Source organism: Plectropomus leopardus, chromosome 13 (assembly GCF_026936395.1).
Source record: "Plectropomus leopardus strain MGB_pleo_1.0 chromosome 13, ASM2693639v1, whole genome shotgun sequence".
Classification (NCBI taxonomy): Eukaryota; Metazoa; Chordata; class Actinopteri; order Perciformes; family Serranidae; genus Plectropomus; species Plectropomus leopardus.
The window spans coordinates 8,626,315-8,737,633 of record NC_142188.1 but is presented as its reverse complement, the minus strand read 5'-3'; the positions used below and the strand labels follow the sequence as shown (position 1 = coordinate 8,737,633).

The 111,319-nt window shown below is 39.1% G+C and overlaps 3 protein-coding genes across 7 annotated transcripts; all 3 read right to left on the bottom strand.

The window, feature by feature from the left end:
- Positions 1-7,166: 7,166 nt before the first annotated feature.
- bcl2l11 (BCL2 like 11) lies at positions 7,167-65,340 on the bottom strand. 4 transcript variants are annotated; one of them, XM_088086393.1, is made up of 6 exons: positions 65,159-65,340; positions 58,081-58,172; positions 41,905-42,029; positions 36,370-36,803; positions 30,490-30,611; positions 7,167-12,691 (listed from the first exon to the last, which is right to left on the bottom strand). In XM_088086393.1, exons 3-6 carry the CDS (start codon positions 41,913-41,915, stop codon positions 12,527-12,529), a joined length of 732 nt encoding a protein of 243 aa, XP_087942519.1. In that variant the 5' UTR covers positions 41,916-42,029; positions 58,081-58,172; positions 65,159-65,340; the 3' UTR covers positions 7,167-12,526. The 4 variants fall into 4 exon arrangements, with proteins under 4 accessions (XP_087942519.1, XP_042358726.1, XP_087942517.1 ...); XM_042502792.2 differs by lacking the exons at positions 41,905-42,029; positions 58,081-58,172; positions 65,159-65,340 and adding an exon at positions 39,213-39,560; XM_088086391.1 differs by lacking the exons at positions 41,905-42,029; positions 58,081-58,172; positions 65,159-65,340 and adding an exon at positions 37,763-38,780.
- A 1,361-nt stretch (positions 65,341-66,701) lies between these two features.
- LOC121954994 (monocarboxylate transporter 12-B-like) lies at positions 66,702-77,095 on the bottom strand. The gene is made up of 9 exons (XM_042502767.2): positions 76,928-77,095; positions 73,915-74,273; positions 72,348-72,451; positions 71,621-71,764; positions 70,681-70,776; positions 70,288-70,444; positions 68,579-69,331; positions 68,239-68,498; positions 66,702-67,286 (listed from the first exon to the last, which is right to left on the bottom strand). Exons 2-9 carry the CDS (start codon positions 74,049-74,051, stop codon positions 67,099-67,101), a joined length of 1,839 nt encoding a protein of 612 aa, XP_042358701.1. The 5' UTR covers positions 74,052-74,273; positions 76,928-77,095; the 3' UTR covers positions 66,702-67,098.
- A 662-nt stretch (positions 77,096-77,757) lies between these two features.
- pank1a (pantothenate kinase 1a) lies at positions 77,758-109,883 on the bottom strand. 2 transcript variants are annotated; one of them, XM_042501706.2, is made up of 8 exons: positions 109,228-109,883; positions 94,048-94,194; positions 93,557-93,762; positions 92,770-93,023; positions 90,322-90,498; positions 87,243-87,366; positions 85,216-85,341; positions 77,758-85,004 (listed from the first exon to the last, which is right to left on the bottom strand). In XM_042501706.2, the coding sequence occupies exons 1-8, from the start codon at positions 109,475-109,477 to the stop codon at positions 84,945-84,947; spliced, it is 1,344 nt and encodes a 447-aa protein (XP_042357640.2). In that variant the 5' UTR covers positions 109,478-109,883; the 3' UTR covers positions 77,758-84,944. The 2 variants fall into 2 exon arrangements, with proteins under 2 accessions (XP_042357640.2, XP_042357642.1); XM_042501708.2 differs by lacking the exon at positions 109,228-109,883 and adding an exon at positions 107,238-107,485.
- Between the last annotated feature and the right edge of the window lie 1,436 nt (positions 109,884-111,319).

Below are 111,319 nucleotides of genomic sequence, written 5' to 3'. Positions count from 1 at the left end.
AAACAGAGAGTTTAGTCATATATATATATAGGCTATATATATTTTAAATAGAATTTAACAAGACATAATTGAACATAAAGGGAACTTTCTTACAAGCTGAATGGAAGTTAAGAAAAAATATAAAGTTATACATATCCTTTAAAACTTTCTTTTAAATAATTTAGTGTGCAAGAATATTCATAAATTTAAGTATTTTTGTCCTTGTTTCATAAAATGGCTAAACGATAGGAGGTTTAAGCTGGTCACCCCAAATCACGTTTTTTCTGGATATGTTAACAACTCCAAGTGATAAATTATCAAAAAATAAATGAATGAATATATAAATAAAATTATATTCAATTCAATTAAAACAATTTTTTAAAAAAAGAAATAGATTTACAGAAAGAGAAAGAAATTCTGTTATTTAAACTCTTTTTGGATTTTTTTAAAATTCACATTTATCTTGCAGCAAGAGCCAGCAGAACGATAAAAACAGGATAGGAACTTGAATTTTATTTATATCTCAGGGCCTTTAAAAAATGTAACTTTCACGTAGAAAAGAATGACTTGTGAATGTGAAATGTTGAAGACAGTATTGTGACCTTTGCAATGTCATCCCTCTCTTCCCCAGCACCACAAAACCATTTAAAAAGCAGAACTTCCATAAAAAAAATAGGTTGTAAGAGTTAAAACTATGCACATATTGTATGTCTCATCTCATTACTACACCCACGTCTCAAGTTATTCATACTATTTTCGCATTACTGCAGCAGTTTCAATACAGTTTTTCTGCTTTACAATGACTTCCATCACCGAATTAATCTCCTCAGCTATTTTTTTCTGCAGCCAAACAGGCTTTTATTTGAATTAGATTTATTTGCTTGGCCTGGTTAGTTTCTTTTGAGTTTTCACATCTCTTTTCCATTTGAGGAGGGACACAAACACAAACACAAAAAGTTAGTCTAATCCACGGAGCCCATGCAAATATTAATGTTTGACAGTTAAAAAATACTATATCAACACTAAAAAAATAAAAACATCAGGAATTTTAAGTTTTTGGAACTGTAACAAGCCTGTAGTTGTTAATGAGAGTACTGAGGCTGGATATCTTAAGGATGAATATCACTATAAAACATGACAGTCACAGTAAATATGAGATGACAGTAAATTGCCACCTACATCGTTACACATTGATGTTTAGTCGAATTTAGGTTTGGTGAACAAACTTCAATGTCAGGACATCTAATGCCAACGGCAATTTAATGCAGAATACTGACAACACCTGATGTTCATATTTTGTTTGTTTTAAGTTGTGTTGTCAACCAAAATCTAACATTTTACAAACGTCTCATCATCATCTTGATGTAAACTGACAACATTTAGCTGTGAGGTATGGAGAACAAAACCCAAAATCTGCAAAACATCATAGTGTTAACATCCACACAAAGCGAAATTCTAATGTTGACAGACAATGAAAATATGATCAATCTGATTTACAATCCAACCAAAATGTAACATCTGTCTGTAAGAGTCCAACATCTCGCACTGACATTCGGTGCCAAAACTATATTATGGCAAAAATTATTTTAAACTTGAAATATGAAAAAGAAAATACTGCAACCTAAAAGAGATGTATACTCTGTTATGTGTAAAGAATTTTCATAGGCTATATGAACTTAAGATGATAAAGTCGGTTGGCCCCTCCCCTGTCTGTATTTGTGAATATTCTATAGTCAGATTGAGGTCATATTTTCCAAAATTAGAGTCTTAAGGAAGAAAATCATGCTCATGTTGTACTTTTTTCTGCTGAAGCTCAGCAGGGAAACACAGTGAGGCCTGATTTTTAACACTGGAGTCAAGAAGGAAACAATCTCTAGTAGACAAACGGACTCAGCTGTCTGAACCCATCCTTTAAATTAACTAAATTAACTTTAGCTGTCAAAAAAAGTACAATAAAGCATCCAGTAGCATTAAATGGAAACACTCAAGTTTAAGTATTTCAAAACCGTACTTAACTATACTTGTATAAATGTACTTATTCCACCACAATTTCCAACAAATACACTGATCCTGATTTCTCAGTGATGATATCAGCTGATAAAACTAGCCTGTCCATACATTTCCATCCAAAACCATGTATTTTAAATGTGCCTCTGAACCAAAACATCTACTTTGCATTTCCATACAACTTTCATAACATCTTCTTTTCAATATTTGCTTGTTAACAGATAATACACAAGTGAGATCTGATAACTTTGTGACGCTTGCAGCCGAGTGGAGTGAAATATTTAGCAGAACATACTATCTGCAGTGTCAGGAAGGCTAAGCTGTTTGTCATAAGTCAGACTGTATATGATGAAACACGAGGAAGTGAGCGAGTGTCTGAACAGGAGTTTGCAATCATGATCAACGGCACATCAGGCCTTACTGGACGGCCTTTTGTCTGTTATGTTGTCTTCTAACCATAAAATATGATGCATTACTATAAAAGTAATGGACATCGGGGGCAGTGCCTCTGGACTGGCAGACTGGGGTGGTGGTCCCTCTTTTTAAGAAGGGGGACCGGAGGGTGTGTTCCAACTATATGGGGATCACACTCTTCAGCCTCCCTGGTAAGGTCCATTCAGGGGTACTGGAGAGGAGGGTCTGCCGGATAGTCGAGCCTCGGATCCAGGAGGAGCAATGCGGTTTTCATCCTGGACGTGGAACTGTGGACCAGCTGTGGACCCTTGGCAGGATCCTTGAGGGTGCATGGGAGTTTGCCCAACCAGTCCACATGTGCTTTGTGGACTTGAAGAAGGCATTCGACCATGTCCCTCGGGGAGTCCTGTGGGGGGTACTCTGGGAGTATTGGGTATCGGACCCCTTGATACGGGCCGTCCGCTCCCTGTGCGACCAGTGCCAGAACTTGGTCCGCATTGCTGGCAGTAAGTCGGACTTGTTTCCAGTGAGGGTTGGACTCCTTTGTCACCGATTCTGTTCAGAACTTTTATGGACAGAATTTCTAGGTGCAGCCAGGGTGTTGAGGGGGTCCGGTTTGGATTGGGTCGCTGCTTTTCGCAGACAATGTGGTCCTGTTGGCTTCATCAGGCCGTGACCTTCATCTCACTGGATCGGTTCGCAGCCGAGTGTGAAGCGGCCGAGATGAGAATCAGCACCCCCAATTCGAGGCCATGGTTCTCAGCCGGAAAAGGGTGGAGTGCCCCCTCCAGATCGTGGAGGAGATCCTGCCCCAAGTGGAGGAGTTTAAGTACCTCAGGGTCTTATTTATGAGTGAGAGACAGATGTAGCGGGAGATCGACAGGCGGATCTGTGCAGCGTCTGCAGTAATGCGGACTCTGCACCGATCTGTCGTAGTGATTTACCGGTCGATCCTCGTTCCTACCCTCACCTATGGTCACAAGCTTTGGGTAGTGACCGAAAAAACAAGATCGCGGGTACAAGCGGCCGAAATGAGCTTCCTGCGTAGGGTGGCTGGGCTCTCCCTTAGAGATAGGGTGAGAAACTCTGTAATTCGGGAGGAGCTCCGAGTAGAGCCGCTGCTCCTCCGTGTTGAGAGGAGCCAGATGAGGTGGCTCGGGCGTCTAATTAGGATGCCTCCCTGGTGAGGTGTTCGTCCCACTGTTGGAGGCCCCGGGGAAAACCCAGGACACGCTGGAGAGACTATGTCTCTCAGCTGGCCTGGGAATGCCTCCGGATCCCCCGGAAAGAGCTGGACGAAGTGGCCGGGGAGAGGGAAGTCTGGGCTTCCCTGCTTAGGCTGCTGCCCCTGCGACCCGACCCCGGATAAGCAGAAGAAAATGGATGGATGGATGGATGGATGGATGGATGGATACTATAAAAGTAGCTAAGATTACCATCACCTGACCAGATACAACAGTAAAATGCTCAGCCCAGTCACCAGAGGAAAGTGTTGGTATTGTTTCATACGGAAAATATCAACATTTATAAAGTGACATAGTATACCAGCTGACTTTGTCATGTGGGGAAGATGGTGGATGTGTGACATCTAGGTTAGACGCCTGCCAAGATTACTGTTATAGACCAACAAACAACAAAGATGATAGTAATGTAGCGCTGTGTTTCTCATGCCTTTTTAGCTACCAAACACGGGTGTTTTGCAGCAATTCTTTTGCACCATTTTTTCAGCAGCAGCTTTTTTAATACAACTTTTTTAGCAGCCTGTCACTTAGCTTCTCACAGCTTTTTCATCAAGAAAAGCATTCATTTTTTACTGAGACGTCGCTGCTTTTCCTGCCCGGATTGTGCATCCTCAACAGGGTAATTCAAATCAAAACAACCTTTTTCTAACCACGTTGTTTTTGTGCCTAAACATGCCAATGTAACATCTCCATGGTGTGCAGAGTGTTCTTATACAAATTGAGTTGAACAAGAAAAGAAACCATTTTTTGCACTTGTGTACTTGCACTTATAAATGCAAGACATTTTTACTTGTAATCATTTACTTTTTCAGCACAGTATTTTTTTATTCAAGTGAAGAACCTGAATACTCCCTACACTATTGGTTGCTGTTTCTCTCTCTCTCTCTCTCTCTCACACACACACACACACACACACACACACACACACACACACACACACAGACACAGACACAGACACATAGCAATCAATAGAGGAAGAGAATAGACTGGAGGTCTCTGACCACAGCATCCTGAATATGTCTCCTCTTGGCCCCAACACTAAATACACAGCAGACTCACCGGCTCACATATGAGTGTGTGTGTGTGTGTGTATGTGTGAGTGTGTGCATGCGCTTGCATGTGTGTGAGTGTAGGAGAGAGAAGAAAGACCGAGTGAGAGTGACAGCGAGGAGTTGCAAGTGAAATGTCAGTCAGGAAATTCTGCGTACACCTGGTTCCTGCTGGAGGAGACAGGTGCTGGTTGCAGCCAGACCACTGAAAACCACGAAGTGCACCTCTGATTAAAAATGCTGCCTATGCAATCATGGCCTCAGTTTTACTCTTCAGTTTGACACCACAGGTAGGACCTCTGCTGGGAGCTGCTGGACAGCTGGACCAGATCAAAGTTCAGCAACTTTTCTTTACAACTTATTGTCGGACATGATCGGCACAAACTGCTCATTTAAAATATTTGGGGCGGTGGGAAGGTTTAGGCTAAAAAGGTCCTGCTCCACCAACTAGTATGTTCAGAAATCTATATTGGCGCAGTAACTCTCCCTTAGTATTCACAAGTTTGTAAAGTTTCAGCTTACTGTCCAGGAAACTATATTTATAATTCTTATGATTTTATTTTTAACATTATGTCACAGAAAAAGTACACATTTATTTTATTTTAATTTTTGCATGTTCTTAAGGTCATTTCCTTGCCTCCTTTGGCCTTTTTTTTTTTTTTTAACTTTATTTTCAGGTAATTTTCTTGTAACCTTTTACTGATGTCATGCTAATTTTGGGACCATTTCTTCTTAAGCATGCTCATTGTCTTCCTCCCATGTTTTTCAAAGAAATCTAAAGTAAAGAAGAAGAATGCACCTTAACTCCTTACATTTAGCATTTCTAAGTGGTACATAAACAAGCAATAAAGGGTTTAATAGACACTCTAAAGAAGCTGTAACTTTTCCCTGGACCCATAACTTAAGGCTGGTGAATGAACCAGTTATAAAAAACATCATATTACAACACAGCTTTGATTAGCTTTGACAAATATTGTACACAAGTTAAAACAGAGGGAAGTATCAGAAAAACAAACACAAAATTAAATGTCTCTACTTTGTAAAATATTATTTCTCTATAAAAAGTCCGCATCGCATTAGATTTACATATCAGAGGTGTATGCCGTAGCAGAAAATAATCATGCAATTTATTTTGAGCTGGATTTAACAGCAAACATGCTGTATGGGACTCTGCCTGTCCTCTCACCTTGAAACCACAAAGGGTTAAATCTGTTACTTCTCTCTTTCTCTGCAGATGGAGGAATCCACCCTGCCGGACTGCTGCTCTGACTCATGCACACGTGTGTGAATATGTGTGTGTGTGCGTGTGTGTGCAGAAGCAGTTTATGTGTATGTGTCTTAATGAGTTGTGTTTTTGTGTGTGTGTCTGTGTGTGGAAGACATATAATTATCTGAGCATGTGTTTGTGCCAAGCTGTGGAAGGCACCGTACTTTCCATGTCCTGCAGATGAGCACACACACACACACGCACACACGCACACACGCACAGACACGCACGCACACACACACACAGACACGCACGCACGCGCACACACACACACACACACACACACACACACACACACACACAGACACACACGCACGCACGCACGCACGCGCGCACACACACACACACACACACACACACACGCTGATGCAAAGAGGATAAGGGTAAGAAAAAAAAAGAAAAAACAAGAGAGGCTTGGCCTCAGGCACTGTTACAAAAAAATCTCTTCATTTCACCTAAACTAATTTTTATGCCAACAGAGTGCAAGGACCTGAGCTGAACTTTGGGGCTGGTGCGTAGATTTTATAGACCAACAAGTATATTAGTTTTTCTTCCTATAATCTGTGAAATGTATTTAAAAAAAGGTTTTTAAATACATTTTCACCAATACTTGATTAAGGCTTGATACTAAAAACAAAACGAAGGTCTTTTAATTCATGGCGCAGTGCACTTATTATATTTTGCTGTTTTCAATAATTGATTTTTTTCATGTTTATTGGTAGTATTTACCCTTCACTTAAGTCAGAGCCACAAAACCACAACATAAAAACACATAAAAATCCTGCATTAAAAAACAGAAGAACAGCGTGAGCTATAAAACATCAGTCAGGATTTTAGTGGAACCTGTTCTTATTAACTTAACGGAACTACATTTAGCTAAATCGAATTAATTTTTTTTTTTTTTTGGTATCTTTTGACCTGAGATAAGCTGAACAAATGTACTGCTGAGAGTTCCCCCAACTCATTAAAGTAAACGTCATCAGCATATTGGTGGACTTTATGCATTACGAGCCTTATACTGATGTAGATGAGTTAAAGTACTACAAAGTAGAACAAGTAATCATGCTACAAAGTAGCATGAAATGGGAATATTCAACTAGTACAAGTACACAGACCAGATAAATAAGTTTGTAAATAAATACAGTACTTGAGTAAAAGCACTCACTTTCCGTTACTGAAAAACAAGCAAACAAGCCATTTATTAATCACTTATTCAGTTTTAAAAAGATGTAAAAGCTTTATTTACAACAGTGTAATGCACTGAAAGCAATTAAAACATCATAATTACAATATTTTCAGTGTACATTAACAGTATAAACAAAAAGACACCATATTGCTACAGTTGTACTGGGTCATTTGGAGTCATTCATAGTAGTTTGTTTCCATTTCTATACAAACAGGCTCCAACAGATGCATTTCTGTACAGCAATGCAGCGAAGCACAACACAACAGTGTCTCTGGGTTCCCTATCTTTCATGTTTTATCTTTTTTTTTTTTTTTTTTAACAATTTCAATTTGATGATTCTGCTGTATTAATCCTAAAAGCTCAAACAAACATAAATCTGCAGAGATTTGCAGAAGCGGCTCCAGCAGTGTTGATGCCAGTTGGTAAAACCCTGAATGTCACACAACCATTTCTGCACTGTAACACCTATGAACGATAGGCCGTGAATCACCAGGTTTCCATATCAGTTTCAGAAGACGGTAATTCATCTTTCAGTTTCCTCCCTGCCATTCTCCCCTCTCACTCCAGCTGTAATACAGTACATCAGAATGAGGTTTTAGATATCGGATGACACAATGTCAGGAATCAACATGCAGTCACAGCGGAGGAAAGGCAAAGCGGGTAACAAGCCTGAGATGCGTGCATTTCCAGGACGCAAAGATCAAGATGAGGAAACAAAATTAGAAACATCAAGAAGTCTTCAAACAGTGTTGTAAAAATTAAACGTGGCCATAGAAGACACAACAGGTTCCATACTTCTGACGATGACCAATGAGTGAGAAATGGACCACGCGGCTTGGAATGAATGAATGCCAAATCAACAATTCTGATATAAAATACCATCAAAAAAAGAGCTGCTTTTTTCAAACTAAATAGAAGACAGCTATGGAGAGATTATGAGACAACTGGCCCCTGGATGCAGGATAATAGGTCTCCCACCCTTCTTACAAAAAATCCCCAAAAGTGAAACCATTTAAAGTTTGTGTTGAGTGTCTTTGTGGTCGTTTTGTGTCTCTGTTTGGTCGTTATGTCTTTTTTTAGTTGCTCTGTGTCTCATAGCGGACATTTTGAGTCGTCTTATAGTTGTTTTGTGACCCTTTGTGGTCATTTTTATGTCTCTGGCTGTTTTGAGTCTCTTTTTGGTCATTGTGTGTCTATTTGTGGACATTCGGATTCTCTTTATAGTCATTTTGTTGCCCTTTGTGGTCATTTTCTATATTTTTGTGGTCGTTTTGCATCTCTTTCAATGATCAGTCTTTGAGGTCAATTCTGTCTCTTTGTAGTCACCCTATTAATCTCCCAGTTACCCCTATAGCTGTTTTGTATTGTTTTTATCTTTTTGTTCATGACTGACTTTTCAACATGAAATGTTTGAGCCTATCACCCTCTGATTCTCCTATTGTTTATAAACGGTAACTTTGCCATTCTTGTCCTTGACGCATAATTATTTTGAGGCTGTTTTCACGAGTGCATAATTTTTAAGAATTTTTTCAAAAGTCAGTCTGTGTATTGACTTTACTCACTGTTATTAATCTTTGCACTTTATATTATGCGTGATGTAACAAATGTAAACAAACTCAGATTGCCTGAGAGTAATCACCTCACTTTAGGAAGTTTAAAAATGAAACTTTGTGGCTGAACAGCCAATTTAACACGATTAAAAGATGAGATTAAACAAATGAGATGAGAGTTTAAGGGTGATGAAAGCCAAGATGACACTTCATCTGTGATGCATTCATGTTGACACAACTGTACAAACATCCAAGCGTGACTCAAACACAGACTCAGATGAATTTAGTTGTCGATTTTGTTGCAACAAACTTCTGTCGCGGCTCTGATTTGCTGTTGGATAACCTCACAGGGAGCGAGCAACAAAGATGGAACTCATTTGCTTCAGATGATTAAATCAAACCCTTGTAACACAGAACAACAGTGTATCTGCAACACAGCTAACACTCATTTGAAACAGATGACTCACTGAAGAGTAGAACTCTAAATGCATTATTGGATGGATTGGTTTTATATTCAGATCTTAGTAAAAGTGCTTCTCATACACCAACTGCTTCTGCAGAGCATAACACAGCAAATTGCATTTACATTTTCATTCCAGTCAGGCTGACGCAGACACTCACTGCAGCTGATGGGAGCGATCAAAACAACATACAATATGGCTGATAATTTGGTGACATTTCATTTGTACCATTTAAAACAACATTTTGCAAACCTCCCCTTGAGTACCACTCATCCTGCATGTTTTAGATCTCTCCGTGCTCCAACAGAGCCGATTCAAATGATCAACTCATTATGAAATCCCAAAGCTGATCATTTAATTCAGCTGTGTTGCAGCAGGGAGAGACCTAAAACATGCAGGACAAGTGGTACTCGAGAAGAGGTTTGGGAAACGCTGACCTAAAATAACCCATAAAACAAGTGTTTTGCACAAATCTCTTTGGTCAACATTCACACTGCACTTGCAACATGGCAAACCTGGACGTGGTTGAGGTTTCCATTTGAGAAACAGCCCAGATGTACTATTGCCAAACCAATGAATTAGTCTTTATCTTTGAAGGTTTTTCTTTTGTAAAACAACAAAAAATACAGTTTGAAAATACTTCCTAGTAAGTATAAACCTAACCTTTGTGTGGTGGTGGCTTCTTCACCTCATTCTGGTGTGCCAGCCGTAATGCATTATTGTCTCTTGAGGCTGGAGAGCAGAAAATAACCACTGTAACCACGGTTGACGAGAACCACAGTTGTGAGGGGCAACAATGAGCCCATTCCACATGAGAAAACAAACTGGGAAAAGCCAGACAAAAGTGAAACTTATGCTTTATCGAAAGTGTTTTCAAAATGGTTGTTTTGGTTTTAAAAGAAAGAAGGCTTCAGTGATGAGGACTGATTGGTGGTTTGCCAAAAAAAAAATATATCTGACCAACCTCTGCAGTTTCCCTAAGATCTTACAAAGGCAGCATCCTGTATGCACTCATGCTATAAGGTGCTTGGGACAAATTCTTTCTTTCACAGTTCCTCATTAACCTAAAATACTTAACAGTGTTCTGAGTTAAGGAAGGAATTGACATATGTTGAACTGCATCCTCCAAATGAGAAGGAAACCAGATTCATGTGCATACAAAATGATTGGTTTCAAGTTTTTGCATATAAGGTTTTCACACTTAAACAATGTAATCATTTTTTAATCTGTTTATCATTTTTCTGGTTCTGCTATTATGAACTGTAAGCGGTAGGTAACATGCATTTTATTAAGCCAAGACCTAAAAAAAAAAATCCAAAAACAATGGCTTATTTTTGGTGGGCTCTCACATGACAACAGGACCGATAAGAATAAATGTAATTAATCAGAAGCCTGTATCACCGCCGTCAGATATGTTGCTGTTAGCTAAACAGTCAATGACAAAACCCTCTTTGACTAGGCATGATTCAGTGTTTGGTTGTCATCCAGAAATCTCTCTGAGAGAGTGTTTAATGACCTGGCAGGCATGAGGAGACTTGGCCAGGTCTGAATCACTGGGCTAATAAACGGATAACGTGACCTTGTCAACAAACCGATACTTGCCAAATACATTCAGTCTGGCTGCTAATGTTAAATCCAGAGGCTGAAACAAACAATGCAGGGAGACAGTGCTGTTCGATCACTTAGAAAATTGCTTTGAAGATTTAAACAAGGTTAAAATAAGGTTTGTAAATGCAAAATGTGGAAAGTGAATAAAACTGTAAAGCAGAAAATGACACTATTTAATGGTTGTGTGATGTGTTTGATGTGATTTCACTATTGATTTGGCTCACCGTCTTGCTCTTTCGAGTTTCAAATCCTATTACTGTATTTCCAAGCGAAGCATTCTGCTCCTGCTTTTAATTATTAACGTACAAAATCTTTGTTTTAATGCTGAAAAGAACCAGAGCAAAGAGGGAAATGACACCCCTTAATGTTTTTTTTAAACTGCCATCTTTGAGGAATCTAGTTACACTGACTGTAGTTGGTGATAAAATTATTCAGAAAGTCTTTGAAATCTGATTTGAGTTAGTAGGGAGGAAGTTATCTTTCAACCCACAGCTTTAGTGGTTACCAAAACACACAGGTGTTTCCATACAGAGGAAGGATGGCATCTTCTCAAAGTACCTTTGAAGGAATAATAATCCTGATTATATATCAGCTAACCAGTAGCAGGATCTGTTGCTAAAACTTCACCCTGGGTATTGAAATATGACACATAAAACTGAATGAACACTTTATCATTAATGTAGACAAACACAGTATTAACTGGCATTTGCACAGGATTAATTTATGCAGGGAAAAGTGTTTATTATTAATCTTGTTTGCGCTGATCAGTCCAGAGCACATTTTCCTCCCCTACCACAGAATTATATCACGTTTCAATTTGTTTTGCAAGCAAAGATCTGCTTTTCCTGATGATGACTTCTCTTCAGAATATTCCCATTTTTTATAATCCGAATGCTGTAATTTGCCACTCAAAACACTGTTTTTTCTTTTGCTGAGGACCACAGCAATTATTCTATAACCCATCTCACCCTGGAATACGAATCCTGTCCAAACAGGGTCTGCACAATAAAGTATTGTCTTGACTTTCAATGATCTCTAGAGTCAACACCTGTGGTATTAAGCTCAAATTTTTCAGGATACAGTTCATTCTGTGGCTGGAAATGCTGGCTCTTAAAAACTGACAATCTAGACATAAGCTGACGTAATTAATGGTAAAAAAGCATTAAATTGCAAAATGGTTTAGTTAAAAATTCGGCCCAGAGTCTGTTGTATGCTGGATCCAGATGCGAGAGAAGTGCAAGATCATTTTTCTTGCCTGAAACAATCACAGAGAAAAGTTTGGGTTTGTTTTGCAGACTGGACCCACATTTCTTTTACAACCCTGGGTCTGCAGGGTTAATCAATCTAGAAATTCAAAATCTCTGTACATCAAAAAAAAAAAAAATTAAAAGAAGCTAAAAAAGTAAACAGGGAACTGTACAAGGCACATTTGAATTTCCACAGGCGTTTTTTGCACAGAGGCACATTCAGGTGACATGACGACCTCTGCGCTTCAAAGGAGTGCAAAATCCCGGCTCTTTGGTTGCAACGCAAAGGCTCAGAGACCGTGAAGGGAAAACAGAGGCGAAAAAATAAACATCCAAGCATTTTAGAGCTTTAACAGCTCATCTCCATCAAAATTATGATCAACAGAATCCAAAATCTCCTTCCTCAACTGGGAAAACGGAGAAAGAAGGGTGTAAATTAGGTCCTGAAAAACAAAAAGGATCCAAAAAAGATATATTATTTAAGAAAAAATGCTACGTCTGCTGGGTTTTCCAAAGGCTAAACCTGAGAGTGATCCTGGCTGTTCGTACTGCCTTGCAAGTAGATTATCCGTCCGATCAGGAGGAGCAGGAGGCCCACGCACAGCAGCACTGTGGGCTCCTGGTGGATGTGCGGCACTGGGTTGGGATGGATCACAACCCGTCTGTGTACGCCTGGCCCCTGCTGGAACAAAGAGAGATGAAGAGATGTTACGGTACGCATGAGAAATAAGGAAAACATGCTCTAAGTGTAATGATACACTGATCGTGGTTGATATCAATTCAGTGATAATCAATACAATATCATTGATGCAAAGTGAAAACATAGATACATATTACAATGTGACAGATATGCATTTATTTTGAAATTTCAATGGCTCATCTGTGTCATCATTTCTGTCCACCTCCTTCATAAACATTCACTCAGTGCTAATGGCAAAGTACCAGATAGACAACTGTAAGCAGCCAAAAAAAAAAAAAAAAAGACTAAAAGAATATTGATTCATATCGTTGTGTATCGATTGCAGGCTCCTGAATTGAATCAAAGCAAACTCATATCATGGCAGACTTACAATAGTAAATACAGTACCATTGTCCAAGGAACTGGTATCGTATTGTATCGTATCGTATCGTATCGTATCATGATTTACACCACCAACAAATACACAGCGTGGTTGCACCAAACTGAATAAAAACTCTCTTGAACCGGACCAGTTTAACTGGCAACACAACTAAATAAAACAACAAGTTTGACACAGGAAGAGTCCACCAGTATGTGGTGACGTCAAGGGAGGTAGATGCATAAAGACATTTTAACTACGATGACCTAGATTTAATGGACCATTCCCTTAGCTACGCTATGCAGCAAATTTCAAACTTTCCATTCTTGCAAAACACAAATGCCTTTTACAGCGGTAAAGTTTTAAACAACAGGTCCTCGATTTCAGACACAGGTAGACAAAAGCAGCTAGCCTGTGACTAAATTGGTGGTTGTTGGCTGAAATCACAACTATCACTATTAGATTTCATTAGCTGTAGCCACATAGCTACATAAGCTAATACCAGCTCCATTACTTGGTTGAAATGTGGTTATGGTTAACTTTTAAATTTTAAAAAACAGTCAGCATCCTGTTGAAAATGCAAAAAAATAAATAGCATTGTACTTGTATTGTACTGTGGAACAACTTAGTCTTAGTAAGTTACAAGTATGAATAATGTAAGATAAGAGTCTTATTTCATTAACAACTGTGTTTGCAGACTAAGCTTGCAAGGTTGGAGAGGCACAAGATAAGATTTATGTTTTGTTGATTGTATTTTGAAATAGTACAGAAGAGAAAAGGTTCTATGGGTTTGGCAAATGTAATGCTATCTTGGACAATGAATGTGGCTGGGGTTGTTGGAAGGTAAACTTCCCAAAGTGATTATGTGGTTGATGGGTGAAAAAAATACTTCACTGTAAACTGATTTATTTGCATTTAATGCAAAAAAAAAAAGTGAGAACAGCATGCCCGGTTCATGAAGTTATTCACTGCCAAACTGGATCATTTGCATTGGCTTTTGCTAACATTTCACAACATGCTCTAAGTGTGTTGCAATATACATCAGGTGAACACACTGGAATCCCTTGATGATGTCAAATCAAAGAGTCACGCACCCACACATGTACGGTATGTTTACATCCACAGGAAACAGGTAAGTACAGTTCTCTACATCCTGCCACAAGTCTCTTTACTCTCTTCATCTCCAGGTGTGAATTTGCTACATCACTGCGTGCATGTATATGTATGTGTAAAGGGTGTTTATCTGAAGGCTTCCGATCTTTCTGACAAGTTTACATTTTTTAAAGAGTTACATTGGCATCAACAGACATAAGGATTGAACTGTCAACTTTACGGATATTTCATATTTATACAATAAAAGATCCCATTGTTCTATCAACTGAAAATGGGCAATGTGGGCCGGATATCATTTTGCATTTTAGTTTACAAGAAAACAGAAAAGTTAAAAGATGACAATGGAGAATCATGGTTAATGTGAAGATAGCTGCTGCAGAATTCATAATATTAGACTGAAGAGGTCATTTAGTACTGCACATTCATATAGTTGAAAGATCTTGCATGAGACACATTAAAAAATGGTTAAAATCGAAGCAAAAGAGGCTGAGACGCCCTGACTTTTTGCTCCTCAGGAGTTGATTCTGCATTTCCAGGATGTAGCTCTCAAATATCTGGAGTCTCAACTGGCCACTTGAAGGGCTTTTCACTGGTGATGTACCTTATCCTGGAATGCACCTGGTTGGACAAATGCATTGCTAATTGGGCGGTTTTCTGCTCGCTGCTTCAAACAGGAAACGACATGGCAGCCTGCTCAGAGACTTTCCATAATTCTGTCTAAATGATTCACCTTTTTTTTTTTCTTTGAAAACACTGAATTTTTGGTGAATTGCATTTCATTTTTAAACTACATTACCTAGTTCTTACCTTGGTCCAAGTTTCATAAGCCAGCCAGACCGTGCTAGATGGACTCATTTTCATAAACTTAAATCTGGTCTACTTTATGCAAATACTGAACGGCAAGTGCAAGCTTGCCACAACACTCCCACCATGCACCGTGAAATTGCTTCTCCTGCTCTTCACTGGAAATGAATAGAAAGCATTGAGCCATCCTCCTTTGCTGCACCACAACTCAGGATAACCCTGATGATAAAATTTTTTTGTTTAGGATTCTGATTGTTCCTCCACAATGCACGCTTTAACTGTCTTTCTCTCGCTTTTTCAAACATCTCTCTGGAGTTCTTCTGACACACTTGGCACGCTGTTGACTGAAACAGGTGTTTTCTTTTTCCTCTCTGCTCTCTATCCCTGCAGCAGGAAGCCCTGTGCCTTGGCCTCTGTCCATCACAGCAGCTTTGCACCGATAAAGAGATCTACCCCGTCAACAGAAGAGGAAGGACATTTCCCCCGGGAAGCTTCCTCCAAAAGAAAGCACTCTCCCGAAACAACAAGGTTCCTGATACTGAGGACAGGTGGGTGGAGATCTCCACTATGAATGAAAAAGTATCTGATAACTTTACTTACACACTCTTCTAATAATAGCAGGGGAAACTTCAGGTACAATATGTTGCTGATCTTTTGAGACCTTGCACAAATTAGCTCCCTATGAACTCTAGTTAAAACTAATGTTAGGAGTAAAATATCAGATTCACTGAGGATTCTTAAATTAACAAACTAATGGTAAAAGCACAAAAACAGCTCCTTCAGGCAGATAGTAGAAGGCTGCAGTTGTACTATGAAACTCTCAGGTGTGAAATCTCGGACCTGTGTGAATGCAAAGCAGAGTTCTGTTTAAAAAAACATCCATCATCAGCTACTATTGCTCTAATAAAAAAAAAAAAAAAACTTTAAAAAAGGAGACCTTGCACTCCAACTAAAGCATTTACAAGAATAACTACGACATTTACAAGAGTCAGTTTTTCCGCTGGAAGATGGATGTCCTGTTTTGGCATGAAGCCCTTCAAACACAGCCCAGCCGGATGGACTTTACAATACCATCCAGACATCGACTGGCACAGAATAAGCCTTCTGCCCGGGGCGAGGCTGTACTCTGAAAAACAGGATCTTAACGGACGAGAGCGAGAGAGGGATATCAAAGCTGTGTGGTTTAATTTGAAAAGTGAGCCAGAAACCACAGAAACCCCTAATGCCAGAGGAGGAAACAGGTGAGAGGAAGACTAGTTAACCCTGTGATGATTCAGTCTGCTTCTAATTCTGCTTCTGACTCTGACCAAGTCAAACAAACAGGTCAGAGATGACCGAGGAGCTGGCCGAAAAACGATTTCACCAAGACATGACCCCCAGTTCCTGTACAGAGCATGAAAGATTCATTGAGACTCATAGAGAAAGAAATCCATTGTAGAAAACTCGTCCAAAGCAAAAGCTTGGATATAACCAATCACACTTACTGTACTTTGAATCTCCCATAGACAGAAGCACAGTTCTTTTCTAACCCAGCCCAACAACAAAAACATACTGCAGGAAAAGCTTGATTTTCGTGATTCTCTAATTTATAAATGAAAAATGACGTAAAACACACTCTTCAGCTTCGTCAAAAGCAAGTGTACTGACAGCAGATCAGAGTTTGTAAATTGCATGTCAACATTCTTGACTCCCAACTCGTCATATACGGCAGCTTGGTCAGTGGCCCTATGCTTCAAACTATGATGCTCTAGGTGCCGTTTTATAGTCCGTTTTGGACATTTAGGGATAGTCATCATCATCCTCTTGATAAGTGCATAGTGCCTATTCAAAATAAACCAGTGTCTTTGCAGGAAACTTAGATTCTGTTACCAAAAACGCTTACGATTAGGCAACAAAACTTGGTTACGTTTAGAAAAAGAACATGGCTTGGGTCAAAATAAGTGCATTTTTTTACATTTATTAGTAGATTCGTTTGTTGTACTTTACACGATACATAACTTGACATTAACTATGTAACATAGTTTTAAAACACTTGATGGTGACTTTTGGTTTCACAGCAGTCTCTTGAGTGAAAGTCCTGTGTTTGTTTGACTCATCTGCCACTCCTTCCTCCTGCACTATGACTAAGACTTTCCTGCTCTTTATACAACAACACTGCCGCAGATGGGTTTACATTGGAGTTAGTTGAAAGCCTGGTGTGTGTCATAGAGCTGCTAAACGGTGTCTTGTGTGTTTAAATCAGACTCTTACAGCTGCTGACCTCGCTGCTGTATTTGCTGCTCTGGGATGAGAGCAGTCCATATCTGTAAAAAGGAGGTACATCTAAATCATTAATCTCCCCCAGACATGTTGGCTGACTAGCACGCTATATTACTGGAATCCATTTTCTTACCATACGTACCATAGGTCCATCGCTTCGGTCCAGAGTGAAATAACTCAACAACCAGTGGATGGATTGCCATGAACTTTGGTTGAGACAATGATGGTCCTCAGAGGATGTCTCCTACTGACTTTGCCTCTGGTGGCACCATGAGGTTAACATTTGTGACTTTGAGTTGAATGTCTAAACAACTGTCAAATGGGTTGTTATGCCATTTGCTTCAGATGTTCATGTTCCCCCATCATCAGGTCAACATTTTATCAAGTTAGTTTGATTTATGACCAAACTAGTACAGATCTAATGACAATCCCATCAGCCCCAGCTGTACTTTGTTCTCAGTGCAAATGTCAGCATGCTCACACACTGAACTAAAATGGATAACATGGTAAACATTATAACATCAGCAAGTTTGCATCGTCACTGAGCTTGCTGTCGTAAGCATTCAGTTCAAAGCATTGCTGTGCGTCAGTGCAGCCTCACAGAGAGGCTGGTGTGGCTGTAAACTCTGTAAGTCTTGTTTTATTATTGGTTGGAGGTTTAAATTAAATCCAGCATGAAAGAAGAAAACTGGACTGGCTAATTTTTTTCTGACAAAATAGCACATATCTCCATAAACACATCTGGAAAAACATTTAATTCTGACATAAGATGTAATGTTTTTTTCTTCTTTCATGGGATTTTTCCTTGGTACTCATCACCTTATGAACTTTCTAACTTTAAATCAACACCAGTGAAGGAAAGAGCTGAAGAGCAGCAGATATTTAGAGCTGTAAGACTCATTTCACTGCAGCTTATACTGAGCCTTGATTTTTCTGAATGTCAACAAGAGACTGTTGTGTTTGGCAGAACAAACTCTCCAAGCATTGATTTTTTTTGGCGATTCGTTTTCACCTCCACAATCTGAATATCTGCCATAATAGTAAATCAAGACTCCTGCGTGTAGAAGCTTAAGCAAACAATTAGCTCTGTCCTCTTTTTCATTTGGCAATATACAACCTCAAGCATCTGTCGTTTGAAATCACAGATTAGAGCTTCGCCTTGTTTTGAGTAGAAAGTTGCAGTGGTTTTTCAACTAAAGGGCAGTTTTTATAAAAAGCAATAAAAGATCATTTCCTCTTTCACCCTCAGATGTGCAATTATTCCTTTTCTGTTGTGAAAACTTTATTATTATTATCATTATTATTAATGTTAATTTGCTTGCAGCATCAATCATATTGCACATTAGAGACTTGTCTCTCCTCAAAGCAGCTTTGGAAGACAGACTCAAGCTTTGTGGTTTTTAAGTTGGCAGAGTTTCTGTGCTCTTTTTTCACCTCACGAACCGCTGTAATGATTTAACTCTCGAGATGGTCTTCAGTTTACAGTGTAAGGGAAGGGACCATACTGCCAGATTTATGAGTCTCAAGATGCAAAATAAACTTACTGAAAGGTTGTTTTATGATTACATGTTTGATTTGTTGATCTATTGATGTCTAGATACAGGACTATATAAATAGGAAAGGGGAACGTCAGCTGTTTGGGTCATTTATAAACAATTGCGTGTGGTTGTAAACTTCGAGTTAATCAGATGTTTTGAGCCCAAATGCAAACTGTCACTTGTCAATGTCCTTCCACATTGCAGTATTATACCCTGCTCTGTAGTCCTGGTACACACGTACTGTATTTTGCATATTCTATAGCTAATGAAAGTGCAGCAGAAAGTGTCATTGACAACACAACAGGAGGATGTGGTGTACCTGGGAGGAGATGAGACTTGATATATGTGGTTCAACACAGCTGACGCATTTACATCTGACCAACATCTGTATACAATGTGTCTAAAACCACCTCTGGATCAGATTATTATATGCGTCATTTCAGTACATCTTGGGTGTATTTTCACCTGGATTCATTTACATGAAGCAGTGCCAGATGGTATTTCAGAAGGTGCACCCTAAGAGTTTCTTCATCTGTTTTTTTATGGATTAATTCTGAGTGTGACATTTAGGCAAAAGTGCTTATTGCTTTCTCGCTGTGTGTTAGGTGAGAAGATTGATATTACTCCCATGTCTATGTGTTATGTATGACATTAGAGCCAGAGGGCTATTAGCTTAGCTCAGCATAAAGACTGGATGCAGGGGAAAACTCATAAAATAGCATGTTGTATCTCACTTGTTTAACCCAAACAGTAACGTCAAAGAGGTTACAGTAAATCAAGTGTTCTGGGAATACAAATAATTACCTATGATTAAAAACAACATGTAGACAATCGGGCTGGTCTGTTATTTGGGTGATTGGTCATATTTCAGAGTCAGGATGAGAGGTTTGATTTCCACTGCAATCAGAAGCAGATGTACTCCTTAGCTGACAAAGTGCAGGCTGAGAGTCTGAAACTAAGCCAAAACCAGTTTCGCCAAACACTCTTGATACTCAACCTTATACCTCAGGATTACAGAAAAGGAAATACACGCACACACACACACGTGCACACACTGGCCATCCACTTAATAGTTTCCTCATTTGAACTCTTACCTCAAATAACCCCTTCAATCATCTTAGAATAGAAAACCTGCTGCCACAAATTGTTTTCCTGCTGTCACTGCAACTCAGCAGGCCTCAAACAAGTACTTCAACACACGTGCAGGCCCCATCATGCACGTACACATGTGCACTATGAGAACAAACTGATATGTATGGCAAAAAAAAAAGCCATTAGAAAAAACACACGGGCTGTCAGCCAATCAACTAACTAGATAACCAGTCAACCAGAAAATCCACCAGTAAGACAGTAAGTCGGTGAACCACTGAAGCAAAGGCACAGTCAACAAACCAAACAAGCTGATACAACTCATGCGCACAATACCTGCACATCTACAACAAAGGATGCTAATGTTTATGGTTTCATGTTTTTGGTTTACATACATTTCAGTTGCGATATATGAATCCGTCACTATGAATATCATCGATTTTATTATGACTGCATTTTAGAAAAGAAAGAAAGCTGTGCTTTATTAGCCCCACGAGGGGAAATTCAAATATTCCACTGTTATTCCTACAAATTACAAACACACAGACCTGAAATACAGACACATGCACAAAAAAACCTATACAGATGCATTATAGGAGAAATGTCAGAGCCAGGGGACTGCCCATCAACAGGAGCAGTTGGGGGTTTGGTGCCTTGCTCAAGGGCACCTCAGCAGTATCCAGGAGCATGAACTGGCACCTCTCCAGCTATCAGTCCACACTTCGTGTTTGGTCCATACAGAAAGTTGAACCAGCGACCCTCTGGGTCCCAAGCCAAGTCCCCAAAGACTGAGCTACTGCCATCTCAAGTACAAAAATGTCACATTTTAAAAGTCTTCTGTGGTTATGAATTTAAATGTTGGCAAGATTTGCATTCATGCTCTGCAGAAGTAAATCATAAAGTGAAACACAGCCAGAGGACAAACAAGAAGTAAAATGGATGAGTGAATTTGGCAGCTTTGCAGATAAAGCTGCCTGAACTTCACACCAGCCCTCAAATGCACCATCTCGGAGACTTTGATTCTGTGACTTTAGCAGCATTGTCACGCCAATGACAGTGAGAAAAAAGACAAGTAAGTGCAAGTTGATTTGAATTGAAATGAATGGAAAACAATCGCTCCCTGGAGGGGAGGGCGTCTTAAAACTTATGGAATGCTTTGCCAAAAGAATATAATTTATTCGGGACATTTATTAGTCAGAAAACCTTGAAAATCTATGCACAAAATCAGACAACTGATAGAATACACAAGGTGACGTGAATTACATGGCTTTAACTTATTTTTATGTTTAGCTTTGAAACTGTTGTTTCTTTATGAAACACCTCTTATGCAGAGGATTTTAATACCTCATCTCGTTCTTGCTCCTCTTCTTGTCTCTTTGTTTTCACAGTGGAAACATTGAGTCAGCCTGTTCCAAAGAGCTCATGTGATTTTGTTTGGTCACCACAACTTACTATGCTGCAGCTCAAAAATAGCTCTTTGAACAAGGCTACACTTACAAGCACAGACACATGCACACACTCCCACACTGTCGTGTTTCCATCATTTCGGTGGGTATTACATTAATTTCCTGGAGGCTTGACCTAACCGTGACCTTGACCTAACCTTACCTTACATACCCTAACCAGAACAATTACTTGCCTAACCTCAACCAAGTCTTCAGCCTAAAATTCAATGATTTATGTCATGTGGACTTGTGTTTTGTCCCCAAAAGGAAGATGCATTCCCCACACTGTGACTGTATAAACAGATTTGTGTCTCCACAACAAGAGTAATACACATCCACACACACAATGCAAACCAAGTGCCACTCTGCAAACCTCCACAAACAGCATAATTTCTCCTGTTGTTAGAGCATGCATAAAAAAGTTAAAACGGAAAAATATGCAGCCTCATTTACATCTCTAAACATGTAAACATCTGTCTGCACATTGTGTGCCTGCAAAAATCTCAGAGCCCATGGTCTGATGGCATTGTTGGGGGCCACTGTATTTAGTGTAGCAAACAGAAATCCAGGCCAAGACTTCCTGCTCTGTGTAGCAGTCATTTTGGAGAATTTCTATATACAGACCTTTGCATTAGAATACAGATAAATTTTACAAAGCTGATAAAAAGTTAAAAATGCATTTTGGCCAATGTGTTCTGCTTTTCCACATGGGCTGTTTGACTTCTACTCAATCAATACTAATGTGACTACAAAGGGAAACTAGAACAAATATCAGCATAATGATGCAGAATCTGTAGGAAACAGTAGTAGGTTTTGGTATTCGAAGTGTTCTGCTTTCTGTGTACATTTGCCGAAATGCAACTTTCAAACCTACTGGCTGTCGTCTGATGATGATTGAGCTTTATATTAGCTTTTCTTTTTCTTGTAAAATTATCTGCATTCTTATGCGGTAATAGTTTCTAAATATAACCATAAATGACTGGCACACGGAAGAGGAAGTCTTGGCCCAGATATCTGTTGGATACACTGGAGCAACGGAGAGGCTTACTGTTGTCATAGCTGATTGCTTTATGTATGAAAAGTGAGGGAAATCTCACCAGCTCAACAGAAAGTAGTAACTAGAGGGACACACTGAAGGGCAGAGAGGAGCTTCTCTGACAGAGGCAGTTATTTCATTACAACCAAAAGGTTTTCCTAATTTAACCAGAACCAGATTTCATGCAATATCCTGTAATTTTCATTTTCCTCATGTCCACATCACTGTAACTGCTGTTTTAAGAGCTTCATAACATTACTTTAATGTTACTTTTCGCTTCCCTGTGATCACATATTGTGAGTAAAGTAGAGCTTAGGAGGTTCAATGCTCAATGTTATTCTTTGTGCAATATAGAGTCATCACAAAGCTCACAAAAAATGCAGTGATACTAAAATAAAAAAGGCATTCAACAAAAACAATCCTTCAGCAGGCTTTTAACAGGATAATACTAATAACCCAGTGTTTAATCCTGCATTCTACTGAACAGCAATGCACACTTAAGTCATGGTTAAACAAGGGTTAAAATTAAAATGCTGTGTTTCTCCCGCTCTTTGTCTTTCATGCACACCCAAAGACACACAAACAAAAACACAAGCAGCCAGCCAGTGACACCCGACTGGTCAACAATGTTCCTCTGAGTTATTTCTGTCTTCAGGACAAAGGGTTTTACCTCCTACTGAAAGATGACAGAGTGTGTGCTGGAGTTTGTTTGAGTGTGTAGTTTGAATGTGTTTCAGTGTGCCAGTATTTGAATGTGTGTGTGTGTGCGTGTGTGTGTTTTGGCAGGATAATTAGACCTTGTGCTTTGCTCCCTGAGAGTTCTTTAACCACAGGGCTGAGCCATAATGAATCCACACTGTCACGGACACTACACTGCCACACCACACACACACACAAAGCACACTGAGCACGATTACAGATGTTTGAAAACAAACACGCACACATAATCACGCACACATTGTGTAAATGTTTAACTGAAAGGGGGGGGGATTCCAGGGGCTGGATTAAACAAGGACAAAAGGGAGACAGAAAAAAAACATATTGGTGATTACACACCGCTCTACATCTACATGACGAATAATTAATCAGCTGAATGTGGTTTGTATGTAAAAGTATTCTTAAAACTTGCTTTGCCAATTCTGCAGGCAATAAAATGAGCTGAGACACCTGCGTGTTTGTGTGTGAGTGTACTCTCAGATGATGTGAGTCATGTAAGAGGCTCTATAGCCTGAAGTGATGCAGCTCTTGGCCCACGCCTCCAGGCAATGAAATGGAATAAAGCTCTTCTGTCAACAGTGGCAACACAGGCAGCCTAGTATTCAACAGTAATGTGATGTTAAGTTGGTGATAATGTGAGAACTTGTCATGCTATGCTAAAATATGCCCCTAAGCTGGGCGATATATTTACAGATACAATATCATCACGTTCAGCTTTTCAAAGTTAGAGCTATAATGATTTATTCAGTTTTAAGTTTGCCTCCCTGTACAGCTGGGCTTATCTAATGACGGCTACAATGTCCATGGCACTGTTGAAAACTTAAAGGCATAAACCAAAGTATTGGATATTTTTGTTTTTGAACAGATGGTAGCACCAGATTTAAAGTTAAAGGATGACTTAAGTAGCTTTAATTTATCCTGAGGGGACCATGCACGTTTCTACAAAATTTCCTAGCCAGCCATTCAATAGTTTTTGAGACATTTCACTCAAAACTAATCACAGTGGCACTTGAAGAAGAGTCAGGGGATCACCAGAGTCAGAAAGATCAATCCTCTGGGTGGCATGAATATCTGTACTAAATTTTACAGCACTTCATCGGACAGTTGTCAAGACATTTCACCAAAAAACAAAAATGTCAACCTGGTGGTGGCACAATAAGAAAAGCTAGGATCAACAAAGTCAGATGTCATCCTCTGGGGGCCATGAACATCTTTACAAAGTTTCATGTTAATACATCCAAAAACTATTGAGGCATTGCACTCAAAACCAAGTATCAGCCTGGTGATGGCAAAATAAGAAAAGCAAGGGGATCAACAAAGTCAGGATTCATCCTCTGGGCACCATTATTATCTGTCCAAAACTTTAATGCAATTCATCCAAAAGTTGTCAAGACATTTCATTAAAGCCCAAATGTCAATGTCATGGTTGCACTAGAAGAAAAGTTGAGGGATAAATGAACTCAGTAGTATTCATCCTCTGGCAACCATGATTGGTTTTACCAACTTTCATGGCAATCCATTCAATTGTTATTCAAACATGTCACTCAAGACCATAAATGTCAATCTGATGGTGGCACTAGAGGAAAAGTCTGGGGCTCACCTAAGTCAGTAATTTTTTTGTTCTGGGGACCATGACTGTCTTTACCAAATGACAATCCATGTTGCACAATTGTTTTTTCTCTTTGTTATGTTTTAAATATGTTCTTGCCGTTTTTCTATTAAATTGCTTTGAATATTGCCTCTACAATGTATTAAAATAAAAAAAGTATGAGTGGAAAAAATTTCTCTTCAGCTGAACTGGTCATAACTGGTAGATGCATGCAACAAAGAGGTTGCAAGAAAATGTTGTTTCGTTTCAAGTTGTCACTGGTAAAAATGTTGGGAATCACTGCTCCAAGTTCCAGACGTTGGTGAGCAGAAGGCAGCCATGCCAGATTCCTGAATCACACCAAATTCACCCACGTCCAGCCTTGCTGGACTGGAGCCAGATATGATTCATGGTGATTCACCAATCCTGCTGGGCTTGCTTGATGAGAGTGTGAAGTTTATGGCATTGCTGTGAACTTGGAATTTCTTTGTGCTCAAAATCTTCCTGAAGTTCCTCTCAGTTCTTTCAATTCTGCAATTTGAGTCAGGAGATATAATCCCTCAAATGTGTCTGGGATTGATCGAAGCTTCTGGTAGGGGTCACTTTTCAAGGCAAACTGGTTTCTGGTGAGAGACCAGACATGATGACTCACAAAGACTCCAGTAATTGTTTAGAAAAGCTCAAAGAGTTGCCTGGAGACAAAGAAACCATAGCCTGGAGTCAGGCTGTGGAGTAATCTTGTAACCCATTGGCTATTATCGTCTCATGACGATAAGCCTTTGGAGACCAACTCTTGAAGAGATCTGGTGTAGCCAACGGATATTAGGGCTAAGACTTTCTCTTCCATGTGCCAGTCATTTCGGCTAAACAGATACCTGCATATTATTGCAGATAAAGATAAGGAAAAGGCCTATACAGAGCTAACTCATTGTAACACAATAGCTGATAGGTTTAAGGTTGCATTTTGGCCAATGCTTTCCACCTCTCCACACAGGCTGATCCTGCTGCTCAAACATGATTGGTGAATGATAATGGAAAAGTAAGTGGACTTCCACTTGTGTAGTGCTTGACCACTCAAAGCGCTTTCACACTATGAGTCACATCCACCCATTCACACACATATTCTTCTGCTACTCAGTTTTTGAAACACTCACACTCATGGGACCACTGAATAGCTGGTTCACCACTGGCAAGTAGGCATAGCGTTCATGTTCTTTAAGTGTTCAGGTTCTTGAGGATGTAAGAAATCAGAGAATAAAATGCTTCCTTCATCAAAGAGGATGACAGTCAGTGCTTACCTGCAAACAACAGCAAGGATGATGGTAAATGGTAAATGAACTAACTACAATCATCTGTTCAACTCCCCTCCTCTGTGGCTCCACTGTGAGCTACGGCAGCAAATAATACTACCCCACCCAAGCCCTCCTTGCAAGATCCCACCCCTTCCCAGCAGGCACCAGAAGCATGCTTGGACTCACCAGTAGACTGACAAATGCATGATCCCTCACCAGTTTCCCATCAGTGAACACAGCTGTGTTTAACCACTGTGGGGACTTCAAACCCAGATATCTGATGTGGTGTCCAAGGATTTGGCCCTTATTTCTTTATTCACATGTTCATTTTGAGCAATCATGCTTATACTGGGATTTAGAGTGTTCAACAATTTATTTGATCACCCGTGCATCCTTAGCTTTCTTTGTTTCAGCAGCAAGCATTTTCTTTCGCTCATGCTTATAATTAAGTATCTGAAATCTGAAAAACCTGAAAAACGTCTTATGCTTCTGTGGTTATGAAATCATGTGCAACCAGGCATGTGCGCTTGTCCACAGCAACACCTGGCAAGAGAACAGGGAACCAGCCTCCTCCTTCCTCTTTTCTCTGCCTCCTCATTGTTCTACAGCGTGAACAAACACACATGCTGACACTTTCTAGATGATTCCATACCCAAGTTCACAAAAGGCTGGCCACTAAGACGCATGCAAAAGCACACACATCTCTTGTCTTCCTGCCTTTCCGGTAGTGTGACTAGGTGTTGAATCATCATGCTCTCACATATTTCTCCAACCTCCGTCTGTTTTCCTCTGCAGTTCAAGTCCAAGCTGCCTCGCATGACTCTTGGCACACACCGTATCCCAGGCCGTGGGATTCACTGAGTGATACTGCTGTCAGCCATTTAATTCACCGTTTTCCCAGACTTCTGTGCCTTAACTTGGTGAAATCTTCAAGGAGCATGTTGACAGTATATTTGATCATCCACAGGGCAGGTAAATACAGTAATTGATCAAAACCAAAAACATGAAAGATGGATGAGTAACCCAGCTCTGGTAATGATGGGCTTGAGAGCGATGTGATGATTGCTGGAACCACAAGTGCACTCAAATAACATCCCTTAAGGGGTTGTAGGAGCACGAGGGCACAAAGGGTTAACTGTTTTTTTTCTTTTTGATGCTCATTAGTACCCAGAAGGTTAAACACAGCAGGAGAAGGACATTTGGCTAATCAGACTGCTCGGCTGGAGAGTTGCAGTCTTATCGCTGCAAAGCTTTTGACACTGAGGGAGCATTTTAAGCTCTTTGCTGGGATCTAACAGTCCTGTCATGCTTGTTCTTGACTTTTATTTTTTAATCCATTTCTCTGATGAGATTAAAGTGAATTCAAACCAGAGTAGTTTTTTTTCCTTCCTCCTCTTGCTTCCTAAAGCTCCAGTCAGCTCTTTGATAGTGGAGTAAATAAAATTGCAATGATGCAACATGCAGAAATGTTGCCAAGGAAACCGAAGCCAAGAGGAAATGAACTCTTATTGGAGCAACTTTACAACACACCCTGTGTGACTGACTGACGGGCACACTCCATCATTCAGAGGATTTATTTTCTCTGCAATAATGTGATTATCTCTTCAGTGAGGCAACATTCAGACTACTGCAACCGCCATTTCATAACGTAATTAGAGCTGATTAACCAAGCTGGATTACTCATCCATCTTTCCAAATACTCGTCACATATTCACTCAAATCTGTGAAAGCAAAAAAGTGTGTTAAAAAAGAGGCACACGGCTATGGGGGAAAAATCAAGCCATGCAGAGTTTTCTTACAAAAAAGTTATGTCTACCTTTAGTCTTTTTCACCAAAACGAACTGTATCTCTACTTAAGGTCTAATTCACATGTTGTTTCCCTCCTCATAAAACTTGATTGTTATATGACACCAAGTTTACGTCCATATTTTTTGATTTTAGGGCTGGGTATTGTTTAAAACATTGATACCAATATGAATATCCATACCAACAGCAGTATCCACTAGCAGAGAAATACCAATACCAATAGGGAAATTTATTTTATACCCAAATTGTGAAAGTACTGGTGTGAAGCAATATTTTCAAATGTTTTGGTGGCATCTCAGCACGCTGAACTGCCAACTGTCAATACCACAGACTGTATAGGTTGTAGCTGCTGCACACACGGCGGCAGGGCTAACTATAAGCAACACACAGCTACCTATCATTAACAAGTTTAACGGCAGAGTCAAGCAGTTTGTCAGGGTGGCTTTGTTGGGACTATCCAGTGGCTTGGTGTTGAATGTTAGCTGTTACCACTGTGTTAGCTCATGCTAACCTGGCAGCCTTGAACTGACCGTTGCTGGAAAGAGAGCAGCTATGGAGCAGCAGCCGCAGAAAGTGTGCTGATCCAGCAGGGAGTCAGAATGGTGCAGGACTAGACTCCCGGCACAAAAAGGATCCGCTGCAAGTACCGTTTGACTGAAGAAGTTTAGGTACTGGGTAACACCTTAAAGGTAACACGTAGTAATGTCGCAAATTTCCCCGCCATGGGACGAATATAGAATTATCTCATCTTTTACCCAGCACCAGCTAACTTGCAGTCTTCTTGTTCACCTACATTTGCTGGCACATTAAAAAGCTTCTTTGCATGTTATTGCCACCAATTCTCAATAAGCAAAACAGTGTGAAACCAGTGGCAAGAATGTGTATCATTTTGCTTACAAACATAATGGGGACCTACTTATAAAAAGCATACTCATGCTCAAAAACTCCACAGAAAATGCTTTCAATAAAGGCTTTTGCATTTCCTGTGCAATTTATTCAACCTAATTGACAACTTATTTTCAACTACAACTAATGCCATATAACAATAATATCCATATACAGTCACATCCATTACAGGAGTTTTCATCCACCAGGAAAGAGTCAACATTCACAAACACCTCCATGTACATCAGAACCTTAGTCAGCCAGCCAAGAAAAAAAATCAGGTAAACTTCTGCTACATGGAGTTCAGCAAATAAGCTCCACTGTTATAATGAGCACAGCCAATGACCTCCTCTGGTCTCACCACATTTAAACACCCAGGTTGTACCACTAACTTTTGTTTTTCTTTCTTTCCCACTGTTGGAAACTGGCTGAAGGCCTTATAAAGGAGACTGCAGCTGCTTTTCCCCCCACTGTGCGCAACAAGTCCATCTTCTGCCCCTCCACTTTTGAAGGGTCATATGGCTGTTTTCATGTTTTTGTTGTACTGAGGTTTTTGTTTTTTAACAGCAGTGGTTACTGTGGCATCTGCATTTTCTGCAGCTCCAGGCTGACTGCTTGGCTATTTTCTGATCAAAAGTTATTTTGTTGTTCTCACCCCGAGCGTAATGGAAATAACCAGCTGGTCACAGGCTGCCTCAGGTCACCAAAGGCAACATGTAGTCATGACTTAACCCCCTTTCATGTCTTGCTCTGCTAAACAGATTGCTAATTTTCAACAGCATCCCACTTCATTTTCACACAGTTAAGAAGCCGCAAGTTTGACTTTGATTTAGAGTTTGTTTAAATTTCTGTAACACAGACTGCAGTCATTTGATAAGCACAGACTAATCAAAAATGTCAAATGAGGATGTAACTGAATAGTTAGGATTGGGACATTTATCACTAAACAGAAACTGATTTTACACAGACACATTTTGATGGGACTCCAACAAAACTAGAATTACCACCTTGCGCTTGTATGCTTTTGCTATTCGATCAAGCTGCAGGACTCATGTGTAGCCATGACAGTAGACAATGCTTTAAATATGGCTGCAAAGAAGCTGCAAATTTTAAAATGTGAATGCTTCACACACATCTTTTAACCCGGCAGCACAGATGACCCACAATCAACACAAATTCAAGATGGATACTCAAGATTAGTGTCACAAATCCAGAATCTGACCATTGTGTCTCCAAGACATTCAATAATGGCTAGAAAAGTGTTTTTGCAGAACATTATATCATCACATTAATTTTAGCCTTTGACCTCTTGGATATAAAATCACTTCATTATTTCATCCTATAAGACATTTGTGTGAAATTTTGTCATAGTTAGTTTATTTATTCTTGGGTTATGGCCAAAAAACTGTTTTTTGAACGCAGTGACCTTTGACCACAAAAATGTTATCAGGTCATCCTCGAGCCCAAGTGGATGCTGGTAACAAATTTGAGGAAATTCCCTCGGGGTATTCTTGAGATATTCCATTCGTTGGAATTTGGATGGATGGAAAAACACCCAAAACATGATCCTTCGGCCACAGCTTAAAAACCTTAACTAATATAACCCACCCCTATAATAACAACAAAAACCACAAAATTGTATTAAATTGATAAAAGTAATTTTCATCTGGTAGCTAACCACACTCTACTTCTGTCTGCCAATCAGCTGCTCTTCTGCAGCTGTTGAGCATTCAACATTTTGCTCAAGGGCTCCATCGCTGGTGGTTACTCTTAATACCCAGATCCCCTCTCCCAGACACCCAGACACAGACACACACACACACACACACAGAGTATCTGTGATCACTAACCCTGAGCAGAAGCTCTCTATTGTAGTCATCCCCAATGCGTCGAAGCTCTCGACCGATTGCCTCCATCTGCATGTCCCCTGCTGCGTTTCGTCGCCGCGTGCTAGAGGGGCCGGGAGATTGTCCTGAAACAGAGAGGAAAAAAACATGCCCACTTTTCTTCTATAAACACACAAGCATGCACTACATGTATTACACATTATAAAAAAATAACTCCCTGTGCTGCAGCTTTAGTGCACACATTTTTCCAGTACACAAAAACATAAAATGCGTGTTTGACTAATTGTATTTAAACAATTGTATGTAAACATGTTTTATTTATGTGAAGTGTGACGAAATGTAGTCAAACAAGAGTCAGAAGCTTTTATGTGGTTGGAGGTTAGGGCACGAAAACACTGTGAAACCCCAGCACTAAGATATTTAAAATATGACTGGTAACATCAACAGAAAAAACAGCATTCACTCAGTGAATGCAGTAGAATACAGTAGAATAGTAGAATACTAATAGTAGATAGTAGATAGTACTAATAGTAGAATGCAGTAGAATACAGTCATTTGGGGCCACACAGCATCACCAGCACCTGCAGGTCAGACTGTGACCACTGAAGTTTGTCTTAGTTTCATTTTTAATCTTATGACAAACAATGAAGCCATGCAACAGAAAAGCGGATGGCACAATTTAAAACAGTTACATGCAAACCTTCACATGTGACACGCGTGTCAAGCTTTACGGCCAACACATGGATGCAACATAACAGCATAATAATTACAGAAATTAAAAAAAAAAAAAAAAATCGCGTATAATCCCATCAGCAGTGACATTCTGAGATAAGAGAATAACAAAGAGGAAAACATGAACAAAAAAAGAAGCAGATGAGAAGAGTGTGATTTGGAAAGTGGATGTTTCACAATATCAGAGCAGGGACTTGGTTAGTTTTGACCCAGTTGAGTTTATTTGATGTTATAAAAGATGCATTCTCACAATGCTGCACTGAAAATCACAGAGGAGATGTAAATCAGATGACTTATTGATGTGAGATTAAAAAACAACGACAAAAGACACACAAAGATGTTGTTATTTATATGCTTACTGTGACAAATTGTTTCGACAGATGAGGAGATACCATAATGTTTAAACAACTTATTTCCATGGAAAACAGTCACAACATTCAATGTGTGCGTCTTCCTGGCATCATAACAAAGATGTAAAGAACAACCCGTCCACCACCTGACCAGCTGAACGAACACGTGTGTGTGTTTGTGGTTAATCTGTTATATTTTGTCTGAACGACAGTACGACTGAAAGTCTCTGACCTCTTAACAATTGCCACTTATGACTCATGAATGCTGTTATGAAACCCAGACTTAATATTTCTCACATCCTCCAATATTTAAGAGACGGATATGGCCAAGGCTGCGTTCTTATCAATTCATCAGCTGCTGACTGTGCCAACGAGACACACAAGAGTGTCTTCAATGTAACTGAATTTTCAGCTGAAAAGAGTCTTGATTCAAACAATATGTACAATGAAAAACTCCCACTTAACACAGTCAATTATTAGCCAACTAAGTGAGCTTTTTAAATATGTCTAAAGTTTACATTTTTAATCGAAGTTGCAGGCAAAAACTATCTTTGTGTAATCAGCGCGGAGGTTGTGTTATATTTAAACTGTGTTAACATAAAACAATACCTCAAAGTGACTGACTCTGGCTCAGACTGAAGCAACCTGACTGTAGGTATCATCTTCCTGCTGCACCAGGAGGAGTGTTGTGATAGGATAGTTGTAATCAGACTGTCAGTGAGCGACAACAAGATGATAAACTGATCCTCCTTAAGCCTTCTATCTCACTCTCTAACACCAAAACAGGCCAGAGTCCCTGATAACTCAAACTTTTTTTGTGCACTGAATACGATGTGATATGTGTGTGTGTGTGTGTGTGTGTGTGTGTTTATCTTCTATCTGTGCTATCTGATGGACGTAACAGACTGAATGAGAGGCGAAAGGTTTCTGTCTGCATCTTACAAAAGACCTCCAGGCCTATTTTGACTGCTACACACACACACTGAGGTCTATTTTGATTATGTACTTAATGAACGACGCACACACACTGGTCTGTTTTGACTGGTGTCTTGTCTGTTTGGCTGCAGTGACACAAGAGAGAGAATAAAAGAGACACAAGGCAATCAGGGGAGCTAATCACTGCTATTATAAAAGGCAGAGCCACACGTACAGAAGTTACAATAAGGAAGTTTCATTTGAGCATCCGGAGATAACTTCTTCACTCACAAAACACCACTATCCTTGTGAAAAATAAAATACAAACGCAGATAGTTACGATTGTAGTTTAAGCTGGGGTATTCACAGAAAAGCGCAGCCTGTGAGTTTCTGCATCTGAATTGAATTGACAGCTCAATTTAGAGATTCTGGGAAAATCAAATTAAGTAAAATCTTATTAGGATAAGACAACAATGTCATTACATAATTGTCATCCACTGCACCAATACTGTTAGGGGATTTACACTGTTAGTTGTTGTTTATTGCCCCAAATCTGAGTCTCATCCAACAGTTTTGTTTGTTACCAAGCAACGAGACAGGCAACTTGCAAACACGTGTCTTGTTCTGTTTTTGTATCTAAATAAACAGCAGAAACAAAAACAGGATCAAGGCTGTGAGAAGTGATTGTCAGCTCAAACCTACAGAACTTCAACTGACAACTCATGTCAATGCTTACTCTTCAACTGATACTTCTTGAAGAGCTGTGCAAACCCTGATAAACTGCTCAAAGTGACTTGAGCTTGAGCACTTGAGTCAGCATCAGTTGCATCCACAAGGTTGATAAAAAATCTGTAGGTGCGAAGTTAGAAATGAGTGGGTTTATCAAACCTTCGTAGCCTACGTCTCATCTCTGCTGTTGATGGTCAAGTTGCATTGTTGGTAATGTACCATGTTTTAAAAAGAAGAGGAATGTGTGTGTGGTGTGTTTTTTTCACTGAATTAGGCTTTAATCTTTAGGCTTGCAAACTTATGAAACTGAAACTAACCCAATTTCTTTCTGAATAGCATAGGCACCACAGAACCTACTGAGAAAAAAATAAAACTGTCAAGGACACAAAGACAGAGATAATGTAGAGTTCCCTCCATGCATTTGCCACAAATGAATGTTACAAGTGAACCGAGTTGTCCCGAGAAACAACTAAATAGACAAAGACAAGGTTCTTAATTTTGCTATTTTTTTGCTTTGAGTAATTGTGTGATTCTGTTGCATCATTTTTTCTTCCTCTTTTTTCAAAGTCTGTCCATTGTAAGTCTGACTGTTGTAGTAGCTCATCACAAACTTTTTTTAAGTGCTTCAGTTTCACACTGTTTCCCATACAGTGATTTATTTGTGGCGCCTGAAAAATCATCAGTAGGATCACTAAGTGTCCCTCTCACGACACTATCTGATTCGTTACACGTCATGATCATCACTACCAACACTGAAGGCTGCTGTGCGTCTGATGGGCAAAGAGGAAAACAGACTGTAGCTGCTTTGGTGAGCAAGTGGAGCTGTGTATTGTATCAAAGGCAGCAGATATTACGGGAATTGTAAGGATCCAATACAGTAAAGTTGCAAAAACACACGTGTTTGTTGTTGTTGTTTCCATTGTGTTCTGCTGTTGGTAAAAGTAGTAACTGGACGTCACTTCAGTTGTGTGAGTACAAGAACTCCAAAGAAGAGGAAGGAAGAAGTAGCCCGTTCTCAATCCAAAGTGATCAAATACCACCACTTTTGCAGTGATTTCAGCATAAGATCGCGACGCAATAAGCCACCTTTCGCGACTGTATGATACACCACCAGGCAGCATCAGCTGACAATGTGGCTGAACAGAACCTGTCGCGTCCAAATGATTCGCCAAATTATAGTGTCAGGTTGAAACGCTGACGATAACGATGTAATACAAGGAGCACAAAGGTTCCTATTGGGCAGGAGGGGAGGTGGATGGGTCCAACAAACGCCTGGACTTTGTGAGATCCGGTGCTTCCTTCCTGTCTGAATGTGATGTATTCTTTTCTACACCTCCCCATGTGCCCTTTTTGCCTCAATCTAACCATCCGTGGCAGCAGGTGCGTTTGTTGACATCCCAGCATCGGTTGCCATGTATTTGTGTCGTCTATACATAACCACATGTAGCATCATCTCCTCGGCAGTGGCATCCCACAACAGACGCAGAAGGATACCTGATATGTAGACGTGGAAGTGCGTTGACAAAGCGGCATGATGTAACAACATGTGATGAACACGATTTGGATGAAAGGAGAGTGAAACGGCATCCAGGTGCAAGCGTGAAATATGACGAGTTTATCATAGTTTATCATAGTGCAGCACAGGGAGAATACAAACATTTCATGCTCTACACATACATAACGCAGACCTGCCGATGTGCATTCAGCCTGTGCTGGACCCATTTCGTATGAGTCTGTTCATTTTTGTCATGAGACCCAATGTCACATACAAATGTTGGGCATCACGATCAAAGAAAGTCTTTGTATTACAGTCTGTGGTACACACACACAGAAACTGGGCGTGGCCTGAAGTTAAGACCCGTCTTCCTTCCCATAAATCTGACTCAGCAAGACTCAATGAACAGTGTGAATCCAAGGCAGCAAATTCAACATCGGCAGGTCCAACAAAGCGTGCTGAGACGCCTGAGACAAACTCATTCACAAAGTGGGTGATGCCAAACAAAACTAACAAGAAATACTATTGTCATTGCACTCTATCACAGAGTGCCATTGTGTGTTTGTCTGAGTCCGAGAGACTACATGTTCTCAAGTCAGAAAGAAAAGATGAAAATGATTATTTGAGGAGTTAATTTATAAGGACTTAGCAACTTGTCCGCAATGTTTTATTCCAATCATTTTTTTTTATGATTGGAAGTAAAAAAGTTTGATTGGAATGAAAAAGTCAATAATTTCTGATGAGTTAAAATGTAGTAGACATTACTCAACAGGAAAAGGAGTAATACTACAATGGAGTGAAAGCAGGAATACACAGAAATGGGTTTGGCAGCACAGAACGGTCACATTAATGTGTTTCGAATCAGCATGTTTCAGCCTGAATTTGTCGGATTCCCCTCTAAGAGCCAGTGGAGTAAGGTGCTCCGGGTATTAGTCAATAAATCAGAATGTGAAAAAAATACGAGGCTGAATTACTCATGAAATGCAGCAAGATACTCGTAGTGGAAAAAACTCATGAGTAAGACCTAGTGGGAGAAAAGGGGGAGTACAAAAACATCCTGAGTATGTTTTTGTTCATCTTTTTTTTTTTTTTTTTACTTTCATTGTTAACATTCAACTCTACCCGCCCAAAACCCTCAAATCTTTGCTAAAGGAAGCTTCAGGGAGTCAGTGCTGGCCTCATATCTGGTTTCATATTTCGCTGTACACCCACACACCAGCAGCAGATAAATTTCATGGTGAAAACACTCAGAGCAGCTTGTATTCAGGCCAGTGACTTTAACACATAAAAATTACTGTATTTCTTAACATAGTAGCAGGGCGTGAATTCATGCAACACTTCACAGTCTGCAGGGAATCGCCTTCTTAAAATTACTGGATAGTGGATGACAAAAATTAGTAGGTGAAAAGTTGGTTCAGCATTACTTGTTTGCAAGAATGACTCATTTTTGAGACTGGATGTATTATTTTATCACTTTGCAACAGCAACAAGACAAAGACAGGTGCTTTTTTAAGAGTAAAACATGCGCACTGCAATGATGGAAACTTAGTGTAACTGTTTTAACGCGCCGCTAAATTTATCACCCCATCACTTGTCAGAAAACTTTGTAATGAGAGATGTTAGCGGTTAATCATCGGTTATATGCAAAGTGCCTGATCTCACCGTGCAGCTGGTGCGTCCCCGGTCCTCCGCCGTGCGCCCCAGCCATGCGCTGTACGGCGTGATTCATCACCTGGCCGGCGGGGCTCGGAGTCTGCGTGGCTCTGTCAGCCGTCCCGGGCCTCGGGGAGAGCGGGGAGCTCGGCTGCGAGTCGCCGTCAGAGGAGAAATATCCACTGGAGGCGCGGCGAGGGAGGAGGAATATAGTCCTCGTCTGATACACGCCGAGGCTGTCGACAGGGGAGTTGGCTTTGGTTCTGCACCAAGACGGCGAGTCTGGTTCTCCTCCTCCGATGGAATCGCGGTGGCCAAAGCTCTGCTCGCCGCCGTCGTTTGAACGGGAGGTTTGCGCTGACTCTCCAGCGACAGATGGTGGGTCTCCTCCGCTCCCTTGTGTTGTTTTTACTGCGGTCGAGCCATCGAACCGTTTTGGTGGTCTGTTGGATGAACAGAGCGGCACCGTCAGTCTGGGCTTTCATCACTCTGCCTACAGTCTCGCGTCTCTGCTGCATCTGGAACAACAGCTGGATATGAGGCAGCGCACTGCTGCGTCATGGCTGGACCTCGCATTCATGTTTTTTCTTTAGAACTGTGGGTTTTCTGTAATTTAAATCAGATTTATTTCACATGGAAAAGCTGTGACTGGTGCACAGACGCAGGCGTGCCAACAATAAACAAGCCAATTTTTAAAATATATTTTATGAAACTAGATCACGTGCCACTGCAGCTGGTGACCACAGCGGGGTTTGGAGTTGAGTAGTACGTCTTTGACTGGTTGCTGTGCCGTGAATAAGTCCCCGCTCAGGCGGTAGCTCGGGTTTTTTGCCCAAACTGTCCGCCCGGTGCGTCTCCATTGTTTGACAGAAGTTGCTGATTGCAGCAGATCTTTGTTTGACTTGCGAGGGAAAATAAGCGGGCATGAAGGAAGCGGCTGGAGTAACTTCAACTGCGTCACATATTAACAGCCTGAAAGAAATCTGTCTCAGCGGACCACAGTCTGCCTGGAAAACTAATTTTCCTGAGTAAATCAACTTAAGCAATGTTCCATTTTGATCGGACAATTCAATTTATTGATGACGGATTTATTGAGTCAATGTAAAATTATGCACATATTACTTTTGTAAAGTCCCTTTATTTAATGATTTGCCTCGAGAACAAAAAATCTTTGTCATTTTCAGTTTTACCTCCAAAACTCTCAACGTGACATTCTAATAAAAGAAACTCATCAAAATATGTTGATGCGTCGCTTCCTGTTTGTCCAGACTAAACTACAGCTTCCAGAGCGCAGGGATTCCCAGCGGCAATGACCTACTTCTGTGCCAAAATGACCTAAAATAAAAACCAACTGCTTTTTAGAACCAACTCTCCATGTGCCGACAAACACACTTTTACGCACCTTTGGTGAAAATAGTCATCATTTTGCTTTTTACGCATTATTACGCACTGAGAAAAAGCATGAAAAACCGCGCTTTAACTGGACGCACGTCTGTTCTCCAGCTGTATGAGAATGTAAACTTTCCCTGCGGGTTTCGATGCAGATCCGAGCGTTACGAGGAGAGTACTGAGCGTGTCAGGCGGCACGTAGAGAAATGGCACTAAAAACAACCGGCGGTCGCCAGAAGGGAAAAACAAACAGAGGCGATATGAGGGAATCCGCAAAACATGTACCAGAAAAATTACAAACAAGGCATTTAATCAGGTGTCAAAGTGTCAAATGTTTAACTAGATCCGTTCAGCTGCACGACTGCACAGTCATAACACTACATGATGAGGGCTGCAGTTTGTGTGTTTCCGTGGGCGACAGACCGGCCTATTCTCACAGGAAAAACTAACATTTCAGACTGAAGATAAGGTTTCACTTTACTATTAACACACGGATATTGAAATAATTGAGCAGCTGATTGTCACGTGAACGGCGTGAGTCTGCTAGATTATTGTGTCTATATTTGTAGCTTTAAGTCAAAACCAAGTGGTGCATGTGCGCCTCCCACAGGCACCGCGCCACATGTACCGGGTTTCATAAACATGGGAATAAGAGTGTTAAAATGATAATTTATATTCTGACAATTGCCGATTATAACAAAAGTTAATACCAGAAAACTGCAGGTGAACTAGTCTTGAAGATCTCACATGAATTCATCAATTGTCATTGAGTGCTAAACCGGCTGAACTCGGTGACCTCGATCATAACAAAGCAGACAGTCTCTCATCTATTCATCATTGGAAAACACATCGTCGCACAAGTCTTTAAATTATTTAAAAATATGTATAGTGTCTAAAAACTTTAATAAATAAAATGCAAGACAAGGCGAACCACACTGACACACAAAGCTTGTCATATTAACCCAATATGGTCGTTATTAAAGAGTGAAATGCTGTTTACGCACGACTAATTGGTTATGGAGTTGATAAAAGGAATCGAAGCCGGTGCGCTGAGTCGCCAAACTTACCGGCAAAATCAGAGGACCACTGCAAAACTCAATTACGCACTGTACTCCTAAAATCCCTCCTATATAAACAAAAAAAACTTTCATTAAGTAGGGAAAGGAAGCCTTTGTCTCATACTTGCAGAATTATCACATTGGAAAAAAAGTTAAAAGGTAAAGAGATTTAAATTCTGTTTAAAGTCACTTTTACGCATGGCAAAGACAGTCATATTATACAAAGGGGAGAGCATTATAATGAAAATAAAGGCTATTTTCGATTTCCTATATTTTAAAAACACAGTAATTACACATAGCGGCTGTTTGCAGCGTGACAGCTGACATGCCTGTCGGATGGAAACTGGAATTTGTAAAGTAATCGTTAAAAACAACAACAGCCCACACACCTCTGCCCCCTCTCACCTGGACGGATGGTGCATGTCAGTGGCGGGACATCACCACTGGCCCCGAAAATCACAAGATGACAAGTTGGCTGAAATAGAAATACGTCTAAATAATATCAATTCGAGTCCAAATAGGATCCACAGGTCCAAAATAAGCAAAGCATTAATTTAAAAATAGGGGGAAATGTCAAAAGTGAAATAAATCCAAAAGTTTCCGCGGGAGGAGCGCTTGAATAATCCGCCTGGTCCGAGAGGAAACTGAAGCAGAAGAGGTAAACAAAGTCCAGCGCTTTTGTCTGCTCTGTGAAGATTTCCTTCTCTCCCCCTCTGTCTCTTGCACTACAGTAGGTACTCTCTGTGCTCTGGACTGATATGAGGCTCCTCCTCCAAACTCCACCCCATCCACTGTAGGGTGGAGTTTCTCATTTGGCTCTATTCTCTTTTCTCTGTCTCCCCCTGTCTCTCATAGCTGCAAGTAGCACAGTGTGCATGACACAAAGGTAGTGATAACCCATCCATCCATCCTTTGTCATCCGCTTATAAGGAGCCTGCTTAGCAGGGGAAGCAGTCTGAGCAAAGCACTCAAGACATCCTTCCTACCAGCAAGGCTTTCCAGCTCCTCTTGAGGCCCCCGAGGCGTTCCCAAGCCAGACGAGATATATGATCCCTCCAGCGTTTTCTGGGTCTGCCACAGGGCCTCCTACCAGTTGCACGTATGATAAAAACTACAACAAATATTGCAATCAAAATGCCATTTCTGTTAGACTCATTCAGTCTCTCACTGCGTCTTTTCTATTTACTGTATGTGCACTGCTTACATCTATAGCTGTTTAAGTTTTTAACCACATCTCAAGCTTGCACAAGCTTGTACTGCATGAACACTGGATAAATAACAGAATTTTAAGAGTATATTGCTAAAAAATGCCTCGAAACTCACTTGACTTTTTCCATGACTTCGGTAGCAATGTATTATCTTGTCCATTAATTTTTTGAATTGAAACTATGCATCCCCGTATATCACTATTCCTTAAATACCATTTGATTTTACAATAAAATGGTCATAAAAAATATTAATAAATGTTTGTAAAAACATTTTGCTTTCACTTTTTGGCTTTGTAGCCACCCAGGTCTTTTTTTCCATCTCCTGTTAGGACAAAATTGATACTTGCATAGTCTTCCTGCACAAAAATAATACTTGATATGTGGACATGCCAAAAATATCTAGATCTCAAAATGACACAAAAAGCCCACAAAACTAACAAACTCAAGTGGTTCCCCTTTTGCACAGTCTAAGACAGCTGATTGTGCATTAGATAGTGAGACCTTCAAAATTTGGTCGAAACTGACGCCTACACTTGTACTATGACTGCTGGCATGAAAGTGGAACCCAGTGTATGATACTATTTTACATATGAATCACCCTTTAAGCTCTGCTGATGCAATATTAAGTGTTTCTGAAAAAAATGAGAAAACTGTATTTCTCCACTATGGATATGTGAGCTCTGTTACAATGTGTGTATTTTTGCACTGCATGTGAGGTACCCCCGTATGTGTGTTTGTGCCATTACTCACAATTATCCACATTACTGATTGGCTGGAAAATGTTAAATCATATGACACCTCAAAGATATTTCACACCGAACATGTAGTACTATTAAGCAATATAGATGTTTTTGGTGTGAGTTGCCAAGTGTTGGAGGTATCGGCTGTAATGGAATTTGGTTTGTGGTGCTCAAAGTGCCCAAAAAAATACATTTGAAAAACTCAATAGGAATGTCTCTTTCCTGAAATCATGACCATGTTACTCAAGATAATCTACATACATTATTGTGAGCAGGAAGTATCTTCTCTCAACTAAAGTACACCCACAAACCCTTTCACCATGCATAACGAGCATCCACACATGGATGTAACAGCACAAGATGTAACATTAATGGTGTCCTCATTGATTCATCTATAACCATAACTAGCAGTAGATGCAGCGTTCTTACACTGCTTTACTTACTTACTGCTTTATTTGCTTTACTTAAGGTTTGTTTATGGACAGGGGGACATTTAAGGGTTAAGATTAAGTTTAGGGGACCTTCGTCATCATGGTTACAATTGCAAACACTCAGTTGCAGTTAGTCAGTGACCCAGATTATGGTTAAAATATCCAATAAACAAAGAAAGTAAGATTTAGTCGTGTAGCTTTTGATGTTGTTTCATCTTGAGAACACCAGCTTGATCTGTTTGCAGATTATCAAATTGCCCTACAAATACATATTTTTTTTAGATTTGTCTGCATGTATGTTGGTTATTTTGTCTATAATCAAAATCTAATTTGAAACACTGCGATTAAATGGCCACCGATGAACAGGATGATTTGTTCACAGGCAAAAGTCCACCCAGAAGTTGAGTGTTTTCTAGTGGTTTAGACTATTTAGTCACAGTAAGTGAGCAAGCTGAAACCAGCATAATTTCTTTAGAGTTGCCAACCATAGGTATAAATTATATATTACAGTATGTTCGTAGCTGTTACAGCCTCAAAGCTTGGTTTATATAAATATCCTAAGACCTCACAACAAATCACCTCTACAGTTCTACCTGTTCTTTGACAATATAATGTAACAACTGACTACACATATGTATCCGAGTTTGTCCTCTATCCATCGCAAGTTGATGAAAATAAATTTGACTTACAGGATGTCGTAACTGCATTCAAACCTCACATGTTGCACATCAGTAGTGTTGGCTCTGTGATGCGGAGGCCGAGTGGACAGAGTCCGGTGGAGAGTAGAGAAGTGATCTGTGCATGTAAGCAGCAGGAAGATCTAATCCACACCACTCCCGACAGCTGCAGGGCAGAAGAGCAAAAGAGGAGTCACGCACACACACAGAAATCCATAGGGACAGACAAAAGGGTGAGACCATCAATGGCATTTACATGTGATCAATACTGATCAATTACTCAGAGTGTGGGAAAATGTGTGAACGTGGCTGTAAATGTCTGTCTTGGTTAATGTTAACTTTCTGCTGTTTTCTCTGACTGCTTGTGTTTTTGTCTTTTACTTTCTGTACATCGCACAGCCTGGAGTGCTGTTTAGTGTGATGATTGATTCTGAGGATGGTTTGTTGAGGAAAATAGAAATCTAAGCGAGCTCAAAGCACCAGCAGAGCCGCAAGCATTGCTGTCTCTTGTTCTTTTAGTGTTTTGAATTGACGGACCATGATAAAACCATAGACTGAATATAATGAAGGGCAGCAAAAAAGCTCCCGAAAAGTGGAGTCAAAATACCCTTTACTACTGGTCTCAGTATAGATTATACACCCCACCCCCTCCATGTGCACAGATGTGACGAGGGCCAAACTAAAAAGTAGAAGTCAAAAGATAGTTTTTATCATTTTAGGTAGGTCTTATCACCCTGATATTGTTATTTGATGCTATAAAAAGGGGATTTGACAAAGTGATTGACAGCTGTGTGTGCCAATCAATGTGATTGCGAGCGGCGATCGCTACTGCACAGACTCTGGCTCCAAATGATGTCACCAGCCTAAGATGGCAGCAGGCGTATCTGGGATATTTTCGCTTCATTTTTGTACAACTGGAGAAGGTGAAGATGTATCGTCTATCTTTATACAGAGTCACTGGATGTGACAGAAACATCAAGAACAATGGTGAAATAGCAGTTTTTTTAACATTTTGTTAGCACTTCTAGGTCTACTGACTACTTTACACTTAAACTTGGTACTGCCGCACCACTTCATGGACGGAGGAGGTGTCAGCTGCACCCAATTTAGTTGCTCCACCTCAGGGTCCATGGTTTAAAGCCCGCCAAAGAAAAGAAACAATTATATATTAGGCCTGGTTGAACCAGTAGATGGTAAGATAATTTCAAAAGGAAGGATGGTTGGAACAGATTTATACAGTTTTTTTTATTGTTGGTCTTATACATACACATGAGCTTGGTAGAATTAACATGCCATTAGAGAAATTGTCCCATTAACAGAAAGTCCTGACTGAGCTGCATCATGACTTTGGCTCGTGGCCTTTGTCATGTTATGTCTCCCATCAACTACCACTTCTGCTGAGTCTACAGAGAGGGCGAGATAAGAAAGAGTTGGGTTTTCAGCTTGGTCGATTTTATTCAAGTGCATTTAAATGTTTCCCGCTATATAATGACGTTTGTGGTTACCATCGCCCTCCGCTGCAAATTTGCTTAAACAGGCAAATCATTGTTGGAGTCCGGCACTGCTGGAACATCGAAACCTAACAGAGTTTTATGGCATCATTCAGCAGCCCTAAGGGAATTGAAGGGTAATTACAGATTACTCACTAAAGTAGACACCATTAAACACAGCAGAGCATTAAGTGCTATAAATTACACTGCAGTGCCAACCCTGCAGTTTTATCAAGTGAACAAACAAACTGATGGACACCTGCAACTGTTTCATGATGACCTGATTAATCTAGAAAAGAGGTGATGAATACTGTTGTTCCTGCCGTTTGTTCATAAAATAAAGGATTTTAGGGATTAAATTATTTATAGACACAGTGGCAGTCTGCTCCACTAACATTAGCTGCTTACTGAGAAACACGAGATGTTAACCGTTACAACCAAAGTAGTTACTGGTAATAAACAAATGTTTCACTGTTGCGATCATGTGTAAAATATAAATAAAAATCTATTCTCAGCATGCACCTCAGGAGAGGCCTTATTACAGTATATTAACCCAGTTGTGAAAGTCAGCGAGGCGTTAAAAATGGGTGAGTAAGGCTGCTGAACACAGTATTTACTCAGAGATTGAGTGTGAAACAACTTGTTCACGACAGTGGATACATTCAACATATCATTAGAAGGTAACACTGTATAATAATGTTAGTAAAACTTCTGTTATACTCCTGGATATTAATGCACACAGAGATGATTTTTTTTAATGGTTGCCAAAAAAGTTCAAGTTTAATAATGAGATAATGCAATGACAAAGCCTAAGAAAGAGACTAAGCTACACACGTTTGCATGTGCAAAGGATACAAATATATGCACAAGAGCAAAATGTATTGTTATGGTAATAAAAGCACCAGCATGTTCCTACATCAGCATTCCTAATGAGACAGAAGAAAAACTGTGGAAGAGAGAAAAACAATTCACTCATATAATCAATTTTAAGGACCTCTTTACTGCCACCTACTGCTTAATAATTACTAATAAATGCAAAAACAGCCACAATAACCACATGACAGCTAAGCAAAATCCAAAAAAGCTAGGACCTTGGGTTAAGATAATTTTGTCAAGATAAATATTAAAGCTGAGATAATGATTCATTCAATCAATTTGTCACTCGACTGAAAATTATTGGCAACTATCTTTATAATCTAACTTTTGTCAACATAATTTTTTTAAACAAAATGTATGAAGGAATCTGGTTCCAGCTTCTTGGATGAGAAAATCAGCTGAGTTTTTTAGTCTTCTTACGCTTCTATAACTGTAAATTAGATTTTGGACTGTTGGTTGCTGCAATATGAGGACTTCTCTTTGGTGTCTGGATATTTTTGATGATTTTTTACAACTTTCACATGTATCACAAAATGAGATATCACAAAGTAAGTGTCAGTTAGCCCTGATAAAGATGACTTAGTCAAAACTTAAATGAGTTAATAAACTGAATATGATCAAATTAACAACAGGACAACAAAAAAATAAAAGACCGACTTGTGGTTAATTTCCTGTGGAATTTGTGCCCCCCAAAAAGTGTGTGTGTGTGTGTGTGTGCGTGTGTATGCATGTGTTTAACAGACACTCACTACTGGTCATTGAGTGCTAATAGAAAGCCAATCGGTTCCCATGCAGTGAACTGTGACCCCCCTCCTCCTGCAATAACACAATACAGACCACCTGGAACAGTAGTGTTGGTGTGTGTGTGTGTGTGTGTGTGTGTGTGTGTGTGTGTGTGTGTCTACACATAATAATATTGACTGGTTGTAATGTGAGAAGTCTGAACACAATAGCACTGTGACTCTGAAGACCTAACACCATGCTGAGAGAGGTCACAACTATGTGTCACAGAAACACACACACACACACACACACACACACACACACACACACACACACACACACACACACACACACACACACACACACACACACACACACACACACACGTCTTCTGTATAATTTGTCCATTATTTCAGCCAGCCTGGCTCGGGTCACACTGCTGCTGATAGTAGAAGCCATTGATAGCGCCAAGAATTGCACATCACTGGCAACAACTATCTGGCCTGTATCAACGTCCGATTCAAAGAAGATGTTGCGCTAATGATATAATAGTGACAACATGCCCATAAAGTTTAGCAGCTGAGTGGAAACTGCCATTTTTTTTGCACCTACTTTAAAATATCCATGTGACAAAACATAAATGTGACTGTTGTGTCAAAAAAAATGTTAAATCAAAAAATTGTATTCAACTTTGAAATATTCCCTCATGAGCCTGCTGGCACGACGATGCCTTTACCTGGCATCTATAGTCACAGCTGCCATGATCATTAGAAGGTCTGGGCATGACACCCCTTATAAATGCGCTTCAGTTACTAACAATTTTCTGAAGATGCTATCATATTACTGATCTTCTGAGTCAATTAGAAAATGTTGGTGCATAACCATGTTCCTTAATCCCCTTGGCGTTATACTTGCTTTCTTTCCTGATTTGCAACAAGCCCACAGTGCAGAAATAGATTAAGCTCATTTGAATGCATGGCACAATGTCCCTTTAAACAAATCTAAATCCAACAGCTAAACTAATCTGTCTGTATTTGACTGTCAGACTTTTTCTTTGTCTCGTCCTTTTTTTTCCATCACTCTGTCTGGTCACTCGATCTTTATCTTACAAGTCTGCCTGGAACGCGGTTTATTTATTTCCATATGAAACCGGATAACTTGTGCTGACTGATAAACACTGCTGCCGTGTGTTTGTGTGTGTGTGTGTGTGTGTGTGTGTGTGTGTGTGTGTGTGTGTGTGTGTGTGTGTGTGTGTGTGTGTGTGTGTGTGGGTGTGTGCTCTGCTTGTTGATCAGCAGTCTGGTAGTACAGTTGTTCTCACTTTGCTGTGATCAAACAGTAGTGACAGACACACTCCTGTTCACACAAACACTGATATACACACACACATGTCATGCAGAGTGCTAATTAAATACTGAACTGTTGTGTTGTCATGTTTAGGCTTAAGTCTATTCAGCATACTGTCTATCTCTCAGGTCCTACCACAATGATCAGCGCTGACAAAGACCAACAGAAGAGCTGCGTCACACTAACAAAGGCTGAGAATCCTGCAGAAAAAGTTGTTATTCCAGCAGTGGCAACAACTGCCAACACCGCAAAGCAACCCAAAAAAGGAAGACAGTTACGCCTTTTGTTAAACGATTATTTAAAGTTCATGTTTATGGTAAAGCCACAGTCACTGTGTCCTCTGCCTGACCTCACATGCATTTTACCTTACTGCCAACCATTCTCCGAAACATGCTGTGATTGTTCTGATATGTTCGACAGCTTTCCGTCATCTCAGACAACCCATGGTTTCACTTCATGTCAGCACGCTATGAAAATCATTACACACAGACTTGAAACTCACTCATTACAGATAGTATCTCTGAGTTAACATTTAATCTGCATTATTGCTTTATAATCACAAAGTAATGATGCTGCCAGTAGGAGCGGTTTTGAATATTCTTTCTAATTATTTAAAGACGCTTTGACAGCCGAGATTTCAGAGTTGCTAACAGTTCATCCTCAGTGGGTGTGAACTTCTGACACATTTGACTTTAACTCCATCTTAACCCTGAATTCAGGTCTACTGAGGTGCTCCCTAGATGCTAAAACTCTCCTCTGCAGTGGAAATGTCAGAGAGATTGTGTAAATATGATGAGAGTCATTATGTAATCATGATTGCGAATCATTTTTACATGATAGAGAAAGTCAAAATACTGTGATAGTCCCTCTAAAACTGGACTTTTAAAATACATGTAAACATGCTAGTCCAACTGAAATCATACTAAGTCGAATTTTTCGAAGTCTGACTAACACTCCTAGATAATGCGGTTGGGGGTTGATTTACTCTTTCACATATACGCCTCGACCGGACCTGAACTGGCCTAGGTGTTCTGCGCATGCCCCATGCCCCCACACCAGGCTTCGACCTGCAAGTCAAACAGTATAAATTCGTAGAAGAAAGCCAGGAAAAACAAACAAAGAAGAAGGGAAGAAAACTAAACAAGACGAAGTATCAACATAAAGTTGCAGAGTATGTGTGAAATGTACAGCACTGAAAAGTTATCCATGTTTTCACCGTTTGATGTGCAACCTGTTTGGTATGTTACGTAAAAGGTCAACCGGAAGAATGTCCACTAGCGACTACCTGAAAGGGACTATATCATCCCCTCCCATGGCAGAGTCAGACATACTTCTGTCAATAAATCAATTCCTCCTCATTGCTTGTATGCTGCATCCTAAAAAATAGTCCAATTAAAAGGCCTAATCGAGCTATAACCATAGCTTTACTTAACTGTGCACGTAAAAAGAAAATGGATATTAAGTATAAATACATGGTCTCTATACTTAATTATTTGCTCATGAAGAACATGCAATGTGATCAAAAACTGACTGAATCAACCGACTTTTTTTTCACTATTTTGTATTCTCTATTTTGCATTTGTATTTGTTATTTCCTCAACTGCACTTTCCAAGGTCAAGAATGAACATAAGTATTACGTAAAGTGATCAGAAAAAAACAGAGTATTTACAATTTCATGACAACCGGGAAATCCCTGCTGATAAGGATCATGTGATACAATCAAAAGCCCCACAACAGCTACTAAATGGACCTTGTGGTGAGATTGCTATTCTTCACCTTCAGTTTCCAGCACTGTGAACCTTACTGATCGAAAACTAGACTTTGAGCCTGTAGATTCTTTTTTATTTTATTTTTTTTCTCTGAATGTTGCTTTACAGGCTTCTACTCGCCCGTTGCATCTGCATGTTTTTGTGTCCACATTAATGAGATAATTAGGTTTAAGTTTACATTACATTTCAGTTTTTCTGTATTACAGATGCTACGTTAAAACAGGTTGTTTAGGTGCAACACTATTAAAGTGTTCAGTCAGCGGACAGTAAGTATGCACATCTTCAAACTGACAGTGGTGTGGTAAAGTAGAAAGTCAATTTGGCTATTGGAAAAGAAAAGTATGTGGTGAGTGAGTTACCTCAACAGCTCAGTGTGAACAGAGGAAACGGAAAAATAGACATGGTGGCTCTAATAGATGGTCTCTATGGTGTGTGTGTCTTAACTGCCACATGAGGTCAAAGCAAAGAGTGGAAAAACACATTGTGAGGTGCACACACTCGATAATCTGAGAAAAATCAAAGACTTAAACTGTCTTTTTACATGTGTTTTTTTTTTGTTTGTCCTGAGCACAACTTTTATTATGAGTGTTAGTTAGCTGTGTATAATTTGTTTCCTTTCTTGATAAGTATCATGATGGCTACAGCATGCTTCAAACCTACTGCTTGTCTAACTGCACTTTAATATCCCTTTTCTGATGTCAAAATCACAGCAATATTCTTAAAACTTCACTCTCCTTTATTCCTTCTTCTCACAACTACATCCAGGTGCAACACCATTAATGCCTTTGAACAGAGACTGAAAATGTGTGTTATCAATTACCAGTTTGTATGATTCATCGCATCAAGACTGCAAGGACAGGCAAAAGATGCAGAGTTCTTGGATAGCAATCAGGGACTGATGTCAGCCAGGCCAAAACTATGATGGCATTATAGACGTGGTCAGAGGACACATTGTATGATCTATTTAGTTTCAAGCACACTGCAACCTTTAGTGTGTTCTTGAGCAAACTGACAGGAGCAAGCAGTGCAAGAAAGGGGAAAACCTCAACGTCAACATTCAGTTTTTTCAAAAGAGTTTTCACAATGTTCATTTTACTTCAAATGCAAAGTTTGGCTGTACGTGATTTACATTTGAAACATCAGTTACACATCACATTTTACAGGTGTAAATGTGATTTTCACTGGAAAAACATGACGCTGAAATATTTTTACAAACCAAAACACAATTCAAGAACCATTATGCTGGTTTAATGTTTCAAAAATATACATATCAAGCATTCTGCGACAGGATAACTAGCACTAAAATGAAATGTCTAGAAATATCAAAATAGACTAAAGGTGGATGGGCACTGAAGGAGCAATCACCTAATTTCAACAAAATGACCTCGTGACATTTTCTCACCTGAAACACCCTGAATTCAAATGTGAAACTCTCTATTTCTAGTGCACATTAGTCTCGTGCAGCATGAACCCCCACACATGCACGCACTCATCAGCACATGAGGGAGGAAAGAATAAAACCCACCACAAACTACCTTAAAAAACGTGATATTTCCGAGACAGGATGCAGATATTTAGATGAAAGAAGCAGAGACAAAATGTGCACTCGGTGTTTCCCCCTGCAGAGGGTCTGATGGGGTTAAGTCCAACATAAAGAAATACAGCAACAATATTATAGCAAAAATATAAAAAAATACAAAAGAGGGACATCTCCAACCCACCATACCCCACCATCACCTCCTGCTAGTGAAGCAGTAAGTGAACACTTAACTGCTCTTCCTACCACACACCTCTGGTTAGCCACAAAGACAAGAACTTCCGAACAGACAAGAAACCCATTTGTTAAAAATTACTCTGCGGTATGACAGATGAAACAGGTCAAATGTCTCACTAAGTGGCGAGTTTCTAATATCTGGCATACAACATTTATAGCCTCCCCTCTTGAAGCTGTGCGTGGTTCTGACATGTTCTTTATAACAGTCACGACAAAAATATAGCTGAGTACGCAGTGATGGGTCACTAAAAACACCTTCACTTGGTGGCACAAGAACTGCTGGAAACAGTGACAGGTTGCTAAAAAACACAAACATTTAGTGGCACCATAGCCGCTGGAAATGTAGCAACAGGTCGCCAAAAACACTTTTTGTGGCAAAAAAGCCACTGGGCACGCAGTGATGGGTCATTAAAAAACACCTACACTTGGTGACACAAAAGCAGCTGGAAACGCAGAACTACCGCCATGGAGTTGTATGCCTCCGCACACCAGTCAAGTTGCACTTAGAATTTAAAATTCATGTCTGTGAAAACATGAATGCTTCACACATTTCTTCCTCTCCAACAGCACACAAGATCTATTCAATCAGCACACTCTGAAGTTGGGAACCCAATAAATGTCATCAATTCAGTATCTGACCAAATGACTCCCATTCTGTTCCAGACCTCAAGTTGTTCTTGACATATTGTGTTTACAAGAAAGAGACAGATAAGGTCAAGGTCACCTAGACCTTTGATGTTTGACAACCAAAATGTAATCAGTTCATTCTTGAGTCCAAGTCAATGTTTCTGCTCGATCTGAAGAAATTCCCTTAAGTTGTATATGAGATATCGCGTTCACAAGAATGGGACAGGTGAGGTCACAGTGACCTTGACCTTTGACCTATGAACAGCAAAATCAAAGCAGTTCATCCTTGAGTCCTAGTGGACTTTTGTTCCAAATTTGAAGAAAATCTGTCAAGGTGTTCTTGAGATACATCGTTTACAAGAACAGTCTGGATGGAACCCAAAAACATAATGCCTCCTTTTATTGTGGTCTTTGTCTTTTATATATAGACTTATATTGTTTTAAGCACACATGTTCCGTCATGTGCCATGCTTTTTTTTTTGTGTGTGTGTGAAGTTTCCATAATGAACAGTGGGCTGACTCAAAATGAGAGTTCAAGGTTTCCTCCACGTGCCTGAGAGACAGAAGACGAGTGGAAAACTGGTTTCACACACACAACATTCTTAAAACCATACTAACATAAACACACAGCAAAGAACAACATATTCTACACACACTGAAATGGTAACATGTACATTGTATGTGCACCAAGCAGCAGACTTAACATTACACCCACCTGCCCACACACATACTTTGTGAAAAAGGCGTGGTAGGCACCGTTCAACAGCCAAAGCAAACTGCTCTAGGGCAACCATGCAGAAACACACAGGGGGCTAAATAAACAAGACGGTCACCACAAGAGGTCAAAAGTCAAACTGTACAAGCAGTTTAATGCAAAAACACCAGAGAGGATTTCTGCATCACACTACATCAAAATTAAAAAAAAAAAAAAGAAGTTAAAGAAGGGGCAACTGATGATTTGTGTTAAGAAAAGGCAGATTTTCAATGTAAAAAGTTAAATGTAGTTAATTTACTGTGTGTAGAAATTCAAAAAGTATTTTCACAAATTTTAAAGAGAACATTTTTTATTCTAAGTTTCTAATCTAAGGATCACGAAAAATGCATTTTATGAAACCTGAGGGGGAAAATTAGGTCCTTTCAGCTATAAATTTAAGGTTACAGCACAAGAAAACAGCAGTATATATATATGATACAACGATACACCATTATGACTGATGGACATACTTAATTAAACTGAAATCTGATTATGGAGCAGCATAAAGTACATATGCAGGATTTAAACCTCCAGTGCATGCCTTTCAAAAGTTTGAGTTGCGTTACCATCATTCTGTGAAGTGTAGTTTCTAACAGTTATATACTGTATGTAGTTATCAAATCTCTTGTGGTGAACATAAAACAGCAGGTAAGAAAAGGCAACAGCCTACAAGACAAAGAAATCTGCCACAACAAAGTAGCACACCTTTTACTCTTCTTTTTGTGTTCCTTGTTTGTTTCATCTGTGCTGTTTCTTGCACACTGTGAGGGTTTTAATATTTAAACACAAATCCCCTTTCACAGTGTGGCTGTTTCAGAAAGCAAACCTGCCCCAACCTGTATTATATTTTTCCCCTTTTCCTTTGTTTTCTCTTTTCTATCTATGCTGCCTCATATATATATATATATATATATATATATATATATATATATATATATATATATATATATATATATATATATATATATATATATATATAAACAGATCTTTTCATTTGTTTCTTTATTCTTAATTTTTTGTTTTCTCTTTTCCTCTAGTCTAAAGCAACCTTTGTAAAGGTTTGCGAGTGTGTGTGTGTGTGTGTGTGTGTGTGCGTGCGTGCGTGCGTGTGTGTGTGGGAGGGTGTGTGTGTGTATGGTGGTGAACAAAGATAGGAAAGGTTATGGTCTTAAAGGTGTGAAAAAGTCTGTGGTTGTCTTTACCTTCACTGATGTGCAAGAAAAACGAAAAAAAGGAGCAACATCCTACAGCAATGTAAATCACAAAAGATGTACAAACACTCTCGTGCAGGCACATACTGTCAAACACACACACACACACACACACACACACACACAAACTGACTGGAGGAAAGCAAAAACTACACACACTCACACACACACGCACACACACTCACATTCACACATGCAGGTATATCTTTACACCTTTATCCTCACGAGACCATGATCTCGTGAGGATAAACGCATACACACTTCTAAGAAATTACTTCTTTGATTAGTTTATGAGAAACCTACGATTTCTGAGTGTGATAATGGTATAATCAGTGTGACGTTGTTCTGAGAACAGTGTGAATATTATGAGTGTCACATTCCCATTTTTACAGATTAATGCTGCATCGGTTGTTTATCAGACAATCTTTTGTGAACATATTACATATTTCTGTGTGTGTGTGTGTGTGTGTGTGTGTGTGTGTGTGTGTGTGTGCATGAAGTCAAGCTCCAGGGTCATTAAGCTCATTGAAATAAATAAGCTTCTCTGTTTCCCTTTACATCCGCCTCAAATTCAACCCATTAAATGGCCATTATTAGTTGTCATAGATTTGAGCATAGATTTGAGGTAGTATGAACCTACTTTACCTCCTATATTTATGTTTATTAGTTTCTATTACCCTAAAATTGTGCATATTGAAACTGTGAATATAAAAAACGCCTAATAGCAACATGTCAATCTCGAAAAAACTCCCATTTATTGCAAAAAAGGTTTTACACTTGTATATGGTATTATTTCAGGCGATTCGAAAAAACCATATTTCGCAAAACTGCAACGGAAACACTTTTTTGGCTTTTATAGGTCACATGATGCTATGGCTATGTGCTTGTCGAACTCCCTCAGGCATGATGCAGCAGGAGCTACAAGAGGTGTTATTGCAACGCATGACTCTTTAGAAGTTGAGCAGATCATCCGGAAATTCACAAAAAATCCACAATTCCTCGGTGGAATCGTGGACCATCACCTCCCTCATACATGGCCCCTCCCACATATAAAGGGCTTGCCTTTCCATTATTGCTCACATAACGCACAAAAGTCACCTTCAATTGGACATATGGCTAATGCAGTGGCTGCAACAGAAATAAACCTACTAATGTTTTGAACATCCATCGCCATGATTTTTGGAATGTTATCGCAAGATATGTTGCATAACATCACTCAATGAAAACGCAGTCATCTTGCAATTGTGTTTTATCGACATTTTGAAAATATCGCTTAAGTTTTGCACAAATCTGTAATGGAAACCGCTGAATCTCCTTGCTCATTTGCCAGCCAAAATTCACCGGATGATGTGTTTTGGCTCATCCGGTGCAAATGCCAAATGCCACAGCCCTTTTCCTCTGTTTCCACTGGTCGCGTAGCACCAGTGTACCATTGCACCATTTGCATCTTTCTACTGCACAGACAGGCCAGTTTCATGAAAAAAACATCTTTTCAGCAGTGAAATGTTTCTTTATTAAAGACAAAACGTACTTCATAAGGTAACCTCCGTAGTTAAGTTAGAAAACAACTTATTTTAACTCAAACTCTGATCTTTTCCTGGACCTAACCAAGTAGTTTTGACAGCTAAACCTAAAAAAACTGCAACCGTTTCACAACATACAACACATCTATAAACCTTCTGACTTTCTGGTTGGTGCAGTTTGCCTCATCTAAAGCAATATAATGGTAGTGATAATACTCCAAACACGTTCCTCTGACACCACTTTAGTCAGTTAATGGCACTTTAATAGACTGCAAAGTGAGATGTATTTTTTTCTCTCCAGTTATTACTAAAATTAGGGAGGTGGTATCTGAGATTCTGTGCGTGTTTCTGTTTAACAAATCTACTATGGAGCATTATTAACCTAAAGAAAAATATTTTATTGTTGCGGTGTTATAGCATTGGATACAACATGCACAATCAAAATATCTTTTTAATTACTTCACAAAAGGTTTAGACTTTTTAAAATTTTTCTACACCTTTAAATCTGGATGCTTTTACACTAAATCATTTTTATACCCTTTCCTACAAACTATGCTTTCATTGTGATTTAACTCTGCCTTTGATCTCTTTCTCTTGTTTTACACATTATCATTTATATCATTTTGATATTGTAGGGTGCTAGTCCAGTTTCTTGTAAACTTAAACACTTTGTCGGACCCATACACACCCAGATGCACAATGTAGTACCACTCTCTGAGAACCATTCATCAAGCACAAACACTTCTCCTTGTCTTGACCTTGTTTTGATGAGAATCATTTTAAGTCTACCCACAGAGATCTGGTGTTTTCCGTGATAAATAATGTATTTCCACGTGATGCCCTCGTGACTGTTCTTATTGAGATTTACTGACTTAACATAATTACAACATTATATCTCCACATATGTTGTGAATCACCACCACCAAACAGGCCCGCAGAATCTGTTGCCTGTCTTCAATGCGAGAAAAATCAGATTTGTCCGCATTGGGAGTGGTCACTTAATGCATTCTGGTTTCAACGGTCGACAAAGGTCGCTTTCAAATGTGGAGAGGAGCCGGGAAGGCTTGTGACTGAGCGTGAGGACTGTTCTACAACAGATGAGGACAGAGAGTCCAGTTCAGGATGAGACTTACAGTCCTCTGCAACCGATTTAGCCACTGTCTTTAAAACTCTGAAGCCAAATTCAACCAAACCTAACCATCTTATTATCACAGCTGGTCCTCAGCCAAAAGAAACAAGACATGAGTGACTCCAGGTTTCTTGGCTGCAGTTGTGTATTCCAAATTTTAAGGAAAACAGGGAGTACATTTACAGACACAAAACAGTCCGGTTTCTGCCCTTACTCTGAAAAAAAGACAATATTCTTACTAGGCTATTTACATAATAAAAAATGAATATTTCACTCACGCTCCCATTTACATGCAGCAATGCATACTCCGTTTACCGTGCCCTCACAAGACATTTATCACATCACACTAGGAAAAGTGGAACAGCTGGAGCCACTGTCATTTTGCTTCTTTGCATCAAAAAAGTTTGTTTTTTTTAAGTTTCCTACCGGTGTTGGACATGTTGGACATGTGAGCTCAGCCTCCCTCTTTCATTCCTTAAATCCAAGCTCCCAGGAAGAGTGCAAGGCTCTGAGGAAAATTTTACATAATGGCAAAAGGTGGTATAGCAACTTTCTCATCTGTCACACGATGCTATCTGGCCCAGAAAACCTTTTTCCCCCTTGACTTACTTTGGGAAAGAAACATCTGTAAATCAGTGGATATATTTTTGTGGGCGATAGCATTCATTTAATTTGAAGAGTCTAAAAGAGCCACAATATTAAATTATTTTATGGCCGTTCAAGCTAGCAGAGTGCTAAACTGGAAGTCAGCCTCTGCCAGCCGAAGTTATCCATTCGGGCGCACACGGCCGCACTTAGCTGCCGTAAGTCTCCAGTGCGCATGCTCTGTGGGCCCCATGCAAAATAGAGTTTTTGGTTGAATGAGGCTCTACATCAGTGCTTAAACCACATTCTTGAAAAGGTCTGCGCTGCGAATTTGTACATATCCAAAAACCTGCTGATATCCAAGTCCTTAAAAATGGCGGCTTTTCTATATGCATTTCTACCCACGCCTTGCTAACTGTTGGCGAGTTGGTTTATGTACCATGTATCCATGACAATGCACAGAGCTGACCATAAACAAACAACAGTTTGAAAAACTGCTGCAAGAAAAACATAGTTGAGACACATTCCGAATTGGCTGTGTACATGTCCAAACAATGCTCCTACATCACGAATAATACCGGCATACCCCACGGCTTCATCAGAAAATGCTAAATTCAGAAAACATCCGAATATTTAAATGGGATATATGCTCTTAATATGACCCACATCAAATTCAGAATATTGTTATATTCAGAATTATAGGGTAATATTGGTGTGCATGTAACCGTAGTTGCTGTGGTGGTGTTTGTACAGTACTAAACAGTAACTTATACAACATGATTACAGATTCGAAAAACGTAAGTTTAATCATTTTCTGTGCTAAAGAGCATGTTGAGGTCAAAGTGTGTGATTCCTCTGCTGTCCGCGGTCTAAATTTCATATCTGATACTGAAATTCAAGCCAGCTGCTGCTGTTTTCTCACCTTTACACCACAACTATGATGATATATTATGTCCACAAGGAGTGAGCTGCACAATTCAAATTTAATATTTTCATTTATGTTTAATCCACACTTGACTCACATAGCTGAGGGTGAAACAGCTGTTTTCTGTGGCAGATTTCAGCATGCTGATACAGTGTGTGATCCTCTTTCTAAGTTTACTTGGAGCACTTCTACTCAAGGTCAACCTATAATATAGTGTTGAGCAGTGTCGTGCGGATTCTTAACACATGACTTTAATGTACTTGGAAAAGCTTTAAACCAGAAAATGTAAAAAGGATGGAGTTTTCCCTAATGGGGATAATTATAGAAACAGACATATAATTCATGAATATGAAGAAGCTGCATAACGCAAAGACTAGATGGGATCTACTTATCAAATAAGGACAAGCAGTTCAGTCCAGGTAAGCTGGTTTTTATCTTTTAATCGGTACAACTTCAAAAGACATCAACCATTTTAAGTTAAATATAGCAAATGGAATTACTTGTTTATTCGATATGTTTGTGACAGCTGGGACAGTCGCTGCGCTGAGGGTTACTCCAGGTAAAGAATAAAGTGTGTCAAGACTCAACTGCTGACAGCTCTACAGAAGTGAACCTGATTGAGCTTCAACATTAGTTTCTACACACTTTGAGGACAGTGATGAGACAGTCCCGAAGGGAGCTCGCAGTCTACAAGCTTTTTAGACTTGTATATAGTATATTAAAGTAAGAGAAGCATAAATGACAAGTCTTAAAACTTTGGAGGGAGCAGTGTTTAAGAAAAATATTTTGAAGGACAGAAAACTAAGTTAGGATAATAGTATGATGAGTTTACACTTGGTCGTGACACAAAAGTGTCTGACGCACTTACAGTCCAGTAGAGAAACAAGCAATCTGAAGCTCTGATGTGCAATAAACTCTGGGTATAGCTATATAAATCATTTGTGTTGCCTGATGTGGCTTTGTGACCCTGCTTTTGACCTCAGGATAAAGGTCCACTGGGTAGGATTTAAGGGGATGTATTGGTAGGAACAGAATATAATATTCATTACTATGTTTCAGTTAGTTAATAATCAATAATGTTGTGTTTTTATCAACCTAGAATGATCAGTTTATATTTTTATTTTTTTAACCTTTATTTAACCAGGTTGGTCCCACTGTGATTAAGAATCTCTTTGTCAAGGGAGACCTGGCCAAGACAGTCAGCAGTGAGGACACAAAGTTGCAGACAGAGACACAAGGGGAGATCAAAATAAGTTCACAAGCAGTAGAATTTGCATTAAGAGTCAAAAGCGAACTTTCTGGGAGTCGGTTATAAAACCAGGCAGGCTAAAAACATCAACATCCTCTAAAAAGTGCTTCTAAGTGAATATGTGGAATTACTGAGAAAATATATTTTTTTTATGATTTATTTTCCTTTTATTGTCCAGTTATACCTTGGTAAGTTGTGTGAGATTGTTTTGATTATGTAGGAGTCTGCTGTTACCTGATGGTAAAGACGAGAGCAAGCGCTGCGGCTGGAGGAAGCATCAGTTTCAGATGAATCTCACAAGGTCCTTTGTATCACATGTACAACAGCTGAATGAGAGGAGAAAAAGAGAAAGAAATGTATAGTGATGTGTCACTGACTTAAGGTGATATTATTATTATTATTATTATTATTATTATTATTATTATTATTTTGGAAATAGAACAAACAGAGAAGGGAAACATGTATCAAACAGTTGACCACAGTATAACTTTAGGATTGCTGCCTTTAAATCTTGGCCACCCCTTTTAGATCAACAGTGGATTGCAGTGCAAAAAATAAAAAGAAATAGGGTTTTATGTACATTACAATACACTGGGTTAAACAAAACATGAAAGTTTTCACATGACTGTAATCTCTTCAATACTAGGATTATTTTGCCCTCTTCCTTCTACCTGCGGTCAGTTTTTAGGTTTCAGTGTGGCTGTTTGTACCCATCAGCTTGAACCCATGAGGGAATACTTCCAGTATGTAAACAGACATTTCTACGATATGACTGCCCTGCATTGTTATGTACTAGGAACTGTGTTTATGACAAGTCATACTAGTAGTTTTGGTGTAAACATGACAGCAGAAATACTGCAAAATAACAAATAAAATCCCAGAGGAAAGACGCAAAGACAATAAAGAAACAAAGTATGTGAGACGAGTAAGACAAATATTTGATGAGACAACATACAATATCTGGCTATGTGGAAGTGTCTACATGTGTCCTTTTCATCTGTGCAACCCTCAGGAGTACCTTCTGTTTCGTAGTGTTTGTCTTCCCACAGAGGAGTGCGTGTGTGATGTGGTAACACAAATACATGAGCATGCATACAAACACACACAGTGGCATTATGCACCTGCCTGCAGCATGACAGAAGTTTATCAGCAGGAAAATCTAGTGTAAACCAACAACGCAGGTGTTTTGTGTGTGTGAACACATTTCCTGGCTGACATCAGTAGTGCTGTTTTGTAGTTCAACTTTTTGCGTTTGAAGTAGAGAAAAATATTTGATTTAAATCAAAATTAAAATTTTGTTTTATAATAAGTCTTTTGATGTACGGTATAATGTTAGGTGTCATGTTCATTAACTGTAAATATTTTTATGAAACTAATGTTAATTTCTGAAGGTCAGTATTTATTTTAGCGTTACTAGAATGAAATAGCACACAAATATTGGTTTGAATGTGTTTATAACTGAATCATTTTCTTCCAGATACACAGAAAAATCAGTGCTGCCCACAATGATTTTATTCTGTGACTAGAAAAAGTGTATCTCACGCAGTAAAGAAAGAAATGAAAATCAGGCAGATTAATCTGGCAGAAATAATTCTTCAGCCTTTTAAAGCACATGGTGGCCACGTGTTCTGCTCCAGCACCACACTAGCTTTGCCTCCCCCATGTGGATCAGCAGCCTCAGAGTGAACCCACAATGCATGCAGATACACTGTATTGTTGCATTATTATATGTCTGTCTTGTCTGTTATTGGGACTGAAAGGCTCCACTGAAACCGAGGACAATAAGAAAGAGAAAAATAACTTTAAAATAATAAAGAAGAAGCTGAGGCAGAATAAATCACTTTTTTAAATAACTGTGTAAAATGTGATGAAAAAATGGCTTCTACTACAACAGGGATGTCCAAAGTCTGACGCAGGAGCCAACTGTGGCTCGCAGCTTGTCTTGTGGCCCACCATACAATATTGGTTAATCCAGCAAATTCAGTTTGCATTTTTTCCGCTCACCTCATGCATGGAAACACTTGCATGCAGTTTAGTAGACGTGCACCAAGTAGGAACTATGCAGGCGGAGCTAATGTGTTTTCATAAACTGACTTTAAACATGAAAATGAATTTGTTAGCGGTAGACATTTCCTGTTAGGTAGCAACATGGCCACAGCAAAGAAGTGTAAAGTCGACATCAAGGGTCGCTGCTTTGAGTTGAACACCTGAAAGATGAAACAGTTGCATTTGTCTCAATTGTATGTAATTGAAAAGAAAAATAACTCATATGTTGCAAAAAGCAGCTGGCCCCTAGGTATTTTCACATGATCAAATTCAGCCCCCATCCAAAAAAGGATTGACACCCCTGTACTACAAGCAAGACTACAGACGTGCATTGACAAATTATATCATCCCTTTTTCTGCGCTTCAGTGTTGCACATCAATCAAATTAATTCAAACCTTAACATCACTGAAAAAGAAAAAAAAAAGTGCGTGTGTGTTTGTGTGTGTCATTATAGAAGCAGGGGAAGTCCTTTCTTTCCTGTATTTTTTTTCTGTGTTCGGGGATGCCAACCTCAGAGGAAACCCCTCCTCCGCCTACCTCCCACGCATCCACCTACACAGTGGAAACTTCTGTCTGAAAAACACACACACAAGCGCGCACAAAGACACACACACACACACACACACACAGTATGTTTGATAACGGAAGCTGTATGTGGAGGCTTTCAGGTGATGTAACGCAACTCCTGGAAGCCATGTTGGAAGTCATGTGAGTTGTTAAAAGAGATGGTGGCATTTAAGGTCGAGTCTGCAGCTCTGTTAATATTGAACTAAACAACCTGTTAGTGCTCCTTCAGGATCTCTGTTGCACCATCCCGCCCCCTCACTCTCCTCTCTCTTTATACCCAGTCCTGTGCACTAGCACAGCATGGGAGTGGTGTGTGGCTCCTTCTAAGTCTCTTTGTTTCCCATTTACAGAGCCAGGGCTGCATATAAACACCACATTTTTTCAGTCAACACTAGGACTGGGTGATATAGAGAAAATCAATCCATGACCCAGACTATATTTGTATAGCACTTTGCATACAAGCAAAGCTGTAACACAAAGTGCTCATACAATAAAACCAGAACTCCCCCACACAGTCACACACGCTCACACACGCTCACACACACAAACTAGGAACTAAGGAAACGTTACCGTAAGTGAGGAAACACCAGAGGCAGGAAAAACCCATAGATAGAAATATTCAAATAAATAAATATAATAAACAAACATCCAATGTAACATATTACAATATTTTTGACCAAATACCTTAATATTGATATTGTAACAATACTGTGGGGTTGACTATTGATGCCTTTACAAAATATTTACAAGAGAATTTATGAATAATCATCTGTGATATGGATATAAAGGAAAAGTGGGCAACGGCAAATAAAAGAACAGCTACAACAACTGTGATAGTTCATCAGGTCATATCACTTTACTATGATGCATCCTTTCAAACCAGGAAACAACAACACTTACGATACTGATAATACTGATAAATTTGCTTAGGCATAGCACACACAGAGCAGACTATCGAACTGTGAGGTGTCTGCTGAATTTGACAGAAAGTGTAATGATACACTACACAGGTTGCACATTTAAACAGCTGGCCTACCCATTATCTCACCAAGTCAACCGTTTCACTGTACAGACATAGAGATTTTCATATGGGTTTCAAATGGCTGAATCAACTTATTGTATTTTGGATAAACTGTATTCACTAACAACCACTGCTGTATCCATGAACTGTTACTGTAATGTCTGAAAGACATCTGATTTGAACAGTGGATTTGTGCCACGAATCACTACACGTCAGTAGCTGAGTCAGTCTTTCCCACATTTTGAGGAATGTATTTGTGGTTGTTGACCTCTGGGCAGGGTCATCTGCTGGTGCGACACTGTGACGCACACTTCAGCATCAGCAAAGAGTCATTTGATCAAAACTGCAGAATTACAGACTAAAGACAAAACATAACTGCCTTATCAGATTTCTCACTTTCACAAACAACATCCCTGGACACATCTACAGACAAACAACAAGCTTTCTCTACTTTTTCAGCCCAGTCCTAAACTGGTTGACCAGTCCTTTCTCACAGCATGTCATCCACTCAAGTCTCTAACGTGGTTACAAGATTTTCAAACTGAACTTCTGGTTTAATTTTGATATTAAACTACAGATTTGCCTGCATAATATAAACTCTTTATATTGTTATTGCGCTGTACCTCTTTTTGACAAAAACTATTTTGAAGAACTGAAAGTGTCTTAATTTCTGCTTCACATGCACACTGGTGTGGTGTCTGATTTCTGAATTAATAAAGATTTCATGCAAATTAAACATGACAGCTGTTGATGAAGAACTACTTATACTGTGCACAAAATATGAAACTGTGGGCATTTGGAAAATGATAACGTACATTCGAACTCGGAGCAAGCAGACAGTATGTGATAGGTACAGACAGACACGTGTCACATTTGAGGATGCAGAGAAAACATGCACGGGTGGTTGCAGCAGCGGAACAATGCAGGGCTCCCCATGTGGGGGCAGATACTCTCAGAACGGGATGTTCTCTTTGGTGAACACACACACACAAACAGTGCACAAATGCACATACAAATACACTCCTGTGAATGCACTAGCACACAAATGCAACGAGTCAACAGGTAAAATAACACACAGTCTCTCACTCACTCACACACACACACACACACACACACACACACACACACACACACACACACAGAGACAAGATAAACAGGCGCTCTAACTACACAAAAAAAAAGTTGAGTGTGTTTTAATGTGTAGCAGTTAAGTCTGAGGAAATTTTTTTTCACACTCAGTGCCTGCTCCAATCTGACTTAGCATTTTAGAATCAATTTCGGGATTTTTTTTTTTTATTATTTATTTTAAACCACATGTTTAAAGAACCAGACCTGACTTTGTGTGAATAAGTACCAGAAGCACATTGTAGTGTGACTAATAGCCACTCATTGTCTACCTGTATATGCTTGAATCTAATGCTGTTGTCCACAGAACGTAATTTTTTGATTGCTTCTCTACTAACTTTTCACTTTTATTGTATTTGACAGTTATTATTTACTTAATCCCCCCTTTTTTCTTTTTCGCCACCTACTGATTTGTTAATTCTATTTTATTTTCTATTTATTTAGTTAACTTTTTATTTCATTTCTTAATTTGTTTATTTATTTATTTATTTTTCATTTTTATATGATTGAGAGGTCTTCGTGTTCATTTGGTTGTGTATTTGGTATTTGTACTTTCACATATACCAAAAACACAAAAATCAATAAATCCTTTTTATTTTGTTCTCAATTATTGATCATGACGGCCAAAATTCAAACGAAATTTTCACCACTTTTGGTGTCTTGTGTAAAAGTTTCAACATGATGTAATCACAGTTTCTTTTCCTTATTAAATTCAAAATGTCTGTATTACTAGTTTGATAATATTTAATTTTCTACTGGGGAAACTAAAATCCCTATGTACAATCACAATATGTTAACTATTTGGCCCAAATGTACAATCATAGTTTAGATATACATAAAGACAGCAAATATATTTTACAGTCTGTGGAAAGCTTTAAAAATGTTGGCAGCACATTTATGTGTCTGTTCTTTTCTCTTGTCTTTTTCAGTCTAGTTTTTGTCTTGTTTTGGTTTCATCAAGCAGCAGTTTCACTTCCTCATGCTCAAGGAGCTGTCTGTTGCTAGACCATTGTTATGACTAAATGTCAAATGTTTTTTTAAATGTCTGTAACCAACATACTGATAAAGTAATTGATGGAGTAAACCATGGATGTATTAAAAAAAACATCTGAATGAATGTACTGCCCCCGAGTGGCTGGGAACACCCATTTCATCCTGGTGTACCTTAATAGAAGCTGCAGTTGAAGTAGTAAGTAAATAATTTAATGCAATCAGATGCCTTTCACAAACCGTGAACAAATTGGTTTAATTTCTTTTGAAAACATTCGAAAAAGGCATAGAATATATGATAAATATACACAATACAATATGACATGAAATTTCCTGTAAACTGCTAGAAATAAGAAGATTTATTGTTTTGAAAAAAAAAAGCTAGGGGAAAATGTCCATCCAACTTTATTCATAATAATGTATCTAAAATTAGGTCACAGAATAGTAATATTTCTTAAGCAATTTCCCCTGGTCATTTCCTTGGCTTTTTTTCTCCTTTAACATTATCTTGATTTTTGCATTTTTTTAGAACTTTCTTTACATTTTTAAATAACACCTTTTTCTCTAATTTTCAGGTAATTTTCTTATTATTTTTCTTTTTTCTTTTTTTTCACAGATTTTGTACTACTTTGAGTCATTTCTTCTTAAGTTGCTCATTGTTTTCTTTTTTTTGTTTTAGAAAGAAATCATGCCAGATCATGCAGGTATCAAAGGGTTAGTTCATTTTGGGATACTTTTTGGTGAAAAGAAAAAAAATATCTCGGCTATTGAGGTGTACCAATATGGAGAAACAGAGTACACCTTGTAGAGAGATCATCATCTTTATAAACATTTTGAAAGGAAATTATCTTTACATTTAATTCATGATGTTTAACTATTTTTGTATGTGTGTATATCATAGACTGTATGCAGTATATATAAAAATATGTTTTCCTGTACACTTTGTATTGCATTCAGTGTAGTTTTTGTTTTTGTTGGATTAATGTTGTTTCATCTTTTCTGCTCTTTGTTGTCATTCATCTTTTGTTATACTTAAATATAAAATGTTAATTTAAGGGTTTTTTTTCTTCGCTTTTGTAATGGTTTGTTGTTTTCGAGTTGAAGGCTTGGCTTCTTGAACTCTCAAAAAACTTTTACTCAACTGGATTTTGTGCAATTTTTAATTGTGTGTAATTAAACAAAACTACAAAAAGTGTAGCCAGCTGATATTTTGGGCTGTTTTGGCAGTGAGAATTACACCTTATGCAACATAATTCTTGGTTGATATAACAGGGGGATGCAAATCCTGACAAGTAAAATATCAGTTTTCCCAAAAAAACACATCCACCTTTTGAGTTCCTTTTCAGAAACTTTAGGATAAAACAGTCTTGCCAGCTGTTGCTTTAGGCTGTTGACAGGACATTGTGAATTTCACACATATGTGACATTATTCTTCGCTGCACGACTCCGAACAACACCGAGGGTTAGCTCTGTGACCGGGATTTATGCTAGCTAGCGAAAGTTTGGTCACAAGACATTAGCGCTTCCGGCGCACAATTTACCGAAATACGTTAGTTTTTTACCTGTTCTCCAGAGGCGAGCTGCATCTCCTAGGGGTTTTCATGTTTTTACAAGTGTCCACCGTCTGGCCGGGGTGATAAAACATATTTTTGGGACGAAACAAAACGGTTAAACTTCACATTTCCATATCGGTCACATCCGACCACCTAGCCGAAAAGCTCCGACTGTGTCTTCTGACGTCATCGAAACGCTGTGTTTTTATTGGCTAAATGGCTCCCACTGCATTTCAGTGTAAAATGTAAACTATATACACATAATTCAAAATAAAGGCACACACACTATATATATATATATATATATAAAAAACACAAAACAAAACTATGACATTTTTGTTCTTGTGATTTGATCAGCACACAAAGAAGTTTGTGGTTTATTATTAGCCACACAGTCTAACATAGATGCTCATGTACTTTTTCAAATCAAATACTTCCCCTAATATTCTCTAATATTGCATTCAAAACACAGCAAATTGCAGTCCCTGTAGCACAAAGCACCAATTCAGCATTCTTCTAACAAGATGCACAGAAACCATATGTAGCTCAAAAATTAGCACCAATCTAGACGTAATCTTATTCTCTTCAGCTTTCCAGGTATGGGTGAAGTCTTGCGTTTTTTGTGATATTTTCTAACACATTTGGATTTTTTTTAAAGATAAAAACATCTGAAACTTGGTGAGGAGTTTCATTTAAAAAGCTCTGCTATATTCAACCCATAAGGGTACAGGAAGTCTGGAGATTTAGGGTTAAGGTCGATAAGTTTGGATATTGCACAAAATAGTTTAAAAATAATGATGTGCACAAATTCTGGCTGTTGTGTCCCAGTCCCTTAACATCAGTTCATTGTCTTAGCTTGAAATTTCAAATTTTTTCACGTTTTCACATTTGCTGCTGTACATTAAAGAAAATCAGTGTATAGGGATAAACATATCTGGCATAAATCATAAGAAAACTTTAAAAATTACAAAATTTGAGCCAAAAGAATTTTTTGGCATGTTTTTATTGTCAAGTGTAAGTAATCAACTGTATTTTTTATGACTATATAAATATCATGTTTTTTCAAGTATTTATCCGTAAGAGACCAGCTCCAGTGGTGCAACCTAAAAGATCATATTGTCACAGCCCTCAGGAATTACTATTTGTTTTCATATTAATGCATTCAAGCATGCTAGAAAAATACATCATAGATTGTTTATTACTGCTTATGATTCATGGTAAATTCAGCGTACCTACTCAGACATCATCATTAAATATTGTCTGGTAAAAGTGATTGAAAGTGTGCAGTATTCCCTGTTTACTCTCAGTTTGCAGCGTTTTTTGTCCTGTCTCTAAGACATGGAGGTGTGCAGGATTGTTAATGTCATTTTTATGTTATGTGCAAATTAATCCAATTATACTGTTTCTTCTGATATGACACAAACACAGCAGGGAACTGACAGCAATGCAAACACAGAAATCACCCTGTCTATGTTAGACCGACCTACTAAAACAGAAGAGTTATGATAATTGTTGATAAAAAGAACATAAAAAAATCAAAAAAATCTAATAGTAACACTTTCGCATCTTTATTAAATTAACAGTTTGTACAATTTATTGGAAAGCTCACTAATGCAATGTTAATGATAACCTGATGGGAAACTTTGGCTATGATGAAATAAGGATGCCCTTTGGTTTTACAAAATAAAATATCCACATAAAAAAAAAAAGAAAACAGACAACTGACTGGCTTAAAATTCTAACATAATATGTGTGTCTTAAAGTCACAACATTGTTTCTTTAAAAAAAAAAAAAAGGCACAGATCCTGACAGCACTGCTTTTGTTTAAGCTTGAGGTCTTCAAGACATACAGGTGGAGCATAATGCACATCAAAGTAGCACCTGAACATCCCAGCAGTGATGAGTCGCCCATCTGTGCAGATGGCGAACCAGCTTCTTCACTGGCGTTGTCATATGATGCTCTGCTGAGTTGCAGCAGCAGTTTGATTGGGACATATGCGTGCAGCGGAGTTAGACTTGGACCTCTGACAGTGTCTGAGTAACAAAGCAGCTGATAGCACCACAGAGCTCAACATGAAGGAAGCCCCGCTGAGGAAGAAGGTTGCTTCGTAGTTTCCCGTCATGTCAACCAACCAACCTGGAGACAGAGAAACAGGAAAGATTTGCTACACCTCAGTGGAAAACTAGAATTACCATCTTATGTTGTAAGCCTTCGTTAACCAGTCAAGCTGCAGTTTATATCCATGTCTGACCAGACTCATATGTAGCCATAACAACAGACAGTGCTTTAAATATGGATCTTGCTGCAAAGAAACCACAAATATGGATGGTTAACACACATCTCAATGTGGACACCCGAAATTAGTGTCGCCAATTAAGTATCTGATCAAATGTGTTTATGCAGAACATTATGATGTCACAGAAAAGTTGATCTTTGACCTTTTGGATATAAAATATAATCCATGTATTGTTATATCCTATGAGACATTTGCATGAAATTTCGTCATAATTAGCTAAAAAAATCTTGAGTAATGGCAAAAAAATCAGGTCACAGTGACCTTTATCCAGCCACCGCACTAACCATCATTATTTCAAATCAGAGGCAAAGTAGGTGTGTTACGCGAGTCATAAGGGAAAGGCAACTTGCATGTGGGAGCGGACACATATGAGGGATTTCTGGGAGGTGATAGTCCACGATTTCACAGAGGAATTGTGGATTCAAAACTTCGAGATGATCTGCTCAACTTTTGAAGAGCTATGTCTTGCAATAACACCTCTTGTCTCATGCCCAAGGGAGCCACTTCCTACCAACAAGTGCACAGCCATAGCATCACGTGACCTATAGAAGTGAAAAAAGTGTTCCCATGGCAGTTTTGCCAAATTTGCCTTTTTCAAATCACCTGAAATATCAGCTCATGCGAACGTGAAAACTTTTGCAATAAATGGGAGTTTTCTCTAAATTGACCTGTTTTATTTTGTATTCAGAATATCAATTTGTGCAATTTGAGGGTTAATGGAAACCTGCCGAGTGAAACCCTCAAGAAATTTACATGAGACTTTCAAACGCTGACAGATTCATGAACACTTACCTCCTATTGGTGGGCTAATCAGGTAGGGTATGGCATGCAGGAAGTAGACCACACCCAGAGCGGAGGTCAGGTAGGTGGAGCCCACAACATCAGAGGTTACCACGGGGATGAGCGCCACATACGCCCCGTCAAAGTACCCGTAGAGTATGGAGAATGGCACCAGCAGGGAGAAGGAGTGAAGGAGGTGGATGAACATGCAGCAGAGGCCCTCCATGCCGATCGCCATCATGTAGCTCAGCAAGCGATACCTCTTCAGATACCTAAAGGGAAGGAAATCTCTCAGTTTTGGGCTTTAAATCAATATTTGCCACACAAAAACACACCTACGGCCTCTACTTACTTTCTGTCGGTGATCCATCCAAAGGTGATGTTACCCACAATGCCGCTGACTCCAAATAAGGACATGAGGAAGGCGGCCTGCTTGTGCTCTAGCCCCACGCTGAGAGCGTAAGGGACCAGGTAAACTATCGGAGCGCTGCAGCCATAAGCCAGAAACAGGAAGGACACGGACAGAATCAGGAAGTCGGGTATCATGAGAAAGCCAAACTCCTCCCTAAACTTGAGACAAAAGCCGTCACCTCTGGACGAAGTTTCTGTGCTCACTAAAGGCTCTGCAGTAATGGGTTTATCTAAATGACAGGTATCTGTCGGTTTGGCTTCAGTGAGTCCTGAGTCATCTCCCTTTGCATTCACGTTAGCTGCCTTATTTTTCAAGTTCATGCTTTCAACTAATTTCAAGTCTTCAATTGTGCCACCATCGGCTAGTTTCGGATCTGAGATCTCCCTGAGCATTGTTAGCTTGTTGCTAAATAAAATGCACTCAGCTATCTTCAGATTTGCTAAACTCGGATCAGGTGGGTTTAAGCTTGGTAGAAGGGCTTTGTTCCCCTGAGCTAGTTGGTTGTTTTCCAGTTCAAAGTTTTTGAGCGCTCCATTGGCTATAAGCAGCCTTTGAGTATCCGTTAAGTTGTTGCCTTCCAGCTGCTTTGGCTCCTCTTGGCTGCGGTCAGCAGGTGGTTGTTCAGGGTCTTTTGAGTCCAGTGCTGTCGTCATGCAGTCTGTCTCCAGGTTTGCCACGTGGTTCTCCCAAATCCTGTTGGTGGAGACAAACAGAAAGGAAGAAAATATACTGTATATTAACTGCCTTAACCATAATATTTGGTGCACTATTTCAACCACAGCATTCCTCTGTGCTATTGTTCAAATGTGCAATATTCCTCCAACTCTTGAGTGTAGGCTATATCTGATACATATTGTATATATAGTTATTGTTATTCTAGTAATGTGTATCTCTGTTGTTCATTGTAGAATTGTACACATATTTTTTTATTTGGAACCTACATACTAGTTTTATACATTGCATTGTAGCATAAGACACAGTTATGTATTTTACACACTACACAAATTCTGCACATTATAGATATTTATAATTTAAATATTACATACTAGTGCTAATTGTCTATTACTGTATTTCTATTTTCAACTTTAATATACTTGTGTTGGTACTTATTTCTATATTTCTATAATTTTCTATGCTGGCATAGGAGCAACTGTAACGAAACTCAATTTTCCCACCGGGATCAATAAAGTATTTCTGATTTCTGAATATTGAAATGGATCTAGAAATTGAATTTGGCATATCTTACATGAGATCATTCTCGAAACAGATGGTGGTATCGATCTTATCTGACTGTGATCAAGAAAGTGAATAACTTTATTTCCTAAAATTTCCAACTAATCCAAAAAACAATACGATCATGAAGCAATATGTCCATCAACAGATATCCTGATAATTGGTAAATCGTCATTTATTAAACAAAAATGCAAATACTCTTCTTATTTTAAGGATTTGCTGCTCTTCTCTGCCTTCAATTGTAGATAAATTGTTTTGTTGCAATGTTGTGACCTTTTATGGATGAAATGTTTAATCAAATGATAAACCAAATGATAATAACATAATCTGTCCTAGAATAAGAGGAAAGACTTTTTTACGTGACAGACTTCTCAGATTAACAGTACCCTACAGCAGCAGCGGACGTAAGTATTCACCTTTCACTTCTTCTTGGTTCCAGCGGCCTCATCAGAGCGCCACAGACACACAGGTTGGAAACAAATCCTCCCAGAATGAGCAGAGCTCCTCTCCAGGAGTAATGCTCTATGAGCAGCTGGACCGCAGGAGCCAGGATGAAGGTCCCAATGCCACTCCCTGAAGACGAGGTGAAATTGGATTTGATGGGACGAAATGAGGCAGAAAGTAGAGGAGTAGCACAAGTAGAGGAACTTTAAAAGAGACTAGAGAAAAGCAGGGATGGAAACAGAAAAAGTTTGGTCACAAAGAAAGTGGAAAAAAAAGAAGAATGTAGGAGAAGAAGAGAGGAGATGGGAGATATAAGGTATAAATGACAAGAAAACAAAGCAACAGGTAAGTAAAGATGTCACTACCAGACATGGCGATGCCATAGGCCAGAGCTTTCCTCTCACTGAAGTACCTCCCAACCATCGCTATAGCTGGTGTGTAGCTGAGAGCAAAGCCAAGACCTGCAGAGGATGGATATGTTGCCAAATCTAAACAGCAGTTGTTTGGATGTCAAAGTATATGACACCCTGAAATACATGCATTACATTACATTATGTTACATTTACTTTCAATATGTGCATTGAATCTCCACAAGAACATGAAATGTCATCAGGAATTTTAAATGTAGAAACAAACACACACAAATAAACAAATGAGACATCAATAAGTGATTGGACGGGGCATAAACTGCAAAGACAAACATATCAAAGGGTCCGACCCTTACATGTAAAGAGTTTAAGCCTCACTTTCTGAGTCCTTTGTGAAAGGTTTGAAGGGTAACTCAACACAAATGACACATATAATACTGAGAATGTGATGATTTCTATCAGTAGTATGCCGATAAGAGTTTTTCTCACAATTGGCACTATATCTCTAATTATCATAATTATATATTAAAAATTATTTTTACAGAGTTATTATTTTTAAGTACTTTTTCACGTCATTTTATTTTAGTTTTGTAGTTTGTTTTACTTTTTATCTCATTTCTTTTTCTATAATTTTTAGGGAATAGTTAAAGAATGGTAGTCATTAGGCATATGACAACATGTCTGGCTGAGATTAAACCCAGATACACAATCACAACCTGTAGCAATAAAAAATCAGCAAAGATGCTTGACATAATTAATCAGTTAAGACGTGCAACTGTTCATTTTTTTACAATACAGCACTGGTCAAATAAGCTGCATGTTATTTATTGGTTTCTCTGTCCTCCATCCTTAGGAATCATGCTTTTGAAGTTTAATATATGTTTTATAGAGCATCATAGAGTGCCCAAGTACAACGGGATGTGAGGTGCTTGTGTACCTGTGAGGATGCCCATGGAGACGTACAAATATTCCAGACTAGAAGCGAAGGAGCTGATGACCAGACCAGCAGAGGACAGCAGACCTCCCAGCATCACTGTAGCTCTGCAGGAGAGGCGGTTCCCGAGGAAACCACCCAGAGGAGCTGGAAACACAGTTTGTGTGGATTATTTCACTGACTGACATATTCATCCACGACATTTCATATAAATGCAGAGTAAATAAATCCATAAAAGAAAACTTGATTGTGGATTATTTTCATCAAGGCATCTTTTTTGCACTTTAAATATATTTTTTAATTGCACTCCAGCTTTCATGTACCCATAAACACAACAATATTTAATAATATTAATTTTTAAATAATATTTTGGATAAAAATATTTTTGAAAAAAAAGAAATAATTTTGTCTTATATATCTTCTGTGTAATATCTGCAGCTATCAGTGCAGCTTTTAAAATTTTCTGTCTGTAAAAAGAATCTTGCCCCTCAAATCATATTTTTAGAACATAAATAGTCAAAGACAAATATGTAATGCTTCTGTCCATGTTTTTCATACATGTATGGGCCATAATTAAGGACAAAATGTTTAACCATTTTCATAGTTTTAAGAAATTGGTGAAACATTTCCTTACACCAAACAGAAAAAAAAGTAATTTTTACTCTGCCAAAAGTAGCTTAACTGCAAAATCGATCTGTCTTCAGATGCTGGTGTGTGTTGATGGTCTTACCACAGAGCATGGTGGTGGAGTCGATGAGACTGTGGATCCAGGCGGTGGTGGAGTAATCTTTCTCAAAGTGCAGCTGAAACTCCACAAAGAACATGGAAACACACCTGGACACAGTGACAGAGTAAAGTTGGATTTAGTTCATTTTTTAAAACAAAAAATGGATGTTAAATGTGGATTTTACTTCCTTCTGTGGCTCACTGATGTAACCGTCTGAGGGAGAGTTAGTGTGGTTAATATGTGCAATTAAACTTCAGAGAAAATCAAAAGTCAAAGACAATACTACTAAACATGCGGCAATAAACTTGGGCCACACGGTTTTGCAAGGCCATGGCATGATTTCCTTCATATTCAGGTCAACATGACACCTTGATTTTGATCTTATTAGGAGTCAGCATCATGTCAGAGCTAATAAACTAGAGTTAGGTAAGTGTTTAATAGCTTATGGCTGTCATATCAGCAAATCTAATGGCTTCTGTCCTCCTTAACCCATGTTTTATGACTCTTGTCCTTTGTGAAAATCTCACAGGGAGCTTACAGGTCTCCTGGCATCTGACCAGATCAGATCAGACCTTTGTGAAAGCTGGATAATAAAACTGGTCACTGATCACTTTCTAAAGTTCACATCAATGTCTAGAAATGACTTTAGTCGTCCTTTTACTTACATGCAAACCTGCATTAAAAATAGTAGTGCAGTAAACCCTGTATTATTTATTTTTTCAATATATACATTCTTTATAAGTAGATAGCCTAATTGGACATTAAACTATTTTAAATGCAGGTGTGTTAGAAAGTATCACTTGAGTCTTGAGAAATGAAGATCCTGCTCTTATTTAGTATCAAAATTAATTTGTTCCTCTGGACCTTCGTAAAGGGTATTTTAACTATTATTGAAAAACTCTTGACGAGGGACCAGAAGGATCAAAATGTTGGTATGATTAATAAATTGTGATGCTGAACAAGAGTAATGTGCGGGATCCTCTTGTATCAAGACTTAACACATAAACATATTGAAATGGCAGCAACGGTGGAAATCATATATCAGCTAAAAGCTGAGCTGTGCAGGTAATGTGCTGGCTGCACGAAATTGGGAGATGGAAACATCTCAGCAGGATTGTAAAGTCTTAGTGGAAAAAAGAACATATTGCTGCTGAAACAGGTAAGTGGCTTAATCAGTGTGAGCTGCGTGGGAATGCAGTGTTGCCAAGAAATTACATTAATGCCTTTTTGAGAACAGCAACACAGCAGAACTGTATGTTACACAGTACTGAACATCCAGAAACGCCATGGAGGAACAGAAGAATTCGGCCGCACACAAAACGATGCAATCTCACTGTCCTAAGTTTTATGTTTTCTGTGGTCTTTTAGTAATAGATCAAAACTTCCTCTGACTAAAATATACTAAAATAATCACGGGGAAGGTCACCTCCACAAATCTGCCAAACCAATCATTCCTCAGGAACAAAAAAACAAATCCTCCATAAATTCAGCTTACACCAACAGTGAGGTCTCTTTTTCTTTGTGACGACTCTACACACACACACACACACACACACACACACACATTCACCTGGTCACTGCTCGGATGCAGATGGTGGCGAGGAAACAACCAGCGACGATCATCCAGCCCCAGCCACCTTCTGGCGGGGTCGTGACCGCTGACGTCCTCCTGTCTCTCTCGAGCTTCTCCTCTTTGGTGACTGCCATCGCTCCAGCCAATCACAAGGTAGATTTTCATCAGTGTTTCCGGCCTCTTTTACAAGGGATGCTGGAAGTCACAACTCCTCAAAGTTCTTGTTTTGTCTTTAAAAGTGCGACACGTTTTCATTGGCAGGGCTTGTTGTGTCAAATCTGCAGTTGCTGGATGAAAGATCTTCAGGAAAATCAAAGGACTTCCTTCCTTTTCTGTTTGCTGCTCTTCCTCGATCACTGGGAAAACACAGAAACGACAAGAAAATAAGCCATCATAGTGTAGCACTAGAGGACACATTTTGGGATCACAAAAGCCATTAAGATTCATCTTCTGGGGAGGCATGAACATCAGGGAAGCTCATGATATAGTTGTGGAGGTATTTCAGCCTGAAAATGGTGCACACATTTACATTTGCGGGACTTAGTGGAAAAAGAAGTGGGTAGTTAGTGTAAGCAGGAACAGCCAAAATAGTTGAGAAAACTGGGCAAAAGCACCAAACACAGAAACTCAACTGTATTATTGTAGTTAAATTAACCAAATTATATTAAGACTTTACTCCCCAGAAATATAAAAAATAAATAAGTCATGTTTTATTACCAAATTTTTTTGCTAACCAAAGAAGAGGAAAGTTTTTCTGTTCAACATTAACAGAGAACTTTTCACAACTGTCCTGGAAGCTTGGTGTGGACACAGTTGTAAATACTTTTTGCTGCAAGATAAAAGAGGGTAATTTACTTCTGCGCTTCTGTTTTTCCTCATCTGGCCAGACATAAGCCTGCTGAATAACATCAGGAAAGAAACACTGGCCCATCTGCTGACAGAACACTGGAAAGGAAATATTTCTTTTAAGTTGGCGCCTCTGTGTTTGAATCCTTTTACTACAGCATACTGGCACTTAAACAACAACCTAAACAACAGGTAAGAATCACAGAGAGCTTGTTCGATACCATCCGAGACCCACACTTATTTCCATCACTAAAACACACGCTGGCACTTATCGCTTTACTGCAAAAATGTCTTTTTGAAACAGGACACGAGACACAAGATCAAGACTGTGAAGGAAGATAAACACATTTAACATCTGACCTGATTTGGGTTTATTTACTGGCATGTAAACATGAAGATCTCAAATTGCTGTCCCCACCTACTGTATTGGTGACCTACTGTTTATCACTAACACACACACACACACACACACACACGCGCACACACACACACACACACACACACAGAATAACCAAATATTTGCAGAACTACTGGAGTCACTACATCATAAACAGCTTTTAAAAATAGCCAAATCACCTTTTTGGGTGATTTTGGGATAATTAAGTGTGTTTTTTTGCATATAATTTGCCACATTATGAGATTTGAAAATCGTATGTTTAAAAAAAACTGTAACCACAGTTAACAAAAGACCCAAACACATAAAGTCAAACATCATATCAGAATTTCATTAGCTACAGTTTCCCTTAAAGGTATTAAGTTGGTTCAGTGTGTCCGAAGGAGGCTGTTCCCGGCTGTTTGCATTCGATCACCACACCCTGAGGCTGAGCCCTCTCTTCATCCCCTTAATGTGCCTTGTTGGTGCAGAACCATTGGAGGTGAAAAAGTGTGAGTTTCCATTTGAAAAGCTTGGAGCTGCACACCAGCTGTGCTGTTTTTGCATTTCATCAACTGGGTCTGATTTGGGCCGTTACAAAAACAAAAAGTCCAGACAAACAAGCTGCATATGTGTTTGAGGGGAGTGATAAGAAGTGCTGAAAGAGACCTCCATTACAGGACAGCTAAACTTTCAATTGGGAAATCAAACAATAAAAAAAACCACTGCCAAACTTATTAAAACATAAAAAGAGCATATCTGAAGTGGTATCTGCCCTGCTGAAACTGCTCTTGTTCACTCATTCAAAGGTTTATTTGCCCCTTCTTTTGTTAAGTCATCACGACAGACAGGCTGTAAAGTTTGCATAACGCGTGAGCGCTGATTGACCGCACGTGTACGTCACAGACAGAGAATTCCCATCCTGCTGTTAAGTAAACTGGCAGTGAGCCATGAAAAGAGTGCACAGATTTACTGACAGCTGGACACAACAAGATCTTCAGTTCTGCAGCTTACATTCATTCAAGAGTTAAATAAATGTAGAGTTTGTGACAAAATGTGTCCAGAAAATACATTTGCATGACAAACTCTTAAAATTGGTGCTGTACCTTGGTTATTTTGGGGTTTAATTATTTGTGTATCATGCATATATATGTGTATGTACATGAATGTATGCATATGTTTAATATGTATGCATGTGAGTAATGTTTAAGTGCATCTATAGAAGCATGTGTATGTGAATGGATAGACGTGCATACATGGGTAGCTGTGTCTTCTAATGTTTTATGGTGAATCTTCATTCACATGTACATTTATGTCAGGTAAAACCCATTTTTGAGGCGATTTTGTTCTGCAGTGTTGATTGCCTGTTCATTGCTGTTAATAGCAATAAAGTTTTAAAAAATGGTGCTGTGCATATTCACTGCAGTTCAAAAAATAAAAATGAAAGTGAAAGTATTTCCTTCTCTAAAATCTAGAATTTAAATACAAGAAATGTGCCATGCACATTTTCTTAGTACAATTTTACCAATTACTTTGCAAATCAACACATTTAAGTGTCTGTGTCTTGTTGCAGTATATTTGGTATATTTGGGGGTTTTCTTTAAATATACCAAAGTATAACTATATCACTGAAAACACAAGAATCTGTTAGTCAAAATGGGGCTCTTAATTAATTGTCAGAAACACAAACACATTGAAACAGAGATGAAGCCAAAGTGGAGAGACACAAAGACTGAAAGCAAGTCAAAACACCCAAAGAGAAGTGAAGAGAAAGTGTGTGTGTTGACTTACATCAGTTTCCAGTCGCTCTCTGCTCCTGTGTCACGGCTTCACGGCTCAACTGTTGGGCAGAAACACAAACAGGATGTCAAATAAAATTAAAAAAATGAACAAAGAAAGTTTTCCTGTTGCTGCCTCTCCTGCAAACACCCTGAAGGTGCTCTGCAGCACCAGTGAGCCCGCAAACTGCAGATATGGGGGGAGGGAGGAGACGGAGGAGGAGGAGTTGAAGTGGCCACACCACACAGACATAAAGTGTGGATCAATGGCTACTAGGCCACTTTATTTCACTTTATGGTTTTTTATGGTCATGTCTTTTAATAATCCTATCATGTTGGGAAAAACCTGCGTAGGAACATGCGTAGGCCTTGCAGTTACAGAGTTCACCATACTCTTTTTATCTCTTGTGGTTAAGATAATGCTACACTTCTCTTATGTAATATTCTTACAAAGAGTTTTGTGTTTGGATTTTGTTGTTAAGTTGAATGTTTTACAAAAAAAAACTTGGATTTTATTGCTATTAAAGACCACTTGGGACAAATTTGACCCCATCCCCCAAATTCATCAACACAGCTTCTCTTTTAACACCTTGGTGATTGTTATGTAAACTGCAGATGTTGAGTCAACAGTCACTTTTTATTCTTCCTCTGGAGGATTTTAAACTCCCACAAATTTAGAAATTTCACCTAACGATGTTAAATCCTTTAGAGGAAATGACTGTCATGGCTTTTACTATTTTTGTCTGTTTTCTTTCTTTATTATGTCTTTTTTTTCAGTCTCGTGTGTCCCTTACTTTCACAACATAAACAGTGAGTAAAGAAACATCCAGAACACATATCATCTCTCATCCAGTTTTAGTTTAATTCCTTTTTAGAAAAAAAAAAATCTCTTCACTTCAGTACATACGCATTGCACAAGGCAGGGAGCCATTTTTATACTTTTTTTTTCCTTTTTAACCCTTTCTGTTTTCAAACCGGAGTTAAAAGCAGCAGCAGAACTGACGCCAACAACCAGCACTGGGCTTCCCAAAACTGTCACACCCAGATCACAGAGGAGCCGAGGTGAAACTTGGGCGCTGAAATCCAGCAGACAGAAAACAGATGTCCGGACTGCAGCCTATCAGAGTAAGTATGATTTTTTTAAGCATGATTATGTTTAATCAAAGCCAAATGCACCTGAATGAAACAGAGAAAATTATATTAAATTGACAATTAATGTAAAAAATGATCTGACAGGTTGGTTTAACACACAAAGATTTTTAGACAATCACGAATAAACATGTAGAAATGTATCTAGTCCCAATAAGAAAAATGTCATTAATCATATACCACTAGTAGATTAAACAGACTCCTAAAAGTATTTGTTATCCATCATGGCTAAAGCTGCAGAGAAAAGTGATTCATCTCGGTGCGTCTTCTGTCTGCGTGTGGATTGTAAATCATGTGCCGAGTCATGTTTGGGAAGCCAGGCCCTGAACAGTTGAAACAACTGAATCAACAGACAGATTGCTGGTGTAGAATATATCATATTAATATTATTTACAAAATCTCTGTACAATCAAATACACAAGGGTGAAAAGGTCTGTCCCGCCAGTCAAGCATTCCAGAAGTCAGTTTTAAAAAGGCTGGATGTGTTCACGCAGCAGGATGTTTGACCAGATTGGGAACCGCCTGAACAGTTTAGCAAAGTGGAAAAACAGACGAGCTAAAGGTCAGAACATCACAGGAAACATTACGTCACTGTGACGAGTGTACAACACAAGGTTTGACCGCAGCAAGGTGATTACAGTTTATCAATCCTCAACTATTGCTAATCAGACAAGACGCACAATTTAGATCAAACGAGTCCGTCATGACAAAGCCGTTTAAAAACGGCTGAAGAAAACTGACAAAACGTGCTTCGTATGCTTGTTATGGTGCACAATTTGGCCTAAAACATCCTGTTGTGAGCATCCACCTTAAGTAGTGTTAACAACTACATCAGCAGGACAGAAACTTCAGGAGGAGAAACTTTCCCCGTCAAGATTCAAACAGGATTTCTAACAGGGGAAATCTAACAGGGTTGCATATATTTTTTTAAAAACATTTACAAACAAGTCAAATCAACTCTGGTAGCTTTAGAAGAGGTGAGTTTGTTGAGAGGGACAAAGAGATAGATGAATTACTGCATAGCCTGTTGGTTGGATTTCACTACGGATGACATAACATTTGCCGTTAGGTGGACACTCTAAGCTCCTTACAGTACCGAGAAATACATACTGATCCGAGTACAGGTGGTCCCGGGGGGGATATGAACCCCCAACAAAGCGTTAGTGAGGTTCAAAGCCCAAACTCTAAAATCACAACTCACAGACCATTTCCAAAGCACATAAACACCCACAGCGCTGACTCGTGATGACAGAAAAATCTATGCTTAAAAGCTTAAATGGCTGAATTCTTGCCTCATACTGTATCTGTGTTGCAGAAGAAACACTTTCAAAAAGGACAAAACGTCACAAACATGTCAACTACAGCGCAAGATGTGATACCGCTCTGAGCGATGGGCTTCACGAGTGTCAACAGTTTATGTGAAGAATACAAGTTTCAGCAAGAGTTATTTGGTTTTTGTAGCCAAAAACACTGAAGCTGCAGCAGTACATTAGTACAACAGTAAGGTACAAAAATACTACAAGTAGTTTAGTAGTACAAGTACTCATGATATCCCCAAGACAGTCTGTGGACTCTGGACTAGAACAGTTTCGGATCTGCTGAGTATGAAAATCACATTATAACTCATAATGACACCATGACTAGGAACACACAGGTACACTTTAAAATGAACTTTCAAACACACGTCATAATTGTTATGCAGAGACCTTCATCATCAACATCAGGGCTCAACAATAAGGATTGCCAGCGGCGAGTAAAATGCCACGTCAAGCTAGAAAATCTAGCAACTCACCTGAAAAATTGTGCAAAAATAATTTTAAAAAATGAGCGAACCATCTCGCTTCCCTCTCATCACTATTGACATGCGTTACTCAAATTTGCGAATCCTAGGATAGTGAAGGAATGGCCTGCTCATGAGTGACTAAGATTTGTTTCCCTCATCGGTTGGATTTGTAAGGTTTACGCAAGAGCAGTGGGATTGGTTACGGTGAGAATGTCAGTGTTAGCCAATCAGATGGAGAGTAAGGCAGAGTAAGGCCGGCCATTCCTTTGCCATCCTGTGATTCCCAAATTCACGTGCAGCACTGATTGGGCGCTCGGGAGAAAGTGGTAGCGGCTAAAGACAAAGTTTATGAGCTGAAGTGCGAGTGAACGTTTCATTTATCCTGGAAACAGTGTTTGAGGATTTTGGCAAATCTCCAATGATGTACTGCGCAGTTTGCCACAAGTTTAAGATCGAGGCTGATAAAATAGGGCTGTTTTTCAAAGGCACTTCAAGTTTACCAAAAAATGTCACTGGAGTGCCAGAACAAGAGCTGATAGTATCTTGCTTACATGGCAGCTTAAAGGGCTGCCAGCAAAACAATTTGTATAGGTGAAAATAAAAACTGACTTCGGGCAAGTGAGTCACAAAATATTCTGTGCAAGTCGGGCAAATGAATATTACCATTGAAGCCTAAACATTATCTTCTTTTTTCACGCTTGTCTTCTTTTTTTTTATCCGTTTCCAATCAAATATAGCCCTGACGCCAGGCCCGAGCCACGTGATGATAAAAAATGTTAAAAGCCGCTTCTGTGAATAAGTGCTGCTTGTACTTGGGTCTTCACGTGTTTTGAGATAAAAGGCTCTGCAGGACAGCGATGATCTGTGTTTGAATGTTACAACTTGCAGTCTGATGACTTTTATAAGTGCGGAAAATCACCACATGCTTGAAAGGGCTTCTTTGGCCCCTCAGAGCATGACGGCAGGGATTTACATTTCTGGAAACAATCACACTGGTTCTTCGTGCCAACCACAATAATAATAGAATAAAATAAAATAAAAAGCAAAAAAAAAAGAAAAGAAATTCTGTACAACATTATATTCAAATCACATGGGGAACCCACATTATAACTTATTACTGGCCACAAAAAAGCAGAAAAAAACAGGACATACCTTTTGTAAAAATGTTCCCATACCAAACTGCTGCCCAAAAAAAGTATGAAAAGACAGGTACCAGGTAAACATGTTAAATTCCAGTTGTCAGTATTAATGATCTGTAAGAACTTAATAATGTTGTGGCTTTTCAAATAATTAAAACCATTGCAGTTTTAGTCAAACTTCATGTTTTTGTACGAAGACACACTTATGACTGGTGAGTCATGGATGTGTTAACTGCACTGAATCTTCTGCTACAGTACCATAGCAACAAACGAAAAAACCCAAAAAACAAATGACTAACAAACAAAAAACAAACACAGAAAGCAAGAGTGAAAACCAAAAATACACATTTTTGCAGCAAAGCTCTGCAAAGACATGGAGGTGAAGTTCAGCAGGTTAGAAATAAAAGTAAACCACACATGAAAGTGAAGAGCACAGAGACGGTGTACGCAGGTAAACACACAGTGAAGGCAACTGATCAGGATTTTCAGATGACAGAGGAACACAAAGATAACCAACACCAGCCGGGTTTTAAAGCAGAGTGGAACCAGACAGGTCGAGGCCACTATTACCATCCAAACAAGAGTTGGAAGAAGGCAAACATAAAAACAAACAGACCAAAAAGCACCCGAACAGAACATTTACAGTGTCGTCACAGCTGAAAGTGAGATCGAACACGCTAATGATTCAATGTTTTCAGGAGAAATGGTTGCAAAACTCCAAAATCCCTCCAAAACACGACTACTTAAAAACATTTTTTAAAGAGTTTTACTCATCACACTTGGATAATTGATGTTATCCATGAAGCCTGTTGCAATCAAAGTATCCACAGTACAGAAAAATACAATTTTTAAAATTTTACAGCGACAGAGTCCACTCTGTAAAAAATGTGATTATTCTGTGACCTGATTAAAATTCGGTTTATCTAAAATTTGCAAACATAATTGCTTCAACAGCAGAACCTTTAACATACTAGCATATTGTGAGTTGCTGTGGATATAAACATCAGCTTAAAATCACTATCCAAGAACTATGAACAAAAAAACAAACTTCATAGTAACAAACATGTTATCTGGTGGGGTCAAAGTTTAGTCCGTGGGTACGTTATATGGTCAAGAGGACATAACTCGATTTTGTGGACAAGACGTTCAGAATACTTGCATAACATTCAACGAGCTGATAAGGATTTCACCTATGTTGTTATTAATATAGGTGAAAATTTGAAAAGTTCCTGTCTGCTTTTACATCAGGCTCAGAAACACAGAAAAATAACCGACCTGAAAGTGTCGGTACAGTAGTGATGGTTTGGAGGTATTTGAACAACAAATAGTCGTACAAAAACTGAGAGACGGAGGTGAATTCCACAAAGAGCACAGTTTCTCTGCTGGAGAGTAAAGGCCTGTAGACAGTGGTACTAAAAATGTAAAGCAGCTCAGTTTAATAGCTCAGCTGCTTTGACATTTAAGAGATAAAAGGCTGTAAAGCTCCAGGCAGGGAGGAGGGACACATTATGACTTTAGAGGAAACTACCTTGTTTCTTGAAAGCAGCTACAAGGTAATAATTTTATAATTCATTGACAATGACTGATGACGAAGCGTCTTCACAGCTGACACTGTCATGCATAATACATTACAAGCAAACATTTCTTCTAGGATGAGGTGTGCATGTAATTTACAAATCCAACTTCCCAACATTATTACAGATCAGATAAGATTCTATTAAAAAGTGGCCAGGATACAGGTAACGAAGGGCGATGGCTTCACTACAATCTAAAAGAAAGTCTAAAGTTTAGCACGAAGGGTCCAAGAAGAATAAAAAGTGATTACTGGGATTGTAGCTGGGGAATGGTGGCCAACTCCTTTAATATCGCTAATATTTATATCACTCTGAAAGTATAGTCATGACTGCATTTCGTCACTGTTTGTCAGAGCAAAATGGGGGGGTTAAACCCTTCCCTACCACGCAGCACTTTAGGGAACAAACTACAAACTGTCATGCACAATATCTGCACCATTTAGAAAGCAATGACAGTGCAATCTACAGTATATGTACTGATTCTGCTGCCGGCATATTTGCATGACTGTATATTACACAATGGGCAACCTTTGGCAAGCGTTCTGGTCCCCACTGTCTCTCAAAAGATGACACCATTATTCTGCATCTGTGTCTACAGCAGAGGCTGCTGGACATTTTTCTTAACGCAAGGATTCACATGCATTTTAGTCTCCTCGTTAAATCACACTGTACCCTCCAAACAAGGCAGTCGGGTTGGCTGGAGGGCGAGGAAAGAGGCCTCCACCCTCCTGACGTGACACTGACAGAAAGGGAAAGGTGCAAGAAAAAGAGATGATTCCCAAGAGAAAAATAAATCCCATAGTAGACAGGTTACTGAAGCAGACTGGGTCCTGAACTATAGCTGTGGTGACGCTGGTCAGCAGAAGCAAATAATGCAGACGAAACTGTAGCGCCATCTGTTGGAAGACAAGGTCTTGGTCCCGCGATCTAACACTAAACTCAGCAGGTTAGGTATGAATGTGTGGCAATACGGTGTTAATGTTTACATGTAGGCAGACGGAGGAGAAACAAACAAAAAGCGAAGGCCATGTGCAGTGGAGCTGTAGAAGAATAAAAGATTGTTTTTCTGCTTCCCCTCTGGGCTGAAGGAGGCAGGTGTCATACGAATCTCTACAGGATTTGTCTTCAGTGCACTCCTTCGAAGACTGTGGCACAGTGGGCGACTTTTTGTGCAACAAACAGGCGACAACAAAACGCCTCCCAGCCCTCAGCTGCTGCCACAACTTTCTGTCCAGCTGCAGTTTGGAGCTGGGTGACCATTAGCAGCATTTTTGATGGTTTTACACTGTCAGTAATCTCTATAAACGGGTATCAGCGTATGTATGCAGAATCTGTGGGACAAGATTTTGGTATCATAAGCATTCTGGTTTCAGTTTGTTGTCCAATCACTTTGGAGCAAGCTTAGGTTGCATGCAGCTAAACAGTCCATGTGGAGAGCAAAAGAGGTGTAACTCTCTGGTCAAAATCCAATTTCAGAACTTACTGGGAATCATCTTTTGATGATTTAGTTTTTTACTAGCTGTATTTAAAGTTTATTAGCATTCATACGCAGAAATTTGTTTACAGAGCGTCATGATTCTGTGTATGCAGCGTCTCAAGTTGCCAACTGGACTGTGAACAATGAGCAGCAAACAGTACAGGACGCCTTTGCCCAGATATACGTTGTCCAGAAATCCTCTGGCTTCGACCAATCCTTCAAAATATTGGGCAATTTGCCCCAAGAGGCTAAATTGTCATCAGCCAATGGGTTTTAAAATTGCAGCATCATTAACATTACAGATTCATCTACAGCTGAGGGCAAGAGGCATCAGTCGTTAAACGTTTCTGTTGTCCCAGGAAAAACATTTCTTTGAGTCCCCGGTGGTAAAAATGCCCAGCTATTCGTTCAAAGCAACTTCTTTTCTGTGCAGACAAAGAATCGTCGCACAAAAAGTCGCCCGTGGTGCTACAGCCTCCGGGACGTAATGCTACAGTGGCTATTCACACACAAACACACAGTGACATAAAACACTAAAATACTCTGTGTCTCTGTGCTTCCTGACACAGGGCTGATTACTGGAATCAAAAGATGTGATCACAGGAAACCATAAATTAAAGATTACAATATTAAAACCTCTATGATAAGGGGGGCTCTGTTCGGGGAGTTCAGGAGATGAATGTTAGAGGTTATCATTATTTACAAGTGTTATATTATTAAAATGGCTTTTCTAAGTTTCTGTGTGTCTCTCTCTCTTAGTGTTCCTTTAGCGGCCTCTGTGAACGGGACCTTTCAGCAGCATCATGAGTTGATGACGTCACAGCATCGAGAGTGGATGACATCACAGCATTCAGGGGTGGGTGACATCGTCATGTCGAGGGGTTGATGATGTCACGATATAATTTCCTTCACGGGTCCTCTGTTGTCTTGAGCAGCTCCATCAGCGCCCCGACGGCTCCAAAATAACCCTGCAAAAACACACACACTTCTTACACACACGGTATGATTCAGGAATCCAAAAAAAGACTCTTTTATGCTACAAGGGACATTATTTGGTTTTATTTAATCTAGTTCGACAAATCTCAAGCTTTTGAAGAAAGCAGGTTTAGGTTTTCATTCTGACCAAAGGTTCACAACTTGGTTAAATTCATCTCATATGTCAATCAGTCGAGCGCTCACCTCGTGTTCCAGGAAGAGGGCTCTTAGTTGTCCTTTCGACCAGAAGTCCATGGCATAGGCGAGCAGCTTTGTGGACACTGTGTTGATACGAAGGAAGTTCCCAACAAACACCACACGCTCAATTTTCTGATACGAAGAGAGAGAATAAAAAAGTCAGAAAAATCAGGCCACCCATTATGTGTGTGACATCTAAAATATATATATAACATTTTATGAACAAATGTTTAAAACTTTTCTTTGACTTTTTAAAAGGACACATATCAAATTTTCTTGCCCTAGTTGCTCTGCGTTTTTCCACACATATCAGATTCACACTTGATTCAAACGCAATGCCAGCTAGCGTGCACACACGAGCACAGAAAATGGAGAAACATACATGATGTTGAACAAAACATGTCACAAAGACACATATTAGAGCTACGTTATGTTGTCAGCTTCAGAAATTAAGTATTATGTTACATTACGTGGAGGGACAACCACAAACTACACAAGTGCTTAACATCATGACAGATTGGGTTATTTATTATTTATCTGAAACAGATCAGTGCAAGTGGGCAAAATGCATCACCTCATTCTGACCACGTGGTGGTGCTGCAGAGCTAATAAACTGGTTACCAGTAAATCTCTTCCTGTGCTCCTGTGGTATAACCTGAGCAGCATTTAAAATCAGCAACAAACCAAAAACTGAAGAGCTTTGCAAACTGCAATGAAGTCTATAAAATCCTTGAACTGCTAAATGCTGCTAAAATGTGTCCTCTGTGTTATGGGAATATAGAATTTGCTTAAATATATTTTAGGTAAATGACCTGATATTGTGAAGTGACAAATTTATGGATTAAGAAGGGGTTTAGGGAATCTCTTACATGCTGTAAATGAAAAGACTTTGACGGGGAGCTTTGAAAATGTGAATTAGCTCTTACATTTCACCTCCAGTTTGTCTCCCACAATGGGGAAGAAAATGATCATACTGTAAACGTAATCTCAGTATGTTTGACAATGGTAATATAGAATTTGCTAAAAAACTTTGGTGGAACAACTAGGGAATTCTGGGGAACTAGTAAGGAGGGTCACTTGGACAACATTTTCATCAGTCTGGCCCTCAGAGGAGAATTTTACATGTTATCACTGAAACCATTTAAGGTAAGAACTTTGGACACCAGAGGTAATTCGAATCAAAACTGGACATATTGGTTTATTATATACAAAAATATCACTGACAGCCCTCAACCCTATGTTTGGTGGACGTGTGTGTGTCTTCGCTGCAGCTCTGTGTGCAGTGATAGCCCTGTACAATGCTGCTTGATCGCCATGCCACAAGGCAACACTGTAAAGAAGCTCACAGCACACAGAAAGACTCCAGGCTGATCAGGAAATAACAAGTTTGAAGTTTGGCTGCTGCCACTGGAAAACTTTCAAATCCAGCTTTAACAGTTGATCCAGTTTTTTGTTTTTTTTTCCATTTAACCATTTACTCTAATTTGAGTCATTAATACATAAGACTATTGGATTAAACCACTTTTGGTTGTTTTGCTTTTGGGACACACTCACTGATTATACTATGACGACAATTAGCGACCGCAATCCCGCAATTATTTCAAACACGCCAGCACTCCACTTTTGGTTTCAAAACATAATCACAAAATCACTGTCTTAAATTTAATATTAAACATCATTACTTATTGAAACCATGCAGTTTTTATGTAAGGAGGGTCTTATGCATGCTTTGATTAAAGCAAATTTCCTCCTCTAATTTAGTACAAGCCGGGGTAGAAATAAAGCACATACAGTAACTATAAGTGTGTGTGTGTGTGTGTGTGTGTGTGTAATTGCAGCATGAAGTTGGTTCACTTTATGTTGTTTGTAATGCTGAGCGGCTAGAAGATTATTACCACCACTGGTGAGAGTCACATTGCTCATGTGCTTCTGTAAAAGTGTTACATAAACCACACATGCCTGTTGAGGATGGTGTGTGTGTGTGTGTGTGTGTGTGTGTGTGTGTGTGTGTGTGTGTGTGTGTGTGTGTGTACCTCGTTGACAGCACACATCCGTGCTATGGATCCTATGTTGTTAGTGATGGTGACCAGTGTGGCTCTGGCCAGGTCTTCCTTACTGATGCTGTCTCGCTTCTCTTTGCTCATCATGTGGCCAAAACTGTAAAAACAGACCATAAGAAATGCAATATGTAACAAAATAAAAAAAAAAACAAATCTGTCATTTTACATGTAAACATAAACACACAGACACACTGTCCTCACGGGTGTTATTCAGGTTTGATTAATACTTAACAGATTACAGAGAAAGGAGAAAAACAAATACGCACACAACACGAGCGTCTCTAAATGTCACTACAACCCTCAGAACAACCGTAAACAAGTGTTGTTTGTCAAAGTGTGTGTTTGTGTGTGTGTGTGTGTGTGTGAGTAAGTAAGTGTGTATTTCAACAAATACTAAAAAAGAACACCATAACAATTAACAGTGATTATAATCTGATGACTTTCAACATTTCATTTTATGGATCAACCTTTGACCACAGAGCTGCAGGTTTACTGTATACATACTAAACCCAGATTAGCAAGGAGAGGCCTGAGTGTGCGAGCGAGTTAGTGTGTGTATGCGTGTGCCAGTCAGCTATAATTTCATAAACCATTTGCTGATATGTGTATTTCTGTTATGACTGTGTCCTTTGTGCAGCCACGCATTCATACAAAGCATGAAACAGGACATTGTGTCCACACACAAATTAAATCCTTTTAGGTGATTTTGGATAGTTCATGTTCTTACTGTAATGTTGTGTGAGCAATTTCCTAATTAATGCGGACAAATAAATCAGTGCTTTAAGCTGATTCAGCAATTGCAAAGCTGATTTCATCCACTTCATACAATTAGTTTAATAATTTGCATCAAATTACTTAATTGGCTTTATATTTTGTTGAGCTGAGATTATTCCAGGTTCATTTAGCGACTCATGAGACACAATTAAGAGAAAGATCTATTTTACGATTCACTTTAGGGCTGAGTTGATTTTGCCGATCCAGTGTACGAGCTTACAATCCAATTTCATTGTATGCAAACCGTCTGAACCGGCGTTTGTCATTACGTCATGTTCTGGCAAACTGAATAGTAGCCGACAATGCAACCTGTGCTGATGGCGTCAGAGCGCTAAATCCAACTTGAATTGCATTACTAATAAGAAATATGACAATGTGATTATCATAACATTATGTGACAAACTAACACAACCACAACAATATGAAGGAGATCAAATTTCAGTGGAGGCATTAAGAGTGTTGCACATTGTGTTTGTTTACTTGAAAGTTCATGTGTTTTTTTGGGCTGACGGGACCAGAGGAGAGCGCTCTCTGAGCCCATTTTTATGTGCCGTTTTTCCTCCTGAGTGAAGTGAATCATCCAGTAGTAATATTTAGCCGGTCCAGTGTTTGGCTTAAGGCTCATTAAAACTCCTTTTATACACAAAAATAGATCCATCTGTTTCAAATGTTGCAAACCTCACTGCCCTCGTCCTTCCATGCGTCCTACGTGATGGCATAAGTACAGCCATTAGATGGCACTAGAGCGCAGAGCCGAAACTTTCACATACAGCTGTGGTTTGTGAGGCCATTAAATACATTGCGAAATGTGAACGGGGAATCATTTTTACTATATTACCTATGTCCTTCGTGCATGTGGGCGGAGAATTCTTTTCACTATACTACCTATGTCTGCACTAATATCTCTGCAATGCTACACTGTGGTACTGCTCCGTTTCATCTTTACCTGCGCACAAATAGCCATAATATGCATGTCTGTATACATATCTGACATTATATAGCATAAATGATCCCTAAATATTAAACCGGTTAGACACTTTGAACAATGCCCCAATCCATCTGTAGGGTTTTACCCAAATCAGAATTTTCCAAGTCACTTTGAGTCAGTAGTTATGGCAGAATTTTCACCTTTTTTATTTCTCAGGTGAAGACACCTCACCCACATAATGAGAAGTACATTATTCGTGGCCACTGCTCAGTTACAGTAAAGTCCATGAGCAGTGCAGCCTTCCCACACTCAACTCCTGACTCATGTTTCAGTGCCTTTGAACATTTTGGAAAGAAACTATTGACAAGGGCACTGATCAAATAAATGTATGGATTCAGTGTTTTGTCTTAAGAAACAATCTGCATTGCTCCAAACTTTTAAAGGTTCCCAAAGAGTTCATTTCTCTTCCTCAAATACTACAGGCTCAGGAGTTTCCCAGTATAATCGAAACCCTTTTTATTAACGGCCCTTGAGACCTTCAGCATTCAGCGGATAAAAGCATCCTCCTAAAGTCATCTGTGTTAACGTTCTAGGGCTCTTCTATTTGCACTTTTGTCCATGCCAAGTCAAACCACTGTACCTTTATTTGGGTTTTCATTACCAGTCTAAACACACTGAGTTGTGCGAAGTCACGCCCGGATGGATCATCTCCAGAGTGATGCCAAAGCACACGCAACCACATCAGGAGAGTGATTCATGTGTTACATGCACATCGTTTAAATTCATTTACTGTGCCAATCAAAGGCTCACGGCAGCTTTTAAGGTGGAATGTTTTCTTTCTCTTGATGTCATGAGTCAATCAACACACTTTAAATGTCAATTTAATTCAATGACAATTTCCATTTGTTTTTATTGTCTCATACATGACATACACTTTAGTGATGATTGGATCTTCAAGCATGTGACTTGATTGTGCAAACTGGAAATATTCTATTTTCTCACTTGGAGAACAAAAAAGTGGCGGGGCATTGTTTGCAGTATGCTCTACAGCTGTGAATATGAGATACTGCAAGCAGTTATGAGGAGATGGGCATCTGGTGTAGGTTCATGAGAAAGAAATAAACACATGACAACAGTACAAAAAAGTTGTTGCTCACAAAGAGATCAGTGTCCCTTTGATTTATAAGGACAAGTTTGTAATCAGTTAAAAGACATGCCTCCCTGTTATGTGGAGATGCAAATTCCTGCCACGCTGGGCTGACATGCCAAGTCAAACTGGGTCAAGCCAAACCTGCATGTGTACGGAAAAAGGACAAAACCTTCAGGTGATAAAACCCTTATCGCACTCACCTGGATGCCACAATTGAGCCCTGAAGGCCAAAGCGCTCGTAGTCTCCTCCGTAGATATCTTTCACCAGCTTGTCTACGTTGGTGGAGTCGCCCTTACTGGCCATTTCCAACGCCTCCTCAAAAGTCTCGCAGCCCGTCAGCAGACAGCAAAGGCCCAGGAATGTACCACCTCCCAGACTGAAAGTAAGAGACAAAGAGCATAAATACAGAGATACGAGTGTGAGGAAGACAATAAGAGAGTGAAGAGGTTTAGAGAGGAAGTGAAAAAGATGAGTGTTACACACAGCAAATGAGGAAATGGTAGGAGGAAAAGTACATTATGAAAGAGGGGAATGAAGAAGAGAGGAACAAACAGATATTGAAGAAGGGTATAAATGGAAATGGATTACATGAAGCAACGGTAATGAACGTGTGATTGTTTTCTGTTTGAAATTAATCTGCAAAGATTTATTTTACTAAATAAAATCCCCATTTATTGACTAGTTACTTTTTTATTATCTTTATTTGTTGTCATTTATCTTTGGTTTTATTTTACTGTAAAATGTTAATTGTGGGTTATTTCTTTTATTTGTCCCTTCCTGAAACATTTTTCTTTTTTTATTCAGCTGAATTTTATGCAGTTTTTATTGTGGTCAAAAACAAAGAAACGACAAATAAATAATAATAATAACTGACTTCTGTGCTCAGCTCTAAGATCTCTTCCAAGTAAGGGTGGCGATATAGCCCTAAAATAATATCCCAATATTTCAGGGTACTGTTGTGAATATTCTTGACAATATTACAAAATACTGACAAATATTTTATTATTAATTCTAATAACACACAAGTACAACACAATAAGTGTTAAAGTTTTACATGTCATCACATGAAAAAGTAAAAAATTATGTCTCAAATCTCTTTAGTTGGTAAGCTACAACTGAGACGTAATAAGCTTCAGATTCTGTTTAAAATATAGATAGTACATATACATAAAATCAGACAAAATTTACACTTCTAAACAGCTAAAATACAAAAAATATAACCTTGAAAATGCAAATACTTTATGTATTAATAAAATAAATCAACACACATCCTAAAGGACTAAGTTGTTTTCTTCTTCCTGGATCTTAAGGCGTTGCTATTTCTCCTCTACTCTTCCCGCTACAATGTGTGTCACTCAGTGCTGAGCATCAGACCCTCCCACACACACCCACACACACCCACACACACCCACACCCACACACACACACACACACACAGATCACATTTATTTTGAAAGGTTGTTGTGGAATGATGACTTGCGCACTGACATTTAAGTGGGCATCAAGTAGCTTTACATTACAACAGTCAACAGGCGTATGACAAAAGTACCGGATGACACCAATTCTTGCATGTACAGGGCGAGAAAGAAGAGGAAGCTAGACGCTGTGCTGCTGCCAGCATTAAGTCACTTTTGTAGTATGAAAAGCACAGGACTGTTCACAGAACATCACGAACGCCCAGGCCTCTCGACGCCACTGATTCCACACTCCACTTTTTGGAAATGCACTCCTTCATTGTGGAGCCGGTAACAATTTGCTTTCTGCCATGCTTTTTGTTGCCGTGCGTAACGATCTGACGATTGAAATATTGCCATAATCAGGATATGAATTTTTCTTATATTAAAAATGACAGCAGTATTATCACAAACAATATGATAAGCCACTCCTTTGCTTTTAAGTGCTTCAGTCTCTTACACCACCAGTCAAGTGTCAGGACTTCTGTTTGGGCAATGCACATCAGACCTCTAACGCCTGAGAAATGTTTAATTCTTGTATCACGAGCAGTCAGCTGCATAAACTCACCCACATTTGCTTCAGCGGTAAACTTTGGCACAAATACACTACAAAATAAACATAAGGGCTGAGGCGTGAGGTCACTGAGCATGTACTTTAGATGACTGAACGAGATGAGAACTGGCTCTATCGGCTATATGGGTGAACTATTTGATGACAGATAATTGTGACGCTTGATAAATGAAATATAAAATGTAAAATAACACATCAGCATGCTCTTATAATATCTGTGAGTGGCTTTCTTTGATTTTCTGACTGTTTTTAACAGTTCACTACCTGATCACAACCTAGTCCTACTATTGCATAAGTACAAGAGGTACTAAGGTGACCATAGATAAAGGGTGACTGGAGTTATGGCTTATCTGTTGGATCTACTAAAGCTATAAAAAGCACCTGGCCAACTTCAACTTTTGCACACATTCATTCCTGCAAAACAAGTTTAAAACTTTTTGGGCTAAAGGTAGTCTTTCTGTTTTTGGGTCAAACTTTGTGACAAACACATCAGTGAAAAGGCCCTCTTCACTAGGCCTTGTTTTCCAGCATCACACTTTTCATTGTCATTAAACAGCAAATTATAGCTGGTGTTTTTAGCTGGTTCTCTTTTTTTTACTAAATAGATGTCTACCCTCCTCACCTGGTCCCAGTCACCCGTTTGTAGTTGTTCTCCGAGTACACGGCCAGTATGGAGACCCCGGAGCCGATGTTGACCAGCAGCATGGGGAAGTGGTTATCCAGGGTGCAGGGCTTCTTCACGCAGCTCTGGGTGTCCGATGGGTTCTCGAAGTAGTAGCCCTCTGGGTGTCCGTTGAAGCTCACCTTGTCCATGAACAGCAGGCCGCGGATCAGGCAGTCCAGCTCGTCGAGCTTCAGCAGCTCCAGGTCGGCCATCTGCAGCCAAAATGGAGGCGAGTTCAATTATTGAGAAGACACTTAACAGTATCAAAGGCGTTTAACCTTTCAAGATGATTTAAAGTAAAAGACGATTCCTTGAAAGCTTCGATTCGTCAGTTTTATGAAGCTAAAATGATTTTCAAAGCACTTGAGTGTGTAAAAGGTCTTGGTTCAGCTCAGTTCTTGCTGCAGTGCCAAGGGAGAGTTCATTGATCCTACTGCACTGCAGAAAGGGTCAATGAAGGTAAAAAGGCACTGAGACGGACAGAAATCAAATGTGCTCTCTTCTAAAAGTTGTGCAGAAATGTATGAATAGCCTCAAACAACTGCGGAGACATCGAGGCATATATTATACACATAAACTTCAATAAGTATATTTTAAGAAAAAGAAAAAAATTAAAAGTGAAATATAATTGAGTATAAAAGTAGTTGCAGATTTGTTTTCTGACTGTCAACTTTTCAATTAATCATCTTATCTTTCCAGCTAAATCAAACGGTCACATTAAAAGAGACTTTTTTTCTGGCCTCACCGTTCTGAAGTCATTCTCAAACTTGTATGCTCCGCCTCCGGTGGCGCAGAGCGTTGTGTGCAGGCTGGAGAAGTTCTTGTCCCGACCCATCTGGATGAAACGAGGCATGGCCTGTGTTGGGAAGCGGATGAAGTGCAGGTTCCCCGTCCTGCCGCACATGGTCAGGTTCCTCAGCTCCAAGTGGACGTCACGAACACCCGTTTTACCTGAGTGAGGGAGAAACAAGACACACTAAAAAACTTAAAACTCACCTGAGCATTTTCCACAATTCTTGTATTAACGTTTCTATTATTGAATCTGAAGTAAAGAACAACATTTTAATCTTATGCAATATATTAAAGACACATGATGTAAAGTATATCCTCCTGCTACCTTCCTGTTACGTGACATAGATCTGACACGTCCTGTTTTAGAAACTAAACAAATCTGGTGTGTGGGTGGGACCACACGTACGTGTGTATGTCTGTGAGTGCGTGGGTGGGCAGACATACCATAGGCCACGTTTGAGGTGAGGTAGCGGCGGATGGACTTGAGGTTTTCCACTTCTTCCTGTTCTTCCTCTGCAGTTATATCGACTGGCTCAAAGTACACCAACTTGACCAAGGTGCCACCGATGTCCATACCAAACCACGGGAAGGCTGGAGAGAAGAGGAAGACTGTAATTAGCTTCTTTAAGTCATAAAACAGATCGAAATGACAAAATCCAGGATTTTATTCATGCCAGTCATTAACATTTTTAAAGCTGACAATTTAGTTGCTAAAAGACATTTAATTTAATCAGGGCAGGTAAAGAGGTACTATTAAGCAAATGGAAATATACCACCAGAAATATATATGTGATAGTAAATACACACATTAGAATTGCTGCTGATTAATTAATCATTTTCTGTCTATCTGTTTGGGCCAATTCAGGTTATCCAACCCTAAATTGTGACCCCCTTCCTATTCATGTGACCCTGGGTCAGAGAAAAAAATTGATTCAATGATAATGATGTTTAAATATCACCTAAGTGCTACTCAAAAGACAAAGACAAAAGATAAGGGAGAGAGAAAAGCATACATCTACAGGTCAGCAGTGAAGTGTATGGAACTACAGTGCACAGCTGAAAAATCAGCCAATTGATTGATCAACAGACAATTAAATTAAACCAATTTAAAAACAGATTCATCTTTTCAGTGCTTTTTCAAACAAAATTTGCGAAGTATTTGCAGTTTCCAGCTTTTTCAACACGATGCTTTGCTGCTTTTTGTTGTGACCACATACACTAGTAAACTGAGTCACTTCTGAATGGATTTTGATGATTGAATGATATTTTAATGCATCATCGTCAGTCAGAAATTTTAATAGCTGATTTTCACAAATTTCAACATAAAACAATTAGTCATGAAAACAATCGGCAGAGTGACGGGAGGACTCTGGATAGTCAATTGGGGAGAACATTGAGCTCAGCACAAAAAAAAAAAACTCTTCCAGCAGAACCGGCTAGGAAAAAGAAAAAAAGAACCACCGCAGCTCAACAAGAGCCTGGTAACCATGGAAACAGACAACCCCCCTCCTCCATCATCTCCTTTTCTCGCTGTCTCTTCAGCCTCCTATTTTCTCTTTCACTTAGCGCCATTGCTCAGCCTCCATCGCTCAGCCTCCATCGCGTTCTCATACACACCATCTATCTTTCTTTCTCCCTCTCTGCCTACACCGACTGCATCACTTTCTCCTGTTTTGTTTCCTTTTCCTCTCCATATCCTCCCTTCTTTCTCCCTCGGTTTTATCTTTTCCCTTTCTCATTCTCTCCTGCTGCTCTCCCCGTCCTTTGCTTTCTCTTTGTCTCTTGATCAATCTAATTTAATTAGAGTAAGATTTACAGGAATGGACCGAAGAGAACTGATACTGCAAAACGTTAATGCAACTACTATATTACGGGTACATCAGCTCCTATCAGTTTAGTGGGCTTAATTTCAATGATACTTAGAGCTAAAGCAATTTAACAATTAACTGACAAAAAAAAACTGCAACTACAAATATTCACTAGTTCTTGCTCTCCCCCATTTGATGTTTTTCTGTTTTATATCATTAAAATGTCATCTTGGGCTCCGATATTGTGGCAGGCATTTTCTTCTTCTTTGGTAGATTAAACAATTAGGGTAGTGAACAATGCAATTTCAGAGTAATCAATAAACATAGTTGTACCACCAGTGATAATAGAATCAAATAAATTTGATTGGAATTACAAAATTTAAGTTGCTTAAATATAAGAAAAATTAAAGTGCTCATTTTAGGATAGTGACAATCCCCTAAGCTTTGTATTACAATCTGTAATTTTCAAATTGAAAAATGCAATCATGCCTTGATTTTACAAAAGCCTGGTTTTAATGTGATTTATTTGTAGATAAACAAAAATATATTCTAGGCCAGAGAAGACAGGTCAAATTGAAAACACTTGTTTACAAAAAGGCAGATGAAAAACTTATTTAACACTAAAATCAAATGAAAAAATGATGAATATCAAACTGAACCGAAGGAAAATTCACACATTAAATATATTTTTAATTTGGCAGAAAGATCTTTTATAGTCAAATTTTGTTTCTATTTTTAGAAGCCACCAGTATCGATTCACATTTCTTTGCATTGGCAGTTTATCAAATATGTCGTTGCTCTGGATAAGTGAGACAAATGTTTGATGACATTGTGCTTTTCACTTATGACCAGGCCCATACAAAATATGCACCCCCGCAATCCAGACCACACCTCTGCAGGCGTTTTCAAAAGATGTTGTCTTGAACTAACCTTGTCTTTCACATTATAAGCCAAAAATACATATTATGACAAACTCTACAGATTTTCATTCTGGATCACCTCTGAGAAAAAAACCGCAAATTTTGTGTGGGTCTGCTTATGTCAGTCACTATGAAACAGTGAGGTTATTCAGGGTCAAATCGGAGAGGGCATCTCAGCATTCTTTACATTTCGAAACATTGATGTTATGTGTTTACAGCACAGTTCACACGTGAGAAAAGAACGCCAAGGAACCAGTCATTTAACAATCAGTGTGTCTTTAGTTTGGGACAATGACTACCCTGTGCAGCTGTTTGAGATTGCACGTGTTTACTGGCACATGTTGTTGTGGAGAGGAGCAGCGTTTTACAAAAAGAATGCGTTAAATCCAAATATTCGGTGCAAAGTGATGGGGGCCAGCCAACGGCGCCACCAAGACGCCATACTTAATTTATAAACACCCATAACCAGACAGGAACACTAATATAACACTAATATATTACTCACAAACACCTTAAGAAATTGTGAAAAATAGCTGTTACAGTTTTCTAAAGCCCAAGATAACATCTTAACTGTCTAAGTTTAGGGTCACATAAAATAAAGAAAAGCAGCAGATTTTCACAATGAAGCTGGAACTAGGAGATTGTTTGGCCTTTTTTGCATGAAAAATAATTAAAGCATTATGAAAACACATAAACTTCCTGCTGATTGACTTATCGACCAACTGATAAATTGTTTTGGCTCTAGGGAAGTTAAATATATGAGCACCATTCTGAAGTTTGCATGAATCTTCCTGATTGGTTAAAGACGAGTATTTATCAGCACAGTCTTAGTATGCTGATAAATAAGTATGAGTAACAATCACTCAAACGTCTGGTGACATATTCTGGTCCCGTCGGTGCCTTCTGCATCAGACTCGCATGACAATCAGGAGATGTGACTGTTTCACAACAGACTTTTGAGGGGAACTGAATTATTCTGTCTGGCTTATTGAGGCAAAGTCCACTCTCAGATTAGAGCCACCAAATTTTAGGCCATTAATAGAGTTATTGTAGTTTTGTATCAGTCATTGATGTTTTGTTTTTCGTCTTTTAGTTTAGTTTCAGTTAGTTTCCAGAGTGTATTTGCTTATTTTTAGCTTTTTGGTTTAAAGATGTTTAGTTTTAGTTTTTATCATTTTCAGTCTCACCTTTAGATTGGTATTATAATATGTGGGTATTGGTCAAAACTAAGATTTAAGAAGTTCAGAATAGGTATTATGATACAAAAAGATAACTTCCTGAAGGCAACTGACTCACACTAATGTAGACGTCCCTCACTCCTCCTCACTCTGTTGTGTCGACAAATTTTACCATTTCTTTTATATTTTAGTACATAATATTGTTTCAGTTAGTTTTTGTTGCCTCAAAAGTCCATTTTTTATTTTTATGTCAGTTAACAAAATGTTTTTACACCTAGTCTTGGTTTTTAGTTAAGTTTTGGGTAACAATAATAACCTTGGTCATGAGTAAGCAACATGTAAACATGTACTTTTTTTAGCTTGTTAGCTTCTAGTGGTTTTAGCAATGTAAATGAATGTTTACTTAACTGTCTCTTGCTGCATTAAAAATCTACTATCATTAGGTAAGACAATGGTTGCATATACTGTACGAGCAGCATGTTACAACCTTCAGTGCCCTCAATCTTGTGTTTGCTGTTTATCGTATCATACCACATGCGATGATACTGTTTATAGTGACTGAAAACGGTGTGTGACACGTGTTGTCAATTAAAAGTCCTGGACAACAACAATAACAACATAAGGCTGCAGTCAGTCCAAAAATTATGAATAACTGAATTTTGCTATTATTGTCTTGAAGGTTTAAATTGTAATTCAAACTTGACAACATTATAAAATCTATCACATAACTGATACCAAAAATGGCAACTTTTAATGTTCAAATACATTTTTTTTTTAGATAAAGTCATAGTCTGGTGGTACTGTATTGAACTTATATGTTCAGGTGTTACTTGGTCCATGAAACCTGGAGTACTCAGTAACTGAAACCAACAGCATGAGTGCTATAGCACTATCACTGCTGCTGCTGCCACTGTTACCTGTTGGTGCTACACCTGCTGCCTCTACACCTGCTGCTGCTCTACTATAGTGGCTGGTGTTTGGTTACTTTTCAGCATGGGTCACCTATCGCCTCCTCTATTGTTTGCTTGACTTTTTGTTACGGTGCCCTCTCACCCACTGACTTGCTCTGATGCCTGTAAACATGAACTGAGAAGCATAGATTTTGCATTGCCTGCTACAGAGGTCAAATAAACTCCTCTGAACTGTTTTTCCCCTGCAAACATAGCTTTGAGCATAGATCAGTTTATGACAACTTGATCTTGTTGAACTAAATTACTTGATAAGAGCTTGATAATGATCCTTCGTTTTCTGTTATTACCATGCATGAACTCTGCAGAATACACATATGTTTCCCCAACAACATAATTGAGGTCAGCTGCTTTACCCTTAGACATAAAAAAATAAAGACACAAAACAAGTATAAAAGCTGATAAAGAACTGCTGGCAACAGAAATACGATCCTCTTCTCTGATATAGGCCAGCCAAGGTACATGACGGAGTCTGCCTCACATGACAATCACATTTTCCTCCACAGCCTCAGCCAAAAACACTCACAACAGCACATGAAAATAAAATTATGTCTTAATGTCTCTATTTTTTTCTAGTACAACAAATTGTGACTTGCTCTCTGGAATAGATTAAATGAAGAAATATATATCATATTTATAATAAGAGTTGTATGGAGCTAATATTTTGTTTGTGTATTTTAAATGACAACCTGCACCCTTTATAAGATTAGTTTCAGCTTCTCTGCTCTATGAACAGGTTTTTAGTCCCAAGGTGCAAAACTAAGTGTTATTAAGACAGCTTTGTTTCGGCTGCTACGTGAACACACAGAAAAAGATCATTTTTTGAACCTTATGATTATTTATTCATAGTTTTAAGATTGTTTTTATTTTAGGGACTGGTTGTGTAGCGTTTTTTTTTTGCATTTATTAGATATTTAACATTTTGATTAGCACTGGGACACTTATTTCATTTTATCTTTTATCTTCTTTTCATGTTTTATCTGGTATGTTGTCTGTGGTGTCTCAATCTGTGTCACTGGATGCCTTGTACTTTAAACTGCAAACCTAATGTACCTATGGGAACAAATAAAGTAACCCGAGCCTGAAACTTTTGATACATGTATGTTTCAAGAAACAGCAAATTTACTGTGCTTCCCTTCCTCAAATGCAATGATGTCATAGTGGAAATTCCTCAAATTGTATTCAGGCCATGTGAAACTCACAATTCACAACATTAAAACTCAAAAGGAATAAATCTATTAAGTGGGGGAGGAAATGTTAACAACCTGAGTGCTTCTTTACAGCATAAATGATTGTTTGTGGTTTCAGATTACACAGAAGTGTTAACTCCATTCACTGTCTAGCAAAGATGTAGACTGCTGTGTGGAAATTGTGTGTGTCTTATTTTTTTTAATACTGTATAAAAAGTGAAAGTGAAATTATTTCAGTATTTTTCGTGTGGCATATGTAATGGCTACAGTATGAAAAAAGGATCCTTGAGGGTGCATGGGAGTTTGCCCAACCAGTCCACATGTGCTTTTTGGACTTGGAGAAGGCATTCGACCTTGTCCCTTCAGGGAGTCCTGAGGGGGGTACTCCGGGAATATTGGGTATCGGACCCCCTGATACGGGCCGTCCGTTCCCTGTACGACTGGTGCCAGAGCTTGGTCGGCATTGCCGGCAGTAAGTCGGCCTTGTTTCCAGTGAGGGTTGGACTCCTTTGTCACCGATTCTGTTCAGAACTTTTATGGACAGAATTTCTAGGTGCAGCCAGGGTGTTGAGGGGGTCCGGTTTGGATTGGGTCGCTGCTTTTCGCAGACGATGTGGTCCTGTTGGCTTCATTAGGCCGTGACCTTCAGCTCTCACTGGATCGGTTTGCAGCCGAGTGTGAAGCGGCCGGGATGAGAATCAGCACCCCCAAATCGAGGCCATGGTTCTCAGCCGGAAAAGAGTGGAGTGCCCCCTCCAGATCGTGGAGGAGATCCTGCCCCAAGTGGAGGAGTTTAAGTACCTCAGGGTCTTGTTTATGAGTGAGGGACGGATGTAGCGGGAGATCGACAGGCGGATCTGTGCAGCGTCTGCAGTAATGCAGACTCTGCACCGATCTGTCGTGGTGATTTACCGGTCGATCCTCGTTCCTACCCTCACCTATGGTCACAAGCTTTGGGTAGTGACCGAAAGAACAAGATTGCGGGTACAAGCAGCTGAAATGAGCTTCCTCCGTAGGGTGGCTGGGCTCTCCCTTAGAGACAGGGTGAGAAACTCTGTAATTCGGGAGGAGCTCCGAGTAGAGCCGCTGCTCCTCCGTGTTGAGAAGAGCCAGATGAGGTGGCCCGGGCATCTAATTAGGTACCTCCTTGGTGAGGTGTTCAGGGCACGTCCCACCGGTAGGAGGCCCCGGGGAAAACCCAGGACACGCTGGAGAGACTATGTCTCTCAGCAGGCCTGGGAACGCCTCGGGATCCCCCGGGAAAAGCTGGACGAAGTGGCCGGGGAGAGGGAAGTCTGGGCTTCCCTGCTTAGGCTGCTGCCCCCGCGACCCGACCCCGGATAAGCAGAAGAAAATGGATGGATGGATGAAAAAAGGGTTATTTTTTTATAGTTGAGTAAAACAGCGAACCGGTTGTACAGAATTACGAAGAATGAGAGGGACATAATTAACCTTTGTAGGCGAGTCCTATTGTATGACAATCACTCAGGTGTCGGAGCTGGAATTTGAACAACAGGCATCCTCTGAATCTAATTAGACAGGTTTTGATTTAACTTGGCATGTATTGACTGCACCTCACCCATGATCGTCAAATCGTGCAACCAAAGAACAATAAACACCAACAAAGAAAAACTGCTACATGATGCCATGGGAAATATTACTGCTCTCGTGTCACCTAGCTGCCAGTGATGTCAAGATACGTCGCTGTAATGACTGAAGAGACATCACAGGAACACAATGTACCGGCCTACATTCTTTCTTTCTTTCATTCACTGCAGCCCTGTGGCTAAAATCACACATACACATCTACAAAAAGCAAGGAACTATAATGATGTGGTTCCTCAGATGCATGTCAACGGCTCTTTGACCAAGGTATTTAACTCTCGTGCATATGTGTTGATGCCAGATCAACCATCGAACATCCCTCTATGAATGAATTGAACATTTAAACGTCCTTTAATCCTCATGTTGCAGGGTTTCCTCTTTAAAAAGCACACAGACACACATATCATGCGCACACACACTGTGCATACAGCCAAAGGTCAGTGTGGCAAGGAGCAGGGTCGGAGAGCGAGGCGTGATTTGTGTCCATGTAGGTGAAAGGTCTCCGGCCTAACACACCTCTGCCTCGCACTCTCCACGCAGTAGCTACAGTGTGTGTGTGTACAGTCTGATATAATTTACAAAGTCTACAAGGCCTCATGCTTACTGTTCAGATTTCAAACATTACTTTAGGGATTCTCAGCAGCAATCATTTCTATTAAATGTCCTCTTGCTTAGCCTTTAATCTCAGGTTTGTCTCGTGTGCTACTATACTCTACAGAGAGCACAGGACAAGAAGGACACATGCACAACACGTCTGTGATAAGACAAGAAACACCAGCAGGCAGCTGAACACTGTGTGCATACAGTGGATCTAATAATAAAGTCATTAGTAAACAAAACATCACAGGAAGTTGTGTCCTCTGTCCTCTTATCACTGATTCAGTCACAATTATTGTCTTCTACAAATATAATACCGGTTATTATGATACTATTAGTAGAACTACTACTCAAAGTACTACAGCTATCTCTAGATTCACTACTTCTGCTTTATTACTGCATTTGAGTACTGTAGTTACTAGAGACCTGCTGTCAATTAAGTCAATTAGTCAATTAAGATATTGATAATAGAAAATTAATCTGCAACATTTCAATTAGGTATTTCAGTGACTTGTTAAGCAAAAATGGCAATTATTTTCTTGTTTCAGATTCCCCACTGTGCGGCTTTTTTCCTTTTCCTCGTCTTAGGCTATAATAAACTAAATCAGAACTGCAACTCATGATTATTATTCAATTAATCCATAAATAATTTGGGTCTATAAGATGTCAGACAACAGCAAAATTGTTCAGCCGTTAAATTATTATTTTTTGTTTGTTTGTTTTAGACTTTTGGATAAAATATGCAATTTAAACATGTCAGCGTGGACTTTTGGAAACTCTAGTGGACATTTTTTCTGATCTTTGATTTCTCAAACTATATGGACAATAATTAATAGAGGTATTAATGCCATTATGACCACTATATGACTGCTGTCAAATACCTTAACATCTACCAGTCAAACAAGCTGTAGTGCCATCCAGGTTTACCTAAATAATAACGCTTTACGTGAACGAATCTCAGTCTACAAATCGACAGAGGCAGTTTAACGTGCAGATCACCGAGCTTCAGGGAGTGAGACTTTGATATCCTGTAAAACAAACAGACGATTTGGCAGCTATCTTCCTCACTCTGTCTAGTACAATAACACATCAGACTGAAGACAAAGACAGAGCGAGGACAGAAGAGCACTTTCAGACAGGAGGAGGAGCCCCCCCAGTGAAACTTGTTAGCACGCCCCCTTTACGATCCTTCTGCAGCAGAAAGTGGTGGAACATTGACTCGACCTGTGGCACACCTGTTTGACAAACGTGTATCTCTTTATGGGAGTTATTCTGTTACTAAGTTAACACAAATTCAGGCTGTAACCAGCTGGAAACTGAACTCACTGCCCTGAATTTAAGGCTCTTCTCTTAAAAATGAACACCAGATTTAACAGAGAAACACCCAACTGAAGTCTTGATTCGTCAAACTGGACCAAAGACCCTATGATCATAGGCGCACTGCCAATCAAACTTAACCCTCTAACCCCACAAAAAACATCTTGCATCAGCTGTTGAGACAACTTGCAAATAAAACACTTTAGTGCTGTTGATGCTGCTGCCAATACTGTATGCAAAACATCTTTTAACATATCTCTAGCCTGGGCGCCCCAGTAATGGTTGCCAGGTTGAATTGGCAATTGATTCTTGGCCTTCAGTTGGCACCAATGGCAATCTTTTTTTTAGAGACAATGGCGAGGCAAATGACGTTTAATGTGTACTTAGTATCGAAGTGACTCGAAATATAAGATGACTAAAAATGGCTGCCAAATTTCCAGTCTCGGCAACCAAAAGCCGATGCCTGGTTGCCACTTTTAAAGGTTAATGTTGAAACCTGTAAGCGCAAATCACAAATCCACTTTACAGTGCAGTGGCAGTATGATAAAGTCTTACTCCTTCCAATGATGTTACTGTGACCAGCTCTGTTACTTCAACCCTTCTAAATACTCTTTACTCATAATAACATAAGTTCTTAATACTGCCGTGCTTTCTGTTTGTATTTTAAGGCGACCCTACACAGCTGACACAATGGTGCAACGCGCCTCCTTCAAAGCCATATGTAACACTGGCATTGTCTACAAACCAGTTAAACAGGGAGATTAAAGTATGACACAAAAGCTTGTAAAAATGGACAGACAGAACATTACAATAATCCGTGCTCTGTAAACAAGAAATAAAGCACGCTTAAGAAACAGGCGCTGTGCTCAGTTCATGAGAACACAACCTCTTTGGTGTAGCAAATCTGGGAAATTGTAGTTACTGGTATGTTTGCACATTTCCTGTCTATATTCCTCTTATTTTTGTGGCTTTTGCTCTGTACTGAAAAACAGCAACATCCCCCAAAAGGCCTCATTCAGTAAGGTATTTATTGTCTGGTTTAAACACTGGTATAAAAACACGTGACAGCGTCTCAGCTGCGGGTTTTAAATGAAAGATATGTATAACATTAAAGTGGAAAAGAGCTGAAGAATGAGCTTGATGGTTAAAATAAAGGCATGTCAGTTTTAGGAGACAGTCAATGAAAATTGCTGGCAAGTTTGGTGTAAACAAGGGCTGATGCAGGCAGCGCTACCCCGTTCCTACGCCAACTTAAACCCCGATTAGAAAAAAATCTGAGGACAAAAGTGAAAAATCACAACCCCAAGGGGAATACATTCCAGGTTCAGCTCTCAGTGGGTGAAAGCTTAGAGGGTTATCCGGGTTTATCAGGACGGCTGGACACCGTCCAAGGATAACTCGGCCATAAAGCAGAGGAGCTCTGACCGGACATTTCAAAGTTTACTGATGAAATATCATCTTAATTATGTAATCTGGGCTGATTCTTGTGCAGAGCCTTTCTCTCTCAGGCATCGCAGCAGACCACGGCAAACAACTAATGCGTTATCAGCTGTGTGTTCATTGCAACATCATATTTCTCCAGTTATTTGTTCATCCATAATCACCCCAGTACAGACCATATTTTACTAAAGATTGCTAAGTTGTTTCATGCTGATATTCCTGTTTTCAGACTGGTTTATTTAGCTTTCAGTGTAACTTAGAAATGTAATATCTCATGTTACTCCCAGATAATGAATCTGTAGCACATACTGTATATCCACAGGACTGTGTCTAATAAACTATCAACATGTCCTACCAACAAAAGCAGTTCTTGTACATTTTTGCATGTGTTGATTCTGTTTTTATCTCATTGTGCTGGATGTTTTGTTTTTTTTAAATAAACCACTGATAGCTAAACTATCTTAACATAAACTACCCTCATATACTCATATTCCATTGAAAGGAGATAGCTGATGCTTCAGTTAACATTAAATGCATTTAAACTGCTAAAAACAGATTTGAATAAATTCTTTGCATCCATTAAACAAAGGAGCAATGACATAAAAGGTACTGTGTGAAACTAGACAATGAAAAAATTACATAGAGCACTACTTTACCAGAGCAGACAACATGAATGCAAGTCACCTTATTTACTCAGGTCAAGAACCAAACCTGAGGTAAACTACTCTTACACAGGTATAACCTGTCAGACCCACAGTGTGTTTTGGTGGTAAATAAACGTTTAGCTTAATTAGAAAGGACGTAGCCTTCAGAAATGTTTCCTTAGAAAAACAGTTAATAGTTACAATACTTTGTAGTGACTTGCCGCCACAAAATAAATGAATAACTGCACCAGGAAACAGTGAAATGCTTCTGGTTAGAGGTAGGTGATATGCAATTATCAGGCTTCCGACAGCTCAAGGCTGTTAGATCAGGACTTTTTAATGTCAACTGAAGGCAAATTTAAGACCAATTTTACAATAACCAAAATTGTAGAAAAAAAGAACTAACACCAATTACTTATTAGGGATAATTTTGCCTAAAAATATGTATTTAAACATTTAATTGTTTATTTTTCATTTGATTGGATGTCGGAAATATACACAAGTGTTGTTGATTCCTTTATCTCTGACATTAAATTTGATAAATTCTTTGAAAAAAAAAATGTTTACAATGCGATGTCAGAAAAAAAGGATGAATTAAAATCCTTCTCCCAATGTCTCAGGATTTTTAAGACTTTGAAAGACTGATTTAAGACATTTTTATACAAATTACGGCTTTATTTTTAAATGAAACTAATACCATTTAAGACTACTCAAGGATTTGTGGGAACCCTGAATGATTGACACAGCAGTAAACAATATTGATGTTGCTATATTTATCTATATTTATTAAAGCATTAAGGCTGAACTGATGCTCAGCCTTTAAGTCAAATAATTTCTCAGCGTTTCGCCAAATAAAATCTTTTTTTTTTTAATATGTCTACTTTGGGGTGTCAATAAGTCTCATAATAGACAAATTTTACAATAGAATGCTTAACCACAAAATCTCAACAGGGATGTCTGTCATTACAAGGTTATGTGGTGAGATGATAAAATGTCATCTTGAACTATTGGTATCCGCAGGTAAATTCCCTGAAGGCAGAAACTGAAAAGGATGCCCCCTCCGCCCTATCTGTCTCTCCCAAACACAATTAATGACAGATGCAAGGAATGCTGATTAGATAACTTGGCAACAGGGCACCTCAACTTGCAAACGGTCTCTCTGCAAACATGCAAACAGGAGAAGAACAAGTTTTACCATGACAGCATCACTCAGCCACAACAAACCCAGAGCCCTCGACTCAACAGACTCGACAATAATTCCCTGATGTGGTCGCCAATCAGCTGCCTGCAAAAGCTTGACTTTAAACAGCACGTTTTTGTATTTAAGAGTACCATCTGCCTCTTTTAATGAGCGACCTTTAGAAATCTGATAAACTTTGAACTTTGATGAACTTTTAACAGCCTAAACCAAGTTTTAAAGTGAAATCTAAATCCACTAAACCCGTTAACACCTGGATCGACATCAGTTTTCATGTGCTGCATTCAGACTTCTTTCACTACCATCAAAACCTCTGAAACCTGAGAAGACTGGTTTGATTTATGTCAAAAACATAATGACCAACTTGGCAAGCAATGTCCTGCAAACTGCGAAGAAAAAGTAAAATGTCACAAGAAAATGGTCAGAAAATTAGCTGTTGGGGATTATTAGGTATTATCAAAAACACAGGAAAAATGTTTAGAAAACTTTTATTTATTATTACTTTTTTATTAGGTCATTTTAGTTTTCTTTTCTTTTTTTTGGCATATTTTTAGGCAATTTTCTTGTAACTTCTTAATAATTTCTTGCCAATTTTTGAGCCATTTCTTGTGAAGTTGCTTGTCATCCTCTTACCATGTTCTTGAAAAAAAGCAAGCCATTTTGCTCAGTTTTCAAAGCTTTAAGGAAAAACACAAGTAAGACATTTCAGTTGTTTCTCTGCAATATCTAGACCTTCTCAATACCACAAAAATCAAACAAAAACACTTACCAGGTTTCTTTTCACTTTTAAGCTTCATATTGAGGCAAATTGTCAGTTCAGAGGTGTAAACAAAAATAAAATAAAATAACCAATAACTGATTAACGTATTGGTAGAGGCTCAGAAGGTCTCAGTCCGTCTTGGATATTTAAGAAGACTTCATACACAGAGAAAAAGGACACTTTTCGACATTCTGCGCAAAAACTGCAAAGTTTCCCTGGATGATCTTCACTCAAACATGCACTCACATCATCCGAAATACTGGGTAAATAAGTGGGCTGGGCCCTAGAGCCTCACGAAGACAGGAGTCGACTGTTGATTGGCTGAGGCAAGCCAGGCCCACTTATCAGGAGCTTTTTCACCACCGGGTAACCGACCAATCAGAGCGCACCAAATGCAACCTGAGGGTTCATGACAACAAAAGGGGGTCTCCCTGACGACAGCAGGCTGGTAGATTGGACAGATCAGCCTGAGACACCAACCAGCTAATCTGATCATAAAGAGGAGATCCGAAGGGACAACATTGTGACCTAAAACCATGAAACGACGACAGCAGTCAACAGAGAGGACAGCGAGGGGAAAATACACGCTGGGTGTCACTGCAACACAGCATGACGCTGAAGTTAGTTTCAGATTTGTAGCTTCTGATTCAGAAGTTAAGGGGAAAGTTAAGGGGAAGTCACTTGTAAAGCTTAATGACCGATCCTCGGCTTACTGCACTTCCCAATGTGGTGGAAACATGTTAGATGTTTCAAGTAAAGCCTCAACGCTGTCTGAAGCCCACTTTCAAATCTGTAAAACTTCAGAAAATTCAGAAAAATGGAGATTTCACTGCGTTTTTCACATGTAAACCACATTAGTCAAGATCAAAAGTCAGTTCCATTTTTGATTGAAAAAATAAAATAAAAATGAATAATAATAGTAATAATAATAGTAACTAGAAAATTACTAATCAACTAATTAATCACTAATTAGAAAATGTACTTATTGTGAGAACAGTAGCACTTGCTATACATAAAAGAACAGACTAGCTTGTTGATGGTGAGACATGGATTACTGTACTATTCCTTACAAATATGTGCTGAAAAACAAAATCACACAGTTATTATCTAGCAAATTCTGTTTTTTAAGATACATTCCTGACATGAATGACAAATGTAGCTTCTGTAACAATATGGAAGAAACATTAGAACATTTATTTTTTCAATGTGTACATGTGATGATCTTCAGGACTGACTCTCAGTCGAATCTGGCAAGAAAATTTCACTCAAAGAACATGATTTGTTACTTATATTCCAAAATCGAAATTTCTCCAAGAATTAATAGTATGTAATTGATTTTCTCATTATTTCAGCTAAATTTTGCATTCATAATTTTTTTAAGAAGTTGCCTTTATACACCACTTTGAAATAAAAAGCTGGTTTACATGTCTTAAAAAATATGTGATACAAAATTAACCAAAGCTATTAATTTATGTTTATGTGTTTTCATACTTGTCCATTTAATTTTATTTATATCATTTTACTCTGTTTGGTTTGTACTTGTATCAATATCTAGCTTAACAATATATAATACAAAATTATCTAAAACTGTTAATTCATGCAAATCTTACTGCTTAATCATATATCTAATAGTAAACCTCTATTTAAGTTCATGCTTGAGCCTATTTTATTTTAGACTGTCTGATTTGTACCTAATTGTGACATTATTTTCATTTGTAAAGTTTTCTATTGACCACTGAATGCTAATTAAAGCATAATAACTTTCCCCTTAACTCTCCCCTTAACTGCTGAATCGGAAGCTACGAATCGGAAGCGAACTTCAGCGCCGTCAACACGGCATGGTTGTGCAAACCCCAGCTGATCGTTGGAGGGTTGCAGCAACCCGGTCACAGCGACCACACACTGTCGATGACTCCACCATCAGAAAAAAAGTCAAATTCATGTGCACAATTTAATAGCAGCTGTCAAGTTTGTTTTCCCAAAGCACGTTGACACTTACGTGGTCTGTTCCGTCTCACCGACTCCGTCCTCCTCCGTAGCCGGCACCTCTTGGCCGGGGACCCGTTGCACTCCGCATCGTCTCCGCGGTGCAGATGATGCATGTTCTCAAACGTGCTGCTGGTGCTCGAGCTGAAAGTGTTGTTGGTGCTGCAGCCGTTAGCGTGAAATGCCCGTTGGCTCTGCCCGTTGTTGACATGAAAAGGTCCCGACGCTCCGTTCTTGTCGATCATTGACTTGGCTTTATCCATGGCAGCAGCTAGCCTAGCTTAGCATCTGCAATGGGTGAAAAAAAAAGCACAAGCACGGCCGCTAGCGGCGAAAAACCCGGTTAGCTCGGCTGGCTAATGTTAGCCCGGCTGCTTGCAAGCTAGTCAGACAGTCGCGCGACCAGCAAACCGTATCTTTTCTCGTATTTAAATGAATTTTACCCTGAAATATCACGCTAAATTTTGACGTACATTCTTGCTTTGATTGCGTCTAAAATCAAAACGCCAGCAGTCGTTAAAACACACCGTTTCTTTTGAGGTCACTCGCGGTCATTTCCCCACATTGAGATTCTGGCAGGCGCAGCAGCAGCCGGTGTGCGCGCGCGTGTGTGCGTGTGTTGGCGGTGGACTGCTACGTCACAGCAGCGCCTCCTGAACCAGTTCACCTCCTCCGACCGGTTTCTCCTCTCTGCTGCACCATCACACTGAAACCTTACACTCAAACACGGCGGTGGAGGGAGGATCCACTTCCTTTACTGCAGTTAAAGTAGACCGCTAATAATAATAAAAACCAAACTGTGTTAAAATACAATGTGTCAAATCAAAGGCATGCATTGAAAAAAATAAATATATATAATGTTTTAAATGATCAGTATGGAAATCATGTTAGACAAAATGTGAAAAAGGTATGTCCATTTGAAAAGCACGACTGCTACTAAAAGTAAGTAAAAATCTAAATAAAACATCCGACAAAAAATACAGATAAAGCTCAAAATTATTAAAACAATAAAAACAAACAACCAAAAACCTCAGAATTATTTGCAAAACTGAAAAAAATATCAAAAACTCAATATTGTAAAAAAAATAATGAAAAATAAAAAAAAAAGACCCAAAGAAACAAAATTGTAAAAACAACAAAATAGATACAAATAGAAAGACAATGGAAAAACTCGAAGTTGTAAAAAAGGCACCCCCCCCCCCAAAAAAAACACACAAAATCGCAAAAAAATTAATTAAAACTCCAAACTCCAAATTAAAAACCTCCAAATTTGATTTAAAGACTTCAGTGTTTATCAAAATACTTTTCACTCATTTTACATAAATTGACAGATTAATTAACCAACTAATCATTTCGGCTGTAGCCTACTTGTGAAAACTGTTTGGTAATTTAATTTATAACAAACATTATGTTTTGTAAACTCTTCTCATGTTTTATAACGCAAAAAGCGTAATTTGTAGTGTGACCACGTCTGTCACATAAATGTAGTGAAATAAAAGTACAATATTTCTCTCTTAAATTTAGTGGAGTACAAAATATAAAGTGGGATGAAAAGAAAATACTCAAAGTACAACTATCTCAATTTGTACTTAAGTACAGTACTTGAATAAATTATTAATAAAATCAATGCAAGAGAGGACTTGTCCAGAGATGGCTACAGCACAGAAATGCAGTGCGGTCGCCCCCCGTTGGTTTATTAAACAAAGTCCACACAGTACCAGTCCTGCAGCTGTGGGCGCTTTATTTATAAAAGTCACTGTTCCCTGTCACCCTCATTCCCCCGCAGTCCTCTACACGTGTGATGTACGCACAAAGCTGCCAGTCACTGTGTGAGTCTCTAAAATGAACTGCTGTAACCCTGTAGTTGCATGCAAAAGCTTAAAGCCAGCTATAGGAATGCTTTTCTCTGAGGCTAGCCTTTGTCATACTGTAGAGCAATTTATAATTGCTGTTTCTGATTTTTTTATTACTGGGTAACCTCAACACAATTAGACTTTAAAGGAAATATTGCAAAATGTTATAGCAAAAAACATTGTCTTGAGATTAAGAATGTTTAAAAACCATTTAACTATTCATTATTTCAGGGAGACCTGATATGAAGCAGA

Excerpts from the sequence above, each read along its gene's own strand:
- pank1a (XM_042501706.2), bottom strand. The coding sequence starts at position 109,477 with ATGGATAAAGCCAAGTCAATGATCGACAAGAACGGAGCGTCGGGACCT. Across the intron at positions 87,367-90,321 it reads GGCTCAATTGTGGCATCCAG|TTTTGGCCACATGATGAGCA; the intron begins GTGAGTGCGATA and ends CTGTTTTTACAG. Across the intron at positions 85,342-87,242 it reads GGATGTGTGCTGTCAACGAG|AAAATTGAGCGTGTGGTGTT; the intron begins GTACACACACAC and ends TCTTCGTATCAG.
- bcl2l11 (XM_088086391.1), bottom strand. The coding sequence starts at position 37,800 with ATGCGTAAAAAGCAAAATGATGACTATTTTCACCAAAG. Across the intron at positions 36,804-37,762 it reads GATGACTATTTTCACCAAAG|ACCACCAAAACGGTTCGATG; the intron begins GTGCGTAAAAGT and ends TTCATCCAACAG. Across the intron at positions 30,612-36,369 it reads GGGGACGCACCAGCTGCACG|GACAATCTCCCGGCCCCTCT; the intron begins GTGAGATCAGGC and ends TCTCTGTTTCAG.
- LOC121954994 (XM_042502767.2), bottom strand. The coding sequence starts at position 74,051 with ATGGCAGTCACCAAAGAGGAGAAGCTCGAGAGAGACAGGAGGACGTCA. Across the intron at positions 71,765-72,347 it reads CTCCACCACCATGCTCTGTG|CTCCTCTGGGTGGTTTCCTC; the intron begins GTAAGACCATCA and ends CTGTGTTTCCAG. Across the intron at positions 68,499-68,578 it reads GGATGGATCACCGACAGAAA|GTATCTGAAGAGGTATCGCT; the intron begins GTAAGTAGAGGC and ends CCTTCCCTTTAG.